We start from the raw sequence: 129,980 nt of genomic DNA on the forward strand, positions 1-129,980 counted from the left end.
CCTTTCCCAGCCATGAAATAAGACCCTTGCTTACACCTTTCCACAATTTCCGTTAATACCGCTAGCCCTAAAAAGATCCAGGAATCAGTGAAAGTATTAGTGCCCCTTTTTGGCCAAAACACAGTTGGTTCCCTCTTAAAAACATCCGTCATTGGAGGAACCAATTTTTCTTCAGAAGAAAGATTATCTTTGACAAGGCCCTCTACTCTTTCAGAATGTCAGCAATATAAGACTTATGGCATAGGATCTTGAAAGATGCTAAGAGGAAGAGGGCTGTCTGACAAACTGAAATCTTCAATTCAGGAAGCCTATAAATCTCAAGAACTAAAATCCCATTTTAGTAATCTAAGCTCATTTAACATAGGCAGTTTCTGCATCCTGGGCAAAAGGAGCTGATGTCTTGCTTGATCAGATCTGCACAGCTGCCACTTGGACAAATATCCACACTTTCTGTGAACAGTAGACTTGATGTCCTGGCCTATCAGGGCTTAGCCTTTAGCTGGAAAATCCTTCAGCCTGTTGCTCCCTGAGCTCTGCTTATTTAGTACTGCCTGAGTGTTTATTTTCTGTGATGTGACAAACAGGTTCATCAACTTGTCTTTTTACTATGCTCCTGTCCTTCCTCCAGTTTAGTTTGAATGCAGGACTAGCCTTTAGTTCCTTGAAGGGTTAAGTCTCCTCCTTATCAATGCTTTTTCAATGACCTTTAGCTTCCAGGATCCCTAAGACTTGTCCAGGAAGTTGCATATCTGATCCCCTGTGCAAACCACCTGCGCCCCCATGGGACCTCAATCTGGTATTGGATGCTATACATCTCCTTGTGTCTCATGTCTCTTAACATATTGTGAATGAGGTGATCAAGACCTGAGAAGGTTGAAACGCGTCCTCAGGACGGTTGTATTTTTCTTGTTATGATGGGCACATACTGAATAAATAGAAGAAAGCTTTTATCTCTATGCATCCAAGCTCCTATCATTTAAATGCACGTGTCAAGAAACCGCCTAGGATCAAGCGGTATGGATGAGAGACTGCTTTCTTCATGCTGAAAAGAGGACACAGCAAGAAATATAAGACGGGAGCTGACATAACCTGCTACATAGGTGAGATCATTACCTTTACAAGGTCAGTTTGGCTGCATTGAAGCAGTTGGACATTTAATGGGAAAGTACTGGATAGTTTGCCATTTTATCTCATTACCTGCCCATAGCTAGTCTCAGAAAACCCCTTTAAGCAATAAATTCTCTGTAATCTACCATCTAACTACACTGAATATGCAAAACTTGAGTCGGTATAATAAGTTTAAATCTATTAGCGGCAAAGCAGGTAATAATGACGTATTGGATTTCATCACTATGCCCCACATACATTATGGCAATTGGATTAATGTTGTAGGAAAGCTTATATCAATAATCAATACATGATATTTAAAAATGTGTCATAAGTAGCTTTTTCCACCTAAAACAATTCAATCTGTCTTACTAAGAACCAACCTTTGTACTTCAAAACTTGATATACCAGAGACCTAGAATGTTTTGAGCCCCAGGAACCAAAGTAGGTGATGTGGAGAGTAGAGTAGTACTATCCAGTTGTACTATTTATAATGTGAAATCTCTATTTTTATTGCATCCCCCGTGTCACTTTATGAAGCATATTGAAAAAAAAAAAAAAAAAAGCAAGGCAATTATTGTATAGATTTAGATTTTTAAAGATTAAATCAAAACCACAGAAAAACCAAATGAATATTTAATTTTCATGTTGTATTCCTCTATGGGAGTCTTTCAAATGAAATTCATAAAAAAAATCCTTTTTTTAAAATTTACAATTTTTATTTAGTTTTATCAGTTTTCCAGCAAATCCCCATAGGGGAGAATTATGCAACAGTATAACACCACTTGTTAGAAAATAATGAACATACATAGTAATAGAGAACATACTTCTACAAAACAGACCTACAGAATTGCCCAACACTAACTAGGCACAAACCATGTGGGGGGAAAAAAGGAATGGATTGACAGTTATGCAGGTATGAAATACATAACACTGAAGGATTCTATCTGATATCACAGCTAGGTGTAGCTTGTCAATCTAACACCAAGCTTGATAACAAGAGGCCAATCCAAGGGACGCTGGACGAACCAAAGCATCCCTTGTGGAATCCATGAAGTCAAAACACTGCAAGTACTTAACAGCATCCATAGGGTGCAAAAACAATAGTATCCCCAACACAGGAAGACAACTTTCACATAGGAAGAAAGAAGCCTAAAGAAAAAGTGCAGGATAAATAAGGAAGAAGCAGCGGTAGGCAGAAGGGGGAATGGGGTCCAGCCACGGCACACGGAGAAGCTGAGTTGACACTGAAGGTCAGACTAAACTGATTATATCCATCTATTAGGAGGACTGGCTAAAACTGTAGTCAACCCATGGGGACGAAACCCGCAAACATTTCTCCATTTTATATAGCAATATAGCTGCCTCTCATTGACCACATGCCATGACATGTGCCACTTGACTTCAGAAAAGTCAAGCACAGATTTTGGCCAGGAAGCTGCTACAGTTTACATTGCAGCTAATAAACAAAATAAGAATATGCGAGTGGTGAGAAATAGTGTTTTTTTTTAGTGGAGCAAGGTCTTCCACGGATTCTTTACTACATGACAGCCAGTGAGGGCAAGAAGAAAATATGCACGTATCCAAAGCCTGTCTGCCTTAGGGAAAAGCCACCAAACATGGCACATGTCTCCAGGTACTGGAGGGTAAGCTAGGACTACTTATCTATATGGGCTGGAGTCAAGTACCATCTCGTGAGGACCTTAATATTAGTTTGTTATATCAAGGTATTCAACAGGCCCATGGAACATGAAGTTCAAATCTGTACTATGCCTAGTGAGGAACAAAAGGAAATGCTTTCTCTGGAAATGCCGAAAAAGCTCCCAACTGGAAAGAGAATACTTCCCTTTAAAGACTGTAAAGGTTCTAATGCCTGAAGAGTCCAAATAATGGCACATTTTAGTCAGCCCTACACCTGTCCAGCAGAAAAAAAAGGAGTCCGGTCCAAAAGAGAAAAAAAAAAAAAAAGGTTTCCACATATAGGAGCCAAGGGAAGACATGGGGAAATCATGTCGGCGTAATTTTATGTCTCATACATGCAAAGAGTATGACAAAATCGGAATAAATGTCTGCCGAGATAATAAAAGTCACAAATAATGAGTAGGTGACATTCCGGGGCTTCCAACAAGAGCCACAGATGGGTCTTCGTACCAGAGTGGTAGAAAGCCAGATGGGCAATCTGGGCCTCAGGAATGTATTTGGTTATGTTGGGCACACCTAAGCTGTCCTTTGACTTATGTCGATATAAGGTAGCATTACCAACTCTGGGGACCTCCTTCCAAACATATTTAATAACCAATCTTTGAAATATTTGAGGACGGGGACTGGCATCACCGGGAAAAGGTACAGAAGTTTGGGTAAAAAGGTAATCTTCAATGCGTGTAAGTGGTGCACTTGGAATCTGGCCCAGCCATGAAAAATTGTACTTGCCCCAGTCTGCCAGCATGGAATTAAGGTTTATCAACAGGTGTGTGTGGGAGGAGAAAAAGGGGTTGGCCAGAGCCAGTGTGTCAACATGGTTAGTGAGGTGAATGCCCAGATATTCCAAATAACTGCTCTTGAAAAATAACTTAAGGAGAATATTCCTCAGAATTTTTCTTTAGTCCAATCTTGAATACATTTTTTCCATTGTACTGCAGTCATCTTCATCCATCAGAGATTGCATGTTCCACTCAATGGTAATTAACTGTAGAAACAGAAAGGTAAATTCTCAGTGTTTAAGCATGTGTATGTGAGTCTTCATATACATATTAAAATCTACCATATTTGTTGCTTCAGTATAAAACATTGACATTGCAATTACATGAGGGTCACCATATCTACTGAGTCCCGTGCCATGTTTCATTTGTGACAGAAAGTGGGCCACGTCTCTTCTATTCATAAGAGTGGCTTTAACCCCTTAGCGACGAAGCCTGTTTGCGCCTTAGTGACGGAGCCAAATTTTGGAAATCTGACATGCGTCGTTCAACGTGGCATAACTCCGTAAAGGCTTTACATATCCCAGTGATTCTGACATTGTTTTTTCGCCACATGTTGTACTTCATTTAGATTGTAAAAAGAGACCGATATAATTTGTGTATATTTATTAAAAGTACCAATATTGGAAAAATTTTGAAAAAAATTGTCATTTTTTCACATTTTCAACCGTAATATCTCAAATATGTCCAAACATACTGTACAAATTTTTGATAAGATATGTATTTCCATCTGTTTACTTTATTCTGAATGCACACTTGAAAAACTTGTGTTTTTTTTAACCATTTAGAGGACGTACAAATTTAACATTACTTTTCAGCATTTTGAGGAGCACTTTGTTTTCCTGCACCAAGCCAAGTTTGCAAAGGCTCATAAGTGTCAGAATAATAGATACACCCACAAATGACCCCATTTTAAAAACTACACCCCTTAGTGTATTCACTGAGGGGTGTCATGAGTATTTTGACCCCACCAGTTTTTTTTCAGGAATTAGTTCAATTTAGGGGACAAAAAATAAAATTTCATATTTTTGCAAATATGTCATTTTAAAGACATATTTTTTTCCTATAGAGCCCATGAAAATGAGGATTTACACACCAAAATGGATACCCCCGTTTCTCCCGTGTTCAGAAACATACCCATTGTGGTCCTAATCTTATGTCTGGATGCATAACGGGAGCCAAAATGAAAGGAGTAGTCGGTGTCTTTCAGAACATAAATTTTGCTTGAAGGCGTTTTAGGCCCCATAGCACTTTTGTAGAGCTCTTGAGTGGCCAAAACCAAAGAGAACCCCCACAAGTGACCCCATTTTGAAAACTAGACCCCTTAACAAATTTATCTAGGGGTGTACTGACCATTTTGACCCCACAGTTTTTGAATGAATTCAAGCCAAGCAAAAGGAAAAAATTGTGATTTTCATTTTTTTGTCAATTCTGTCATTTTAAAAACAGCTTTTTTTGTACAGCACACGCATGAATGAAGCCTTTCATCCTAAAATGGATACCCGTTTCTCCCGTGTTCAGAGACATACCCATTGTGGCCCTAATCTTATGTCTGGATGCACAATGGGGCCCAAAACGAAAGGAGTAGTCGGTGGCTTTAAGAACATAGATTTTCCTTGAAGGCGTTTTAGGCCCATAGCACTTTTGTAGAGCTCTTGAGCGGCCAAAATCAAAGAGAACCCCCACAAGTGACCCCATTTTGAAAACTAGACCCCTTAATGAATTTATCTAGGGGTGTACTGCCCATTTTGAGCCCACAGTTTTTGAATGAATTGAAGCAAAGCAAAAGGAAAAAATTGTGATTTTCGTTTTTTTGGCAATTCTGTCGTTTTAAAAACTGCTTTTTTGGTACAGCACACACATGAATGAAGACTTGCACCCCAAAGTGGATACCCCTGTTTGTCCCGTGTTCAGAGACATACCCATTGTGGCCCTAATCTTTTGTCTGGATGCACAACGGGGCCCAAAATGAAAGGAGTAGTCGGTGGCTTTCAGAACAGAAATTTAGCATGAAGGTGAGTTAGACCCCATTGCACACTTGTAGAGCCCTTGAGCGGCCAAAACGACAGAGAACCCCCACTAATGATCCCATTTTGAAAACTAGACCCCCTAACGAATTCATCTAGGGGTGTACTATGTATTTTTACCCTACAATTTTTGAATAAATCTAAGCAAAGCAGTAGGAAAAAAATTACAATTTTCATTTTTTTGGCAGTTGTATCAATTTAAAAACTGTTTTTTTTTGTACAGCACACATAGGGATGAAGACTTTCACCCCAAAATGGATACCCCTGTTTGTCCTGTGTTCAGAACCATACCCCTTGTGGCCCTAATCTACTTAAAGGACGCATGGCTAGGCCTATAATGGAAGGAGCACCCGTTGGATTTTAGGGTACAACGGAATAAATTCCAGGCCCCATTGCCCACTTATAGAGCCATTGAGCGTCCAAAACTATAAAGAACCCCCACAAATATCCCCATTTTAAAAACTAGACCCCTTAACGAATTCATCTAGGGGTGTACTGCGTATTTTGACCCCACAATATTTGAATAAATTTCAGCAAAGCAGAAGAAAAAAATTACAATTTTCATTTTTTTGGCAATTTTGTCAATTTAAAAACTTTTTTTTTTGTACAGTTTACATAGGAATGAAGACGGTCACCCCCAAATGGATACCCCCGTTTGTCCCGTGTTCAAAAACATACCCATTGTGGCCCTAAACTACTTACAGGAAACATGGCAAGGCCTGTAATGGAGGGAACACCCGTTGGATTGCAGGGCACAACTGAATACATTCCAGGCCCCATTGCTCATTTGTACGGAATAAAAATTGACTCCCTAAAATCCCCCCCCCCCCTCCATGCCCTTTTCGGCGTTCCCCAAATCTTAGATAAAAGTAATAATGTGAACTGTGTAGTATTTCCAAAGACGGGTAATTATGGAGGCTGGTTGGGATGGGCACATGGGGCAATAAAACCGGGTATCCCCCCTCCTCTCATGCTTTTTGGGAGTCATTTTTTGACCTCAGTGGCGGGGATGGGGTGTAAAAAGTGGCACTCTGTGAGTCTCCGTAAGCTTGATGAGGTGCGGCGGTCTCACACAGAAGGCGCTCAACAAGCTGCTCCTGGAACTGCAGGAAGGCGAGCGTTCCCGGGGCTTCTTGTAAATTGCGTATTACAGGTAGCGGTCTGAATAACGCCGGGCTTACGCAGCCGTAGGTGAATCCCGGCTGTGAGCCCGGCTGTGACCCTGCGTACGGCCGCGTAATGTACTGCGCATAACTGCGCACTTACACGGGCGGTCATGCGCAGTACACTTTTTTTGTTGTTGTTTGTATTTCCCGCACCGTCGCTTAGCGATGACGCGGGTACCCGCAGCCCGTATACAACGTAGTTGCGTATGGGCTGCGGGTATATCCATGACCATGGAGCACAATGGGCTCTATGTTGCGGATATCCGCAGTTAAATAGAACCTGCTGCGTTCTCTTTTCTGCGAGTGGATTACACAATTCCAACCAGCTAATGTGAGCGGAATTGTGTAATCCAATGCGATTGATCTGCGTATTACCGCTAATCAAACGTATGCGGAATCCGTAATTCCTATCCGGTCATGTGAGACCGGCCAAAGGTAGATCGCTACCATTTTTTCACGTGACCGGGGACCGCTCAACGAGGCCACCTGTCACTGCTCCAGGCTCTCGGTGACTGTTGGTCGCCGAGAGCAAGGAGATATTAAGTTTCCTGTGCTCCCCGACTCCTGCACATGTGTCCGGTGTTTTGCCAGCGGTCGCATGCGCAGAATACGGGAAAGTTCACGGAAGAAGATTGCGTCGGGGTGCAAATATGCAGGCCTCCGGTAAAAATTTTTATCTCCTCTCACCGATCGCATCAGTGAGGAGAGATGAACCTTCCCCTTTTTAACTTTTACGTGATCGCCATTATTCTTTGGATAACGGCGAACACGTGATCAGGAACCGCTCACCGCGGCCCTCCATGAAATCTCCAGGCTCTCGGCTAAGTTTTGTAGCCAGGAGCAGGGAGATTTTAAAAAACCACGGCTTTTGCGCATGCGCCTGCCACATTGGCGACGGGCGCGTGCGCAGAAGCTGGGTTGAGGTCCGCGGATAAATCCGCAGGCCTTAGGTACGTCATTTCATCCTCCCTCACGGATATGATCCGTGGGGGGGGGAGATGAAACGCAAGCTTTTTTTAACTTTTTTTTTACTTTTTGCACTTTTTTTTTACCTTTTACCCCTTTTTTTATTTATTTTTTTTTACTTTTTGCACTTTTTTTTTTACTTTACATGATCACTGTCATCCATTGGATGACAGTGATCATGTCCCTGGTGACATCCCTCTGCTCTTGGCTACACATGGCAGCCAGGAGCAGAGCAATTTTGAATTTCCCGGGGCTCGAGCCCCTCTGTGCACGCGCCCGATGTCAATCATCGGGCGCGCATGCGCAGACGGGGATTTCGGGTCCCGGGACATCGCAGAGGACCGGGGGTGAGTATCTTCACCTCCCCTCATGGATCTGATCCATGAGGGGAGGTGAAACTTTACTTTTGTTTTACTTTTTCAACTTTTTCGCGATCACCGCTATGGATAGCGGTGATCGCGGGCCCGGGGACCGCTCACAGTCCTGGTTCCCGCCTACCTTCAGGAGCCGGGAGCCAGGAGATTTTAAATTTGCCGGGGACACCCGGGCTTCTGCGCGTGCACGTGACGTCATCGTCGGGCGCGCATGCGCAGAAGGCCGCCGGCGAGTCCGGGAGGACCAGATCTCCGGGGGACACCGCCGACAAGCCGTGTGAGTATTTTCAGCTGCCGTGATGGATCCGATCCATCATAGCAGCTGAATTGCTACTTTTTTTACACTGTTTTATTTACTTTTTTTCGATCGGCGCTATTCATTTTATAGCGCCGATCGCAATGCCGGGGGGGACTGCCCGCATCCTGGGATGACAGCTCCATGCTGTCGGCTACCTGCGGGCACCGACAGCATGGAGCTGTCACGTCCTCAGGCCAGTGGGCATCAATCCAAAGAGGATGCATAAAACTACGTCCTCTAGGTTTAAAGCCCACTTTCTGAGGACGTAGTTTCCCGATGGGGCGGTCGTTAAGGGGTTAAACAAGCCAAGGTACAACCTGGTATTATTGTTCAGTAGCACGTCCATAATGTGAACATTCACCACTACTGTTATTCGAAGATTTTGTCTCACAGTTTATATATACTATTTTTCTCATCTATAAAAAGGTACAGGGCATAGTAACTGTGTTCCGGTAGAAGTTACCACATTTTTTCTCTAATGAATGTTTTATTGAAGTTTTTAAACAAACATGAAAGGGGATCCCTAACCGTGAACACTGTAGTAGCAAGACAAAAAGCCAATCCATCACAGAATATAATAGGAGAAATTCTAGAATCTCACATAGTTGTGGCCATTGTATAGGTCCCTCTGGATATAGAAAACTGCTGACTGGCATATGAACATTAAATAAAAGCAGAAGGCAACAATTGAATCAGACAAAGCATTAGGAAATGGAGGAGAGAGGGAGAAGTGTAAAAAACAAAACACACTAAGGGGGAGTACACATCTCTTTACAATGTAAACAATTAGTAGAAGCCATCAGGCCCGGGAAACTCCATAGCGAGAATATGCTTTGGAATGAGTGAAAGCGAACCAATGGTGCAAAGTTTTCTAAAGTGTTCATGTTCCTCTTTCTGAAGGTGGTCAAATGTTCTATCTGCATAATCTTATTAACCTGGGTAAACCACTGGGCAATGGTAGGCAGGGAAGATAATTTCCAGAGAAGTGGGATGCAAGCTTTAGGGCTCACTCCCACGAGCACAAGTGGTCCGGGTATTATGCACTTTTTTTATCGCGCGTAAAATACGCAGCACACAGCTAATACACATATACCTGCGTATATGCTCTGTATGTTAAATCCCCAAAGCATATTAGCATTTGATGCGTAGAACATACGAAAATAACACATGCTGCTGATGTGTGTGGCCCAGTAGAAATCAATGGGCTTTTAGCAGCGCATAGTTCGCAGGCAACATACACCTGTGAGTGAGCCCTTAGCTGTATTGAGGTGGTGCCACAGGATGGAACGTTTGTACTTCCAAAAACTAAAATCACTGCAATGGAGAAGGAAGAGACCTGCATCATGTGGCAAAGTCCAGCCCGTAATATCAATGGTAGCACAGTGAACTGTCTCCCAGAAAGGGGAAAGCAGATGAGAGGCCCAACATACATATACAAGTGAGCCCTGCTCTTCTCTACATCTCCAGCAAATAGGGAAGACTGTAGGGAACATTTTAGTTAGTACCACAGAAACTCTATACCAACAGGTAAATAGTTTAAATTCATTTTTTGATATCCTAAGGATATGGAAGTCCCATGACCTTGTCTTCCAATGACCATGAAATCTCTTAAGTCTTTACCATTTTTATAGAAATGGGGTAGATCAGCCTTCCAGAAGAGAGATTGCCCAACAATAAAGAAGGGAAGGTTCGTCTGACAGGACCCCAGGTAAAACATAAGGATTCAAAAGCAGTTAAGTGGCGAGTCGTACATGTGGTAGGAGGGAGGGAGGAAAAAGTGAGAGATGCATGTGGCACCAGACATCTAGCGGGGAGGAGATCTTCTGGATTGTTTAGACAGGAGCCAGTGGCCCAAGCGGTACCATTCAGGAAGTGGTGCACTTGCAATCTGTCTTCTAGGACCCAGTCCCAGAATCAACCACTCAACATCCTTAAGCGAAAGGCCAGGTGCCCCAAAATTGGAAATAAAGGGGATGGCAACTATGAGAAATCTGGCCAAGAAAAATACAATTTTGCTAGTTTAAGAGTTTGGGCTATGGTTATGCAAGGGCTTAGATTTGAGCTAACATGAGAAGGAAGCCACAGCATTATTAAATATAGGTATAGGCATTATTCCTTGTTCCATTGTAATCTACCATTTGGACAAGGATTGTCTACAGTAAATAGACTACTCTTCTAAAATGTGCTGCCACATAGTACTTGTATGGTTTGGGGACGGCCAACCCACCCAGTGACAGGACGGAATGAGCAAGTCGGAGAGATCCCGGATGCCTAATGAACTTAGTCCACAGGTCCTGAAAAAAAAAAAAAAAAATAGGAGTGTGGAATATGTATGGGCAGAGCTTGAAAAGGGTATAACAGGCAGGTAAGGATATTCATTTTGAAAATATTACATCTGCCAAACCACAAAAAAGGTAGTTTTTTCAGGCGTCCAAGTCTGATTTGATTTTTTCGAGCGGGGGGAGTTTAGTGGATATATTTTGCTAAATCTGATGGTAACCAGATGACTGTGGATGTCTGTTTAAAAAAGGGATGTTGGAGCATAGGCTGGTAAGAAGTGAATGGGGTAGACAGAGAGGAATTCCGACTTTTGAAAATTAGTTAATTTTGAAAATGGAGTGTGCGCCATAGGGAAATTAAGTGCGTGGTTTAGGGGAAAAAAAAAAAAAAAAAAAAAGAGGTCGTTCGTGTAAGCAGCAAGCTTGTGTGGCTGGGATCCGACTGTTGGGCCTGTGATATCAGGGTTGTTGTGAATTATGTGGAGAAAGGGTTGAGGGATAGGACAAGAAAGGGGTAGAAGACTGGCGGCTGTCATTCTGTATGGCAAAGATATCAAAGAAGAAGCCGTTCACCTTAACAAAGGTTGTTAGGTTGGAGTACAGGGAGAAAATCTATGACCTCATTGAGTGTCCAAGGTATAGTGTTTCAGTGACTAACTGAAATCCTAGTGTAATCTGTCAAAAGAAAGGGTTCACATACTTGCTGCGGTGGCTGCTTCCCACATGAATGTCTGCTCCTACACATTCCTTTAAATTCAGCCAGGTGAGAGACAGACTTCACCGCCCAGGCCCAAGCGGCAACATAGTAGTAACAAAGTATCTCCAAGGCTCGGCATTACGAGTTCAAACGCGTCCTCCAGCTTTTTCTTTTTAAGTGGAATATGTAATGGCAGATTTTATTTAATAAAGAGAAGCATATCCTTTTTAGAGAACTACCGGCCCAGTTTTCCTTTTGGAGATACTTTATGTTACTACTCTGTCAAAAGCCTTTTCAGCATTTGTAGACAGGAGCAAGAGAGGCACCTTGAGACTGAGTGATGGATAATTTCCAAAGCCCTCATAGTATTATCCCTTGCTTCCCACCCAGGCAAAATATCCACCTGGTCAGTGTGAACTAGACTCTGGATGTGCAGAGTGAGCCTGGTGGCCAAAAGTTTGGCATCTGCATTCAAAAGAGAAATAGGGAGGAAACTGGCAAACTGTGACAGGTCCTTCCCCTTCTTAGGTATAACCTTGATGTGGGTGAAGATTGTACCTCTTGGCAGCACATTATCCTAGCATAATATTGCTTAAAAGCGTTGGATATTTCCCAAGAAAAGTGGCAAATTGTACAGTGTGATCCAATATGCAAGACATACAGGAGCGAGTTCTCTGGGTCTGAATGGCATCGGCCAATCTGCTACATTTATCACCATATTCATAAAAAGAATGTTGGTATTTGACAAGGGCAGTCTTTGCTCTAGTCATTTCTAGTGTTCCCGTAGTGCAGCGAGATCTGCCAGCCTCACCATCGTGGACTTGCAAGGCACTATTTGCACCATTCAATCCTGAGAATGTTGTATAGGTTCTTTCAGGCTGGTGCTGTGCTGAATGGCTGGCCCTCATGTGAGCCTCCGAGCATATGAGATTAACTGTTGAGTCAGTATTCTAGTGAAAATATTGTTCCAGCTCCAAGGCCATTCCTTTGGATACAGAGAGATCCTGCAAGAGTTATTCATTTAGTTGACAGGTGCCCTTTGGAGGACAAGGATCCTCCAAGTAAAGTGCGAAGCATACAGGGGAGTGTTCAGGAAGACGTGAAGACTCTATACGCAAATCCAATACCTACCAGAGCTTGTGGTGACCGATACGGAAGAAATCAAACCTGGTATAAAGAAAGTGTGGAGGAGAAAACAAAGAATAATCTCTCTCTTCAGATGAAGTATATGTCAGACATCCACGAGCTGCTGAGAGTGCAGAAGACGCTTAAGCCGTTTTAGGGTGGCATGTGATAAGGTAATTGTGACCTTACAGTTATCCAATTCCCGGTCAATTCACAGGGCCTATGGTGTTGGAAGGAGATATCAAGGCGGTCCAAGTATGGTACCGTAGGAAGCGAGCAAAGCAAGAATAGGGGAGGTTTGACCCAGAGTGGGGATAAAGCGAGAGGGGCAGGAACATTCAGGCGGCCGAGGACTCAGAACCCTATATACACTATCGTGCTCAATGTTTTCTGTAGGGGGTCTGCCAGTATTAAGTTGAAAATTCCCACTACGGTAACATTGAGGTTACCTGGGTGTGTAGATTCAGGAGCTCCCATCACACATAATGTCGCGATGGAGACTGAGGATTCAAAATAATGAACTTTGGAGCTTAAGCAGTCCAGTGGATTTCTGAATCTCGTTTAAGCTAGATTTGTGAAGTAATTGTAGCCTTTGCATGATCTTCTCCACGTATGCACTGTCTGGCATATCTCCAATGGATGCCTGCTGAGGTAAGGCAAGAGGCAGAAAGCAGGAATTTGCAGGCAGCAAATTCTGACTGCGGAGAGGGAACTGGGGACCAGTCCAATCCTGCTATAAGCACTTGAGAAGCGCTAGGAGAGGAAGGAGTCATTTTCCTGATTGGGGTCAGGAGTTGTGGAAGCACATCCTACTAGTAAAGGTGTCCAGGCTCTGCAGTGGAAATGATAGATGTAGAGGGTCGCACTGCCAAGGTGCCTGAGGCCACAGAAAGAAGAAAAGGGGCGCAGTAAGGCTCTAGAAGTTGCCCAAGGTGTACCGCGACTCCCACTTCTTCACCATTCCTGTGGGGGTAGAGTAAGTGTTGTGGAGTAGTCCTTGATGCATAACTAAAAGACCAGTACGCCAGAGCTCGTAGCAAGGTTTGTCTTCACGTCGCCATGTCCAGGCCTCACTCCCTTGGCTACTTCAAAGAATACAAAAAGATTAAAGAAAATAACACTTTCTTTAAAAAAATAAGAGTAAAAAAAATGCTGCTTACTGGTGCAGAACATTGGACATAATCCATCCACAAATTCATATTGAATACATCAGTTTCAGAAAAACCTTTCTCATCCACCAAACCAGAACAGATCTAGAAACAAAATAAGATAAAAGATTTACTTTACAACACTACGGTAAGTTAAGGATGATATTTTTTAATTTAACAGTTAGAATTCATCTTCAAAAAATATTCCCTATTGACATTAGCTTGGTCAGGCAAAAAGAAGTTCTATATATCACCTAAAAGGAGTTGTTGGAATCGAATTAAACTCTCTTTACATGCGTGATTATAACATTGATGTAAGTAAGCGATGACAACATCATGGTAAAAGGATAATTTATCGTGGAAAACTGAACACTTGAAAAGAGGCTTTAGTACCCTGTTGTACCGCGTCTAGCATAGGTGCAAGACGTGATACCGGTGGGAATGGAGGTATACAGGTTCCATATGGTATCGTGCAGCATATCATTCCAATTTTGCTTTAACTGAGCTTCCAGAATTGCAAACCTGTAAGCTGTCCAAGTTGGCTTCCCAGATGGTCCCACTTATGTTCCATTCGTGAGAAATCTGGCAGCCAGTCGGGCTACAGAAGTGTGGAAATGTTATGGAGGCTCCTGTGACACCCTTGTGTGTGCGGCCGAGCATTATCCTGCAGGAAAATGCCTTTTGGAAGCTGCCATGAGAGGAACACATGTGGCTGCAGGATGTCCTAAACATATCACTGAGCTCTCATTGCCCCTCGTACCACTACTAGGGCGGACTGACTGTTCTCGGAAATAGACCCCATACCATCACACCAGTAGTGGGTAATGTGACGCTCCACAGCAAAGGCAGGATTGAGGCATTCAACCCATGGTCTCCAGGCACAAACATGGCCATTATTGGTCCCCAAAGTAAACCTGGATTTGTCGCTGACGACAACCCAGTTCCACTCCGTAGCAGTGCAAATCTGCCTGAGATGCTGAGTTTTGCAGCAACACAACTGCTAGATGCTTGTTTTTTTGTAGAAATATGTAAAATAAATTTTACACACACACACACACACACACACACAACTTTTATGGTTTATTACAGCAACATATCAAAGCATACCGACGGAGCCAGAGGGAACTCATTTGGTATTGTCAATTAGCAGCTCTCATTCAACCAAATAGAATAGTTGGCACAATAAATTGTAGACTGTCTAAACAGTAGGGCTTTATGTTATTGATAAGCATCTTATAGATGACAATCTAAAGAGCCAGTCTCAAGACAACAGCATTGTAAAGGCCCATTTACACGGAGCAATGATCGCTAAAAAGTGATCATTTGAGCAATAATCGTTGCGTCTGAACGTGTGGCCATCGAGCACAGCTAGCTGATCGTTAAATTCAGGCCAACCTAAACCTAATAGTTTTTGCAAAATGATCGCTCAAAGCTGTCACTCAAACTGTCGTTGAGCAATCATCGCTCCGTGTAAATGGGCCTTAAGTTAAGTGTATAATACCATAGCTCAGTGTCATGGGAGTCCCAGGCATATGGCTCGAAAATATATGTATGTACCATAATGCCTCTAAACAAGAAAAGGCTATGTTGACAAGTTTCTGCACTCTAAAAAAAAAATATATAAAAAAATAAAACCGAAACCATGTTGCAACTGTGTATTTTTTAGGTTTTTATTAGCACCAGTTAATGTAATATGAAACGTGCTGAAACAATTTTGATAAAAGGGGTTGGATTAGGGGACAAAAAAAGAAAAAAACAACAATTTTGCCTGTATTTTTTTGAAAAAATGCTGTCAGGGCTGACCTGCCGCCGTTTTTTTTGCCCGATTTTGTTTTGCTTTTGTTTCATTAACTCTACAATCATAACTAATGAGCAATACCGAGGCTCCTTTCAGTAGACAGAGGTTCTCATAGTTACCTAGTGAGTATCAGTCTAGGGGTTTTTATATAGCCTTACAAAAGCAGTTGGACGATACAGCTTTAACACAATCCGGTGTATATATCTACTCTAAGTCCTTGCCTGGGGTCTAGTAGCTTATGTCCTAGACAGTTACTTCTTTAATCTATTCCAAGCGATTACTTTTACAATCAGTTCACTACGAATTTCAGTGAGAGACAGTAGTTTCCGACCCCCAATTTTGGAACTAATGACATCAACAATTTCTCTTTTTATTTTGGGTTATACTTACCTCTCTGATTACTAGTTATTTGTGATCGTACTACCATTCATGGTGATCAGAGATTCCAACTACATTGCCGTTATAATTACTTCAGCGGCAACGTAATTAGCCACATTCTAGCTATTCGAAGTTGGGATTAAAATATCTAGCCCCTGAGGAGCCCATTGGATGGGTGAAATGCGTTGCTCTGATTAACTTACTGTCTTGAGTTTATCTCTTACAACAGTCTTCATAAATTAATATCCATTATTAATATGTCACAACGCGCTGGTGGCGATTTTTTATCTCCATAAAAAAAAAGAGAGATACTGACCCGGCTAAGATAACCGGACAGTGTATGGTCATCTTCTTTTCTGTCAATAGGGGTACTATTTAATTATCACTCCTCTTTCGGAGATACTATATATGTGGGTGTTTGTCCTTTTCATGATTTTAGTGAATAATAAAAGTTATATTTTAGGAATCATTAGTTTGTAGGTCCAATTAGTAAGCTTGTTGATCTAGTTCTGGACCAGTGCTGCCTCTGTGAATTTGCCCCTATTTTTTGGGTTTAGTTAATGACACTCACCCTCCACTATAAATGAAAGTAACCGTTTTCTGTAGGTCAGTACAGTTATGGTAATACCAAAATTTAAGTTATTTTACTACTTTTTAGAGTTAATCTTAAAAAAAAGTATATATCACTATATTCTGAGACTCAATTTTATTGTCAATGGAGCTATGTGAGGGCTTGTGTCTTTTTATGGTTCAAATGGATTTTTTATTTCATTTGCATGTCAAACAAATCAAGATTCTGTTTCAATCATTGCTTCAATACCATAGAGTCTTTTAAGAAGAAACTTTAAACAGGGACAAAAACAAAAAAAGGGGGGGGGGGGGGGGAGGGAAGAAGGGAACAAAAGAAGGAAAAGGAGGAAGAATAAAGAAGAATAAATGAGGGAAAGGTTCTGGGTGGGAAGCGTGCCTGTCACTGCCGTTTTGATCTGGTAGCGGTTGGCAAACGGGATTTCCTCCTGTCACGTCCTCGTCTTTCCTTCTCTAATTCGGTATCGTGTTCGATGCTGTGGAGCCTGTCTCGAACTCTGTTAGGAGAGTAGAGGTAGGACCGCTTTTCCCCTTTGTGTAAGGTTGTCACAGCTAGAATACTCACATGGACAAGTGGGGGGGGGGGGGGGGGGGGGGAGATATATGTGCAAGAATGACTCTGGGTGGAGAGTACTCTGCGCTCCATCCTGGGTGGTAGTTTAGTTGAGTGAGCCTTGGTCTAACCAACGTTTAATGTCGTCCGACCCTCTAAACGCTACCCATGGCTGCCATGTCTTATAGTAGGAGTCCCAGGATTTAGGATCGTCGGCACCCAGTTCATCCAATCTCATGAGGGTATGGAGTTCCTCTACCCACATGCCCCTGGTTGGGATGGTCGTGGAGCGCCAGAACCTAGGGACGAGTCTTCTCACTGCTAAGATGAAGTGCTTTAGGAGACTCAATTTGGAGGCTTTCTTACTGCCCGGGAACAGTGAGAGCAAGGCTAGTTTCGACGTCATTATTAGAGATGAGCGAACGTACTCGTTACGAGTACTTACGCACCCGAGTACCGCCATTTTCGATCGCGCGCAAAGATTCGGGGGGCGCGGAGAGGCGTGGCGGTGCGGGGGGTAGCAGCGGGGAACAGGGGGGAGCCCTCTCTCTCTCCCTCTCCCCCCCACTCCCCACTGCTACCCCCCGTGCCGCCACGCCGCCCCCCGAATCTTTGCGCGCGAGTACTGAAGTACTCGAAAATGGCGGTACTCGGGTGCGTAAGTACTCGTAACGAGTACGTTCGCTCATCTCTAGTCATTATCACTCTTGAGTGATTTACGCGGTTGTACAGGTTAGTCACCTCGTCCCATAGGTCGGCCACCGGGCATCCCCACCAGATGTGGGTCATTGTTCCTCGGCTCCCATTACATCTCCAGCACACGGGGGAGGATTGGGGAAAGATCTTCTGTAGTTGGTCCGGGGTTCTATACCACCTTGAGACTATCTTGTAATTGAGATCTTGTATTTTGCCAGCTATAGATAGCTTGTGGGTTAGATCCCAGATTTTACCCCACTCCTCCTACGTAATGCTTTCCCCCTGTTCCCGCTCCCATGCCTCACTGTAATTGGGGACCTCCTCCTCCGTATCCCGATCTAGCAACATCTTATATAATTTGGAGATCATGTGCCTCTGGCTAGGGTTTGATAAGCAGAGTTGCTCAAACTCGGTCAGGGGCGCCGTCAGATTCTCTCTCGGAGTCAGCGAGCTCACAAATCCTCTCAGCTGCAAGTATTGAAGCCAGGATCCTGGCTGGGATGGAGACTGGTCTAAGATCTCTGTCATGGGTTTCAGGCCCGTCTGCGTCACAACATCTCTCATTCTGGGGGTTGGCTCCGCTGGGATAGATAGCAGTCCCTTCAGGCTCGTCGTGGCTTTAAATAGGGGGTTTGCTATGAGCGGCGTTAGAGGGCCTGGAACTGTGACCAGTCTATATTGAGGTGCAAAACTCGCCCATGTCCTAAACAATTGTATCCCGAAGGGGGAGATGTTGGGGATCGACTTGATCCATTTGGATGGGATCCAGGGGGCTCTGTATAGGCCGTCTGTTTCGCTAGAGTGTTCTATATCTACCAATAGCCTAGAGCTTCTACTTTTGAGAATGTCCAGGAAGCAGTTTGCTATGTTGGCCTTGTGATAGAGGGAGAAGTCTGGAAGGCCCAGGCCTCCCTTTTCTTTTCCCCTTTTTAGTAATGAGTGGCGCAGCCTCGGTTTGTGTCCTGCCCAAAAGAAGGTAGAAATTAGAGCTCTTATTTTTTTCATGAATGTTCTAGGGAGCCCGATCGGGATTGTTTGGCAGAGATATAAAAAGCGAGGCAGTACGTCCATCTTGATTGCGTTAACTTGGCCATTCCATGATATATATATATATATATATATATATATATATATATATATATATATATATATATATATATATATATATATATATATATATATATATATATATAGAGGACTCCATTTGCTAAGATCTCTCTCCAGTTTCTCGGCAAAAGGAGTAAAGTTTAATTTGAAGATTAGTGGGAGCTCTAACGGGATATTGACTCCCATATATTTTAAGTGGGAATCCACCCAGCGGAAGGGGAGTGGCTTGTGTTTTTTTACAGGCTGTAGTTCTTGTTTTTTGGAAGGTCCATGAAACTTTTTGATCACTTTTTCTCTGCATTTTGGGAATGAAGACAAGTAACCGCCACCCCCCTACCACTTCCACACATACAATTCTATTATATAGTTTTTCTTTCCTTACGGCGTTCATCACGCTGAATAAATTTCAACTAACAGCTTAGATGCTGCATTCGCTATTGACCACAAAATCTCTGAAGTTAAATTGCTGACTATTGCTAATCCTGACTATTTTAGACCGATGTCAGCTTAGTAACAGACCACATTCGCCGTGTATGAAGCAGGCCAAAATTCCGGAGCCTGCTTCCTTGACCCCCATGGAACATGTAACGTACATGTATTTCATATGTGGAGAAGGGGATAAAAAGGAAGTAAGTCATTTAGACATACCTGTATGTGTGTAAATAAGGATAACGATGACAATTCTGATAAGATAATGATATTGATAAAGTTCTCTCTTCAGAATATTCATACCTGAACAGAATTTGCTCTCCTGATAAATCCATTTGAAATATTTGTTAAATTTTACTTGAAAGTTACAATTTTCTCATTCTTTACCCGCCAGCATCGACTAAGAGAATGCCCTGGAAAAAAAAAGAAAGCACAAACATAAATACAATGCAAATCTGTTATGACAGTTTAACATTTGCTGGTCAAACAATTATTTAAAAACTTTATCGGATAATCAAGAAAACTTATGCATGTATAATTTATCTGATGCCTCAGACTGCTTCCTCTGAATCTTGCAAAGGGTCTTATTAAAAAAGACTTTGCTACTTTATATACATGTACAAAGGCCTATTGTATAAGAACTTTAGTTTTTAGTCATATTTTAGTTTCCTACACAAAAAGTAGACTGGTGACCGCTGGTCTGTTTTAAGTATTACTTATAAGGATACGCTTATGGCAAAAAGGAAGTTGTAGACAAGACTGTCATACAAAAGGAATAAATGAATGGCTATGAAAGGGTAAATCTAATAGTGCATTTAGGCTCTTATTCACATCTGCGTTGGAGGCTCCATTAAGAGTCTCTGGAGTAGATCTGGCATGAAATAGACTAAATAGTCTTGCATGCAGAACTCTTTCATCCGGCAAAAATGCTGGACAGGTGCAGGAACCAAACAGATCCAATTATAGTTAATAGGGTACGTTTCGCACAGTTTGGTTCAGTTATGAGAGGGATCTGTTCCTCTAGGGGAAAATGGAATCAGATGTGAATTTAGGCCTTACATGGTACAATTTACTTCACAACCTGTAATGATAGCCAACGACACAAAAATTTCAACCAGATGGATGGACGGACGTTTACCACATTACAACGACAAGAAATTTTGTTTGCATATTCAGTCGAAACAGTAATGCCATAGACCAGTCAGAGGAGACTATTCACTTCTTAATGACAATTCAATAAATTATATTTTAATGTATGGTCAGTCTCTTAAAACTGTAAATTCTTTTATTGGATATTAATACTAAAGCAATAAATGCTATGTAACCAGATTTAGACATATCAGCACTGCAACTAAAATAAAAAAAAAGTCAATCTGATTACAAATTTTGCTTTACCAGACATAGAAAAGCATCAGTTTACAAGTATACACCTAACATTACAGCTTGTGCAACCAATGTGATCAATTGTATACATTTAAAGGGAAACTGACACCTTGGAAGAGCACTATAAACTAAGTTATTGTAGTGTTCTGGGAGGTGACAGGGAGTCCATCACAAGAACAAAGGATCCAGTGTCCCCCATCTGAATGGAGTGGCGGCTGAGCATTCACGCTATCGCTCCACTCAAAGTCTAGAAGACTGACGGCAAAGGCCGAATACGGTGCTACAGAATTTGGTTCATGGATCAAGACAATTTTAACAGGATTTGTCAGTAACCTAACGAAGTTATCAAAAGTGTACAGTCAACTTATACTCAAGAAGAATGTCGCTCCGTTAAATTTTAGTTTTTTCACATTATGAAATTAAAATGAAGATGAAATGAAAAAAATAACCTGTATATCAGACCACAAAGAAGAACGTGACTCACGAATTACTATGGGTTCATGCATTTGTCATGCTAGAACAGCATTCGTTGATTATGTATAAAACAAAGAAAGCCGCCGTGGAACATAAGACTAATGGCTTCATCTATATACACACAGTTTTGCCTACTTCAACAACTTTGAAGTCGGAGAAATAAAAACACTTATTTTTGTGACTCGATACTCTTTGTAGAAAGCCTTCAAAAATTGCCTTAGGGCTCATTCAGACAGGCGTATTTATGTGTGTACATACGTGTGCACAAAACCGCGCGTCTATTAGAACCATTGGTTTCCTATGATGTGTTCATATGTCCGTGTTTTACAGGCGTGCAAACACGCACACTTGCAAAAGAAAGAACATGCGTGCACCACATAGGTCCGTATAAATATTCCCCACGGGGAGTCCCCTTCTCAGTAAGCACTGACAGCACTGTCAGTGTTCAGTAATGATGGCACAGCTGTGACAGAGGATTGCGATATTCTCCCATTGCTTTCAATGTGGCCACCGCATTGCATGACAGTTGAGCGCTGCCTGATATTGGCTGAGTGCTCAGCCAATTAAACACAACCCTTTCAGCAGCCAGGGATTTTAAATCCCCGCCTGCTGAAAGAGCTTCATAACAGTGCAGGAAGACAAGCTGCTAGACGCGCCTGAGCCACGACAGCGGCGGAGAGGGGAGTATATATATATTTTTTACACATGCTAGGGATGATTTTCAGGGAAGCCCTTCCCCGAAATTCACTGCAGGGGTTGCCAGCAGCCCATTGTTTTTAATAGGGCCACCGGGAGCATTGAAAGCAACGGGCATGGAGCTTCATTCACACGTGTTTTGGCATGTCCGTGGACACACGATTTTGTGCACGCAAATACATGCTCATGTTAATGAGGCCTTAACTGGTTAGTGACTATAATTCAATCTTCAAGTTAAGATAGAAATCTTGAAACGGGTAAAAAACAAAACAAACTCAATTCTCTAACGTGGTTGTCTAATGATAGATACTTGTGACATTTATGTATGGGAAGCCGCTTTGTTTCCTGTCTGTTGTGCTGAGCAGGTCATACACCATGAAACATACAGTGATAGAATATCCTAGTTTTATGCCACTAAACTCTATCCCAAGACAGTCCTCTTAAATGTATGGACCGCTGTAGAGAACAAAAAACACAAAACTTTCAAGTATTTTTAAAAACTTTTTACATTAATGAAGATGAGACAACTCATTTGAGACCTTCGGCAATTAAGCAAGGACGACTAGAAAGTGGCCCTGTTGAGAAAGGGTTCAGCATGTCCATGCACTACATGGGCAGCCCATTGCATTCAACGAACACCGTTTAACAATTCATTTCACTTGTGATGCTGCTTCAGTGAACTCAACATTTGTTACTCGTTTCCCCACAGATAAGTAGTGATCACTGAAGGTCTCTGCAGTGGAACAACCTATAAACGGCCCATTTTTGGAGGGAATTGTTCCTTTAGACTATAGCCATTTTTTTGACAAAAATGTACCCCTTATTATGGCTTAATATTCAATTTAGAATTAAAAGTAAATAAAACTGCAATTTTGGCAAAAGGAGCTAAGAGAGGTCAAATTTTCGAGTTTTCCTAAGATCAACAAAACAATGAAAAGAATCTAATAAAATTGAAGATATTGGTGTGACAAAGACTCTGAAGTACAATGAGGGTCTAAAATGCATATTACTTTTTACAATGGGGAAAAAAAAGCGAAACGTTCAAAAGACTAATCACTATGGAGAGGTAAATTGTAATTTAAAGAGAATCAGAAATGAGCTGATGTTACCAATCTTGACCAACAACCAGATTAAAAAACTATCAAATAAAGTATTTAATTTGTTTGCAGTACTGAAATGGGACTTTTAGACATGGGCAATCTCATTTAAATTGTGCAAAAGAGCTATAATGTTAATGTCTCCATAACTCTTAAAACGGTTTTCCAGTTTTATATATATTTTTTTAACATCAGCATAAAGAAAAAGTAATAAATGGGCCTTATAGGCTGACTGCACACATCCAGGTCGGATTCCGGATGCGGGATCTTGCAGCAGAATTTGACCCTGTGCTCGGTTGGTAACCATGCATACCTGTCAGTTGTCTTCATTATCTGTGCTGCATATGGTCAGGATGGCTCTCTATCAGACATGTGTAGTACAGACCTTCCAGCACTGCCGCTAAGCAATGATGCAGAACTCGTGACTTTTCCGCAATGTTAATTGCGGACAGGCCGCAAGTTGGATGGCTTCCATTGACTTTAATAAAAGCAGTCCATGCGGACACCGCACTATAGAGCATGCAGTGAATTTTTTCCTCCGTCAGCGGAAAACCACTATTGATTTCCCCTTGTGTGCAGGAAAAGGCGCTTTTCCATGGATGGTATTTGCTGTGGAATCTGGGGGCGGGGCTCCTGGATGGGAAGGTATAGGCTTTTTAAAATTTATTTTATTTTTTTAACATGGGCAGCCTAACTCTGAAAACCTATTTAATATCTGCGGTCCACGCGGCTTTCCCTCAATAAAACAGAGTTGAAGAAACCAAAACCATAGAAATTTCTGTGTGTACATACAGAAAATAAATTAGGAAAGAGATTATATTCAGCGTTGAAAGTACTAAACTTAAAACCCTCAAGTTCGTATGGTGCAATATATGGAAGATGCAGCCTTCATAGAGCTTATTTATATAATATTGTATGGACATCAATTTAGTTAAAGCAAAAAAAAAATCCCAGCTCTTCAACATGTGAAAGAATCAGCAGAAAATGACCTGTTTATTTTCACTGTAATTTTAAGTGTCATTATCCATTTTAAAATAACCATGGAATCCTACAGTTTTCACTCTGAGCCTCACAATAGGCTGACATTGTCTGTAGACATCAGGATGACAATGAAAGTCTACATTTCTAATATAAGCTGGAGGCAGATGATAAAATCATGCTAAAGATCAAACCACTGACCATACATGATGCCAACAGCTCCCTCCTCCCTCTCCCTGCAGAATAATCTCTGCCCACAACACTCCCATAAAAGTCAAGGTATGGAGGCAACACATCAGTCTTCGATGGTCCATGAGGCGGTTGTAAAACAAATCTATGAACAATATAGCTGCCCACATAATCATGTACAGAAAATATAAAATGTACAGCAAGGAAATAAATAGAAAAGTGTATTCGCCTTTAGGTAATAAGAATATCGGTGATTCATTTCCTTTAAAGCTTTTTTACACTAGCTAATCATTCTCACAGTTGGTCTTCAGCTAGGATCAATGATCTTCATCGATTGTGCTACCATAAAAACCATCACTCGCAGCAGCACAATCAGTAAACACAAAAACCATCGGAACTACATTTCCACACGGCACTGCGGCATGAGAGGGTTGTACTGAGGGAAGGTTCATCAGTTCAGCCAGGATTTATTCTTGGTTTTAAAATCAAATGTGTATTGGTGGATAATACATGGTTGGCCCCCTACAACAATTCTGTGATTTCAAGACATAAAATATGGTCATATTAGCACAATGTGAGATGGACAAAATAACTGCAAGTTATGAACTTTAAGACTTCTTGAATCATAAAAACGGTTTGAATAATTATTTATCAAAAAAAGAACGCTACTCAAAACATAACACCAAACCCCCAATCTATGGCAGAAATACATGTGCGATTACTTATGATGGTAAAACCAGTCCGAAACAAGGGATGCAATTTACAAATCAGAATATCTGGATCCAAGTGATACTTACATAAAGGTTTCTGCATTTTTAGGGGCAGGTTTTGTAACAAAGTTTATACAACAAAAACCCCTTACTAATATATTCAAAAAGGGAAAGGTGGGTAATACAGAGAAAATTTTTTTAAAACAGAGTTAAAATATTACATAAGAAAATGACATTACCTTCCAAATTCCCTCTCAAGTTGGTTTCAGACACTCTAGGCTGCCATGGTTTTTGGCAGTACAGTTGGAGTGCAGCAAACTCCTATGAACTTCAACATTAAGTGTCTCACAGGGGATAAGCTAAAACAAATAATTCATTAGAAGAATTCAGAATCAAAGTAAGGGTTTTCTTTTCTATATTAGTCACGCCACAGACATGTAATGTAAAACTTAACGGGGATTTCTGGGACTAAACTATTGACGAGCTATCCTTATGGTAGGTCATCAGTATCAGATCCGTGGGAGTCTACCTCTTAAGGGTTCTGCCAACCAGCTGATTGCAGCTACAGCTGTGTTCGCATGAGGGCTATGTTCATTCCATACCAGGCAGAGCACTGTATATTGTAGAACAGCTGACACTGTATATGAACTGACACTGCATGCTTGAAAAGATGCTGCAGCCTTTACAATCAGCTGATAGGTGAGGACCCAAGCGGTAAATCCCTGCTTATCAATATTGATGACCTAACCGGAGGATAAGTAAACAGTTTAGTCCTGGAAAACCCCTTTAATGTGTTAATATTTCATAATTCCACAAATTCAAAGAGCTTTGAGAGATATGAAATATCAGAGGCAATTAAAAACAAGGGAGAATTTATCTAGAAATATCACAAGTACTTTGTCTATTATGCATCTGACAGCTTTTCAACATTAGTACTTCCATCCCTCCAATGCCTTACAAAGTCCAATACTCTCAACAGAATTCACAACAAGGGCTTGGGAAGCATGAACGATACTCGCTCCTGTGTAACACTCATCCCGTGTAAAAGGACCTTAACTCCCAAATGGTGTGACTAAAGGCCCTTTTACACAAGACTATTATCTTTCTCGTTATTCAAACCCCCACGGTTCTGTATAGTTTTGAACGATAATCGTCCCGGGTAAAAGCAGGCAGAAACTGAAGGTCTGGTTGAGAATCGTCAAGTATTTCACTTTAAAGCAGCTTAAAAGCCGAACACATCGTTCGGTGTAAACAGCGGCCGTTTAGTAGTGAATGGCCGCTGCTTACAGTGAATGGAGAGGGGCGGGGAGATAACTCTATCCCAGCCGCTCCGCCTCCCTGCTTGCTGCTTTGTGCAATCCAGCGATACTCGCTCCTTTGCAGAGCGAGCATCACAGGGACGAGTGACCGGCATCGTATGCCCAACACTCGTTATGTGTAAAAGGACCCTATGGCTATTCGTAATTTAAACCAAAAACTGGTTGCATCTCAAACTTCCAATACAGACAATTTGGGACAAAATAGGAAAAGTCCGACTTCTCTTATTGACAAAACCAAGCAAAAAGAATGCGTTTCAGGCTAGATAACTGCTGCCTCAGCTTAGCTTGGTTGCACACACTCTTTGGGTAGAAAATAAATAGCGTAACTGTGTGTCCAGAGGGAAAAGTGTCAGACTAATCTTTTTGCTGGGCGTTCATAAGACAGAAGTCAAACTTTTCCCATTTTGGCTCAAATTGTCAACGTTGGAAGTTTTTTGGTTTATGCTATAAATATTACTGAGGTAGAGTCACCTAGGAACTTTCCTTTTTGGGACAATACAGGATCGGTAGGCTATCATACCATAGGGCTTAGTGAATACGGAATATAATGTACATATGTAATGTCCAGAAAAATATCGAAGGAAATAACTGGAAAAATGTAAAAACACCTGAAATGTATCTTAGTTACAATGATTAAATGCACCTATAAAAAGGCAAGTCATACAAGGTTGAAATGTAGAACAAAAAAAGAAAAAAAACACAACAATTTGATGTGGAACATTAAGACAGAGGTTTTCCAAGAGATGAAGAGTTGTCCGGCTGCAAACCATGCTAAATCCCTTGCTGTGTCAAGAGGTACAGAAAGAGGCCAAAACTAGACAAACTACAGTGGAATACAATGCTGGCAGGCTGGAAATGACAAACAGATTTAAAGGGATAACCAGTAAAAACTTAACTACGGTCTTGATTACTACCAGACTTGTATCGGCAAATCTGTTCTAGTTCCAGGTGTATATTGAGAATGTATTATCGAAGACTTGGGGCTGTGGATAATCAACTTCACACATCCAAGATGAACAAAAAAATAAATAAAATCATTTGGTAAAAGTTTATTAGGCAGTTTTTGGCCATTTTAAACCAAAACCATGGCTGTACTGAATGCATGATCATCTGTTTGGATCCCGTTTTTGCTTTATTAAAAATGCACTGTGTGGAACTCGTCCAAGAGACAAAATGAGCAATGGAAAAAAAAGTATGAGCTTGTTCAATTAAAAGTTTTTCACTCATACGTAGCTGAGAAGTTGTACTTTTCCCATTTTGTCTCAAATTGTCTATGGCCAGAAGTTTGCCTATTGGAAAATCCCTCCACTAAGTTACGGATCCAAAAGAAGAGCAATTATCTTATAGAATACATAGAGTCTAAGGGCTCTGTATAGCTTTCTGTATATTTTTTCAGTTTTCAAACATGTTGATAACATGTACATTCTGTTAAGCTGCAGTGGTTTAACATCCCCCCCCCTCCCCCCCCAAATAAAGTGAAAAACAAATGGGAATAAAAATTGAATAGTCGCTTCCCGCCCAGAGCTGTAGCCCTGGTGCTCGCTGTATGGAACTCAAAAGAAGCAGAAGGCCTCATGTGCCATTCAATGTGCAAATGACCACAAAGGCACTCACAGGCTTCAGCAGAGATTCTTATATGGCTGCTGTGAGTAGTTAAGTAGTCAACTGCACAATAAATGGCACATGACCACCCTCCACAACTTCAAGATTCCATGCAGTGGGCACCAGGGCTGCAGCGCTGGAAAGGGGGCCACCGGAAGAGTAAAGTATTCAATTTCTATTCATTTTAAGCCCTTTTCACTTTACTTTTAAGTCCTGGAAAACCCATTTAGGGACTTCACACATCATTTTATGGTGATGGTTAAGAAGGATTTATTCTGATGCATGAGGTTTTTTTTTACGGCACTGTTTCAGAAGCCTGGCACAGGACACCTGTGCCAGGGGAGCAGTGGTTCAGGTTGTTTGATGACAGCATAGCATCTGCTTTAACAGTGGGGACTGGCAAAATCTCCAATTCCTGCTGCTTAACACTTTACATGCTGCAATCAGTAAGACAGCGGTACCTACAAGGCTGACAGTGGGAGGATGCCCCTTATGTCACCCATCGTACCACTGCAATGTAATTGTTAAGGCAGCCGAAGGCTTGAAGATAATCTAGATGATTTCAGATCTGCAAGCTACAGAGGTCTATACACTATAATATGGAAATATAACAGTGTATTAAAAAAATGATCAAAAATATGAAATTCAAGTCCCTGGTGGGGTAAAAGTTGGCAAAATAAAAAAAATTTAAAACCTCATCTTCCCCCCCATTAGTATGTTAAGAAAAACAAAACAAAAATACAAAGTTATTGAACTCACACAATGCAATCAGTGAAAAAAAACAAGGTGAAAATGGAACAACAAATAGTACCATTAGAAAGTACAACTCATGCCATAGGAAAAAAAAACCCTCTCATTGATCTAGTATTTTAGGCTGAAAAAAAGGACTTGTGCCCATCCCGCTCAGCCTATTTTTCTGGAATGATGATCCACAGGAAAGTAAAAAAAAGAAATCCCAGGTAGAGGTAGAAGCAAATTCTGCTCATTGTATGGAAAGAAAAATTCCTTTCCGACTCCAAGTCTGACAATCAGAATAACTCTCTTAATCACCGAACCCTTGTGAAGTAATCAGTGACTAGAATATATAGCATTGACTAGAACATGTAATATTGTTGCATTCAAGAAAGCTGTCCACGTCCCTCTTGAACACTTAGCAAGTTTGCCATTACCACATACTTGGGTAGAGTTCCATAGTCTAATTAATCTTACAGTAAAGAAACTCCTATGTTGGTGTAAAAACCTTTTTTTCGTCTAGACAGAGGGCGCCCCCTTGTTACAGTCCTTGGTATAAATAGGTGATGGTAGAGATCTCTGTATTGTCGCCTGTTGTATTTATACTTGATTAGGTCGCCCCTCAGCCATCTATTTTTTAAACTAAAGAACCCTAATTTTGATAACCTCTCTGGGAACTGTAGTCTGCTCATTCCATTTATAAAATTAGTTGCCTGCTTTTGTACCCGCTCAGGTATGTCCTTCTTGAGTAGCGATGTCCAAAACAGTACACAATATTCCACGTGTGGCTTAAGCAGAGATTTGCAAAGAGGAAGAACAATGCTCTCATCATGTGCCCCTAGACCTCTCTTTATGCACTTCATGATCCTACTTGCTTTGGCAGCAGCTGCCTGACACTGGTTGCGCCAATTAAGTTTACAGTTAACTAAAATCCCCAAGTCCTTTCCGTGTCAGTGTTTACCATTTAGTGAAGAAAAAAAAATAAATGGTCTTCGAATACAGCACTAGAATTTAAAAAAAACAAAAAACAAAAACATAAAAACTATATATAATTTGGTATCTACTTACTCGTACTGACCCACATAATTAATTTAACCCATTTAAAAAGCACAGTGAACGATGTTAAAAAATAAGCATGCAAGTATTGCAGATTTATATAAATCTTGTGTATAGAAAAAATGAAATAGAAAGTGATTCAAATCTTGTGTGCTCCCAAAAAAATTGGACAAATGAAGACAACTCATCCCGCAAAAATTTTTTTAAAAAGCCCTCAGAGCTCTGTGGATGGAAAATAAAACTTATGTCTCTTGGAATGCAATAACACAAGCAAATCTTAAAAAAGGAAGAAAAAAAAGGTAAATGTCAAAAATATCAATCTATAAAAGCTGTATACAAGTTATTATCACTGGAATCGCGCCAACCAAAAAACACATCATTTATTCAGCATGCTGAACGGTATTAAAATCTCAGATTGTGCCCCCTTGTTCTAGGGTTTAGTTTCCTAATAAAACACTTCCCTTCTGAACCTTACTAAGAACTTTAACACATTTAAAGGCCTCAATCATGCGCCCCTTTCCCTTTTCTTCCCTCCACACTATACAAAATTAAGTTCCAGTCTTTTTTTCAGGTTTTGCTCTTGAGACTTTCCACCATTTTTGTAGCTGAACAGTGCTTTGACATATAAAGGACTGGTTTATAAAATCTAAAAGGCCAGATAGATGTTTTCTTATATACTGCGGATACTATTTTGCCAGTACTTACCCAGGTAATACAGGTTATTAAAAATTATCTATACCAATGAATGTATGACGTTCCCTGATATGTCTATATTTTTCTGGTAACTCGAACCCTGGAAAGCAAAATGCATGTCAATATTTAACAGCTTGATTACCTAATACACAAAAAGGGTGTGTTCATACCACGCTTTGAGCCAAGTCTTAGGCTGAATGCACACGGACAGAAATTCCGCCGCAAGATTTCACGCAGAATTTCTGCCGTTGCACACTGCCATAGGATTGCATTAGTTTATGCAATCCTATGCAGACAGCGACGATTTGATCGCATGAAAACTCGCATGGTAATAAAATCGCGACACATCCTATTTCAGTGCGAGTCTCTGCGCGAGCCGGCACATTGCAGAGAAGAGAGAAAAGACGCTGGACGTGTAAGCGAGAGGTCAATGCTGTGGCACAGGTTGCATCCCGCTGCAAGAATCTCACAGTCGGAAACAGACCCAGCCGTCTGCATTCACTCTTAAAAGTTTCATCTGAATACCTGAAAATGGGACTCAAGACAGAACCCCAAACAGAACTGTAAACTTCCATTAATCCAACGGGGATCAATAATGCAGTTTGCTATTGTATGGCATAAATGCCCCAAAAAAGGAGACCTTGTTAAAAAAAACGGACCTCATGGGTTCCTGCTTTGCTAATGGTTCCATTCTGGGTTCTGTTTGAATCCCGTTTTTGAACATTCAGAAGGAAACAAGATGTAGATCAAAAACATGGTGTGAACACACTCTAAAAAGACAATCGTGTTCGAAAGCAGAGAACTGCTAGATATCTGTCACACAAATATAGTGATGCCGCCCCCCCCCCCCCCCCCGCAACCACCCCAGTTCACCTTTGCTGGCTCAATCATGTAATATCTTAACTTGTACAGATAACTGTCACATCGTTCACTCCCAGCAGGCAGTACTGGGGACTGCTCCATCTATTCTGAGGCTTCATAGCATAGAAAAGAAGGCAGCATAATGGTGGTCCTTGGGGTAATCTTTAACAGAGCTGTAACTAGTAACCAGGAATCCATTTTTAAACCATTACCTTATAATGGGTTTCGGCAGGTTCTTGTCAGGGTTCCTTTAGTGCTATGAGCTATCCTTGCCATCAAAAACACTAGGACCCAGATGGAATAAAGAACACCACCTATATGAACAGAGCCTGAGGTCTCCTTTACACACGCTTTGCCACGTTATACTTTTGTTTTCAGCCATAGCGATACTGTGGCTAGTATTCCTCATCATTAAGGACAAGTGCTAAACTCCGCTCAAAAATCTTGGCGCTTAAAGAGCACCGCATTTGAGCCTCTGTCTGCAGCTATGAGAGGCTCCATTTAAAACTGTGGGAGCCTCTGACAGGTAAAAGCGCAGCGCTAAACACCATAAAAAGAGGTGTGTGTGAGAGGCCTAAGGGTAGGTTCACATGAAGTAGATTTTGGTGCAGATCTGCACCCAAATCAACAACATTGTATTTCACATCTAAATTGCATCAACTTGTGCACCAGTTGGTCAGGCTTTAGACACAGATCCACTGCAGATTTCAATTGAATTAATGGTGCGGAATTTGACAGACTTTTTACACCAAACCCACTACATGTGAACGCACCCCTAACAGCAAAGATATATTGGTTAACGTAAATACGATAGCCCAGATATATTAAGACAGACCTAACATAAAACGGTCTTAAAGGGAAGGAGGGGGGAGTGTGCCAAAGTAAGAAGCGTGGCTCAATAAATCTTGTACATCTTTTGCCTGTCCATAAGCCTAAAAGTGAAATCTATGTGGACCATGAGCAGTGTAAATTACAGTAAATCTGTTGGGCCACAGAAGGCCCCGCTCACTGTTGTCTTGAAGCAGGGTAAAATGAAATAAGGTGCGTTTAAAGGGAAATGTTCTTTCAGAGAAAACTCATCTCAGAATGTGATGGCAACAGGATCCAGGCTGATTAGCCAACTGCCACCTGGATCCTGTTCCCGACCCCTCCAGCAAATTGACAATTTTGCTTGGGGAAGCAAATTATTTTTCCAGTAGCAGCTACTGCAAGGAAGTAGTAGTATTACATGACAGCCATTTAGATGAATGACCGTCCTTATAATACAGGGACAAATCAAGTCTCAGAACAGAAAACAACTCTCCCGAACAGCAGACCCTACTCTATAAGAATCAAAAGCCTTAAATCGGGGCATATATGACTTTCTTGCCTTCTTAGGACAAACCTCTTTGAATCCTCATCTAAACACAATCTATAGTTCTTTGTAAGCAGCCCTTTTAGGTTGGGTGGAGAGGCTGACTACAGTGTTCTTTCAAGAGAATAGTACAAGAAAAATGGCTGTTGTCATGATTAGTATTTCATCCTACATAACTCCATTTCTGAAAATGTCCCACTTCTCATTTGCACACTCTAGAACACAACAGCAAATGCATTGTACACACGAACAAATGACTTCTATATACTATGCAGTTCTCTACTCGCCCATAACATTCTGAAAGCTTATGTGCATGAGCTTACTGCTTCTGAAAATTTAAATTTACAATTACAGCTTACCTTTAGTAAGATTCATCCTACTGCTGTGGAGACTGAAGTATGACTGACTGACTAATTAGCAAAACATGTAGACAAAACAGATTAGCCAACTAGTTACAATTACAAGAGTTGTATATATACTTTTTGGCCTTGAAGTATATCGGACATACCTTAGCCACTAGGTTCAATAGTTATCCAAGTACATCCCTCTGACATTCTTGTTCCACATAAGCTGCTATTTGTCTAGAGGAGACTCCTTGTGCGTTTACAGTAGGTTACATTTCTAAATGACAAGTATTGCAGGCTTGTTACTACTAAACCTTTCCATGGATAGGAGATAATTTGATATTTTTGTACAATCCCTTTAAAACAATAGCACATGAATTAAAAGAGAGGTAATCTGAGCGCCTATAACCTGAAAGATGACCAAAGACGTGTACTCCAATGAAAATTTGTAAATTGTAATCTACAATTATGGGGAATATCTGAAAAGGGCATTTATAGAATTGAATTTTCAGATTCTATGAATTTTTACTAAAAAGGTAGGTTTCTAAATTCTAAATTCATCAACGTCTTTCCTTGAAGGACCCCAAACATCCATGGGTGAAATACTTTTCGACACTAGGAGAAATTGAAAAAAAAAAAAAAAACTATTGCTGGTCAACTTCCTCCTTGCCTTCTATTTACTGTATTAAAGACAAAAACAAAATACCCTGCGCGGTGCTGAGAATGTAATTTAGATTAGGATTATACACAACAGAATCTATAACATTACAATAGATTTTCATCCAAGTGGAAACACTGCTTAATTAGAATTCATTTATCAAGAGTATAGAAATATCTTAGTAAACATCAAGTATCAAGCTGTATTTGCACACAAGTAAACATGTGATTATACCCACGATTGGAATGCGTTTTGGGGAAAAAATGCATCACTGCACATGGAAATTTCATGAGCGTTTTTCTCATGTGTGAAAAATTGCATATTGTTTCAATAGGAAAAAAATACTATTGCTCAAATGAAAATCTCATCTGCATGCAAGTGCAATGCAATTTCTTTGCTCCCATAAAAAAAAATAATTGGAGATATTGCCCAAAAATAAGAATATGCTATGATTTTTTCTATCTCAGACTTTGTCTGAAAGAAATCTCACCCATGTGTATAAACTGGATAAATTGGAGTGCTGAAATTACAAAACAGGCGAGTATAGACTGGTTTCTTATAATACAAGGAATCACTGGGCTTAGGCCAAAAATGTTACTCTGGCCGACTCAACGTCTTCACCATCGAGCAGCACTGGCATGCTGCATGGAAAATACTATATCAGTTGTAATATTTTTCTATGATGTCCGTTAAGTGACTCATGTCACTGTAGCATGTCCAGTCGTCCTAGATAAACCAGGTTTCAGCTGCAACTTTGTAAAAATACTTTCTGGGAAACGCAGAACTCAGTGCGACTGGGAACAATCAGAATTTTCAGCTTTTGACTGCACTTTAACTCTTACTTGCTGTTAAAGTTAGTGAAATGAAAGTAAGCAAACACTCTACGGGTATAAAGTAAAATACAACAAATCCAGTAATTTTCAAAAATTCTACGAGTTTCAGCATTGGTCCAGTGTCTGCATTACAAAACTAGTGTCCTGGCCTGAACGTAGGTCTGTTGACTAGGTCCCTGTAATGCTAACTGCTCGGGTCAGTTGACCCATGGTCAGGCAGAGACACTCATTTGCAATATGGGACTTTAAGGCGCTAGTCTGAAAGTAGCCAACGACTTAAATTTTTTTTGTGACTATAGCTGAGGGAAGGTGTCAGGATGGACTGTCACAAATCAACCTTCTGTCTTTTTTCCAATAAAGAAAGGTGCGGGCTGTCTTCATTGTGCTTTACACTGTAGTTCTGCTTGTTCTTATTGGTTCCTGTGTAAAAGCACTGTCACACTTGCCCTACATCTCACAAACAGAATGTCTATTCTGATTTGTATAAGACCAAGGCAGATAATTGGCTACTAGAGTCCTTTTGGACAGACAAACCTCTATTGACAATACAAGTCAAATCAAACCACCAAATAGAGTAATATTCAATAAAATTCACCAATCAGAAACTGGTGAGGTGTCAGCCAAATGCTACACATAAGAAAAGTATGGTTTCTAACAAAAGGGACTCTGTGGTCTCCTTTAAAAATTATTTTTGGTTACTTCTGTAGTTTTCAAAATTTAGAAAAGAATGATAGTTAACAAAAACAAAATGTAATTCCTTCATGCCCACTTGTAATACAAATTTTTTTCATACCATGATATGGAGTAAAATGTTATTTTCTAATACACCAAAAAGCTTTTTAAGAAAGGTTATATCCTATACGGTAGATTTCGTTACAAGAAAATTACTGAACTACATTAAAACCCTAAACACATAGTTAATCATAAAGCTTTTACTGTGCACTAACCAAAAGGCACATACTACAAGGCATGCAATATTCTGGAAGACTCACAATTTAAGTTTCTTTAGAATAGTCATATTTTGCAAATGTTAATGGCCTTACCTGAAATACAAATGCTGCGGTGGAAGAAAACAGCTGTATGGTTTGCAGTCCATGTAAGGACATATATTCATGATCCGGGAAACAATACTTGGTAAAGATTATTCAGAACGGTTACTATATAGTTGTACTGAAGTGAATACAGATGGAGGAGTGGAGAGGATCACTATAATGTGAGCTTAAGAAAGGATTACGGTATTTCACTACTATAAAATATTGGTATAAAACGTAGTAAAGAAATCAAGGTATTTATAAGATATTGTCACAGTAGTTTGGGGGGCAGGAAAGACAAATTTCATAGGAGGCACTGTGAAAAAGGAAATATTCCACTCATTCTCTTGACATGGAACCTAAAAGAATCAACATAAAATAAAGAGGACAATATATGTAGAATATGTATAGCAAAATTATCAAGCAATAACGTCATATGATTCATATTGAAAGCATTCATAAATAACACAAAGTCTTCATTTACAAGAAAATCAAGTAAAATACTTAATTTTGTGTATACTAGAAACAGTCTATGAAGTGGCAAGTTATCAGTTCCGCAACTTCATGAAAAGTATTTAAAGCATACCGGAACTATACAATCCCTCAATAGTAGAATATTACAGTAAAATGCCTTTCTCGTCTTTCCCTCTTCTAGCCTCCTGCGCTGAAATGTTCTCTGAATTCATTTTACATGGAATTCAGTAGAATGAAAAACCAGACTACAGTAGCAGCCCATAGCAATCTTAATAGAAGGGGGCTGCTGAAGATAGAGGCAGACAGACATACAGAGTGGCCCCCTTCAGACTGTTTAGGACATGACTGTCCGCAGAAGAAAAGGTGAGCACTACCATGAGTCTGGTGTCAGGCCAACAGTAAAGCATCTTGAGGCCATTCATGTGTGGGGGTCGCTTTTCATCCAAGGTAATGGGCTCACTCACAATTTTACCCCCAAACACCGCCATGAATAGTATCTAAACATCCTCCAAGAGCAACTTCAACCAAATATTCAGGAGCAATTTGGTGATTAACAATGCTTTTCAAGCATGATGGAGCACCATGTCACAAGGCTAAAGTGATAACCAAGTGGCTCGGTGAACAAAACATTGACATTTTGGGTCCATGGCCAAAAAACTCCCCAGATCATAATCTCATTGAGAACCTGGGGGTCAATTCTCAAGTGCGTGGACAAACAAAAATTGTGATATATGGCAAGCACTTATTAGGTAATAATGGGTTGCCATCAGTCAGGATTTGGCCCAGAAGCGGATACCCAGTGTGGGGAGGAAACTGCAGAAGTCTTGGAGGAAAAAAGGATCAACACTGTAAATATTTGTATTTGCCTAAATTTGATGCATTTGTTAATAAAAGTTTTTTAAAAACTTATGAAATGCTCGTAACTGAACTTCAGTATACCATAGAAACATCTGACTAAAAGGTCTAAAGACAAAAGCAGCAAACTTTATGAAAACCGAAAGTTGTGTTTGTTTCAAAAACTTTTGGCCACGAATATAGTGTCTTAGACTAACTATGCAGTAGTCAGAGAGGCTGGTGCAACCATCTTTGTTTGTTCAGGCCTGGAGGGTCACTTCAACTTTTTGGACCGCTTTCTTGACTTTGTGACATTTGATTGTGTGTTAGAAACATGGAGGTCAGTAAAGCCTTAGCCAGAGTAGGTAACCGATATGTTTTATCTTATGGACACAGGATGCATATAATGAAGCCCTTGCTTGGCTATATGAGATGCGCTTGAAACACCGATTTTGCAAATGTTTGTTCTTGTGAGGAATTCTATTCAGGGGTCTAAATATTTTGGAAACTGAAGTGGCTATTAAGTGTGGCATTGTGTGTGGAGTTTGGAGAAACAACTTGTTATAATAGTTGTATTGAGATATTTAAACTGTTCTTGTTTGACCCTCAGCTGTTCAAAGTCAATGCAATATTAAAGAAAAACAAAAAAACTGCAGTTCCAGTTTAAAAGTTTGCAAATCTGGCAAATAAACGTAATTTGAAATGAGGGTTTAATAATTTTGATTACAACTGTATACCACACAATTTTGGTAAAAATAATATCCCACCCTCTCATTTTGTTTCGTTTAATAATAAAGTATTAAAATACGAAGTTTGAAGATAACTGGTTAATATTTAGAGGTGCCTCAAAGCAATTGACATTTTAAAAAATTATAATCGTGATGAAAATACTAATATTTAGTAATTATTAATGCCTTCTTTATTGTATTTCCTGTACAATCATCAATTCATTTGCACTTGTGTATTGCTCTTTTCCACTATTAGCAGAATGTAAAGCCTGGTTTAGACAACGATTATTGCTCAAAAGAGGTCTTTTGAGCGATAATCGTTGTGTGCCTTTAAGCGCAAGGTGATCGCTCAAATGTCGAGCCACCACTTTGCGCTCCGAGTGGGGGATACAGAAGACAAACGGGGCCGCTTGTCTTCTGCATCCAGCTGTTCTCTGCTCGGAGCACCCAGCTATTATACAGCTGAGCGCTCCGAGCGGGGAATGCAGAACACAGATGGACCACTGTATTCTTCATGCCCCACCTGTGTTCAAGGAGCGGGATACAGCTGAAACAATAGTATCAGCTGTATCCCACTGTTAATTCCTGATAAGGCTGATTGTTCTCTTTCAGCTTAACTCTTTGGGGAGTGGGCTCTTCCTCTGGCTTCTCTTAAGGCCCCCTGTCAACGGCAGTGTATTCGCTGGGGGTAAACACGCCGTCCGACGCTTCTAATAGCATTGCTATGGAAAGCACCAGCACCTGTCCACGTGCGCAGAATCATTGCGATGCTGCGAATTGCCCAGATTCTCCGCGGTCAGCCTATGTATTAGATAGGGCTGACTGGCGGAGATTTGGTGGCGGCTCATGCTCCTGGGCGGCGGAGCGGCTTGCCGCAGGATACCGCATCACCGGTGGACAGCCAGCCTAAGAGGTTATCATGGCCATTTTCATCTCTACAAGTATAGTTTCATCAAAAAATGCAAGACCAATGAGAATTTCATTCAAATACCACAAATGTCCACATGAACTTCTGATTGTAGCAAATTAATTTAAGGCTTTATACATTACAAGATTCTGCAGTAATTCAAGGTCCTTCCTTGGAATACGTGCAGCAGCTGGTGAAGTACACCATGATTTTATATGTACTGTACTACAAATAGGTTCAACTCCTGAAGACAGGAATATTTCTCATACTGGTCTTCATCCCCATTTCACCTAACAGTACATCTTCAAGCAGTATATGTGTGTTTTGCCATTCACTTGGTTCTGTGTAAAGTACCTGGATGACCTATGCAAGAAACCTCTGATGCAACTTTCTCCAAGAGCGAGCACGGACAGTCGCAACAACACTTTGTAGTCAGCCCTAGAGTGCTTTTGCCAGCTGGCCATGAATTAAAGTAATTAGAAACAGAAGTTAGAATTAAAGGGGGTCTTCATCTTTCATAATTGAAATCTTACACCTCTATTTCAAGAATTTGCAAATCTCTGAAAAAGCTGAATGTTTGGCCCATATCGGATTATTAAAAACACATGCAACAATGAGTTCCAGTATATGGTATCAACAAACTTACTGGAGTTCTGTTTAGTTTTTGTTCTAGTAAATTACACGCTCCACGTTTCAAACCTGTATTGCTCACTGTAGGGTTAAAAATTACATGAACTGAATTTTTCAGTTAAATTTCAAATAAATGGAAAAATACAATTGCTTGTGGTAATCCAGTCCTATTTGGGAGTTTTGGAGCACAGAGAAGTTTTTAAACTCCTTTGCTGGCACCAGAAAATGCAAGCCGATCAACTGTCTCGTTAGAGCAAGACATATTTTAACATTCCAGTGTATAAAGCAAATTAAGTGGGTATCTCTCTTGCTGCTAGGAGTATGCTTATTATATAAATATGTTGCTTTGCTCTTTAACAATATTTGGACAAATCTGACAATACAAGGGCTTGAGGCACCAGTAAACAGAGCAAGGAAACTTTGGTACGTGCATTCTGCATTTAAAAAACAAAACAAAAAAACACAACTATAAAAAAAGTTAGGTGGCAGAACGAATGGCAAAAAACTAAATAAAAATCCACCTATGTATTTGAGTGGTATATACACATTAAGAATATAATATGACTAGAGATGAGCGAACGTACTCGGTGAGGGTGATTTCGCAATCGAGCACCGCGATTTTCGAGTACTTCACTACTTGGGTGAAAAGTACTGGGGTGCGCTGTGGGGCGGGGGGGGGTTGCAGAGGGGAGTGGAGGGTAGCAGCAGGGAACAGGGCGGAGCCCTCTCTCTCTCCCCCCCCACTCCCCTCTGCAACCCCCCGCTCACCCACAGCGCACCCAAGTACTTTTCACCCGAGTAGTGAAGTACTCGAAAATCGTGGTGCTCGATTGCGAAATCGCCCTTACCGAGTACGTTCGCTCATCTCTAAATATGACATGTTCTTGTAATTGTATATTTTACTATCTAAATAGTGTTTAAATGTTTCCAATATTGATCTGTGAATTTACCAAAGTGGGGATACAATGTTATAGTAGGAGTTCTTTTTCAGCCATTAGTGCTCATAATATCTAAAATGAAAAGATGCAAATTTTGATTGCAAATGCAACTTCTATGCAAATCTAGGCGTTTGTATGGTTAGACTGCAAATATTTGTGTAGTCTATGCTCCTGTTCTAGCTCTCCCCTACTTAATGCTAATCTATATAAATTATTGCTTCTGAAAAATAAAAAATGGGTAACTGTTTTAAACAATCATATGACTATAGGTATCAGTTAGATTCGTTATGATGAACAAAAATATCTAGATTGCCAATATTCTTAAATACAGTAACTCCTCCAAGTTATGGCTTACAATTACTCATCAGACACCTGGATTTTACGAATGTCTTGGTAGTTGAAAAGCATGATGTTGGCTCTTAGGACACCATTTCCTTTGTGGAGCTACACACTAACATCTGGATTCCGCTGAAAGATTTTATTAAAACACATTAAAGAAATAAATACATTTAAACAATTAAGTCTTATTGAAATTCTGTTCCTATCAGACAAGTATAACATGAATAATGTAGATTTAAAAATGCAGTAAGTCTAAAACATGTATTTGCTGAGCACATTTCACACAGGTGTATATTCAGACAGTGATTAAACAATCTTCCCAGTAGTTACACATAGTCATGGCTGAAAACGGCTTACATTTTTTAAAATTTGTTAACGCATATTAACTTCTTCACGGACAACAGTGTCGCTCAAATAATTTCGGCACTCATGTCCTGAATATGGCCATCAGATATTTTAACAACCTGTGAATGCTACCACATAGTTAGGCTCCTCCCTAAAGCCATTAGGTTCCTTAAAAAAAATATCAATTTGGTTGCGCAGAAAACCATTAAAAAAGTTTAGTATAATGCAGTTTGTGTTTTTTTAATATCAAGCAGGATCACAGTGAAAAGTACCATACATATACTATCTAAACACACACACATAATATATATATAATTTCTGCACACATACAAAACACAGGATCCACCCCTCAAAATAGCTTATAAGCAAGAGAAACCAAGTAATCTTATTCATACGATACCTTTCATTGGCTAACAAAAATACATGCTGTTAATGTGAGCTTTCGAACCTACTCAGGGTTCTCCTTCAGGCTTAAATAGGTTATAAGCAAGAGAAACCACATAATCTTGTAGATATGATACATTTTAATGGCTAACAAAAATATATGATGTTAATGCGAACCAACGCAGGGTTCTGCTTCAGGGAGCCTGAAGCAGAACCCTGCGTTGGTTCGAAAGCTCGCATTAACATAATGTATTTTTGTTGGCCATTAAAAGGTATTATATCTACAGGATTATGTGGTTTCTCTTACTGAGAACAATCACATTTTGCTTTACTGGCTAACACACTACCAAACTTATTTCAAAATAGATTATGTCACAGCCCAGCTCCCCACCGCCCCATTCCCTACACAATGACCTTTGCATAGTTTAAAGAGCACGCTTACATTACTCCCCCACTAAAGGCGTCAGAAATTCTTCTTTTTCTACGACCCATTAGGCTGCTATACACAACACTAAGGGCTCGTTCACACAAGCGTATTTGTGAAGCACAATATGCATTGAATAGATGCGTATGGGTTAGTTCTTGTGTGTATATTTTTTCACACATGAAGTGCATTATGCCCTATATTGGTGCATATTAAAAAGTGAATGGTCCAGTACAAATACACAGTAAATATGCTGGAAACCTGCGTATCCACTGAGTATTTGCACAGCAAATCAATGGAGTTTTTTGTATGTGTACGACCAAAAAACACCACACAGGCAATTTTGATCTTTGGTCTTATAAATACACAGCATATTTACGTGACTGAAACTTATGCGCCCATGGCAACGAGCCCAAAGTGTTAGACTATTATACTTGCACACCGTTTGTGAAAGAACTTGGCAGGGAGGTGGTTTTAAACATCTTGGAAAACCACAAATCTTTTATGGATGTAGGCTTGCTCAAATCTTTGTCTCTTCCTGTATTCCCAGACAGACGTGATGATGTTATCAGGGCTATTTGGGGGCCATATCACAACTTTCAGGACTCCTTGTTCATTACGCTGAAGCTAGTTCTTAATGACATTGGCTGTATGTTTGGAGTTATTGTCTTGCTGCAGAATTTGAAGCCAAGCAGATGCCTCCCTGATGGTACTGCATGGTGAATAAATATTTATTTCCCAGTATTGAGGACATCATTAATCCTGACCAAATTCCTAACTCCATTTGCTTAAATGTAGCCCCAAACTTGCAGAGAACCTCCACCATGCTTCACTGTTGTCCACAGACACTCTATATTGTACCGCTCTCCAGCCCTTCGGCGAACAAACTGCCTTCTGTTACAGCCACATATTTCAAAATTTGGGCTCGTAAATCTAGAGAATAGTTGAGTCACTTGGCCTTGTTTCTATATCGAAGGTATGGCTTTATTGCCTCTTTCATCTGTTGAAGTATTCTTAGCTGACCATTGTGTCTATGGTCCTCAACTGTAGTTTTTTTGTTTTAAGCTTCTTTAAAAGAGTTAGACCACATCTAGAAACCCCAATCTACTTTTTAAATCTTTGCCTTGGAGAGACCTTGCTAATTCGGGATATCTTGTTGCTGTGCTTCGTCATGGTGTATAACCTGTGCCACAAAACGGTCTTTCACAATCTCATCTTTGTTGCAGAGTTTGTGTAGGAAGCATAAGAGTCGGTGGGAACAGCCAGAGGTTTTCTATTATTAATGACTTTCAACCTACATATGAAAATGATAATCACCACCTGTGAGGTATAATTGCTTAATGATACACCTGACTATAATCCTGTAAAATCCCTGACTTTCTGCAAGTGTACCTGGAAGAATGGATGCTATTTTGAAGGCATAGTGTGGCCACACCAAATATTGATTTGATTTAGATTTCTTATTTGTTCAATCACACTTTTGTATTTTTTCCATACATGTCGAAAACATTTGAACAATACTGTATTTGTTAAATATACTGTACCTTAAAAAAATAAAAGTAAATTTTAACATATCAACTTGATTTAAAATAGGCCATTTTCTGATGACCCACTCATTTTAGGCAATAACATGTCAGTCTCATACCTGTTCTTTTACTTGCAGATTTTATCATTTTAAGTCAAAAGCACCAAACTGGCACACATTCTCTAAAGCAGTATTCCCCAACTCCAGTCCTCTGGGACCGCCAATAGGTCATGTTTTCAGGATTTCCTCAGTGTTGCACAGGTGATGTAATTATCATCAGTGCCTCAGACATTGCCACAGGTGTTCTTACCATAGGATATCCTGGAAACATAACCTGTTGGTGGTCCCTGAGGACTGGAGTTGGGGACCCCTGCTCTAAAGAACTCAATGGGAATATGCCTAAACTTCTTGTATTATTGTAGAACACAATATCAGTTACCATTGATGATCGGCCCAATTTGTCACAATTATAATGCATACTAGCATTTATTAGTTAATTATAGTGCCAGCGTTTCTGGTGGGGCAATGCGCCACACAGCTGTGCTACATTCACGTCACACACACAGCACCGCTACATACATTGTTCATCCCATACAGCAGGGATCAGAAGCAGCACCGCACTGGCGATGAAGGACCTGTGATGAAGCCATCGTCATACTCCACCCCTAATCACACGATGGTGATGTCATTAAAGGTCCTGCATCCTTGTACAGATTACAGGTGGACTACAAACCCCCTGCGGCTTTAGTTGCTATGGAATACTAATAAACACCTAGTTGGACAGCAGCTGTGTGCTTACAGGACCTGTGATGTCACAGTAATGTGAACAGGGGCACAGCATGTAACTCCCTCACTGGGGTTAAAGGACCTTTGATGTCACAGTCATGTGATCAGGGGCAGAGCATGCAAGTCACTCACAATCCCACTCACGGACCAACAGATCGTTGTTAGTAGTTTGATATCAGCACAGTTCAGTCTTCCATGCTCTATTACTGTTCTAATAACTTAACTAAGGCAAATACTGTACACAGTCTTTCCCAGGCAGAGATGGCTCTGACTTCAAATGCTCAGGTGGTGCCATGTTGAGGATTCATGGGGTTGGTTGTACAAGCAGAGAAGAGTAAGCAGGATGAAATCTAAAAACCAGGATGGTGTCTGGTCTTGAGCATATAAAGCTGGATTGTAGAGAAGTAAAATATAATTACGTTTGTTCAACAATCAGGTGGTGGTTGGAGAGTGCCAAAGCAAAACATTTAGCTAATAGTTTACCACCTAATTAGTTTTTAGTACTTATGAAAATTAAAGGGGTTTTTGGAGATAACCCGTTAAGACACATTGGTGGCAGTGGGCGCTGAGTATTAAAAAAAACAAAAACACACTCACACCTCAATTGCTCCCCATCGAAAGCTGCAGTACTTTATTCTGGCTGCAGAGGTCATGTAGATTGTATACATCCCTGTCAGGCAGCCATTGACTGCAGTGGACACGTGGGTAATCAGCGACATTCCGTAAATCTACCTGGGGCTTCTCCATTAGAAGCCCATGTGACAGGTTTATGGGTCACCTGTCAGGCGCTGTGGCACTAAGCTGTAGGGAGAGTGGCCCGATGCCATGATAAGCATGTTGACCTTATATAGATTTTATATTAGTTTTGGTCCAAACCATATAAAGAAAAACTCGAAAAACCCCTTTAATTTTTGCACTGCGTATTTAAAACAAAAAAAATAAATAGAAAAATATTCCAAAATGATTATATACATAAAAGCAAGCAAAAAAAAAAAAAAAAAAAAAATTATAAAAAATAAATATATATATATTTGAAAAGCTACTATAAAAAATATTGACTTTAGTATTATACAGTGTGCAATTCAATTTTCATGTCAAACAGTGTTAACATATCCACATATACCGTAACTTTTACACATTGAAAGCGTATGGCTGTCGTATCCTTCACTGCTTACAGACAAACATTGCCAAAAGCTCAAAAAACCGTCTGTTCACCATAATTACTAATTAATCTTGCATCTCATTACAGAAGTCTTGATTTTTCGAAAAGTAAGGCCAGTTTTCATAAAGTTCACATTTATAAGGTATAGCTTGACAGATCATTAATAAGATGTACATTAAGCTTCCATACTCACGTAAAAATAGAAATACACCTTCTCTTTAAGTAAAATGTAAAGCATATACTCAACCTCTGAATATTTTTTCGATCTAGAAGTTGTTTCATTAACTAGTTAAAGAATGTATTATAGTCAGAGCCGCTTTTATTTTGCAGGCCTCAGAGCTGGAATCTCGAAACACAATGATTTGTATGCAAGTCTATAGTCTTTACACCAGTAACTGTACAGTAATCTCGTTCTAAAAAGCACAACAACCTGTTATGTGTTTATATGGACTACAGATAAGCTATGGAACAGTACTGAAGAGAACATAATCTTTAACATGGCTTAAAACAATTTAAATTATTTAATGACTAGAAAATTGAAAAGACGACTTGCCATGGGAAAAAGTCCATGGGGGCTAGCTGCATCGCTCCACAGCCGCAGGTCTGCTGACTATCCTTATTTACATCCTTTCACCTGGATGAGATCTTATGTCTGGGTCCCAACACCTGTCAGTTGGTCAAGTGGGTGGTTCCCACTGCTCACTGCAAATGGGTGATGTCATACTTGACTGACAGGCCAATGTCACCCACTGACAATAAGCAGTGAGGTCCACACTCTTGATATATTAACAGCACCAGAAACCAGACTGGGCAAAAAGGAGAATACGGTGGGAGTGAGGGGAAAACAAAACAAGGGACAGAGTCAGCGTGGCCATTGCTACAGAGCCATTCAGCTACCCCTGCTGATATTACCCAATGACGGGTCCTCCAACAAAAGGTTATCCGGCCATCATTACGAACATCCATTCAAATGACCTTTAAAAAAGGGGTATTCCCATCTTGGGTACCCCATTCCAATGTGTTGCAAATCCAAAAATAAAGCACTTACATAGACTTAGTCACAGTGCTCAGAAGCCCTTCTTTGTAAAGAAACAGCAGAGAGCAGCAGTAGTTGGGCACTATTGCATATGCGCTCCAGAGGGATAGTGGGGCATTTTGGAAGGACATGTAATTGGCGAGAGCTTTAATTTTCAGATAGGCAACACATTGGAATGGAGGTCCCAAGATGGGAATACCACTTCATGTGCTGTGTGCATATATAAGGGAACCAACAAGCTGACATAGGCCACCTGTACACGAGCGGAAATTCCGCGGCGGGATTTCCGCCGCTGGAAGCCTGCATAGAATTGCGTTAACAAACGCAATCCTATGCAGACGGCCGCGATTTGGCCGCACGAAATCTCACGTGGCAAAACAAATCACGGCATGCTCTATTGCCCGGCCGCTGGCTCCAGCCTGCCCCGGCTGCCCGGCACATTAAACAGCCGGAGCTGTGGGTGAGTACGCGCCGCTCTCTGCAGGCGCTCTGGGCGGGACCCGCGGCGAAAATCCTTGCCGCCGGATCCAACCAGCTCGTGTGCAGGCGGCCATACTGTTCACCTTTGCAATGGTTAAGGTTACCAGTTTTGCTATTCAAGTGTAATAGTCTGTGGGGTTCAATAAATTGACAAACTAGTAAACGTGAAAGTTACAGTACATTTGTTTTGTTAATATAAAGCAGATAACTGCAGTTCTAACAAAAAAATCCCTACTTTGCATTATAAAACCATAAGTGCAGTTCAACTTTTCCCTTTGTTTAAAGAGGAGTTTCGTAGATGTAATTCACGGTATATGACAAATATATGCCATTAATACAATAGGTGAATGAAAAAGGTTAAAGAACTGTATCGTCTCCAATTATAATTAAATGTAGCAGAGAGATTGGCAGAATTGCTGACCATCTGAAAAGAGGCAAATTTCAAACAAAACTTTACTTTATTATTCAATTCATACAGTATTTATATAATTGGATGCCAAGTGCACCTTATAGGAACAAGTATATTTATAACATATGACACAAGTTACATGTGTGAAATTCGATTTAAGGTTTTCTGGGCCTGAATCATTGATGACCTATCCTCCAACCTGGACAAAGCTATCAGCTTCCAGCTCTATCCACACTGCCAGTGGGCCAGATAATAGCTAAATCGCTAGGCATTCAGAACAGTGTACACCCACTGATTACCTATTCTCAGGATTAGGTCCCCAATAGTTATCCAAAATTGACCCCCGGAAACCCTTTTTAAAATATGTAAAAGTTATCACTCAGTTAAACCTTAGATAATCATTTTAGGTTTAGACCCATGTTTCCCAACCACCGACATGGTAATAAAATGTGGCTCCCTACCCCTTTACATATGACTACTAGATTCTATTTCATACTAATGGTGCAGTAATTTCATTAAATAAATTAAAAGGAACCTGTTATGTCTCCACAGCATCATAAACTAAGTTATGGTGCTGCTAGGGGAGATGACAGGGTGACTGATGTATTTTTTATACTCACCAGCTCTCTGATTCATGCGGTGCCCGCTGCTGCAGATCGTGCTGGCGTTGCAAAGCCAGCTCTTCAAAATGCCGTGCGCATGCCCTGCCATAGACTTGTATGGGAGAGCTTTTGCACGGCACTGTGAGAAGAGTTGGATTTGCAGTCCCGTGTGCGATCTTCAGCAGCGAGTACTGCAAGAACCAAAGCAGGCAAATATAAAAACTGGTAATATAATTGTTATTTTACGGAGACATTTTGAATATGATAGGTCAGTAAAAGAGGATATCAGATATTTCTGAAAATTATTCCACATAACTCATTTAATCCAACTTTGATGCAGAAATTAAGAACATCTACCCGCATAGCCTTCATTAGGGAGGTACAGAAAAAAGGGGAAGAGATAGGTCATCCTTTGCATGTATGCTTTTAAAAAGGGAAGAAAAAAAAAGTTATTTATGTAAATTGCTCCAATTCAGTACTCTGCCCTGTAGTTGGTTTAGTAGTGTTTAAACTGCTGACCGGTCCCTTTAACAATGAAACTTACTTATTGGGGATTAAATTGGTAGCAAACCGTATTCGATTAAACATCTGACAGATCGACATCTTTTGTCATGTAGATATCTACATAAACAGCACCGTGCATTTTTTGTGTGGCTTTTAAATCAAAAAAAGGAAGAGTGTTACATTTCTGAATCCTGCAAATGCCTTACTAGATTTTTAATTTTTCAATTTAGTAAGCTGGAAGAACTCTTTCTAAAGCAATATCACACTATGATTTGAGGATATTGCTACACAAACAGAAGGAGAATTGCCAAATTTCAAAAACCTAATGTTCCGTTTCACAAGATTACTCAAATCTGTAATGAAAAAGTTTCAAATTTTAAACTAGATAGGTCGCAAAAATGTCAATCCCATGACTTAAAGATCTGAGCCAAAACAAAGATAGCACAGTACATTCCAATCTAAATACAAAGATCACACCAGAAATATTCACAAGATAGTTACGTTTGATAGATTAAAAAGTCTATCAACAAATCTCTTGAAATATTTTTTGACTTCCTAAAAAGGAGTTGACTTTACACATCTGCATTGAAGGCTCCTTCACACTTATTTTAGATGCATTGGAGCAATAAAAAACAAGTTTGGCTGTAATGGTGGACAGAGCTTCTAAATGCCATTTTATAGGACTTTTATACTAAGACATTTAGCAAAAAGACTTCCGGCCATGAGAGTTTATTACAAGAAGTTTTCCCAGGGAGAATACCATCAAGCTATCCTTAGGAAAGGTCATCAATACTTGATTGGCTGGGGTCAGTAGCTTGGGACCCTGACCGATCAGCTGATTTTGCCCCCGCTAACAGTGCTGCAACACCACAGGGGTCGGAGTGTAAGTCTCTGCTCTGACCTCTGTGTATTGGACGACCCTTGTAACTGCAGACACGACTCACGTTGATTTCAATGAGAGCCACGCTTGCAGTTACAAGCATCGACAACTACACAGAGGTTGGAGCAGAGGCTTCCACTCAGACCCCTGTGTTATTGCGGTGCCGTCAACAGGCACACAATCAGCTGATCGGTCGGGGTCCCAAGTGACGGACCCCAGCCGATCAACTATTGATGATCTATCCTAAGGATAAGTCATCAATAGTATTTTCCCTGGAAAGCCCCTTTAACCATGACAGTCTTAATTGGTCATTTAACTTATTAACTGGGCTGTGATAAGATATGCCAACCAGCATCCAACATAATCTTTACACTGATTTTATACTGTGCTCATTTGTTTGGTGTGCAAGTGGTGTGAGCAAGTACCGAAAAGCAGACCGTTTAATGTTGGTCCCGGCAGATTCATAAATGGGCATGCCAAAGGCAACGTATTCATATGTGTCGCATGCTGTGTTATACTTTTCATTATTCGGTAAGGTAAAAAAAAAAATTGTTCTGTAGATAGGATATTATTTTATTTGTTAACCATTAAAAGTTAACATTGCAAGCTTTAGAGGCTATTTAGGCCCCTTCTCAGACTTGCACTGCTAACATCATTTTATAATTAGTTTGCCATTAAAAGGCATCGCATACACGAGAATTTTTTTTGTCTCTGACAGCAATTTTTTTTCTCACTTGCTAACATGGTACCAACATTTGTCTTTGTTGTGCTTTTTTAAATGGTCATTAACTTTTTAAACATCTTGTGCTTATGTGATAAGTTGTAAAACGTGCAAATTACTTTATTTACCTGAATGGATGTTTTTGTGCTTAAAAAGCTGCCAAAGTGCTGAACACTAGGGCTCTCCCTTTCAAAACGCTGCCCCTGTTGTCAAGTGATGTCCATCTCTATTAAGAGATGAGACGGAAATCAGGAAGTTGGGATGGTGTTATCTCCTACTGTCCATAGAAGGGTGTGGAGAGAAGAGGAAAGGCAGAACGAACTGCTGAAAGAAATGACTCATGCTTGCACCTAATAGTGATTATTTACTGCATTATACCTACTGAAATCACATCTCAAACTCAAGACTTTAGTATTCTACATAAAAATGCTAGTAAACTACGAAGAGACGGAGCAAAATCTGTTTTCTCCGTGAGCGAACAACAGCAGGCTCCTCCCTTCAGTTCAGAAGGAACTTAAAGTTGGAAATAAAGTTGGCATATGATAAAACTGATGATAAATACCAGATGCAAGCTATGGCAGATTGTTGTTTAAAAAGAAAACCCAAAAAACACACATCTGAAAAGTTAGGTTTTTCTTAAGCACTATGGCCGTTACAAGGGTAGCGTCAAAACTCTCAAGTTCAGTCATGCAAGAGGAGAAATCATGTAAAAAACAAAAAAACCCCACCATGTCTGACCTTAAACGCCTCACACAATGGTGTGATGCTTTCCAGCCTTTAATCACTCAAATACTGTATAGTTTGTGAAGAACCACTCAAATGTGAGTATTCATAAAATGAAGTGTTATCTATTAATCTAGACACTGAAATTCTACCTTTTAAATTGCTTTATTAAACAATTCAAAGGAAGCTTTGCCTTTATTATTGTATAAGCTGCATGTTTTACAATACTATTACAAATAGAATAAATCACAGTAACATTCAACTTCCACAGTGAGGCGTGATGAATCTTCGTAAGATCAAAAACACAATACATATGAATTACAGAACAAAAAGAATTTTCTACAAACGCTAGATTTAAGACAAAACAATAGGCTCAAATTAAAATATAAAATGAAGGCATTCCACTGGAATTGATCTACTAGACAGATTCTACACAGTATGGAATGATGCACTAGTAACGGCGACGCTTGTTTGATCCATCAAAGTTTCCCCCTTGGTTTCCTCTACCATAGCCACCAGGTCCACCACCAACTGCATTTACACCACCCATTGCTGGCTGAGCAGCTTCGGTTCCTGCTCTGTTAACCATGGGAGATCCCATTTGGGATGGAGATGGTTGTGAGAACCTATCATTGCGCTACAGTGCATTCGTTCAATGTGCAGTCCCAAAAGGTTAACATTTGTCATTATCATTGGATATATTCACAAAGTGCAGTGATGACGTTCAGAAGACAGTCCAGGAGAGTCGAACATAGAGGGAAGAAAGGAGCAACTAAATTAGTAACTATATTGCATGTTAAATAAATATATATTTGTGCACCATTATACTTAAAAAATAAAATAAATAAAAGTTAACTATATTTTTTGTTCAAGGAAGTCAAAAGGATAATCGTACAAACTGAATACATTTGTTTACTACTGGCATGTAACCAACTATGTAGCCATAACATATTTTATATAAAGTCCAAGAACTATCATAATACAAAAAGGATCTCTCTTGCAATGGTGAAAAAAAAAAAAAATTCTGAACATGTATCATTTAGCTAAGAAATATAGTATATAATTATATGCACTAGTACTCTTATTTGTGGTAAAACAAGTAAGATTGAACATGCAAATAAGTATTAAGGAAAAGATAGGTGTCTTGAAAAGAAATTCACATACTAAATTTCATGTAAATATTATACTAATCACACACACAAAAAAAAAAAAAAGTTAAAAAAAATGGTGTTGCTTATCTGCAGTATACAAATGTGGAGGACTTGTTACGGTAAAATATTTTAGAATGCATACTATTGAAATAACCGTTAACACCTTTGTTGGTTATACGCTTAAAAGTATATTCTTAAAAAAAAAAAAAGCTAAAGTTATTAAGTGCTTAAGATTTATGCACTAAAAGTTAACTGCCTAATTCCTGCATCAACAGTGATAGAAATTCAAATACATAAAAAAATGAAAAATTAAGCAAATAGTATCATACACCATAATACATTTCCAAAACGTGGTTTAAAGTGTGCGGAGGATACATTACTTAAACCCTATTTACAGCTATCGAATATGTTGTGTTAACGGCGAATACAATATTTTTTTGCATAGTAAAAAAAAAAATTTTTTTTTTAAAAAGTGAAGAAAAAAAGCTATGTCCATAGGGAAGGGCCCTTCTTTTTTCATTTAATTGCACACTAAACATCAAAATTTATTTTTTAATCATAATATGAACAAAAAGACGCAAGTAAATAGTCTGTATTACCCACAAATAAACTCAATAGACTCGTTTGATATTTTATGGCTATTCATCACTGTGAGGTAAAGGTTGTTTTATATTACAGTGTAAATGGCTAAAAAAAATGCTATAAAAATTGGCCAACTGAGTTTTACATTTCAATTAATTTTTTTATATACCGTATATAAATTCTTTATCGCATTTCAATTTTAATCACATTTTGAGAGGAAAAACTACTAATACATTACCACTGCTCCATTATCTGGCATCATTGCAGCTCCAATGCTTGCAGCTCCTTCAGAGCCCATTGTAGAACCAGGACCCATTGAAGGGCTTGAGACAGTAGCTCTGTTGTTGATATTCATCCCCATCATTGAAGGAGGTGGTGGTGGAGGAGGACCTTGGTTACCAGCAGGTGCTGGGCTATAGGTATCTATGTAAAACAATCTATACTTAGAATGGTTCTCTTATCTGCTGCACTCATTGAACATTAAACTATTTTAAAAGGGGATAACGGTAATACTTTTTTGCACCCCTCTGAGGGCAGCATAAGGTAGTGACACAGATTACAGTCTGTGCAGTTGTTTTGGAGAGACTTATATTTAACAGTAACAGCACTAGCATAGAGGACTACGTAAAGTAGTCCTGGATATTCAAGAGCTACACACACTCCACCCTCCAGCTACTGATTGACTGCTATTTGCCATTTACTGTGCATGGAGAGAGAAGTCCCAATCATTGGCTGCCGGATGGGGTGGGCGTGGCTAGCCAGCAGCTCAAGACAATGCAGGACTAGTTCTGTGTCTGACTGCTATTACTAAAATGCAAGTTTCTCCAAAACTACTGCACAGATGCACACAGCAAATATATGAATGCAATTAGTGTGGCTCTTACTCTACTAAATGGTGCTCCCAGACGACTGCAAAAAGATGGTAACAGATTCCCTTTAAGAGAAACACACACACACACACACACACACACACACACACAATCCAGGAAATAAAGAATATGTGCTTAGAAAAAGGTAACCAAATTTCTCCCCAAATTAAAAAAAAAAAAAAGGGCGGGGGGGGGTATGGGAGGGTTTATTTCAAAACTTTCCTTGAAAAAGATTACATTTGTTCAAGACTAAACACATTGCAAGGTGGTTGTTTCTTATTTCAGGACCATAAACAATACAATCAGATACAGAAAGTGTCTTTCACAGATCAGGACAAGTAGGAAAGGTTTGTAACGATCTATATTATTCCTGAACACAATACTAATTTTATACAGCAGGATTAATAATTTTATGACACGAAATCCACAAGGCACATCTACAAAGTGTGCTGAGCAGCAATACTTCTGGGTTTATTAATATTGGTGAATGGAAAGGATAGATGACCGTTTATCTCATGAAAGAATCAAATAGGACATTTCCCTAAAAATCTTACCACTACAAACTAGCTAAGTTAGACCCCATCAACAAGGGAGGATAATATTTTAACAGGGCTTTTGTCATCCATGAAAAAGACCCCAAATACTAGAATGTCTGGATAGCTGAAGAGACACAGATTGCAACAATGCAATTCTAATCTCTGAACTCACTTTCACTGCTCTGCAGTAAGCCCACACATTGAGGTATTTCTCAACCTTTATCGCCTTGATGCACTCCTGCTAAATAGAGAGTTCTTTTGCCTACGCAAAAAAGCCAACACCAGCGCAGTGTAAGAACATCCAGACCCTTCACCATCGCTGCCCATTGCAATATAATCATTACTTCAACAACCCTTAAACCAAACATCTCCCTGTTTTCAGCAGTATATCTTTTGGTGGTCAAACCTCTACGCCCTCTACTGCCACAAAGTGTGTGACCAAGAGCCATCCCCCCACCCCACCATACGTGTGGTACTGGTGCATCTTGTCTCCACCGCAAGTATGAGTGAAGACGTTGTGAAGGCTTTACCCACCCACTGTATGCCCCCAAGCTGCTGATTGGTTGCCTGCAGCAAGGTTCTAGCAGCATGTGGACTCATGTTTGCCTGGGATGGAGGATTAGGGTTAGTTTCAGCGTTAGGTTAAAATTATTAGCTGTAAATGCTTAGCTGTGAGAGCGGCGGCAGGGCCACAGTAACATGGGAGCATTTTCAGCAAATAATTTAAGCCCAACGCAAACTAACCCTCACCTTCCATCGCAAGCAAACCTGTATCCCCACGCTGCCAAAAGACTGCCACCCGTGTAACATCCTTTACCCCCACCCCAGCGACCGCTGCTGCCAGGCTGTTAACCAGGGCCATGCAGACATGTGCCCCGTTTCATGGGCACACAATGAGGAGAGAAGGAGCAGCTATGAGCAGCGCAGGACGACCTTCTGCCGCCCAGCTCTTACCGATGCTGCAGTTCTCCAGGCAGAGATGCAGAAAACTTAGCAGTGCCGCAGCCCTCCAGCCAAAGATGCAGAGGACCGGAGGAGCAAGAAGCGAGAACTAAGAGCCCGCGAACCGGCAGGAGCCAGAAGGCAGAACGGAGTGCTTGGTGTACCAGGACCTGAAAGGCCAAGGAGCGAGCAGTCTAGGCAATCAGGAAGATGGGGAGTCACCTGTCTGTCAAACAGCCTTAGACTTGTCGACACCCACCACTTCCGCTGTCGAAAAGGTACACCAGTACCTATACGTGCTTGCTCAAATCGCTTTTCCTCCTCAGATTGAGTACCGAGCTTACTTGTTTAAGTCTCTTGATATCAGACATGCACACACAGCTTCATGAGCGAGTAATCCTCTTTGGTGTGGCAGTGGGGAAAGGCAGCATGATGAAGTGGGCAAGTCAGCGTGGCGGATTGCCTGTAGGACTTTCTCACATCACACTTTCCATAGTACTAACATCGCAACAGCTAATTAATCCCTAAAATGGCTAATTCTGCCTCCCAAGCCAGGAACGCCACGGCACCCATTGTGGGCTCTGGTGGCCCCTCCATTGGAAATTACTGCTGTAAGGTAATGAAATGTCTAGTAGTCCGCTGCACGGCTTGTCAGAGCTTAGGAACCCTGGGGATCCATTATAATGCAAATCATAGGCCATGTGAGGGCTTACTGTGGGGGAATAGAAGTGAGTTCAGAGATCACATATCTAAAGGGAATGGAACACCTTTTACTTTTATTAATTAAAACCAGATAGTGAAACATTCCATTTTCCTAATGTGCTTTTATGTTCTGATGCTAGATTTTATTCTATACTTGTACATATCTATGGGGGTGGAGTGGATCTTGCCTTTGCTGCACAGATGTGTTTTACAGCAGCACATATGGACATTCATACAAGAGACAATAGCCGACCTAAATACTTCTATGGGAAACTGTTATGCGTAAGATACATGACCTGTGCAGAGGTCATTGCTCTTACCACCACCTGTTGTGAATGGTGGACCCTTTCACTGCATTTCTGCCTGAGATAATTTGACGACAGCTGAAAACTGCTCTCAACAGAGCAGGTGGTGTCAGACTACTATTTGGCCTAGTGGTCAGTATGAAAATTTATGACTTTTTTTAGTACTTTTCCTTATATAAGGACAATAAAAAAACAAGATTCTTAAACGTTTAATATAAATTTGATTTACTCAACAGGTTATTTATGGCTGTTTTTCACAGTGATATCTTTTCACAAAAGTCATTAAAACTTATCAAAATTAAAACAGAAACCCCGCAATAACAGAATACAGTACAATAATAAAAAAATGCCCAGGTCAACTATAATGCCAAATCATGGGTTGTGGGGACGAGAAAAAAAAAAGTTAAAAATTGCTTCTAGTAAAGCTCCCTACCTCCCATGTTTATTGCTCCACGGACGCCCATATCACCCATTCTCAAATCCTGTTCTCTCTGAAAATAAACATAGTTTTTGTAATCAACCTAGATAAAATAAAATTTAAAAATGTGTATGGGAAGAGTATTTATTATCGTATTTCATAACCATCATGCAGGGATAAAGGAAAAAAAAACCTTCAAGTCATTTATGCTGAAAGTAATTCTTGCTTGGGGGGGGGGGGGGGGGGGAGAAAGATAAAATTATAGTAACAAGCATACAAAAACTAGAAAATGTGCCAATTGATAAAAGCATTTCAGTACGAATTTCCAGCATTTCAGTATGAATTCCCACCATTTCCCTTAATCCACAAGTAGAACACTAATAAAGCCTTGCTAGGATCAAATATACACTCGGGCTCCCTAGGTTTAAAAGTTTACAAAAAAATATATATGCAACATCTCACATTTACATGGAAATCTTAAATTTTAAACTTGGGGAAAAAAAACACAATTACAGATGTTAACATACTATTCAATTTTAAAGGCAGCAAAAAAAAAAAAAAAGGGTTGTAAAAGGTTACAATGAAACCACTGCACCAAGTAATAGTAAGTTTGGTTCCTAGCTGCCTTTATTGCTACGAACAGCATTTGTATCATGCAATGCAAGTGGATACTAAAAGGTCAACGATTAGGCAAGGCAAGAAAATGATGCAGATTTACAAAATAAAGAGGCTTTTCAGTACGTTCATATGCCAAGGGTCTTACTTCATGTAAAACAAAGACCGCTCACTGTTTCTAAGTCACATATCTTGATTTTGGTGCCAATTGATTTTTGCTCACACTTTGTAACTAGTTACTCTGGTTTTACTTTACAAAACAAACGTTTATCTAAAAGTTTACTTTATGCAGCCATTACTTTTATAATTGCAAAAATATCAAGTTAAAAAAAAAAACAAAAAAAAAAACTGCTTATGCTTAATTTCGGCAGCCTTTTGTTAAAGTTATACAGCATGTCCTAATACACAAGATTAGAAAAAGCAACTGCAGGTCACTGAACATCAGCACAAAACCATATAAAAATCTTTCACAAAAATTTCATACTGCCCAACATTTCATGGAGAGACTAAAAGATGACAAATCAGAAAGTCTGGATATTGTACATACAGTAAGTGGCAAACATGAGTTCAAATTGTTAGGGCCTGCAAGATAAATATGATGGATGCCTTTGTAACACAGTTTAGTGATAATGAGTTCTAATATAATATAGTCACGCATTAAGATCAACTATACACAAAAAGTAAAGCAGTTTACGCTGTTGAAAATGGTGACAAATCAGGATGGAGCATGTAACATAACAGTATTAGGAGAAACAGGACCTGATCACTGTCATACATGTGAGCCAGTGTCTGTTAAAGGGCAATCACAATGCCTTCCTTAGCCACATCTCTATGACACAATCCCTAGTGAAATCTTATACCTGCCATAAAGGAAGAAGAAAACGGGCTGAAAAGCATTCATAAATACAGGACATAGGAGTTGTTTAATTGATAAACGTGCCTGAATAGGTTTCATTTGCTCACATTAATTCCAGAGTGCTGTAAATAAGCATAAAGGACTTACGTATATACCATGAGACAAAAACACAACACATACGATAAACATGATTAAGGAATGACAGACTGGTACAGATGGAGAGAGGACCCCGGCCGTGAAGGCTTACAGTCTACAAGAGATCAAAACAGACCGCTTCATCAAGAGGCCAAAGACGGTATACTTAGACTTACTCAAAAGTGAGAAGTCAAGAAAATTTGTATCCAGTCTAGGCAACTGTGCTAAATGCATCAGCAGCACAAATCCCACTCATGTTCAATTAATTTACTGCAATATAGCAGGTAATTAAAAAGCTTAATTTACATAGAACAGCGCATTAGCTAAGGCTAATGAAGAGATTTCTTCAGAGCAACCTTTAAGCTAGATAATAGAGGTGAAGGGAGAGGTGGCTATAAGCTAAACAGCAGCAAAGGGCTCACTCACATGGGCGTATGGAACTTGCGTATTTGCTACCCATGTAGAATTCCTATTGCCTATATTGGTGCGTATTACCAAAGCTTGGGTTTTTTCATTCATGCTTGCAACATGCACATGAAAAAAACAGTGTGAGGCCTCCCTCACACAGGGCGTTTGCAGAAACGTAGTGTTTTGCAACGCTGCGTTTGCTGCAGATTCCGCCCCCTTTCAGCAGCGCTGGCATACTTTATGCTGAAAAGAAGAAAAAAAAAGTAATGCTCACCTAGCCGCTGCAGTCCGGGTCGCGGCCGCTGGTCTCTGCAGCTGATCCGGGTTTCCTCTGCACTCCCAAGTCTATTGCCGTAGGCCAGGTTTGAGAACCCCGGATCCGGCAATAGAGTGCTGTGATTGGTTGTCGGCGCTTGCTCGATGCCCAATCACAGCCCTTCATTGACTGTCTCAGCCAATCAGCGCCGGCAAGCTCTGATTGGCTGAGACAGTCAATGAAGGGATGTGATTGGGTATCGAGCAAGCACCGACAACCAATCACAGCACTCTGTTGCCGGAGCCGGGGGTTCTCAAACCTGGCCTACGGCAATAGACTTGGGAGTGTTGGAGAAGCCCGGATCAGCGGCAGAGAGCAGCGGCCGCGACCCGGACTGCAGCGGCCAGGTGAGTATTACTTTCTTTTCTTTCTCTACCTAGCTGGGACTGATTTTCGGGGTGAGGGCTTCTATTGAACTCTACCCTATTTTGGCTACTGTGGTGATCCACGCTACATGAACCGTCTCACTGTTTAGCAACAATGTTACGACTAGAGTTTGCTGCTGCACAAGCCCAGCCCAATCACCATTACCATGTAGGAGTGGGTACAGGCACACAAAGTATTCAAAGGCAACCCATCATCCCTATGAGCACCTTAAACTAAGTTATGGCACTCACAGCCCAGGTCCCGAGGAGTCCAGGGATATACTTTTTATACTCTCAGCTCCCTGTTCCAATCAGTCACCACTGAAAGTAAGCACACAACAGTGTATCAGACTCATCTCCGCAGGCTCTGCACGAGCACTCTCATAGAAAACAACGGGAATGCATGCACACAGCCTGCAGAGTTTAATGCATTGTTGCGCGCAACAGCTTTCAAGAGTAACATTGTGGGAACTGGCCCTTCTTGATGCTTATCAAATTCGCCATCACCACGTCCTCAGGCACAGAGTTCCACAGTCTCACTGCTCTTACAGCATTTTAGTGCAGATCCTGTGCAGACGGCTCAATAGATGTCAATGGGTGCGGACGATGTGCAGAGCATCCGCAAATACAATTGCAGATTCTCTGCGGATTTGAAGGTTAAAATAAATTAGTGGGGTGGGGAAAAAGCTGGGAGTTGGGGTTGCAGATTTTATTTTACCCGTGCGAAAAACCGATTACATCAGCGATCTCCCGCAAATGGTATCCACAGGTGTCCCGCTGCGCAAATCCACATGCAGAATCCGATCCGCCCGTGGACATGAAAATACAATCCCCGCAGAATCTGCTGCAGATTCCGCCCGGATTTGCTTTAAAATTGTATTTTTTCTTGCCTGCGGATATCCTCACCTATAGATAGCAATGTGGCTGATCCGCACTAAAATTGAGCATGCAGCGTTTTTTTTTCCGCACGTGAAAAACGCAAATCGATTAAAATGCCATTTGTGGGTGCAAAATTTAATTTAATTGACTGCAGATGGCCAATGATATTCCTATGGGCAAAATTCCCCCCATGGAATCCGCAATTCAATTTTGCTAATGGACATGAGGCCTTAGAGTAGAGAGAACATTTACTGTTCGGTGCCATCATATTTCCAAGACACATATCTAGAACATTTTTTAGTCTGTTTAACAGATGTCAGAGGCAAAGTTATGCTTCCCACGTTTATTAGCAATTTACACATTACATGTAAACACGCTTGGTCACAGTGGTAACACATTTACCCATTTAGACATCTCATTTAAAAAGCAGAAAAATCACAAATTTACACGAACACACAACAATCATTACAGATCTAGGATAGGTAAAGTCCAGACAGGATTATTAGGTTATTTAGCCATTACAGCTGTTAGATTCAGCCTTTTCTGTAGTTTAGCTTTCCTGTTTCCAGGTTTTTCCCCCCTCGCCTTGTCGGCTTCCTCTTCATCCCAATGCTAATTGTTGTCTGAATCTTAAACAATTATAATTACATTTGTTTTACCAGACACAGAATATCACTTCACAGATAGACAATTGGCAACGCAAAAACGTTTTACTATTATGTGGAAGGAATTCATCTGCAACATACTGGAAATGAGTTACGCCTACAGATCATTTCGTCAACTTCAGTTTCTACTATTCAGAAAAATTTATATTTTTTTACAAAACAAAAAACTACTTTTAAATATCAAAGTGAAATGGTAATTGTGTTAAATTCTTATATAAACCAGAAAATGCTGTAGGTTGTCACATGGGGAGTCGGTCATATTATCGCCGCAGCACGGGAACCCAAAGTACAGCAGCAAGGAGGTTCAACACTGAAATAATGGGGAATTGAACAGATAATGAAAGAAAAGTTATTTTACAACAATCCCTGCCTTTAACTTAACTTTTTTGGACTCTCGGAAAATCCATTTTAACTCCATTAAAAAGTTGTGTAATCCTTCATAAAAAACTGCATTTTAAAGCATTATGAATCCAGATTTAATAAAACCAATTTGTCACTTTTATAAAAAGATATGAATGTCATAAACTGTAAAGAAATCTCCCATAAGCAAGTGAGTAGATCAAGGTTTCACACATGAAGTTAAAGTGTTACACTTAATTTAGAAGGCATGGGTTATGCACATTGGAAGGACTGTTTTTGGTGGAGTTCCTGGAGTGAATGAGGGGTGAGGCTTAAAGCAACTCTCTGGTTTCAGGAGAAAATTCTGTCCCAGGACAGGAGGGTATGTTACTTGCAGTTCTCTGCCACCTCCCTCTGATCCTCTGCTTCGGGCCCTGTTTTCGTCCGTCTAAGGTGGCTGCAGCAGTTTTATAATTACGTAATGCAAACTGCATTGCTCTCTGATTGTACAGTGCTGATCACATGAGCAGCTCTGACCAATCAGAGAGCAGCTATAATGTATTGTAGTCCAACACTACCACTGCACTGTGGGGATTAGGCAGTTTGAAGATTGCGTTGGTCATTGCCGATGTCCAAAACAGAATCTGGAGGATTAGAAGGTTGCTGGTAATATATACAACCTCCAAGGACACAATTTTGCCCTGAAACCAGAGAACGGCTTCAAGATTTCCTGCAATCGAGCGTTCAAATGCTGGAATGTAAGCATGTATTTAAATTTGCTGCAAACACCATAAATGATGTTCCACTGGTGCCCGTTATACAATTCATTGCTACAATAATCATTGCTGCATTGCTATAAGCGAGAAATGTTCAAAACAGAATTTATCAGGAATGTTATGGTCCATAAGTAGACATTTCATATATATGAAGTAACCAGTTTTTATATTTACAAAATCACTTACTCATATATAGTTTTTAAATCAAAACACAGATACTGAAAAGAAAAAAGTATTACTTCTTGTTTGACAATGGGAAATCTGAAGACAGCACTAACATTGATAGCAACCTAAACTTAATGATGATGATAGCGACTTCTAAAGCAAGTGTTATAAATGCAAGCATACTAAGTAGAAACACGCTACCATATTTTAACTACCGTTTTTGGTCTGTAATATGAGCAAAAAAGGAATGTATGATGCTGCGAGTTTGGGTCAAGAGACCCGCAGTCAGGTCAGAACGCACCTCCGTATTACAGATGCAAACTAGCTGAAATACAGCAATGTACTCCTGGCCTGAAGGAGCCGAACCTCACTGTACGGCAATGCTGAAAAATTCACAGATACTTGAAAGCAGAGAAAACTGTTGCATCCTGATAATGTATTTAAAGACTACTGTGAAGGTCAAGTTTGTTAACATCGACAATGAGAAAAATGGAGAGAATTAAGATGGGTTTTCCGACACAGCCCTCATTTACCCAAACCTGAATTTTTTACGTGCCATTACTACTGAGGAACAACCCCCTTACCTACTTGGCTTGTTTCATTGTATTCCGTCTGCTCTAAAAAGGTACCCACTGCTGCTTGTTGAAGTACACACACACACCAATTCTGATCTGGTTAACTACATGTTCTGTCATCTTTAGCATTTGCATCGGAGCCAGCATTTCATCTGTCCACCCCCTGCATGCTCCAGCCTGTCCATCCACTCTGAAGCACATTCAACCTGGAATATCAGGGTAGGTCACCAGTGAACCTGAAGTCCGTTTGCCATTATTTTACTTTTGTTGAGCTTCAATAAAGTTTTGGATTTTATTCCTCGGATTGGAACACTAGCCATCGTCAAATGTAGACTCAGATACGATTCAGACTCAAATGATAGGGTATTGATCAGAAGCCCTCAAAACCCCCTACAAAATTATTTTTACATGGTTAATATAAGGTCTTATTCTATAACATAGGATGCTTGTCGTGAAGCACAACCCTTACTTCTACTCATAATTTGTGTAGAAATGTACTTCTTTTCAGGATCCTAGTGTTCAGCAGTGATCCATGTCCTATTTCCTGCCACAAATGTATTGTTCATCGGAGGCAGCACTTGCTGGTATGAAAATTAGGATTTCCAAAGATGGGGTGGGGGTGGGGGTGCTCTCCTCAAAACTAACAGCAAGATTGTTGCTGCTGCCCAAAGCAACCACTCAGAGCTTAGCTTTAATTTCAGCAAGTTTCAGAAATAAAAGCAGTGCTCTAAATGGTTTTCATCGGCACCAAGGACAGTCATGCTGTAAGACTGTTTTAATAAATGAGGCCCAGTGCCATCTGCAGGGTTCTGCTACTAAGAGCGTAGATTACTTGGATTACTCTATGGAAGAGCGTGTTTTTCTGGTAAGCACATACTGATTGACTGGTTCATTTCTGGAACGAACGTCAGCAGCAATTCTGGGCAAAATTTTAAGGTTGTACTGTACTAGCAAAGCGAAAACAACAAGAATTTTGTTAGATGCACATCAGGGAGGGAAGCCAAAAAGATCAAGTGGTTCTGTTTGGCCATGTGAATAGGCAAAAAAAAAAAAATATGGATTTGAACCACAGCTAACCAGCATGGAATCCACGAAAAAACGCTGCATCCAATTAAAAACTGCTGTGTGGCGCACATTTTCCTGACGCTATGTTTTTCAAGATCAACACTGAACATTCCGCTTTCAATGTGACCCATTATCGGGACAATTCCAATGAAAAACAAACTGAAATCTTTGGGTTGGGGGGAAAAAAAATGTGGTTCATAAATATGCACACCCTAAAAATACTCTGTTGATGTGCCCTTTGACTTCTTGACAGCATTCAGACTTTTTGGGTAAGCGTCCATCAGCATGCTACATATGGATTTGGCAATCAGCTTTCAATCAGAATGTCTTTAGACGTCAGACGCCCGATTAGAAAGGGTTAAAAGGTTCTAGATTGTGATCCCACTAAAAGCAGCCCCCCAGGCTTAAGGTCCCCTAACTTTGCCTTGTCCTTAGTTCCTCTGAGGAGATTTTCATTTTATCTGAACTCCGTCCCAGATTTCTGATCAGACAGTTGTGTGCAGGAACATGTGGCAGACGATCCAATTGAGACCACATCTATGAGAAGAAACTATCTTTATGATATATAGAGGATTGGGGATCTTTCTGTTTCTTGATATTTATGGCATACTCTGTTTATAAATGAATCAAGTGATGTGACCAGATAGCAAGTCGTGTCTACAGCGAATGTCTTCTGCTCCATGAATGTTGATGCCGCTGTTTGTACCATGGACCCAAGTATGGATTTACGGATCATCATTCTTGAAAAATAATAGCTTGGGGTGATGAGGAAGACTACAGCTGATTGGATCCTCCATGTCATCAGAGACCTGTAAAAGACAAACTGACCCCTGCAAGAAGTACTGGTCACCAGCACCCACAAGAGCTTGAATCAGCCATCTGACTCAGACAAGGTTCAGAATCGCACGCATCTACAAAAAGGCAAGATTCTTGTTACAAGAGTCATAGAAAGTAATATGATTTAGGAAGGAGCTCATAAAAGCAACAGCTATGATGCCATATTCTAGAGACACATGGATGAGGATGTTGAATATTTTATGGTCGAGATTCTCTTTATGAAGACAGGCACAGCAGTGACCATTAGTAAGTAATAATCCATGTGTCCTGTCTCTCCCCCCCCCCCCCCCCCCCCCATCAGTCCAGCAGTCCATCAGTCACGGTTCACTATAGGATTCCTCGACTGGGGATTTTCCTCTCCTGCGGGCTGTACTTACGACTCTTCGTAAGTCACAGGCCCATCATCAGGGCAACATTTAAGACCTGTGCACTAATTTTTGAGAAAAGCTACATTTGACACCTTGAATAAAGAAGTCCGTGTATATCGAGGTGCAGTGTAGCCGAGTCTCTTTTTGAACTTTTACAGTACTTAATAAAGCAAAGGTGGTCAACTGCAGAGAGGTAACCATAGGAGGTGCAATATTTCAATATTACATGACGACATTTTGTTAAAATGTATCCCAACTGTTCTATAATACACATAATGTAAAAGTCTACCGACATGTCTGCAATCCAGGGTGCACAAACCTTTGTGGTCCGAATAGCACATTGTCTTATTGAATCACTCCCAAGGGATGCAATAAAACCTAAATATTACCAAATTAGATATTTATGGCATATCAAGAACATATTCTATGAGTGATAGATGGGAGTTCTGGAAGTGAAATCTGTACCAAGTGGTACAATATAGGTCCTCTTCTCAAACTGGCACTATAGAGAAACCACCATTCACTGTGGTAACAACCTCACAACTCCCATGAACTACAATGGACAGAGCCACCTGCATAGAGGCCACCTCCAAGGCTATATTCAGGGGGCTGTATGCGACTCTTATCAGACAGCAAATGGACACCCATTAGTGCGCTGTCCAATATCCATGGACACTGTACATTACATGCTGTCTTCTGTGAAAACAGATGAGAATAGGACATGCAGCAATTTCTTTTATATTAACCATTGGTCTGGGTGAAGGTTTATGTGAATAGGAGCATAGGCCATTATGAATCCATATGCAGTCAATGGAACACATGGGCAGCAGACAGCACAAATATACAGCCGCCTAAATCATAAATTTATACAATCCTGGTTTTAAAACTTCATGCTTCTGAAGAGACTGCTTAACAGCACAGTATTCTTTCTAGTGACATCCAATTGATAATTGTGACTAGCACTAAAAATGGTGCTCTGAACATCACTTAAAAGGGGTGTCCAGTTAGAAACTGCAGGATGTCAGTAATACTAGATAGCCAGGGGTCCGCCACCTAATCAGCCGTTTGCGAGGCCGATGTGCTCATGCACGGATTAGATTTCTACAGGAACAAAGGGGCACAAAGACCTCGCTGCACATTGTGTCCCCCTTGGCCTTGCGTCTCCCTTGAAATATGGCTGGCAAAAAGCACCAGCAGATTAGAAATTTTACACAATTAGTTTAAACAAAAAATTTACAGATTTTTTAGAAAAGCAAAGTATAAATAGTAATGGGTGCCCATGTTAATGCATTAGACAAGCTGCACTTCAAACATATATTCAAACCAGTCAGAAACGCTGCGGATTTTCTTCAGTGGAATTTGCTGCAGAGAATTTTCAGAATTTTCAGCACAAGCATTGCAAATGGGATTCTACAGATACAATCCACATGTCGCAGAGGAAACCTGCAGCATTATATTAGCCCAAGACATTATTTTAAATCCACGATATGTCAACTTATGCTGCAGATTATTGTCATGGATTTTACTTCTTCAAATGAAGTCCACAACATGTGAACACCCCCTAATAGTCAAACATTATGACAATTTCAAATGATTTCAGACTGCACTTTGTCTACATTTACATGCATATAGTTCTAACATACAAGACGGTTGAGAATATTGCATTTGAATATACAATAAGCACATAGTGATAATACACAGTACTATAAAGGAACTCAAACAATAGCTAATAAATGGTTAGATCAGGTGTCCATTCTCTTTTTCACAGTGCTGATGAATAAATGAGAATTAGTTTTTTCCTAGCATGAGCTGCTAAACACTAATATGGTTGAGCAAGATGTAAGCCACATATATACATTTTATAGTCTCAAATAAGAAAGTTACAAAACTTATTCTTCTAAATTTGTAAACATTTTCACTGAAAGCAACGCTGTATTAAATCTGTAAAAAGCGATGAAATGTATAAAATGCTGCATTGTGAAAATCATCTACACTGCAAAATAAGAAATATTACATAGTGAAATATTCATGCTCCGGTTTATGAACTGCAATGGACAGCGCCACATGCATAGAGGCCACCTCCAAGGCTATATGCAGGTGGCTGTATGCAAGTTGCACTTAACAGACAGCACATGGACACCCAACAGTGCGCTGTCCGATATCCATGGACACTGTACATTACATGCGTTATTGGCGTCCGTGAAAACAGATGAGAATAGGATGTGCAGCAATGTCTTTCAGAGGAACCATTTATGCATAATACGGATCAAATGTAATTAAAATGCCTCCCTCTGCTCCCCCCTTTTAAGTTGCAGAGATGGTTCCAGCTTTTTGATTAAAAGTAGGCACTCCAAAACATGCCCCGGATAGAATGAAGACCGATAAGGCTATGGTTGCATCACATTAGGTCAACATACTCGGTGCATTCTTTCAGCCTCCATCAACTTTCTTTAAAATTTTTAAAGCATCACTCTGCATTAGTGGAAAACGTCAGGGGCTTCTGCTGATTTACAGAAAAATACATGGAAAGGAAGACTTGTCAACAGAGAAAGTATTGTCAATAGAGCCTAAAGCATAGCAAAATGATAACATTCAGTACACTCAATTATCATTAAATATCACTGATAAAATATTAAATCAGATTGTGTAAGGCTGGGTTCACACTGGGCGGATTCCCGTCGGAAATCTCACGGTTTGGCCGCAGCAAAAACCGCGAGTTTTCCGCCGGGAGAACCGCCGCGGTTCAGAAGCGGCTCGGCCGCATGCTTTTCCGTTGCGGCCGGCGCTCCCATAGAGGAGAGCGCGGCCGCGGCGTAAATAAACAAAAAAGGAAAGGTAAATAGACATGCTGCATCTTTTGAAACCGCGGCTGCGGCCACCGCAGCTTCAACCGGATTTACCGCAGCGGATTAGCCGTCCCGTGTGGACGAGATTTCTGAGAAACCTCGTCCACATGGCTGGCTAATCCCGAGATTAGCGGCCGCGGGCAGATCTGCTGCGGCAAATCCACCCGGTGTGAACCCAGCCTTAAGGCTACAAGACCGGAAGGTAGATAATATGGCTAGGGCAATCTGTGTTACACAAGGTCTCAGAAAGTCACATGACCAAAAGACATTTGTACTATTTGGCTGTTTAATAGCCAAATTAGAGGTTGGCAAATCACAGACCGACTGTAGGCAAGTCACATGCAAATAACATTCCTGCCTATGGTGGAAAAGTTGCATGCGATTTTTGCCCAAAATCTGAACGAGTTCGTTTTGTTCAAGTGTCATGTCGCAGTTGTGTTGGGTCACAAGCTGCAACATTCTAATCATCATGTTGCGCAATGTATGTTGCCATGTAGAATTAGGGTCATTCCAGAATAAAATCTCCCAAGGATTAACATTCGACCACCTCCAATTTTTACAAAACTTTGCATATTTGTTTGTTGACCCAAGGTCATAGGGTCAAGAAATATAGGGGGTTCAATTTTCTGAAGGTCACAAAAACCAGTAGTTTTTGATACGTCAGATTTTTGAAACTACAGGAAGATGTGGGGGATACTCTCCGTATTGGGATTTTTTGTTACTCACTGTAAAATCCTTTTCTTTGATGTTCATTAGGGAACACAGCGAAGACCTCAGGTATAGCTCCTACAACTGGGAGGTGGACACTGGGCAGCCTCCAACTAAATCCGTTTGTACACAAGCAGGAGAGTAAAGGCCCATTTACACAGAGTGATGATCGCTCAAACGACAGTTTTTAAGTGACAGCTTTGAGCAATCATTTTGCATAAACTATTAAGTAGCTACTCAGCTACTTAAGAGCAATTAAGTGTGCAAATGAAGCCTTAGCTGAAAGCAGTTAATAGCCCAAGGGCTCTTCTCTCCATTCCGTTCCTTTGTTCTCCAGGGGGGAAACAATGCCACCAACACTCCCCGTGGAGAACTGCTGATAAGACTGAATGAGGATTTTTAGGTTGGACTGAATTTAACAATAAGCTAGCAGTGCACGAAAAGTGCACGATGGCCGCGCGTTTAGACAACGATTGTCGCTCAAACAATCGTTTTTTAGCAATCATCGCTCCGTGTAAATGGGCCTTAAGAGCCCAAGGGCTACTGGTTGTATGTTTTAGTTGAATTACATATTCAAACGAATACATAAAGGGGGAAGTTCAGAACAAAAACAACTGGTTCCCCGGTAACAAATGGGTGGGTGCTGTGTCCCCCAATTAACATCTGAGAAAAAAAGGTTTCAAGGAAAGGAGCAAAAAAATCCAAAGAACATCCGAGAAAAGGTTTTTAATGGGGGAGAAGCAAGAAATCCTGTTTTCTCTGCTGTGTTATTGGGGGACACAGCAAAGACCTCAAAAACAGTTCCCAAGTGTACGCCAGAAATACATGTGATGCAATCAGGGTACTACCGCCTGAAGAATCCTGATACCAATACCAGTGTCAGAAGATACAAAAATATGCACCCTGTAGAATTTCATGAGCGTATTAAGTGATGACCAGGTTGCATCCTTGCAAACATGAAGCACAGAAGCATTATGTGACACCGTCCAGGATGCACCCACCGCACGAGTGGAGTGGGCCATGACCCCAAGAGGTGGAGACTGCCTTTAGCACGGTAGGCCTCCGTGAACGCCAACCTCATCCAGCAGGCGAGTCTACACTTGGAGGCCAACAGACTCCTGACAAGAGCCATCAGGTATGAGGAACAGGGAATCAGAATGGCAAAAGCATCTTGTACGAGACATTGATCCGCAGTACGTATACGACATGCAAGTTTGTGAAGGTGACATTCCATAGGGTGTGAAAGCCTCAGACAGCATGATGTCCGCATTGAGGTGAAAGGTCGAAATCCTAAAAGGTCCCTAATGGATAACTCCGATATTATCTGGAGCAGGGACAAAGGATCAGGGTACTATAGGTTTCCTCAGCCTAAGTAGAAGAAGCCATGTGTATCGTGTCAGACACTTCATACTATACCTAGACTACAGCAGACCGCATTGGTAACAAAAATAGTTCTCATTACTCTGGTCTAAGATACTTAAAACCATGAGATTATAACAAAGAAGGAGAAAGACTTTAATTGTTGAGAATCTAAGAATGCCAATTTTCTAAAAATTCACAAAGACCAATCATATCCGGCATTAACTCTGTAACAAGTAATCTTGATCAAAGTTTAAATACTATTTCTTCTATTTTAAGACCAGATAAAGCCATACCCTCCAAACAGAAGGACTTCATTTTGGACAGCATCAATTTCAATCTACAAAACATCTATTTCTCCTTTGATACAAACAGGGACTACGATAGGTAAAAAATGTGGGCAGAGTTTTGCCAACTTATATGTTGGCAAATTTGAGAAAGTATATTCTGTCTGAACATAGATCATCAAGAAATATCAATACGAAATATAAACACTACAATAACTTAATGTTTATTTGGGACGGCCTGGAAGGGGATATAAATGCCTTCACTAGTTAACTAAACCAGAACCACTTCGAAACAGTTTATATCCAGAAAAAATTCAGAAGAGAGCATCGAGTAGCTAAACCTCATATTATGCCATGAAGAATAGAAAACCTCCAAATATTCTTCAGACCCACCGACACCAACAGATTTTTGAATTTCAGAAGTGGACACCACAAAAAAAATAGAAAACAAATCTACTTTACGGACAACTCCAGAGGGTGAGGCGCAACTGCACAAAAACAGAAAATTTAACCTAACAGAGCACAAAGAAAGTATCAAAAATCAGGTCTTTTATTTCATAGACTTTGTGCTATACTTATTACAATACTCGTCACATCCGGTATGTGGATCGCACCACATTCAGAACCTACACTGCAGAATACACAGTTCTAACGTAACACATGGAGTTTTGAATCAGTGTCTCCCATCATGCGGTTATTGTACATAATTATATCTTTGTTACCTTCTCTATAAACCGCTTTAGAGCAGATCCACACCCCAAATGTCCCTGACAGATTTGGGACACTTAAGAATAGATAAATATTCTGGAGCCACAAACTTAATATCCCATCTGTCTACGAAGGGTTGAAGTGAAGGACTAGAAAACGTTTTTGATAACTGATACAATTTGTAATTTTATTTCAAATGCAGATGCATGTTTTCTCAAATTATTCACTGGCTTCTAATATTTTCACCTCATCCCTGCACAAACATTCCCAATCTAACATTTACCAGTGTCCGCCTCCTAGTGGCAGGTGCTATACCAGAGGTCTTCGCTGTGTCCCCTAATGACAGCCAAAAAAATTATAGATTTAACACATTTTTTCCCCAACACTGTTATTGGAATATAAGTCAAAGTAGAATTGGAATATCATCAATTTTTTGGGAACGGAGCCACTCTGAAGAGAAAGCTGAAAACAAAATGTGTGTATATGCCCCAAACATTGAAGTTTCTTACCACAAAATTTTAGTAATGTGACATTTGTGGTTTGAGAAAATTTTTTTTATTGCAATTCAATGAAAATTTTAATTGATTAATTTCATTAAATGATTGTTTAGTTGAACAAATTGTATGTCCCGAAGGAGATTTCTGACCCAATTTGTGATATGACAAAAGATGCCGGATTTTGAATCATATCCGATATTAAATTAATCCCTTTGTATTTCTTGACACAATGACCTGTAATTTAAGTTTTTTATATTTTCTAGTAATGAACAAAAGTGCAATGTATCCCAAAAATCGTACATTGTGGGTGATTTGTCCTGGAATGACCCCCTAACCCTTAATCTGATCAAGCTGGTCAGTAGGTAACCCAACACTAAGCTAGGCACTAAGTAAGTTCAAAGCAACTTTGGCCAAGAAACCACATGGCCTTCTTGTTTTACCCTCATTACCATCAAGAAAATTAAGGGAGGAAACTTATGTTTTTTTGTTGTTTTTTTTAAAACAAAACCAAAAAGGCAGAAATATTATTGGTTTGTTTTGCTACCGTCTTTCACACTAGAGATAGCAGCAATAATGAGTACAACGACGACAAAGACCACCACAATTACTATAAAAAAAATAGCAAGCTTAGTATACAAAAACAGTGATGCAAAGAAACTGGAGAACATCCATAACGCTCAGCAGGATGAGGATGGTCCTTCTACAGAGAGACGACTTGTGAAAAGTGGACTGAATTTTGAAATATTACTTACAGTGTCCATGTAAGCTGGCTTAAAGTTTTCCTGACGTCTTAGATCATCCTGCTCCCTCTGACGAAGCATCTCCTCTTCACGTCGTCTCTGTTCTTCTTCGTGTCTACAGTAAATGTTAATATACAGAACATAAAGCAGGGTACAGATATCGGTGCAATGACCGAATAAAGCCACATAAGTGAACGTAACTGTATCCACTAATGGGAAGAGGGATGACAACTACTTCCTGAATCTGTAAATAATTATATGTTGTATCACGACGCCTTCTTAGCCAATCACCAGCTGTGTACTGGATTACGTGACTACAGCTTCTGAAAAATCTAAGTTTACATCATATAATCCCTTCATGTCACCCAAGAGATCAGAATTCAGAAGTCAAAAGATTGTGGGGACCCTGTGAAACACTGTCATGCTTTAGACCGGTGTGGGCTAATAGAAGGCTTCCAGGCCCTTTAGACCATTTCATTTATTTATGGAAGGAGCAATCATTTTCCAGTCTATACATCAAAGCTGACAAGCTAAGAAGCTAAGAGCACAGAAGCTACAAGTTTATTGACTGCACTTTAGTGGCTAAAATGAAGACTAATAATTCAAGATGTATTTAGGGATAGTCTCATTACAAACAAACATTCTGACTGTACATTACCCTCTTACAACATACACTAAAGCAGCTTTTTGACACAAGTGGTACTGGTGTATCTTGTCGACACAGGAAGCTAGGGTGTGACAAGTGTCAGCAGGAGTGAACGCCCCTGTCATGCCCCTAGATGCAGATTGGGAGACAAGACATAGCAGTTACACCCAGGGCGCCATTCGGAACTGTATGGGTGCGTTCCACGATGGGAGCACAGTTGCAAGTGCCTTCCCCGATGGCATCCCTGCAATGACCCGCTGCTAGGTCAGTGAGAATGCACAGCAGCCGGGACCACAGAGCTCTGGACAGTGAGGGAGCGGTGGCACGTGTGAACAAAGTTACCTGCACAGCGGTTTCCCCCCTTCCCTAAGCTGCCTACGAGTGCCTGACACTAACACTGGCTGGGTCTTAAGCAGTGGAGCAGGAAGGTAGTGGTGCACCTCCGGCACTTAGTGTACCTGGCGTGTCGCTTTGGTCACACAGGCGGATATTGTTCCCCGGCAGCCTCCATCTCCCCCTTTCCTGTGCTACAAGACATGTCCGTTGAGCGCTTAGGCAGCAGCATGGGCTGCATAAATCATGTGCAGCTGGGGAGCGCAGGCAAGCTCCGCGGCAGAACACCTCCAACCCCTCGTCAGCCAATGAGGAGGTTTGGGGGCGTTAATCCTTCACTGTCTCTCACCAGGGTCTCCACCCCTTTTTATGGTGGAAACAAGATACACTAGTGCAGACACAAGTTTTATAACAAAAAGAATGTTATAATACTTGATTGAAAAACGTACCTCATATGAAACTGCTTTCGCTTTTGTAGCTCCTGATTCCTCAGCTCCTCTAACCTTCGCAGCTCTTCCTGGCGTCTCATTAGATCTGCAGAAATACAGCAAATTATGTCCTTTACAGTGCTGTAAATGGTCCAAAAGACTACAATATACATAAAACCCACACTGCACTTCTCCTATAGTATGAAGCAAACACAGCTGAGTGTCCACCCATTAAAGGGTTCTGTTATTTAAAAAAAAAAAAAAAACAGAAAAAAAAAACACAATACTTACCTATTCCTACCCAGTCATCTTCTCCTGGCTCCTGCAGTCCCCCTGGTCACGTCACCTCACCACAAGCCGGTTGATTCTTCTTCTTCCAGTAACAAAGCGTCCATTCTCGTCAGTCTCCTTCCTTCAGGTCAATTAAGGCTGTGTCACTAGTCATGTAGCATTCACTGCCTAGTGGGCAGTGTTAAGCTATTGCCAAGACTGCGCACTCTCTCGCAATGAAAGTATATGAACGCTCGCCTTCGATATAGCACGCACAGTCTCCACGATAGCTCGACATTCCCTGCTAGGCAGTGAACGCTACATCACTAGTGACAATGTACACTGACCTGCAGAATGGACGCTCCGAAACAGGAAGAAGAGGATCCAGTCGGCTTGCGGTGAGGTGACCCAGGGGTCTGAGGAGCCAAAGAAGATCAGTTAGGAGAAGACGCGGTAAGAAGACTGATGGGGAGGGATAGATAATTTTTTTCCCCTAAACAAAAACTTTTTAAAGGACATAGTCTTTTTTAGATTTTAGTTTTTTCCTCCCAATCCCCCCCCCCCCCCCCCCCAAAAAAAAAACCCAACTTTTATTTTTTAGCCAACGCAGCTTTCTGAGGGTTTGTTATTTACGGTACAGGTTGTATTTTTTCAATGCTACTATTTAGCGTAGCATATAAATGTACTGAAAAACTTAATTTCTAAATAGAGTAAAACAGAAAAGACCTGCAATGTTGCCATCTTTAAGCAGCGTGAAGGTATTGCTTTCACAATGTTAACACTGCAGCAAAAATTACAACTTTATTCTGTGGGTCAGTGTGATCACGCTAACAAAATGTAGATTTTTTCCACTGCACTCTTTAAAAAATAAATAAAAAAATAAAGGCTGCATATATTTCATCTATGGTGTTGTGTGAGGGTTTTTTATTGTGGGATGATCTGCGGTTTCTACCGGTACCGTTTTGGATTGTATAATACTTTTTATTGCATATTTGCTTAGAGAAAGGATGTGTTTTTTCTGACGACGTTCACCATTCGGCATGAATTACATACTAGTATGATAGATTGGACTTTATGCGACGATACCAAAATGTATCTCCTCATCGTGAAGATGGCAGTTCGGAACACAATCGGGGGATTTGAAGGCTTAACAGCAACGATCAGAGCGAGCACTGATCCTGGCTGTTGTGAGCGGGTGTCAGTCAGTCGACACAGTGTATATGGAGTGGGTTTGGCTCTCGATCCACACAAACCTTGCATTCGGAGGGAGTACATGTATGTCTTTTAGGCTTAAAGAGACTCACCTCAAAAAACTAACATTTAACCGAATGCTCCCAAAAAAGTATATTCAGCCAACGCTGCAGTTGCTTTTAACATCACAAGGAGTATATAGCAGACATGGGCCATATTGTTGAGCTATGCAAAACCCAATTAAAGCAACCCAGATGGAAGACTATTGCATGCTCTAGTAACAAACATGGGATCAATAATAAGCTCTGGCAGCAACATTTCACCACATGGACGTAGGATGTCCTTTAAAACAATCAAAGGTCATAAACAGATACAGTAATTGTATAGACAAAGGGAAAACAGATTAAGGTACCCAAAGGGCAGGCAGGCATGTTAGCAAACTTCAAAGACAAATCAACTAATACACACTGCCATGTTTAACTTCCACAGAAATAAACGTCATCTGCAATTATTTAGACTGCAGATCTGGTTCGTAAAAGGGAGGAATAAAGTAACGTCTTTGTGTTCTCATGTTGTGTAATGTCTGACCTGACACACGCATGGCATATTAGGACAGGAGAGGGATCCTACCTTGCCTCATGAGCATCAGCTGGTGCTCGTGGCGAGCGGCTTCCATCTCGGCCTCCAATTTCTCCTTTGCTTCTTTTATGTTCCTGTCAACCTGCTCTCTCTGCTGCTTCTCCATCTCATAGAGAGCTTTCCATCTAGAAGAGTATTCAAACTCAAAGGTCCCCGGCTGAGCAAATCTTGGAGGCTCCTCCCTTTCCCTGAAAGCAAAAACACTCCATTTTAAGTAAAGCAATCTGACATGCAAAGGACTACTGAAAAAAAAAAAAAATATATATATATATATATAAATAATATTCTCTCTCTCTATCCACATTAAAACATTGTGTATGGGCTGCGGGTATCCGTGTCAATGCTGCAAGCCTAAGCCACCCTTTGCAATACAGGTTAGTGCTGTACGCAGGGTCACTGGCTGGGCTCGTGTGACCCCGGCCTGAGAGAAGGTATTAAAAGTCCCATCAGAGAAGGGTAAACATAGTGCAGTTAGATATACACTCCGTAATTTATTTTATTTTTTTTAAATAAATCAAGCACCTTGGAGAAGTTGTCAGTTTATTGCAAAACTCGGCATGCACTTACATCTCAGGCAGGTATGCAAATTCTTAAGAGTTGTGGTGCGATTAGATGAACAGTTTTGCCACTTGAGGCCCTAAAACGGGTTCCACCCTTGGCCTATGAAAAGGTTCTTAGAGGCTACCTGTGTGCAATGACCTCTCATCCACTTGGGTGGAACTTTTTGACCACTAGACGCCTCTGCGATGCAATCAAAGATATTTGCCCATTTAACAGAGTTTGAAAGGGGGGTGCATTGATGAATTGCCCTCCACCTGGGCCGTTCTGACCAGACTGTTAGGGGGTGTTGGGGCCAGTGGATTCACGAGGGCATATACACAAGGTGACCGGGCTCAGGATGCCCTTGACAGACAAGTGGTAGAAAGAATCCTTTGACTGCACAACATCATGAGCAGCTCTAACAGTTTCCAGAGACACCGGCACCATTGTTACAGGCCCGTGTGTCTGTCGGAACCATTTCCTGGTGCTTGGCTGAAGGACAATTGGTCTGACAAAGAGGCTTATTGGAATTCTTTTATAAGGCCCAATGTCCACCGGCAAACCAGAATTAATAAAACCGTGCGGGTCTTCCGCACGAGTGATCCGCGCCCATAGGGAATCTTTGGACACCCGCAGCTCATTAAATACCTGCAGATGTCTTTTTTCCCTGACGTGCGGATCGCACACGCAAGAAAGCACCCGCAGAATACTCCATTGTGTGTGTTTTTCCCACACGGACAGCTCCCGCGGCTTCTATTGAAGGCAATGGAAGCCATCCGGTCCCACGGCACACCCGCAGCTGTTATTGTGCTGTGGCGAGCTGAGCACATCCGCCGGGCCAAAGAAAGAAGTTGCGGCCATGATGGAGGGAAGACCCACAGCTTCCGGACAGGCAAGTATAATCTATTTTCTTGGCCTCATGTCTGCGGGCCAGGAGGTACCTGCTGCGGGATTCCGCATGGGTAAACTGTGCGGGCCCGAATTTTCCCGTGGACATGAGGCCTAATATTGGTTCTTCATCATCTATAGTGTGGGATGCTATGAAGACATTTATAAGGGGTCTTTATAAACAGACTCGTTTACATAAATCAGGATAGGATGCCATTATGGCCTTGCAGTGACGAGCTTTAGAAGGAGAGCAAGCATATATACATTATCCCACTAATCAGGCGGATCTTGTGAGAGGTATTGCAAAAAGTAGACATCTTTATGAAGCAAAAGATTCTGAGGAGGGGGAGGCAGGTGGCCACTTTTTGGCCTCTATAATTAGGGCACAGGGATCATCAGCTTATGTTACAGCATTGAGAAGGCAGGTAATTCTCGGATTATAGGGGTGGATAACATTTTGAAGACATTTTCCCTCTATTTTATGCCTCTAAATTAAGTGCGGATTATGAATATATAGCTCATCTACGGCCTGATAGAGGGGCTGCACAGTAAAATATCAATATTTGCAGACGATACAAAATTATACAAGATAATCAATGCAGCGGAGGACAATGTACGGCTGCAAATTGACCTAGATAAGCTGGGGGCTTGGGCAGACAACGGCAAATGAAGTTCAATATTGATAAATGTAAGGTTAGTCACATGGGCAGGAGAAACGGATGTCACCAATATACACTAAATGGGCTGAACCAGATGGACACGGCCTTCATTCTGCCTAGCATACTATGTTAATATGTAATTCAACTACCATTCGTCTGATAATCAAAGAGTAATGTTGGAGACTCCTTTGACATTTAACGAATTAAAGCACGCAGTAGCAATGCTCTCTAATGAAGGATCACCCCAGTTTGATGGCCTTCCAAACTTTTTTTTTTCCATTAAACGCTATTAAGATATGCTTATACCACATTTACTGACCGTTTTTAATGAATCATTGCATGAAAGCATAGTTCATCCATTAAGGAGATGCTATAATGGTCTTAATTCCTAAACCAGGAAAGGATTAGTCTCTTCCCGAAAGCTTTTGACATAGTTGAGTGGAATCTATGGGCAGTTACTCATAGGACGGGGTTTGGTGAGAAAGGTTTGGCATGAGTTAAACAGCTTTATTCACAGCCGGGGCAAGAGTATGGGTGAACGGTCATATTTCTGAAGGGATGGCGTTAGAGGGCGCCCCTCTTCTCTTTGCCTTGGCAATCGAGCCCTGGCTGGTTTGATAAGGAAATTGCCTGATATAGTTGGATTTCAGTATGGAGAAATTGAGGAGCACGGTTCATCATATGTAGATGATCTGTTGTATATGGGGGATGCAAGTAAATCTATGGGTCTTGTTATGTCTATTTTTGATATATTTAGTAAAATATTGCGCCTTACTATTAACTGGGAGAAATCCGTAATTCTTCTCATCAATCCATCATTGCCAGAGGATTCTTCATTGGAACATACGCAGCTTCAAATGGTGAGAGAATTCAAATATTTGGGAGTTGCGGTATCTTTCTAAAGGTCCGTTTACACTGGACCAATGTCGGGTATAATCGTAATGACCCGAAGAATTAAGGTATCAATATTTATACCACACCACAAGTGCCATAAAAATAAATTGCCAAAAGCTATGGGGAAATTACCTTTTGTCCACTGCAGCCAGGAAAATTAATAAGTTACTCTTTACAATATATGCACCCTAAATTGGTTCCTACAAAAGTTAGAACTCATCATGCCAAATACTAAGTATCATACATGGCAAAAAAATTAAGTTATGAGTGCTAAAACATAGAAGGGGATACGATTAACTTAAGGCTAAAATTAGTTGTCAATAAGGGATTAAAAAAATGCACTTCAGGTAACAGTTTTACGTCAAATATATTTACATAAGACATTCAAAATCTACAATAAAGTGACATTTTCAGGAGAATTTTTCCAATTTTAAAAGGTGACTGCTGGGGTTAGGCCTCATGTCCACGGGGAAAATCAGGCCCGCTACGGATTCTCCATGTAGAATCCGTAGCGGGTCCCTCCTGCCCCGCGGACATGAGGCATTAAAATACGAATTTAAAAGAATTAACTCACCCGCAGCGGACCGGGAAGGTCTTCTCTTCCTATCGGGCAGATCTTCTTTTTTGGCCGGCGGATGAACTCGTCACGCCGGCGGCGTGCCGCGTGCATGCGCCGGGCACATCCGCCAAGCCGAAGCAAGAAAGATCCGGCCGTGAGGAAGAGAAGACCTTCCCGGCCCGCTGCGGGTGATTTAATTCTTATTTTAGGTCTCCCGCGGATCTGGACGGCTTCCATAGGCTTCAATAGAAGCCCGCGGGAGCCGTCCCCACGGGAGAACCGCACGAAAATGGAGCATGGTCCAGAATTTTTCATGCTCCATTTTTAAAAAAAATCACTTTTATTGACCATCCGCGGGTATTTATCTACCCGCGGGTGGTCAATGCATCCCTATGGGGTGCGGATCCGCAGGCAGGAGAAGAGTTAAAATCCGCTGCGGATTTTAATTCTTCTTTTGCCCGTGGACATGAGGCCTTAAAACAAACACACAGTTAACTAACTGATGCAACTGTTTTTTCAGTTTGTTTGTTTTTTGTTTTTTTAAACAGACTTTAATGAGTACTGTTCATCTGCAAAAAGGATGAAAGTAATGCATGCTTGACGTGAATGGCCCCAATAGATTGTATTGGCCCTGTACAATGACACAATATGCTGAAAAACAATGGGGCTTCTCCGGCGTGCTCGCGCCGGAGAGCTGGTCTGCACATGCGCAGAAGACCTCGGCGGCGCGAGCACGCCGGAGAGGCCCCATTCAACAGAACAGAAGACCGCACAGCGCAAGCGCGTCTAATGGAAGGAGAAGGCAGCGTTAGTCAGCGCCATGGAGACGAGGACGCCAGCACCGAAGGAGGTAAGTGTATAACTTCTGTATGGCTCATATTGCATTACAAAGTGCATTAATATGGCCATTAACACCACTTGCTGCCGCGGGACAACCCCTTTAATAAAAAGGTAACAAAAAAATAATAAAACCCACACAGCACTAAAGGAAAGAGGTAGAAGAATATAAGAGCTGCTGTGTGAGCTCTACTCCTCAAACTACTAGTCACCTAATAGATGCCTTATCAGGGTCAACTGAATACCAGGGGGTCACATGACTGAAATCCACATTAGACCATCCTATTGTGCAGGGGTCACTGAACTCTAAGAAAGCTGTGTATATTAGAATACAAAATAGAAATTTCTAACACCAAATAAAAACGAACAGTAAAAACTGTAGAGGACAACAACTTGGTGAATGATGGAGCCAATCCTAGGGACACAAAGCCATTGTCAGAACAATGTTGGTTCTAACCATAAACCAATACGGATACAACACATTGGCTTACTTCAGGTACTGCTGAGTCTTCTGCATAAACTTTTCTGGCAAACCATCTTCGTCATCAAATTGCTCCATTGGTTCTACAATAACAGGTCGAGGCGTCCTAAAGAGGATGATAGAGAAAGATGCGATATTAAAGAACCATCTGGATCATCTACACACTTCTGTTCACACGAGCGCTATGGGTTTTATTTTCCTGCTCTGTTAGGGGAACAGGAAAACTGCACTCAGGGGCCGAAGGCAACTATATATGACGGAGCAGAAAGGCCCCAATAACGAAGATGGAAGAATCCTGTTGACTTTTTTTTTAAATTAATTTTGACACTGTGTCCTCGTTGTAATCGCTATAATAAAGCATTGCGGGGCTTCTGTCCTGCAATGCCTTATCGCTTGTTATAGCGATCATAGGCACTGGTAACCCGACGGAATCCGACCCGGCCATGGGCATTTGGTCTAATTTGTCCGAGTTCCAGATGCATTATCTTTGCAGCAGAATTGTGTAGTGTTTTAGGCATCTCCTTGTGTATTCTGCACGCATCTGTGCGCCCCCATTGACTTCTCTGGGCACTTATAGTGTACAAATACACAGAAGATAGAACATGTTCTACTTTTTTTTTTTTGCTTTTGCATGTCCGAAATGTGTGCATCAAAAAACGTGCATGTGAACAAACCTACTGAAAATAATGGGTTCTATTCTCTGTATATTGTCTATGCAAATACGTCTATGTGAAGCCGACCTAATTAGAAATGAATGCTGAGAAAGACCAGGACATGCCAATTTTCTTGAAATATATGTAAAAACTTGATTTATACAATAGGGACCGTGTCATCAAAAAATGCCCTTTAAACATCGTAAGAGTTTAAAATTCTTAATCAAAATGCGTTTCATTACATTTTCGCAATAAGAACACTATTTACAATAATACAATCCCCCACACCTTTTGCCACAGTCAGTTCAGAAAGCCTAAGGGGACATAAAATCTCCAATAAGCAGTTCCAAGGCAGAAGTAACACTGCGTATTGTTGTCATGTAAACATACAAGTCACATGAACGCCATATAGAATATGCTCATTAGGAAGGTAAAAACACTTTGTACAAAAGTATGGTATAGTAACGGGATACCATCAGAGCGTATATTACAACTGGCAGATGTAGGACCATGCCCAATGTTCACAGGCGGATCAGATTTGCGGAATCAGCATGGGTCACCTGCGCAGGAGATCTGCAAATCAAGCCACTCATAGGGAAGCCTGGGCGTCCGCACATGAATTAAAGCATGTGGATCTGTTATGCAGACCATTTGGTCCGAAAAACAAATCGCAGCATGCTCCATTTCAATGCGGTTCCCACACGGACGGCTTTCATTGAAGTCAATGCAAGCCGTCTGATCCGCAACCAGCCTACAATTGAATTTCGTACAGTCCGCGGATTCAATGGACATTGGGCCTAAAGCAAACATGTGGTTGTTGGCACAATCATTTTTTTTCTTTCCTTAGAGGCACGAGACGCGATTTATAGCTAGACTTCTATATTGTTGATCAATCCAGCTTACAATAAACGCGTTTCGGGCTGCGCCTACAACCACTCTTCTCTTACATTCACTTCAAATACTTAGTTCCATCAAGCTGATCGAGGAGACTTGCTGTCCACAGAGCTAGAAGTCTCTCCTCTTCCTCATGCAGATATTTCTGCACCCTTGTATTATCTGTAGGCTCCCATGGACTCGTGAGCTCCCAGTACGGTGAGGGAGATCAGCCCTGTTGGTCTGAAGTCTTACCGATAGACTATCCCAGTGAGGCGCATCTGTTGTCGCAGACATGTTTGTTGCACTCCTTCGTAGAGGCGAGAGGTTTCCCATCTGCAGGACTGACTACCATGATGTGGCCGTGTCCAAAGCTGACCAGATACTGGACTGAGGTTCTTTAATTAATCATGTGTACCAAGTGACCTTCAGCTCCTTCAGTACGTATACTCTGATATGTAAGTGACTTCCAAGATGGAAATTGAGTCCTCTGTGCAGCACAGAAATTGATAGCGCACTTAGTGAATTTAAAGAGAACGTTTAATGGCTTCTACCCCAGGAAAATGGGACATACCTTAAGTGTAAAGCAGGACACAAGTTTGATAAGCTGTGGATGAAGTGGTGGAGTACCCCCTGCTTGTTATATTTGCTTTATAACCGTATATTACTGAGATCTTAGCGGTTAGAATAGGCGTCCGTTTTCACTGTAACTGAATAGGGTTTGTTTAATACTGAAAGATGATCTGTGGACCTGGCACGCTCACCCATACGGATGGGTAAGCAGAAGACCCGCAGTGTCCTCGGCCACGGGCAGGGACGGATTCCGCTGCGGGCTCTCGAATGCCGAGTCCGATTTTCCTGCAGCGGAGATCGGCCACGGGATATCGCTACACCCGTGGACAACCAGCCAAAATCTCCCAAAAATAACACACTGTCTCCAAATAACGCAATCTTTTCTTCCATAAGGCCACGTCTGAAACTAGTGATCGCAGGGAGGGATAGGATCTTACTTACGAGTGGCTCTACTACTACGGCAAATAAGAAGGTGGAGGGTGGGTAAGAGGGCACCCCTAGCACGTCCAGGTGGGAGTAAATCCACCATTGACCTGTATGCTAGATTTAAGGTCTGCATAAAGTAATTTTTATCTACTCTATAAAAGTTGAGCTAAACCCCATTTTGTGCATCACCTCCCATAAAAAGGCCATTCTATGCTGTTAAATACTTTGGTGGCATCCAGCGAACATGGTACCTGCTGCCCTACGTTATTCGTCACCAGTTGTAGGTTAAGGCAGAGCCTCCAAATATTCACTGCAGTGAATCTAGATCAGGGGTGTCAAACTCAATTTCATTGAAGGTCACATCAGCCTCATGGACGACTGAACAGTAATAGTAACTTCTATAATTGTGGCCCCGATAGTAATCTGGTCCCCCATAGTGGACCCAGTAGTAACAGCAAGCCCAATATCGGTGGCCCCAGTAGTAATAGCGCCCCCTATATCGGTGGCCCCAGTAGTAATAGTGCCCCCCTATATCGGTGGCCCCAGTAGTAATAGTGCCCCCCTATATCGGTGGCCCCAGTAGTAATAGTGCCCCCCTATATCGGTGGCCCCAGTAGTAATAGGGTCATCCATAGTGGTGGCCCCAGTAGTAATAGGGTCATCCATAGTGGTGGCCCCAGTAGTAATAGTGCCCCCTATATCGGTGGCCCCAGTAGTAATAGTGTCCTCCATAAAATATTGCCCCCTTTGTTAATCTGCAGTGATTCTACATCTTCCTGCAACTCTTCCAAAAATAAAAGGTGGATCCAAAAAGTCTTGTTGGTCAATGGTGACACAAGGCAGAGATAGACGTTTAGAATTCAGCAACTTGATCTGCATTTTTTATTTTTTTTAAATTATTATTATTTTGGAGGAGTACAGTGAGCTATAGGAATAGTGCCGCGTCTCTTTAATCGCAGCAGTATTACTACCTATGGTTCCTAAAGTATTTCTAAGCCCAGTTATATGAGGCACCCATCTGTGCCCAAGCAATGACAGCCAACGTGTCCAGTTCTCTCCCCCTTGTCAAATTAAGATTAACGCATAAAGTCTCTTTTATTGGCAGAGGTCTCTAAGGCGTATTGCGCTTTTTCCCCATTGACAAATCATATAAGGTGCCGCTACATACAGAAACGGATTCCATTTCCACCAAACATTTTTGTAGCTCCTGTCCCAGCTGTCTACGTTGTCTCTTGACCCAATTAATGTTTTGTACAAGGATACCCCTGAGATAGGCTTTCATCGCTTCTCAAATTCTTTTGAAAGACTCTGAGGTATCACATTTTTATGATCGTTTTAAGAACTTGCCTGTCCCTTAGCAGATTACTAAACATGGTGTGCAAATACAGTACATATCAGGTTGTACCCGGCAATGCTCAGCACTTCCCACTGTCTTTAGGCCTCTTTCACACGGACTACAACAAGGCATGTATATGAAGCCCAGGGTTTCCAATGGGTTCTTTCAGGCTACAAAACATCTCATGTGAAAGAACCCATTGGAGACCATGGGCCTCACATACATGCGTTTTGCAGTATGTGTGAAAGAGGCTTTATACATAAAACACTCTGCACTGAAGCAGTTCTGCCAGAAGAAAATTCTAGCTGGATTAAAGGGGGTTACCAGACAGACTATTGATGACCTATGCTCAGGATCGTACATCAATAGTTGATCGGCTTGAGTCCAGTATCAGTACCCAGGAGGAGAAGCCGATAGTAGACCCGCCGTCAGTCCCACAACACACAGGGGTACGGAATGCCAGCAATAGCAGGCACAACTTATTACAATCAGTGGCAGCTGTAATTACCAGTGGCAGCTACTACTCAGGAGTCAGAGTCAACTGCTTCTGCAATGCACCCCTGTGCGCTGACAGTGGGTGCCCGATTAGCTGGGGTCTACCACTCAAGACCCCAACCAATTAACTATTGATGACCTATCCCAAAGATAAGTTATCAATAGTATCAGCCTGGAAAATGCCTTTATGGCCTCTTTCACAGGGGCTACAAAACATCTCATGTGAAAGAACCCATTGGAGACCATGGGCCTCACATACATGTGTTTTGTAGCGATGATTTTGTAGCCCGTGTGAAAGAGGCCCAAATCCAAAAGATTGATCAGAAACTTAGACTGATTAAAAGGACTCGGTCACGAGCTTCATGCTGCCTGAATGATATCCAGCTAGGTACCAACATTACAACAAGAGGGGTACGTTTTTCTTTAAACTGCTGCAACTGTTTAAAGAACACATTCTAGAACAGGATGCATGGGCAGACTGATATACAGTTTGGTGGGAGAGATTATAATTTACACCGATAGCTGTCAATCTCGGATAGGACCGCCCACTGGACCTCTAAACTCATTGTGAATTTTGATTTAAAAATTGGTTAGAATTACTCTTTTCCCCCAAACCCTACAAGTCTGCTCGGCTCTCTTGCTCCAATATGCTGCCTGTAGAATGGACTCCATTATCAAGCTGGCAGGTTTCCCTTTAAGAGAAAAACGGGCTGTGACTGGTTCATTACAACATCTCTATGCGGTTGTCCATGAGGCAGTGTAAAGTAATAACGAGTACACGGATTGTAGGGATATGTCAGTTTTACATATCTGTGTTGCAGTTTTCACTAAGGCCGCTCTCACACACGAAAGTGGTAAAGCACCACGATTTTACTTTCGTCTGCAGCTACCTGTGACCGATAGCGTTTTAGCGCACCCCATCACAATGTGATGGGTGATTAGGTGCGCTAAACGGACAATTATAGAACATGCTGTGTTCAGAAAGCGCCATCTAGCGCCGCAATCTAATGCATGTCTGCAAGGCCCCATTGATTTTGAATCACGCCGGCTGACGCTTTCCATAGCATTGCTATGGAAAGTGGCGGCACCTGTCCACGAGCGGCAAATCATAGCGATTCTTTGCTCGTGGCGGGCAATTCGCAGCATGCTGCGAATTGCTCCGATTCTCCGCGGCCAGCCTATCAGATAGGGCTGATCGTCGGAGAATCAGCGGCGGCTCCCGTGGCGGAGATCTGCCACGGGACTTCGCATGGCCCGTGGACAGGGGGCCTTACTTATATTTCATCAGTAGCAAACAGAGAGGACTACAGGAAGTAATCCTCAATTTCCATGAAATGCAGGTCAGCACGGCCTACTCCAGCCTCCAGCCACTGACAGCTGAAAATAGGAAGGCACAAAGCCACAACACTGCCAAGTGTAAAAAAGTGAAAGTGTCTGAAGACTTTCCAAATGCATTGCACTTCTCTGTAACAGAGCATTCACGGTTTACTACTTCTTCCATAGGTTTCAGTTTCTACATCTCTGCACCTTGGCCAGCGTTTTATCTCCTATTCGTCAGAATCTTCTTATGGCGTTTATGCTTTATTTTACTCTATTTTGCTGAGTCTTACATGTGGCCGTGGCCAACTTGTCTATTGTTCCCCTACCCCCTCTCCTCCGATTAGTGGACGCTAGCATTTAACAGGATGATCCATTGCTTGGTTGATGACAGAGCACTAATGTGCTTTGCTGTTGTCTGTTTATCAGTCACGGTGTTTATTTAATGTATCCTTTCCCCCCCCCCCCCCCCCCCCATGTCCTTTCCTTCTCTTTTTAGATGCTTGTGTACCAATTTTAGGTTTGCTCTTTTTTTTTTCAAGCCTGATGAAGGGTGATTATACCCAAAACGTTTTACATACACAAATAAGTGTGTACACCGGCAGTATATTCTGGTCACTCAAAACGTCCAGCATTGATGTGCTGTTCACTTTTCTATTATCCGTGGCCAGCCCTAGAGGAGCGTGTACCAGAAATCCTACTTGTAAGGCATCATGTCCACGGGATAAATAGAATTACCAAATCCGCGCGGGTGTCCCTCACGCGTGATCAGCGCCCATAGGGAGGCATTGGACACCTGCAGGTAAGTAAATACCTGCGGATGTCAATTTTCCCTGCCGCGCTGATCGCACGTGCGGGAAAACACCCACAGCATGCTCCATTTTCTGCGTGTCTCCCACAGGCTTCCATAGAAGCCTAGGGAAGCCGTCCGTAAACGCAGAACACCCGCAGCTGAATTTCTGCTCTCTGGCGCGGGAGAGCAGGAGTTCCAAAAAAAGAAGTGCACGGCACATTCGCGCAGCACGCTTCTGGCGTGCCAAGCACATCCGCCGGCCGAAGAAAGAAGATCTGGCCGCGACGGAGGGAAGATCCACTGCGTCCGGACAGGTAAGCAAATTCAATTTTTAGGCCTCATGTCCGCGGGAAAGGAGGGACCCGCTGAGGGATTCTGCATGGAGAATCCACGCAGGCCCGAATTTCCTAGTGGACATGAGGCCTAAGAGTTGTGCTACCTGAAAGCCCCATTTGCACTAATTAACAGTTTACTCTCTATGCACAGAGACCGAAATCAGCTGCCAATCAGTGGCTGGAGGGTGGGCTGGGCTAGCCCGCAGCTCATTAATATTAACGACTACTCCGGTAGTCCTCCGTGAGCAGCTACTGATAGAATGTTCGTTCTTCACAGACGCATAGGACAGACATATTGATGCAATCACCGTGTTTGTGATTACCTTTAACAATAAATAGGGCACACATCCTAATGTACCGACAACAGATTTATCCCCCATCCACAACTGACAGGTCTACGCAGGTTTTTCAATAACTAAGATACATTCTATAAAATGTAGCTTCCCATCTTTTGAGAACAGTTAGAACGACTTACGTTGTCAGTATGAAAGCTCCATCTGTGCATCTCTCAAGAGCTTTCCGGGCTGGGGGCTTTGCTGCAAACTCCACAAACCCCTTGCCCGTCGCTCTGCCCCGATCATCCACCACAACAACTGCTCTCTCAACCGGGCCGAACATGGAGAAGGCTTCTTCAAGGAGCTCATTTGAAACCACAGGAGACAAATTTTTAACAGCCAGCGCTGCCCCATGGGTAGCAAAGCGTATGCGGAGAGGCCGGTTCTTGAGGACCATGCCATCAAGCTCTGCTTTGGCTATTTCAGCAAGTGTTCTGGACTCCTAAAAGGAAAGAAAAAAATACACATTATAAAAATATCCAGTTTCTTTTTAACTCAAGTGTCCGGGGTAACAACTGAGGGCCAACATTTATAGGAATACTTTTCCACTTTTTTGTGTCAGCATGGCACAAGACCAATCTATGGTATCACTACGTTACCGAGTCGACATCTTTCAGTGGCACTTGGTAATTTGGCAGCAAACAGATAAAGTAGAGAAAACCCTACCTAGTCGAGTAAAGAACCCCTTTAATGACCAAAAAAAGGATGATATTGCACAAATAGGGTGTTAAGAACGGTCTGTGCAGCGGCCCTCGGGGACGAGCCGACAGGCGCAGTGTAGATTAAGGCCTCATGTCCACGGGGAAAATCAGATCCGCTACGGATTCTCCATGTAGAATCCGTAGCGGGTCCCTCCTGCCCCGCGGACATGAGGGCTGAAAATAACAATAAATCAGAATAAACTCACCTCCCATCCGCTCCGTTTCTTCTCTTCGCTGCGGCGTCATCTTCTCTCGTCGCGGCCGGATCTTCATTCTTCGGCTCGGCGGATGTGCATGATGACGTCGGTGACGTGCCCCGCGCATGCGCCGGGCCGAAGCAAAATGATCCGGCCGCGACGGAGAGAAGATGACGCGGCGCCGAAGAGAAGAACCGGAGCGTGTAAGTAAAATATGATTTTTGTGTCCCGCGGATCCGGACGGCTTCCATAGGCTTCAATAGAAGCCCGCGGGAGCCGTCCCCGCGGGAGACCCGCATGAAAATGGAGCATGGTCCAGATTTTTTCATGCTCCATTTTTTTTTTAAATCACTTTTATTGACGATCCGCGGGTATTTATCTACCCGCGGGTGGTCAATGCATCCCTATGGGGTGCGGATCCGCGCGCGGGAGAAGAGTTAAAATCCGCTGCGGATTTTAATTCTTATTTTCCCCGTGGACATGAGGCCTAACACAACCACACAGTGTCTGGCTACATTTGCGCTGCAGCCCCATCACAGATTGTGTCCTATGTGACAACAATGTTAACGAGCTGCACGGAGGATCCGCTTCAGTATATACAGGAGAGTAGAAGGGCTTATAAGGTGAATGGAAGTGTGCTCAGTGAGAAACTGACCAATCTAATCTGCAGCCATATTTGCATTTTACATAATTTTTGTTCAGTTTTAACAATGGAGCTGCAATTGCAATTACAAGCACCGGCCACTCCACAGGGGGCAGTGCAGCAGTTTCTGATGTGTACCCTTGTGTAGAAGAGCTGACAGCAGGCGCCCGTTCGGCCAGGTTCTCGAGCGCCGGACCACGTCCAATCAACTATTAATGACCCATCATGAGGATGGATCCCCCCTACAAGTGGTACAAGGGACAATGACAGCTCAGCCATATGTTCAGCACATCCTGCAGACACACGTGTTCCTCTCATGGCGGCTTCCAAGAGGCATTTTCTATCAGGATAATGCTTGGCCGCACACACAAGGGTCACAGGAGCCTCCATAACTTTGTCACACTTCCGTGGCTGCCCAACCGCCAGATTTATCACCAATAGAACAAGTATGGATGTATTTATGCATTTTGCGTGTGTTAAAAGTGAACACCACATGGATGCAAAATGGACATAAAAAAACCCAAAAAACTACACAGCAAAAACGCAGGTAATGCGCGCACAGCAAGAACTGGGGTTTCTTTAAAGGGACTGAAATTGCAACCCCTGTTTGAATGAGCCTGTAGGCCTCTAACACACAACACGCTTTTCACCACGGCGGTCTAAATGCTGTGATTTCTAAGCGCTGTCTGCTCTCTTTTCATGGGTTTACTGGCTTTTTAACACACCTCATCAGTAGAGATGCGCGAGCACGCTTGGATAATGCAGTTACTCAAGCGAGCATCACTCTTCTTGAGTAACTGCATTCTTGTCTGAGCATGCTGAGGGGGGGGGGGGGGGCGGGGGAGCGAGCGGGTGAGAGATGCCCCCCCCCCCCCTGCTCGGACAAGAATGCAGTTACCCGAGAAGAGTGATTGCTCTGAGTAACTCAAGCGATGCTTAACCCCTTAACGACCAGCCCATAGTGTTTTTACGTCCTCCCGAAGTGGGCTTTATTCTCTGAGGACGTAAAAACATGTGTCCTGCAGAGAATAAAGCCCCTCGGGCTATGGACGTGACAGCTCCATGCTGTCGGTGTCCGCAGGTAGCCGACAGCATGGAGCTGTCATCCCGGGCTGTACGGACCCCCTCCCCCCCGGCATTGCGATCGGCGCAAAAAAGTAAATAAAAGTTGAAAAAAGCTACATATTCAGCTGCCCTGATGGATCGGATCCATAGGGGCAGCTGGAATTACTCACACGCTGCTCCCCGCTCTCCCGATGCTCCGGGCCCCGTAGCCGTCCTTCTGCGCATGCGCGCCAGGCGGCATTACGTCAGCCGCATGCGCAGAAGGCCCGGCGGCGCGGGAAATTTAAAATCTCCTGGCTCCCGGTTCCTGTAGGTAGCCGGGAGGCAGGAGATGTCAGCGGGGACCGCGGTGAGCGGACCCCATTACTGCGATCGCCGTTATACAATGGATAACAGTGATCGCCGAAAAGAAAAGTGTAAAAAAAGAAAAGTTTCACCTCCCCTCATGGATCAGATCCATGAGGGGAGGTGAAAATACTCACCCCGCTTCCTCCATGTCCTCCAGCCGGTCTCCGGACCCCCCGCTGGCTTCTGCGACGTGGCGCGCATGCGCAGAAGGCCGGCGAGCCCGGCAAATTCGCTGTATGCGGTTTCCAGTCATATGATAACGGATAACGGTGATCATATAAAGTTAAAAAGTAAAAAAAAAAGTTAAAAGTTTATAAAGTTAAAGTTTCAGCTCCCCTTATGGATCATATCCGTAAGGGGGGATGAAATTACGTACCCAAGGTCCCGGATTAGTTCCCTGGTGGGATGTTCATCTGTGGACCTTACCCCAGCTTCTGCGCATGCCCCCGTCAGCATGATGGCGGACGCATGCGCAAAAGTGAAAGATTGCCCAAGAAATTTAAAATCTCCCTGCAGGTAGACAAGAGCCTGGAGATGTCACGGGGAGCCGCGGTATGCGGTTACTGGTCACGTGATCGCCGTTATCCAATGCATAATGGCGATCACGTAAAAGTTCTTTAAAAAGTGGAAGTTTCATCTCCCCTCACTGATGCGATCGGTGAGAGGAGATGAAACATCTTTTCGGAGGCTTCCGCATTTGAATCCAGATGCGATTATCCTCCATGGACCCTTCCGGCTGCTGCGCATGCGCCCGCCGGCAAAATGCCGGACACATTCGCAGGAGCCCAGGAAATTTTAAATCTCCTTGCTCCCAGCGACTAACGGTCGCTGAGTGCTTGGAGCAGTGACCGGGGGCCTCGCTGAGCGGTCCCCGGTCACGTGATAAAGTAGCAATCTAACATTAGGCCGGTCACACATGACCGGAGAGGAATTACGGGTTCTGCATGCGCTTGATCAGCGGTAATCCACGGATCAATCGCATGCATTGGATTACACAGTTCCCCCCAATTAGCGGGTCGGAATTAAGTAATCCACTCGCAGAAACAGAACACGGCATGTTATATTTTACCGCGGATATCCGTGACCTAGAGCCCATTGTGCTCTATGACCGCGGATATACTCGCAGCCCATGTGCAAACACATTGTGTACGGGCTGCGGGTACCCGGGTCATCTCTAAGCAACGGCGCGGGAAATAAAAACAAACAACGGTGTACTGCGCATGACCGCCTGTGTGAGTAGACAGTTATGCGCAGTACATTACGCGGCCGCACGCAGGGTCACGGCCGGCTCACAGATGGGATCCACTGCGGGCCTCCGCAAGCGGATTCCACCTACGGCCGTGTGAGCCCGGCGTTATTCAGACTGCTACCTGTGATACGTAATTTACAAGAAGCCCCGGGAACGCTCGCCTTCCTGCAGTTCCAGGAGCAGCTTGTTGAGCGCCTTCTGTGGGAGACCGCCACACCGCAGCAAGATTACAAAGCCTCACAGAGCGCCACTTTTTACACTCCATACCCGCCACTGAGGTTACGAAATACCCCCAAAAAGCATGAGAGGAGGGGGGATACACGGTTTTATTGCCCCATGTGCCCAACCTAACCAGCCTCCGTAATTACCCCGGTCTTCGGACATAAAACGGTTTATATTATTACCTTTATCTAATAGTTAGGGAATGCCGAAAAATGGGGGGGGGGGGGTTATTTTTAGGAAGTCAATTTTTTTCCGTATAAGTGGGCAATGGGGCCTGGAATTTATTCAGCTCTGCCCTGAAATCCAGCGGGCATTCCCTCCATTATGGGCCTAGCCATGTGTAGATTAGGGCCACAATGGGTATTTTTCTGAACACGGGACAAACGGGGGGGGGGGGGGGAGGGGGGAGAATCAATTTTGGGGTGACCATCTTCATTCCTATGTACACTACAAAAAAAACTCTTTAAATTGACAAAATTGCCAAAAAATGAAAATCGTAATTTTTTCCTACTGCTTTGCTTAGATTCATTCAAATACTGTGATGTCAAAATACGCAGTACACCCCTAGATGGATTCGTTAAGGGGTCTAGTTTTCAAAATGGGGTCATTTGTGGGGGTTCTCTGTTGTTTTGGCCGCTCAATGGCTCTACAAGTGGGCAATGGGGCCTGGAATTTATTCAGTTGTACCCTAAAATCCAACAGGTGCTCCTTCCATTATAGGCCTAGCTATGTTTCCTTTAAGTAGATTAGGTCCACAATGGGTATGTTTCTGAACACGGGACAAACGGGGGTATCCATTTTGGGGTGAACGTCTTCATTCCTATGTACACTGGACAAAAAAAACCTGTTTTTAAATTGACACAATTGCCAAAAAAATGAAAATCCTAATTTTTTCCTTCTGCTTGGCTTAGAGTCATCGTACCCCTAGATAAATTCGTTAGGGGGTCTACTTTTCAAAATGGGGTCACTTGTGGGCGTTCTCCATCGTTTTGGTCACTCAATGGCTCTACAAGTGTGCAATAGGGCCTAAATCTCCTTCAAGCGAAAATTTCTGTTCCGAAAGCCTCCGGTTGCTCCTTTCATTTTGGGCCCCATGGTGCATACAGACGTAATACTAGGGCCACAATGGGTATGTTTCTGAGCACGGGACAAGCAGGGGTATCCATTCTGGGGTGTAAATCCTCATTTTCATGTGTACTATGGACTTTTTTCTAGTCTTTAACCCCTTAATGACATGGCCTATTTTGGCGTTGAGGACCAAGCGATTTTTTGGTATTTTTCCATCTCCATTTTTCAAAAGCCATAACTTTTTTATTTTTCCGTCGACGCGGCCGTATAAGGGCTCGTTTTTTGCGTGGCGATCTGTAGTTTTTATCGGTGCCACTTTTGGGTATATAGACAATATCGTAAATTTTTTATTTTTTTTTTTAATGATAACAGGGAGAGAAAACGCATCAATTCTGCCATAGATTTTTTTTTTTTTTTTTTACAGCGTTAATCATGCAGCATAAATGACACACTAAATTTTTTCTGCGGGTCGGTACGGTAACAACGATACCAAAATTGTTATATTTTTTTTAGGTTTTTACACTTTTTTGCAATAAAACCCCCTTTTTTTGGAAATCTTTTTTTTTTCTCTATAGCTGCATTCAAAGTCATGTAACTTTTTTATTTTTCTATGTACGGAGCTCTATGAGGGCTTATTTTTTGCGAGACGAGCTGTAGTTTTTATTGGTACCATTTTGGGAAATGTACGGCTTTTTTGATCACTTTTATTGCATTTTTTGTGAGGCAAAATGCTAAAAATTAGCATTTTGCCTCTGTTTTTTAGCGTTTTTTTTTACGCTTTTTGTCGTACAAAATAGAAAGCGTGTTCAACTTTTTGTACACGTCGTTACGGACGCGTCAATACCAAATATGTGGGGTTTTAGTTTTTTTTTCCCTTTTTTTATGCTAATATTAGAAAAAGCATAAAAAAAGGGGTTTTTTACATTTTTTTTTTACATTTTTCTTTTTTTTACACTTTTCTTTTCTTTTTTTTACACTATTTGAGTCCCTCTGAGGGACTTGCAGCACTATGCCTATGATCGCTGTCATAAGGCATGGCAAAGCTACTGCTCTGCCATGCCTTATCGCTTGTACAGCGATTATAGGCACAGGCAATACAGGACGCCGGTGTCTGGCGTCCTGTTGCCATGGTGACAGGCCGGGCTCTCGCGATAACATCGCGAGTTCCGGCCGGAGACACACAGGGATCGCGATCCCTCTGTGAACTCTTTCCCTGCCGCGATCTACTTAGATCGCGGCAGGGAAGGGGTTAACAGCGGCGGGCGCATCTCCGATGCCCCCCCGCTGTTGGAGCGGGACGCCGGCTGTGACTGACAGCCGGCTCCCGCTGCGGGATAGCGCGGGATCTTATGTGATCCCGCGCTATCTCCAGGACGTACCAGGTACGTCATGTTGCGGGAAGTACCAGGCTGCCATGACGTACCAGGTACGTCCAGGAGCGGGAAGGGGTTAAAATTTCATATTTTTGCAAATATGTCATTTTAGTTTTTCTCATCTAAATTGCATTGACTCCTGAAAAAAAAAAACTGTGGGGTTAAAATACTCATGACACCCCTCAGTGAATACGTTAAGGGGTGTAGTTTTTAAAATGGGGTCATTTGTGGGGGTATCTATCATTTTGACTCCTATGAGCCTTTCCAATCTTGGATTGGTGCAGGAAAAAGTGTTCCTCAAAATGCTGAAAAGTAATGTTACATTTGTACGTCTCCTAAATGGTTAAAGAAACACAAAAGTTTTTCCAATGTGCGCCCAAAATAAAGTAAACGGGTGGAAATATAAATCATAGCAAAAATTTCTATATTATGTTTGCACATATTTAAGATATTGCAGTTGGAAATGTGAAAAAAAATGACGATTTTTTTTCAAAATTTTTCCAATTTTGGCGCTTTTAATAAATAAACACAAATTCTATCGGTCTAATTTTTCCGCCTAAATGAAGTACAACATGTGGCGAAAAAACAATGTCAGAATCGCTTGGATATGCAAAACATTTCTGGTGTCTTTCCATGCTAAAGTGACATGTCAGATCTGCAAAATTTGGCCTGGTCATTAAGGCGCAAACAGGCTTGGTCACTACGGGGTTAAGTAGCTGCATTATCCAAGCGTGCTCGCTCATCTCTACTCATCACCTATCATAATGATGTAGTGCGTAAGATAAAAGGACCGTCAACCGCAGTGATGAGCGTTCAAGAACAACGATCCAAATTGTGGTAAAATGCGGTGTGTGAGAGCGGCATTCTAGTCAATGCGGTCCACAAAGCGCCGTTTATGTAAGATCCTGCATGCCCGTTTTCCGGTGCCCATAATACGGCGGAGCAGCTAAGGCATTAAGGCCGCTCTCACACAACAGTTTTGTTGCTGCGGTAATCGCGGTGCAGCGCTCCTACTGTTTGCTATAGGGCCTCGCAGACCAGCGCTCGAGTGCGGTAGGCTCCATTTTCGTGCATTCTAGCACCTCATCACCCGCACAACGATGGGGTGCATTAAACGCAGTCAAACGCTGCGGCTGTGCTGCAGATCGGATGGATTCTATTGACTTCAACGGAAGGCGTCCGTGCGGGATCCGCAGAAAAACAGAGCATGCTGGGATGTTTACCAGACCAAAAGGTCTGCAAATCAAATCCGCATGTTTTAATGCACTTGCGGCCGCCCGTGCATCTCTATAGGCGGCTGGATTTATAGCTCCTCCGCAGAGATTCCACAAATCAAATCCGCCCGTGGGCATGAGGCTCAGCGGATGTTCACCAGCCTCCTTCATGGCCACCGGGCATTTTACTGGGGAGAAAAAAATAGCGCAACTTTGGCCAGACTTTTATGTTCCACCTGAAGCTCTGAAGACGTGGATGGAGGAGGCGCGCGCGCGCAAGCGGGACGCAGGAGGCTCCCCCACACGGGGGGCGGCGCGTACACGGGGGACGCAGGAGGCTCGCCCACACGGGGGGGGGGCGGCGCGTACACGGGGGACGCAATAGGCTCGCCCACAGGGGGAGGGGGGGGGGGGGGCGGCGCGTACACGGGGGACGCAATAGGCTCGCCCACACGGGCGACGCAATAGGCTCGCCCACACGGGCGACGCAATAGGCTCGCCCACACGGGCGACGCAATAGGCTCGCCCACACGGGCGACGCAATAGGCTCGCCCACACGGGCGACGCAATAGGCTCGCCCACACGGGCGACGCAATAGGCTCGCCCACACGGGCGACGCAATAGGCTCGCCCACACGGGCGACGCAATAGGCTCGCCCACACGGGCGACGCAATAGGCTCGCCCACACGGGCGACGCAAGAGGCTCCCCCACACGGGCGACGCAAGAGGCTCCCCCACACGGGCGACGCAAGAGGCTCCCCCACACGGGCGACGCAAGAGGCTCGCCCACACGGGCGACGCAAGAGGCTCGCCCACACGGGGGGCGGCGCGCACACGGGGGACGCAGGAGGCTCCCCCACACGGGGGGCGGCGCGCACACGGGGGACGCAGGAGGCTCCCCCACACGGGGGGCGGCGCGCACGCAGGGGGACGCAGGAGGCTCCCCCACACGGGGGGCGGCGCGCACGCAGGGGGACGCAGGAGGCTCCCCCACACGGGGGGGGGGGGGACGCAAGAGGCTCCCCCACACGGGCGACGCAAGAGGCTCCCCCACACGGGCGACGCAAGAGGCTCCCCCACACGGGCGACGCAAGAGGCTCCCCCACACGGGCGACGCAAGAGGCTCCCCCACACGGGCGACGCAAGAGGCTCCCCCACACGGGCGACGCAAGAGGCTCCCCCACACGGGCGACGCAAGAGGCTCCCCCACACGGGCGACGCAAGAGGCTCCCCCACACGGGCGACGCAAGAGGCTCCCCCACACGGGGGACGCAAGAGGCTCCCCCACACGGGGGACGCAAGAGGCTCCCCCACACGGGGGACGCAAGAGGCTCCCCCACACGGGGGACGCAAGAGGCTCCCCCACACGGGGGACGCAAGAGGCTCCCCCACACGGGGGGCGGCGCGCACGCAGGGGGACGCAGGAGGCTCCCCCACACGGGGGGCGGCGCGCACGCAGGGGGACGCAGGAGGCTCCCCCACACGGGGGGCGGCGCGCACGCAGGGGGACGCAGGAGGCTCCCCCACACGGGGGGCGGCGCGCACGCAGGGGGACGCAGGAGGCTCCCCCACACGGGGGGCGGCGCGCACGCAGGGGGACGCAGGAGGCTCCCCCACACGGGGGGCGGCGCGCACGCAGGGGGACGCAGGAGGCTCCCCCACACGGGGGGCGGCGCGCACGCAGGGGGACGCAGGAGGCTCCCCCACACGGGGGGCGGCGCGCACGCAGGGGGACGCAGGAGGCTCTCCCACCCCCAGGGGGCGCACGCAGGGGGACGCAGGAGGCTCCCCCACCCCCAGGGGGACGCAGGAGGCTCCCCCACCCCCAGGGGGCGCACGTAGGGGGACGCAGGAGGCTCCCCCACCCCCAGGGGGCGCACGTACATCTCTCACGATGGTACAGGGAGATGGAAGCCCAACCGCAGGTGTGAACACGGCCCGAGGTCTCCTGAAGGGTTACTGACGTACCAGGCGGATGAAGCCGAAGCCCCGGTCCCGGTTGATGAAGACCTCGCTGGGCTCCCCGTACTTCTCGAACAGCTTCTTGAAGTCCTCCTCAGTGATGTCGGTCGGCAGGTTCCCCACGAACAGGCGGCAGCGCTGCGTGTAGCTCTTCTCGCCGGGCTTCAGGAAGCTCTTGATGTCTATGGTGACCCCCCGCTCCTCCTCAGCCTCGTCCATCTTGGGCGGCATGAGCGCCGGGTCGCCCTCACACAGCTCCAGGCTGCGCTTGTTGTTCTTGCCCTGCGGCACTATCTGCTGCTGCGGGGGGGACACCATGTTGCTGCTGTTGCTTCCATTGTTGCTCTTCTCGATGCGCACCTGCTTGAGGTTCCTGTTGGCCATGGCCATGCTACAGCAGAGCTGACAGTCCGGGGAAGGCGACCACCGCGCAGCTGCTCCAAAATGGCGCACAGAAAATTTTCCAAGTGGTGATGACGTCACGCACGCAGACCCCTTTTTGCGGCATTCTGATCACAAGAGGCCGAGCAGTCCGGGATGCCAGCGGTCTCCACCGACAGGAGTGGAACCGCTGCGGCGGCCATTTTTTAGTAGACCAAAACCTATTCAGACGCTTCTTACAGTCTCAGGTAAAATGCTGCGGGTACGACGTTAGTCAGGCCGTGAGAGCCGGCGCTGCTGTACATGGGAGCCGTGCCGCAGTGGCCGGCCTGCTGCTATTGGATTGTGTGTTGCTAGGGCATGTGAAGTCCCAGGAAAACAACAACGTGCGTCACTCCGCCGCACCACAATAGGGGGCACATTTATAAAAAAAACCACTACACTATTTTGTTGCCCTAGCAACCAATCACAGGGCAGCTTTCATTTTGTGTCTGCTATTCAGAAAGTGAAAGTTGCACAGTTATTGGTTGCACACATTAGAGATAATAAAGCCAGAGCCCCAGAGCAGACCTCTCTGTACCCTCCAACCGCAATCTAATCACACAAAATCAAATAATGCTTGAAAATCATGGCATTTTTCCCCAAAATGTTTTAAACCACCCAAAAAATAGGAGAATTCATAAATGAGTTGACCCCAGAATTCTAGTGTTAAAAAGTCACAAATTGTGCGCAAGTCCCACTTTTTATTTTACATTACCCTCACCACTTTTCTGGGGGAAAAAAGAGGTGGGACCTGGCAGGTGGGGGCGGGGCGTCCCAGTCACATTCACTATAATGTCTGCCAGAAACTGGCAGAAAGTAACATAGTGTGTAAGGCTGAAAAAGGACATATCCATCCAGTTCAGCCTGTTACCCCCAATGTTGAACCAGTGAGGTAGAAGCCAATTTTCCTTACTTAAGGGGAAAAAATCCTTCGCGACTTCAATCTGTTAATCAGAATAATCCCCGAATCACCGACCCTTCTGAAGCAATTAGTGGCTATAACAGGTAATATTGTTGCACTCAAGAAAGGCGTCCAGGCCCCTCTTGTACTCTTTTATCGAGTTCACCATCGCCACGTCCTCAGGCAGAGAGTTCCATAGTCTCACTGCTCTTACAGTAAAGAACCCCTTACTATATCAGTGTAGAAACCTTCTTTCCTCTAAACGTAGAGCAGGGGTCCCCAACTCCAGTCCTCAGGGACCCCCAACAGGTCATGTTCTCAGGATCTCCTATAGTAAGCACACCTGTGGCAATGTCTGAGGCACTGACAATAATTTAATTACCTGTGCAACACTGAGGATATCCTGAAACCCTGACCTGTTGGGGGTCCCTGAGGACTGAAGTTTGGAAACACTGATATAGAGGGCGTCCCCTTGTTAAGTCACAGTTCTTAGTATAAATAGATGATGGTAGAGATCTCTGTATTGTCCACTGATATATTTATACAGTTATTAGGTCGCCCCTCGGCCATATTTTTTTCTAAACAAATCCGAATTTTGCTAACCTCTCTGGGTATTGTAGTTCGCCCATTCCATTCATTACTTTAGTTGCCCACCTTTTGTACCCGCTCAGGCTTTGATGTCCTTCTTGAGTACAGCTGAGCAAAACTATCCAGAAATTAAAATGAATAAACAAAACATGGCACTCCAGGGATTATAGCCATTAAAGGGGTTCTGTCATAAAAAAAATCTGTTCTTACCTTTTCCTCCTCAGACAGCCTTCTTACCAGATCCTCACCTCACCGATCTTCTCCTGGCTCCTCCAGTTCCCAGGCTCACCTCACCTCCAGCCTATCGGATCCTCTTCTTTGTGTGACAAAGCGTGCATTGCCAGCATTCTCCTTCCTGCAGGTCAGTGTACGCTACGTCAGCCTACTTTAGTGCACATGCGCCAGGTCTCACCGCTAGTGTTCATATAGTATGCATAGCGGCGAGACCCCACATCTGCGCACTAAAGCAGGCTGTCGAGGATCGGCATTCCCTGCTGGGCAGTGAACTCTATATTACTAGTGACATAGTGTACACCGACCTGCAGAAAGCAGAATGCCGGCAATGTACGCTTCGTCACAAGAAGTAGAAAATCCAGCTGAATGGAGGTGAGCTGACCTGGGGGGCTGGAGGGAGCCAGGAGAAGATCAGTGAGGTGAAGATTTGGTAAGAAGGCTGCCTGGGGAGGAATAGGTAAGTTCAGTTTTTATTTTTTTATAACAGAACCTCTTTAAAATAAAGTAGAAGCCAATGAACATACTTCACAGGGAGGCAACACCAACTTAATCCTGGTCTGTAGAATACCACAACGATGTTCTGCAAGGGTCCAAATCAATAGTCCACAATGGGGATATGTAGAGATTTTGGGTTTATTAATGAAGCTATATTGACACTTAATGAATAAAAAACAAAAAAGGGGGTAAGAGTTTAGGAGGAAACTCGGCCTCCTTTTTCAAGCACATAACAAAATGATCAGCGAAGAGGTGTATAAATAAATTTAGGAAACATTTAGGAATGTGGCATAAATTCCCTCCATTGCGATCATTTTGGCGTACAGGATAGCCATGAAACTGCGCACTACCTTACGCTATAAGTCTGGCGCAAATAGCAATGCTGGAACGCATGCTTTGCATTCCAAACCACCGGAAGTCTTTATGGGCTCCAGCGACCGGATGTAATACATAATATACAAATTCATAAAATTAGTTTAAACTACAAAAAAATGTGAGCATGCAATTCTAATAGTATGACAATGCAGCAACAAATGTAAGAGAGAGAGTAAAATAATAAAAATAAATAATAATTATGTATATTCTATATCTATAAAGTCCTAATCTCGAAATGTAATTTGAGAGATCCAGAGAAGTGGCGATTTGTGATTGTTGTAAAGTTAGGGAAGTAATTTGCACCTTAAGGGTGGATTCAGACAACCGTATATCGGCTCGGTTTTCACGCTGAGCCGATATACGGTGTCCTTGTCTGCAGGGGGAAGGAGGATGGAAGAGCCAGGAGCAGGAACTGAGCTCCCACCCCTTCCCCGCCCCTCGCCACTATTTGCAATGGGAGGGGCGGGACGGGAGCAGAGCTAAGCGCCGGGACTTAGCTCCGTCCCTGTGTCGCCCCTTCTATTGCAAATAGTGCCAAGGGGCAGAGAGGGGGCGGGAGCTCAGTTCCTGCTCCTGGCTCTTCCATCCTCCCCCCCCCCCATGCAGAGAAGGACACCGTATTTCGGCTCGGCGTGAAAACCGAGACGATATACGTTCGTCTGAATCCACCCTAAAGATGATAAAAAGTGGGGTTCAAATGGGTAAGATATTTTTATAAAAAAGCTAGCATCTGTTCCAACAGTTATCAGGAAAATAAAAATCCTAAAAAACAAATAAAAGATAATATTGATGATAAATGTTAAATGCTAACTGAAATCAAATCATGTGATAACCTAAGATAAAATATTAAAATCCCATAGGGATAACTTATTTATGGACATAAAACTCAAGAAACTGGAAAGCGATCATCAAACAATATAACATTTATATTCAACATATATAAATGAAACTTTAGGACATATAAATAAAAATAGTGTGGATGAAATGTCAATAAAATGTTTTACTCATTATAAAATATAATGTCTAAAATATAGGGAATATAAAATTATAAAAATACCAGGAAGATGAGGTGTCAACCTCGGACAGTCGAGGAATTATAAAATATATTACAATATGAAGGAGTCAGGAAGGAATTTTTCCCCCGAAAGGGCTAATTGGCCTTTGCCCCTTTTTTTGCCTTCCTCTGCAACAACAAGGAGGTTAAATAGGCTGAATCTGTAGTAGACATGATGATTAGTTAGCGTAAAATGTCTATTGATTTGTATAAACTAGATGTATTACGCAGCTGTAGGGATTTAACTCTGTAGAGGCTAATGGCCACACAATCTCATTATGGTAATTGCTGGACAATGGCATGGTGAAAGAGGTGTGCTATAGCATTAGCCTAATGTAAAGCTCCTCTGCAACCTCTTAAGGGTTAGAGTCACTATACTGTAAGACTAAAGAACTGTATCCACTTTGGGCGTTTTCCCAACCCTCCACCACCCTCAACTTCTGAGACAAAGAAACTAGTTTTTGCCTGACCACTTGTTGAGGAGACAAAGACTGGCTCATACACTGGACTTGAGAGAGGCGAAGGGAGGGGCAGGGAATTCTATATGGCCCAATGAATGAAAACCTATATATGTTATCGATGTAATATGTTATATGCCCATAAAGGGCAGGTATTATGTGTTTCAATAAAGTGAGGGCCTGAGCAATGTAACGCCCAGACCCAGTTTAGACCCAAGACCTATAGTGTGAGGGTATATATATATATATTGCCATATGTTTTTTATGCTTTTATACCTGTATGCAAGTTCTACTCAATGCTAAAATGAGAAAAACTTAATCTGTCGCCTTACATCAGATATTCCAAAGGCCTTGCAAGGCGAAGACAAAATGTATCTTAAACACCGCAAGGAAGAACCGGATACGAAGGCCGTGTGCTTGGCTGTTTTCCCAGAAGTCCGTATCTAGATAACGACTGTTCAACTACGTATATAACTTTCACTGTCTCAGGCGGAAATCCGGACTTCACATATATGGTTATGCGGTGAATTTGAGCCAATGAGACCATTACCCATTCCTAGTGATGTGACCAAAGGGTATAAGACCCCATGTAATCTGTAATAAAGTGCGCAGTCATGTCCCCGTGTGAGGAACTATACCAGACCTCCGTGTGTGGTGTCTCTTCTTTACCGCCGGCAGCGAGGCATTGGGGTGGGCCTGATTGGTGCTGTATGCAGAATTTTCCTTGACAGATGGCGCCCAAATGTGGGGCGGTAAAACCGGAGCTGTGCAGCGCAGACCACCCAGATCCACGCCACGGGGAAGCCGTCCTGCTGCAAACCGAGCCTGATCAACTCACAGAACTCCAGGTAAGACCGGCATATATTTATGTTGTGTTTTACGCTGAGAGTCTTGCAGCAGGAGGGACCATCTGTGTTTTGTGACCGGACGGGTTGGGTTAAGAGTTCTACACGGTAACTTGTGGGCTTCGGGTTTGCCGTCACGGACTACTGACCGTGATAAGCGCACCAATCGCCCACCCAGGGACTAGTCTGTAGTCTATTTGTTCTCTGAAGTCCGTAGCGTTTTAGCAATAGTATAGGTTGTTTGTTGTATCGGCAGAATTTTTCTCTTTCTCTTTTCATTTGGTCTCACAGACGAAGGAACCCTCAGTTTTAGTTTAGTTAGTTGATGGTTTAGCTGAGAGGGATGCACTCTGTGAGATAGGTCCCATAGACGAAGGAACCCTCGGTTTTAGTTTAGTTAGTTGTTGATGGTTTAGCTGAGAGGGATGCACTCTATGGGACTGGTTCCATAGAAGGAGATGCCTTCGGTTGTTTTGCCGTATATAAGGGGCTAACAATTCGGGTCAGAAGGATGCACTCTATGGAGCGTGTTATTATTATTATTGTTGTTGTTGTTGTTCTAATATGCGTAAGACCTTATTAAAGAAGACGGAGCCCCTCAAGGGCTGCCGCTGTGCGGATCAATGGATGGCGGATCAATTGATGTAAAATGTAAGAAAACTCTTATGAAAATGTGTAACAAGGACCCGCACAGTAGATTACAGCATGGTGATTGGGAGGAGGTCTTTAGGACCAAGAAGGGCGCCTTGAAAGACCAAGGTTTACTAGAAAGTGCTGAAGTGAGGAGGAGAGAGAAAGTTAAGTATGTACACATTATTTGTTTAAGAAAGTATCCGTAGGTAAAATGTTGGAAAGTACAGTAAGTGATCAAGAGGGTGTCAGGAGAGTGTCTATTGAAGGTTACATTGGCAGTTAGGTAGGGAGAGAAGTATGGGGAACAAGCAAAGTCGAGAGGAAAGTTACAAAGCATGTGATTTGTTGGCAGAGAGAGAGATGAAAAGGTGTATAATACTAGGTGGATAGATATAGATGTATGTGTGTGTGTGTATATATGTACAAATGGTTAACTGAGCTCGCTTTTAGTGGGAGAAGGATTGTTTACTTGAAGCTGCAGCTTGTGTCTAGCTTCCAAGGCCAAGCGATAACAGCGAGAGAGAATGCAATACTAACCCTGAAAAGTAGCCTTGTTTGCTTGAATGGAATGGTAGCTTATAATGAATTATACTGTCTTAGAAGGCAGGAAATATAGCAATTTTAAGATATCTTCTTACTGGGTTCTGAGGTCACAAATGGACACGTCTTGGTCTCTTTCATACAGGTGTAAGAAAGGTATACCCCACTCACATCCTGTGGGGGCTTTTAAGAATACAGGGGTTGAAAATGAAGAACATGTTGCGCTGTCAGAAGGTCCCAGCATATGTGTTATTTATGAGTTCAAATACAGGGAATAGTTAAACTAAAACAACTTTGTTCAGTCAGACAATGCATATTCGCAGAGAGATAACAGTTATTTTGCAAAGGTGGGGGCTTTAAGCTCAGGGTCACTGACTGAGAAGGAAAGGAAGGGGGGCTGAAAGATACCCACAGATTTTAAAATACTTCAGCGTTTAATATAGCATATAATAGCTTCAGTAGATAAGAAAGATAGAATGTCTCAATCACTCAGCAAACTGTTTCACACAAATTGTCAAAAATAGCGCTCATTCGCAATCTCATCTCAATACAATCATGTACTTTATAACATTATAGCACTTACCTCAATGTTTTTCAACTGATGTATGTATGTTTGTCAAACTTTTTTTTGTCCATCTGTATGTACTGGTACACCTTCAATGGGGGGTGACGGGGCAAACTTGAGCGCATGGATGGATGAGAGTTAATGCCCAGTGTTCAGACTGTGATGAATGTGAAAATGTGTGATGCAGGTATTGACTGGGATAAAAGTCCCCCCCCCCCATGCATAAGACTTTGCTTCTTTATGATGTGGACGTGCAGACTGTGGAGTTTGAATGAAGGTGTGAAAATAGACGGAAGCAGCCGGTATTGAGGGGGTGGAGCTAGATGATGTAAAAGTGCGTAATGGATCATCCTTCTTTTGTCCACAAAGGAGGGGGTGAGAATCTTGAGCGGCCAGTAAAAGTTTTTTTTCCCCCACACATTTGATAAGACATTGCAGGCAGGATCAGATTAATAATGAATTTGCTTAAAGGATATCACATTTCAAATATTAGTAGAGGTTTGTAGATTATTCTGCCCCTATGTAACTCATGTCTCTGTTATTGGTGATAACATCTTACAAGCCTTATCTGCATCCATCAAATCTTTTTTCTCAATGTTGTACTACCTTGAACCCGGCTACTCTTCTTACAATTGAGTACCCTGGTTCACAGGGGGGGAGGAGAAGGCATAGATGATCTAGGTATTGCAAATCAGCCATTTTAAAATTTTTTGCAACAAGATTCTGATCTTTTTGAAATAGAATATCAGCCTGATTGTCCAGCATTGATGCAACAAGAAAATTTAAGTTTTAAAAAGTTACTTAAAGCCCTTGTTAACAATGCATATTTTGAGTTGCTTTTTATAGATGGTACCAAGGGTGATTGACGACTCCACACTGGATATGCAGTGGTCACACAACAAGATGTCTTAAAAGCAGAAGCTCTGCCTCTGCATGTCTCAGCACAAGAAGCGGAACTGAAGGCCCTCACTGAGGCGTGTATAGTGGCAGAAGGTAAGACGGCAAACATTTACACTGATTCCCGGTATGCATTTGGCATAGCTCATGATAACGGCCCAACATGGAAGGCCAGACAGTTTTTTACCTCAACAGGACAGCCAATTAAGAATGGTGCAGCGGTGCAGAGTCTCATGGAGGCCCTACTACTACCTGACAAAGTGGAAAGCTCACACCAATTCCTACACCGGAGAAGCAAGAGGCAACGCCATCACAGACCACACAGCAAAGGCAGCGGCCCTCAAGCCGTGGAAGAAAAGAAGAATTTAACAATAAGGGCGCCCACCCACTGGCGATTTTTTTCCCTGCGAAATTCGCAGCATTTTTTTCTCTGCAGGGGTCTATGGGACTTGTAATGTTAAAATCGCGATCGCGATTTCGCGGTAAATTGCGATTTTGCACGATCGCGATTTTAACATTACAAGTCCCATAAACCACTGCAGAGAAAAAAATGCTGCGAATTTCGCAGGGAAAAAAATCGCCAGTGGGTGGGCGCCCTAACTTTGAACTTTGATAAAAACATGGACTTTGATATGCTGAAGACTTTACAGTTACAAGCCAGAAAGGAAGAAAAGGAAAAATGGACTAAAAAGGGATGGCGTATGGCGAACAGTCAACAGAACTTGCCTACCACGGTCTCTGTGCCCGATGATGGCCCAGCTGATGCACGGAAAGCCGCACCTCTCAAAGCAGCAATGATGTCAGTGCTTGAACAAGGACGGGTGGCTCCTGGGTTTTCTGTAGCTGCTGCATCATTTGTCCAATTTTGCATGATCTTTGCCGTAAAGCAACAGGGCAGAAGTAGAATTTGCCACATAACACTTGCCGGGGCCACTCTACCCATTTCAGGGATTGCAAATTGGCTACATTCAGCTCCCACTTGTTGGGAAGCATGAATATGTGTTTGTTGTTGTTGATTTCTTTTCAGGTTGGAGAGACCTACTCTGTTGCCAAGATAAATAAGCAGGTAACCACACAGAAGCTCATGAATGAGGTAATCTGCAGATATGGGGCACCGGATGTGATTGAGTCAAACAAATGTACACACTTCACAGGTGAAATAATACAACATATCATGTCTGCTTTGGGTATATTCCAGGCTTTTCACACACTCTACCACCCACGGAGTAGTGGGAAAGTAGATACAAAAGGCAATGAAGAAAACGGGCAAATCTTGAAATGAGTGTCTTCCATTAGTTCTTTTCCAGGAGGGTACATGCCACAGTAGCTGAGTTTGGGGAATGATTTTCTTGTTAATTTTGTCAAAGGTCTCTCCAAGGAATTGTCAATAACGCATTCTGCAGTCTCTGCTTCTCTCCCAGGTCCTACAGACGAAAGTCATGATCAGAAACCCGGTTTGAAGGTCCCTACCAGATGTTGCTCACCACCCCAACTGCAGTCAAGCTCGAAAGAAAGTCCACTTGGATCCACGGCTCGCATTGCAAAAAGGCCCTGGGTCCCGGAACACAGAACTCATGATCCTGTATATCCTTTACATGCTATAATGTGGTACAATTCCTCTAACACACACCTTTGACTACTGTACACTAGCCCCCTGTTTCAGGGATCAGAACAAATTAATACAATTAAACATGCAATATGAAGACTACACTGAGGGTGAGAATCCAACACCGCATCCTGCTAAGAGAGAAGTTGACGCTCCAGGTGGTAACTTTGATCCACATATATACATAGATGCAATAGGAGTGCCAAGGGGGGTGCCAGATGAATTTAATTCTAGAGATCAGGTTAAAGCAGGTTTTGAGTCCTTATTTGCTATTGTCACTGTTAATAATAATGTAGATTGGATGAATTATATCTATTACAATCAGCAGAGGTATGTAAACTACACCAGGGACGCTTTGCAAGGGTTAGCTGACCAGTTAGGGCCCACTGCATCCATGGCATTCCAAAATAGAGTGGCCCTGGATATGATTTTAGCAGAAAGAGGTGGGGTATGTAACTTCCTGTACGTGTATTATCCTTTTGATCAAAAAGAGTATGAGTAAGGGACTGGACAATGTGACACCAACGTTTCCCTTGTTTGAAAACGATGAAGAGCCAGTTCCGATAATGCCAACTACGTACGTTACTAGAAGAATGGACAAATGTACCAGTACTGCGCCTGCCCCGATCTCCTAAGATGGATTGTCAGTGGAATTCCCATTTGCCTAGGGATGGTGCAGAAAACCTTAGGTTCCGGCGAGGGCGCACCCTGTGTGGTGTTAACTTGTACAGATAGAGGGTATGAATGCCCAGAAATGAGCCCAGGGAATCCATGGCCTCCTTCTGAGGTGAGGTAGGGATCCCCCCTCCTAGGAGTAGGGCCTTACGGGCAGTGGGGAAATCCTGACGCAAGGGAGAGGCGACCGAGAAAGAGTGCAAGGTCTGGTGCTTGATCTCCATATTAAGTTTTTAGGGGGGTTTGTGAGGGTATATATATATTGCCATATGTTTTTTATGCTTTTATACCTGTATGCAAGTTCTACTCAATGCTAAAATGAGAAAAACTTAATCTGTCGCCTTACATCAGATATTCCAAAGGCCTTGAAAGGCGAAGACAAAATGTATCTTAAACACCGCAAGGAAGAACCGGATATGAAGGCCGTGTGCTTGGCTGTTTTCCCAGAAGCGCCGTATCTAGATAACGACTGTTCAACTACGTATATTACTTTCACTGTCTCAGGCGGAAATCCGGACTTCACATATATGGTAATGCGGTGAATTTGAGCCAATGAGACCATTATCCATTCCTAGTGATGTGACCAAAGGGTATAAGACCCCATGTAATCTGTAATAAAGTGCGCAGTCATGTCCCCGTGTGAGGAACTATACCAGACCTCCGTGTGTGGTGTCTCTTCTTTACCGCCGGCAGCGGGGCATTGGGGTGGGCCTGATTGGTGCTGTATGCAGAATTTTCCTTGACAATAGCTTGTGTCTGACTGGTTATTGCAAGGCATGTGCATGCCATACTACATAATTAGGAAGCTATAGAATACCCCAGAACCTGCTGGAGAAAATACCATCCAGTTCAAACCAGATGGACGTGGTCTTCATTCGGCCTTACATACTATGTTACTATTGCAGGTTAGCACGGGAGGTGGCGAGTTCTCCTTCAATGGAAGTGTTCAAACAAAGGCTGGACAAATATCTGTCTGGGATGATTTAGTGAATCCTGCACTGATCAGGGGGTTGGACCCGATGACCCTGGAGGTCCTTTCCAACTCTACCATTCTATGATTCTATTAAAAATTATTAAAAATGTATTAAAAGGGGGGCGTGTCCAGCAGCCATGCTGTGAGGTCGCACGGAACCTGAGCTCCGAGACAATCCCCTACCATCCTGAACCCATCCTGAATGTCCGACTCCACTAATCGCCAGAACAACTCACCCAGATGCAGGTGAACACCTCCAGCGGGTCCGAGGGAGCCCCAGCGAGTATCCGGCGGTGGAAATTGGCAGAAACCGGCCCTGGGCCTGCCACTAAAGATCCGGCGCCGACACTTCCGGCCGCAAGGTACGGCGCGCACCCCGCAACTCCGCCACACTAGAAGGACCCGGCGGGAGGATCGAGGCCCGTGAAGCGGTGAGCGGCAAGGTCCGGGAGGCTAAGGAGAGCGGCGGGAGCCAGCAGGGGGCCGCGGCGTCACGGCCCTGAGGACCCGTAGGCCTCCCGCGGCGTAGAAAAGGAGGCGGGGCCCCGGTGAGCAACAGACGCCGACCGGCCAGCACTGCGTCCTGAACCCGACAGCCCGGCACAGGAAACCCTGGTGAGAGGCGGTGGGGCACCGAAAGGGGAGAGAGGAACCACTATAGAAGCCACCGGGTTGCTCCCCCTGGACACCAGAGAGAGAGAGGGATACATCCCCTCCCCCCCAGCTCCAACAGCAGCCCTGCCTGACAGACACACTGAGGGTCAGCCAAACACCTCACAAAGGGAACACCCCTGAAACGGGCAGACACCCCATAATAGAGACCCGTTAGCAACCTGCATCTGTCTAACATAAGGTGCATGGTGGAACCCCCTCCACTTGGACATTACTGCAGCCCAGAGCGGGCAATTATCATTAGACCATACAAGGGGCCTGCCAGCCACCCCACAGCGACAACAACTCTAAAGCGGGTGATCAACCCACAACCAGCACCGCTGGCAACCTGCACCCCACGTGCCCAGGCGTCCTCCAGCCCGGTACGGTCAACCACCAAGTAGCCGTATATAACACCTACCTGTAATCGCACTGCCCCCGAAACGGGCAAACAACCCGCGTCTTCCTTTGCAAAGAGGTGCCGGGACACGATCAGAGAGACACTGACATCCCACCAAAAAGCACAAAAACGCCAAGTGAACTCCGACCACTACAACTGCCACTTCTATAACATAGGGAGATCCTCAACGACAATCCCGACTGCGATAAAGAACAAATATTGAACACACTCAGCTGATAACCAGCCAAAGCCAAGCAGGTCAGAAACCTCTATAATCCAAGCCACTCGCTCTACTGCAACGGAGTGTATTTATACATCTCAAACCCTCGTCAATAAGGAAATTCTCCACAGTTCTCCCAAGGCATAAAGACCGCAAACATACCACCGCCGTCCTCCTCCCGTAGGCGGGGAAGCCGCAAGTCGTCCAGGATGAGCCGAAATACTCCTGCACCGATAACAGAGCGCCTCAAGGCCTACGCACTCGACCCAACAACAGACACCCCACGTCGACCAATCAGATTAGACGAAGACGCGAGCGGGGCCTCAGGCTCGGCAACATCCCCGGAGACAGAGAAGGAACCAACGCTCAGGCAAGTCACAGCACAGCTCCTAGAGGCCATACAGACCAGCACTACCTCCCTAACCGGGAAAATTGAGGAGGTTAAAATAGATGTAGGTCTGCTACGGCAAGACATGCAAAATCTCAGAAGCAGAGTAGGAGAGGCTGAGACACGTATATCGAAAATCGAAGACACCATGGCTCCAATACCAGATAAACTTACAGAACTTGACAAAGCTGCAAATACCTGGTTCCAGCGAGCAGATGATCTGGAAAATAGACTGCGCAGAAACAATCCCCGGATAATAGGACTACTGGAACGCGCTGAGGGTCAAGATCCCTGCTCATTTATGGAAACCTGGCTGAAAGAACTTTTACCAGAGGCCAAATTCACAGCGGCCTTCGCCATCGAGCGGGCCCATAGGGTACCGGGTCGCCCCCTGCCTCCAGGAGCCCCCCCAAGACCGATGCTGGCAAGACTCCTGAGCAGCAAGGATCGAGATATAGCCCTTCAGGCCGCAAGGCGGGCGCAGAACCTTCAGTACCAGAACGCTAACATTTCTCTTTTCCCAGATTTTTCCGCCGCCCTGCAGAAAACCAGAGCATCCTTCGTAGCGGTTAAGTGCCGCTTGAGAGAGGTCGCCAAACCATACTCCATGATGTATCCGGCTCGCCTGCGTGTGGTCCACAATGAACGAGCTACTTTCTTCACCACCCCAGAGGAAGCTGAGGACTGGCTCAACCTCCTGCCAAGATCGCCCAGACGCCAATGATCTTCTGACAGGTCTATCCCGGGGGGGGGGGGGGGGGGAGGGGGGACCTGGACACTTAAACACGGTCAGTCCAACAATTCCCATGATCTTCAAGAATGCACACGCATACACCAGCATCTGGCTCCTGTCTGACCCCCTTCTCCCCCCCCCCGTTATCATAATCCCTGTGCCCCTTTGAGTGCCAGGGCGCTAACAATCTCCTAATAGGTCTAACCGAGAGAGGAGGGGGAGCCGAGGGATCGGGATACTTGATTATGGCCAGCTTAACACCCCCCCCTATGACCCCCAAGAAAAATGGACACACACCTGCGTCTATACCCCGCCTGCCTTTGCCGTTCTTCCCCCTCTTTCCACACTTCTATCCTTCCATTCCCCTACATTCCGCTCTACAGCGGCACGATCTAGCGTAATAGGGGAAACTACAGAAAGAACCTATTATACACTATACAAAATCTGCACTGGTTCAAATACGTATAAGAAATTTTAGTCGGACAGAAGTAAAGGTACCTGTGATAATGGGGACCTAGAGCTCTAAGCAGAGTTAATCTGTCTGTGCCCAGCTTCACCATCGTATTTTGGGTGCAAGTCTTCCCCGTTATCACACGCACGTTCAAATTATGTTAAATGTTACGATGTTTGTAGTAACCTGGCAAATTGATGTTGGTGTAATTACAATTGTAAAGTTTTGGACAAGTTTGTGCAGTGCAACACATGGACTTTGCTGCGGCCGGAGCATAGGGACATACCCCTCGACCCTTGTTCGGGGGGGCCTGGTGGTTGGCCGGGCGCGGGCTCGATCTAATTCGGAGGGACATTCTCCCCCGTATAACCATAGAACCACCCGAGTTAAATGGCCAATATAAACGTACTTTCTTGGAATGTGAGGGGAATGGGAGCTCCTAGAAAACGTTCCATGATTTTCTCATACATTAGAAACCACAACCCCCACATAGTGTGCCTCCAGGAGACGCACTTGATCTCCGAGAAAACAGGACAACTACAGAAACCATGGGTCCAATGGGCCATCCACTCAACCTACTCTTCGTATGCCAGAGGAGTATCAATATTAATTCATAAGCAACTGCGATGGGAGCCGGGACGCACAGTTAGAGACCCGGAGGGCAGATTTCTGTTCATTCAGGCGTGGATAGAGTCCCTGCCCTACGTAATAATCGGGCTATACCTCCCCCCACCGGCCAACATAACAATTCTTCACCAGGCAGCCCAATTCGCCACCCAGTACCCCAATGCCTCTATAATATGCATGGGTGACTTAAATTTGATGCTGGACCCACAGATGGACAGATTTGGTGCCCCCGCGGCTCACCCAGCCCAGACCAGCCCTTCACCCCTGGCGCAATTCTTACAGGAGGTCGGATGGCGGGACGTCTGGAGAGTTAGGCAACCGGCGACCCGCAAATACTCGTGCCACTCCACCGGCAGGAACACTCTATCCCGAATAGACTACTGTTTTGGAAATGCCAGACTATGCACTGCAATAACTCACATCAGATACCTTCCTAGAGGCATATCGGACCACTCGCCCATACTTGTAGAGGTCTCCACGCCAGACACACATGCCCACAGGCATAACTGGCGTGTACATCCATTCTGGCTGAGCCTGTTCGGTACAAATGATAGAGTGCCCGACCAACTCTCGGTTTTCCTAGAACTTAACCAGCCAGATGCCGACCCGGTAGTGCTGTGGGAGACACTAAAGGCCTTCCTACGAGGCGCCCTTAAATCATCCATCTCGTATATCAAAAGGGAATCCTCTAGGCTGGAACATGAGATGGCGTCTCAATACGAACGTCTAGAGGCAGACTACATCGCAGAACCAACCGATGAGCATAGAGAGCAGTGGCTAAGGCAGGGCCGGCAATACTTAACTCACCTACAAGAGAAGGCCCGTAGAGCCTCCTTCTTTGTAAAATAGCGGTTCTACGAACTTGGCAACCAATCCAGTAGTCTATTGGCCACTCTGGTACATCAAAATTTGGCATCGCCATCGATACTCCGTATTGCGTCGGAAACAGGAGAAATCCTCCACGAAAAGAACCTGATAGGAGCAAGATTCCAGCGCTACTACGGAGACCTCTATGCTACTGGATTCCATGCCACACAACAGGAACTAACAAACTTCCTATCTAACCTTGATTTCCCCACACTCTTCCAGGACCAACAGACCCTAATAGATGCCCCATTCACTCTAACTGAACTCTCGGAGGCTCTTCAAGAGATGTCCAATGGTAAAGCCCCAGGCCCAGATGGCCTACCAGTAGAGGTATTTGCAAAATACCAAGAAATACTCCTGCCCTTATTACTGGAAACCTATAATGCTGCCTACAACAACAAGACGCTACCCCCATCCTTCTACGAGGCCACAATCGTACTTATCCTAAAACCGGGAAAAGACGCCTTAGAGTGCAGCTCATATAGACCCATATCCCTCCTCAATTCTGACTATAAACTCCTGACAAAAATGCTGGTCCGACGCCTTAATAGCGTCATACTAGACCTGATACATCCAGATCAAACCGGATTCATGCCAGGCAAATCCACAAGAGAAAATCTACGAAGGGTACAGGTAATAACGCAAATTGGATCGGCAGAAAAAACGGACTGGGCCCTGGCCTCACTAGATGCAGCCAAAGCCTTTGACTCTATAGAGTGGCCCTTCCTGCTCCAGGTGCTGAAGAGGTTCGGGTTCGGAGACAGTTTTATCCAATGGATCTCCATAATTTACAAAACACCACTGGCAGCAATCTCCGTGAATGGCACCTGCTCTACGTACTTCCCCCTGTGCAGAGGTACTAGACAGGGGTGCCCCCTCTCCCCGCTTCTCTTCGCCCTGGCCATAGAGCCGCTGGCCATCATGCTCCGAGCATGCCCTTTATACCCCGGGATTAAAATAGGAAATCGGGAGGACCGTGTGGCGCTATACGCTGACGACCTCATGCTCTTCATGTCAGAACCAACAACCACCCTTCCTCACGCCATAGACATCATTAACACATTTGGAACCTTCTCAGGCCTACAGATAAACTGGTCAAAATCCACCCTAATGTTAGTTTCTACACATAACCTCCTACGATCTACGGACTCACTGTGCGGCCTACGAGTCTCCACAGAATTTAAATATCTGGGAGTCCAGATCACCAATACAACTGCTCGAACCCTAGATCTAAACGTTTATCCACTAATAGATTTATATAGAACCAAATTTAAAATATAGGGATCACTACCTCTATCTGTCGCAGGTCACATTAACCTGATCAAAATGATAGTCCTACCGAAGTGCCTCTACACCTTGCAACACATCTCCGTACCAGTCCCGATGAGATTCTTCCGAACTATGAACTCCCTCATGACCTCATTCATATGGGGCAACTCTCGTCCAAAACTTAAGCTCTCCACGCTACAGAGACCTAAAGACGAAGCCGGGTCGGCACTCCCAGATCTATTTCTATACTACCTAGCCGGCCAATTAATACATTTAAAATGCTGGTTGGAAGACGGCCCGCTGCCCAATTCAGAGGCCCATCTGGCCCAGACTCTAGACACCCCTAGCCTCTGGCCGTTGCTAGAGCTCCCCGCTGCTGTAAAAGGCAAAATGCTACCTATCCATAAGCTGGCCATGCGGGTCTGGCGCCAGGCTAGGGAGGTGAGCGGGTTCTCTGACATAGCTGCAGGCATGCCGCTGTGGAGGAACCCTGGGCTGGGGGAGCTGCGGTTACTAACCGACCTGGAGGTGTGGGAAAGGCATGGGATAGCTCATCTGGGAGATCTATACAACTCGAATATCCTGCTGTCCTTTGGGTAGCTCCAGGCCCAATACCAAATACCCCAATCCCACTTCTATAAATACCTACAGATCCGGCACGCGCTCCAGACGCAATTCCCGCCTACGAGTAGCATTATATCCTACTATCCATTAATCGGAATATTAAGATCACAAGGGCCCCGGGGACTCATCTCGACATTATATTCCCACCTTACAGCTTCAAAAGCCACAAGGGAAATTCCTCCCGCCCTGATTAAATGGAAGTCTCTGATTCCAACACTGACGGAAGAGACCTTTCAAGAGGTATTAGAATCGTCGCTATCAGTCTCTCCCTCAGCAAATAATAAAATGACCCAACTATACATTATCCATCAATGTTATCTCACCCCGGCGAGATTGCATAAGATGGGTAGGATCCCAACCACGCACTCTATCAGATGTACCTGCACATACGCTGATTTCTGGCATATGATCTGGGACTGCCCGCGGATCCGATCATACTGGAGTGAAGTCATAGATCTGCTCTCTGCGGTCCTTGAAATCCCGGTCCCTGCCACCCCAGAAATCTGCCTTTTTGGCATCCTCGATGAGGAGCAGTGGCAACACTATCATAGCATATTTCTAAGGGAGGTCCTGTTCATGGCCAGAAAGGTCATTGCGATGAGATGGATGGACCAGAGAGGCCCGACCGTGTCAATGTGGAAGAAAATCACAAATGCAACTATACCCTACAACAACATAGTATACAAAGCCCGCAAATGCCCGGATAAATTCCAAAAGGTGTGGGGCCAATGGTGCGACTCCTCTCTGACCCTGTTTCCCTCACAGCCGCTCTCATTAGCCATATCAGTGCTACAAAGACGACAGTAAAACCCCCGGGTAACCATGGCGGGGTTGGGGGGGATTCGGCCCCGCGCTCGGTCAACCACCCCGAATACAACCACATGCTTCCTCCCTCCCCGCAAAACAAAACACCTTGATAGCCCCGGTTCCGTACTGCAACGTACTCGGTTGACAACCACATTCTAATGCAAACCCAAACAAATCTGCTTAAGATAACCAATACAACTGATATATGTTCTAAAATGTGCCCTGACGCTGGTATCCTGTTCCCCACGAACCTCTCATTACCTCTATTTCTCCCCACTTACCTATCCCTCTTACGACATCGTATTTTAATATACACCTACCATATTCCCTTTCCACTCCGGACCAGCAAATATGTAAATCGTAATGTACAAGCCTGACCGGCTTCTATTACATGTAAGACTATGTACTGCACAAAGTCTCTTTTTCTTTTTCTGTATTTGACATGCTGTTAACTTGTCAATAAAACGAGTTTAAAAAAAAAAAATGTATTAAAAATAATGGGTTTTTATAACCAATGTCGCACTTTTCTTTAACCCCTTAATGACACGGCCTATTTTGGCGTTGAGGACCAAGCGATTTTTTGGTATTTTTCCATCTCCATTTTTCAAAAGCCATAACTTTTTTATTTTTCCGTGGACGCGGCCGTATAAGGGCTTGTTTTTTGCGTGGCGATCTGTAGTTTTTATCGGTGCCACTTTTGGGTATATAGACAATATCGTAAAATTTATTTTTTTTTTTTTTTTAATGATAACAGGGAGAGAAAACGCATCAATTCTGCCATAGATTTTTTTTTTTTTTTACAGCGTTAATCATGCAGCATAAATGACACACTAAATTTTTTCTGCGGGTCGGTATGGTAACAACGATACCAAAATTGTTATATTTTTTTTAGGTTTTTACACTTTTTTGCAATAAAACCCCCTTTTTTTGGAAATCTTTTTTTTTTCTCTATAGCTGCATTCAAAGTCATGTAACCTTTTCATTTTTCTATGTACGGACCTCTTTAAGGGCTTATTTTTTGCGAGACGAGCTGTAGTTTTTATTGGTACCATTTTGGGAAATGTACGGCTTTTTTGATCACTTTTATTGCATTTTTTGTGAGGCAAAATGCTAAAAATTAGCATTTTGCCTCTGTTTTTTAGCGTTTTTTTTTACGCTTTTTGTCGTACAAAATAAAAAGCGTGTTCAACTTTTTGTACACGTCGTTACGGACGCGTCAATATCCAATATGTGGGGTTTTAGTTTTTTTTCCCTTTTTTTATGCTAATATTAGAAAAAGCATAAAAAAGGGGTTTTTTACATTTTTTTTTTTTACATTTTTCTTTTTTTTACACTTTTCTTTTCTTTTTTTTATACTATTTGAGTCCCTCTGAGGGACTTACATCACTGTGCCTATGATCGCTGTCATAAGGCATGGCAAAGCTACTGCTCTGCCATGCCTTATCGCTTGTACAGCGATTATAGGCACAGGCAATACAGGACGCCAGTGTCTGGCGTCCTGTTGCCATGGTGACAGGCCGGGCTCTCGCGATAACATCGCGAGTTCCGGCCGGAGACACACAGGGATCGCGATCCCTCTGTGAACTCTTTCCCTGCCGCGATCTACTTAGATCGCGGCAGGGAAGGGGTTAACAGCGGCGGGCGCATCTCCGATGTCCCCCCGCTGTTGGAGCGGGACGCCGGCTGTGACTGACAGCCGGCTCCCGCTGCGGGATAGCGCGGGATCTTATGTGATCCCGTGCTATCTCCAGGACGTACCAGGTACGTCATGTTGCGGGAAGTACCAGGCTGCCATGACGTACCAGGTACGTCCAGGAGCGGGAAGGGGTTAAAACTGTTTGGAATTAATGTATTGAGTCGAAAAAACCCAAACATCTCTTTTGATTTGAGGCATGAGAATTCTCCCTGAGGAATCTTTTTCATTGGATGTAATGCGTAAACCGGAGCAGTTCATGTTATGATGGCTAGAAAAGTGTCTAGATAACCTGTGGTGTATGAACCCCTTCTGTATGTTCGAGCGATGCTCATTGGCCCTAAATCTCAAGGCATTAATGGTACGGCCTATATATCGTAGGCCAGATAGGCATTCAATCAGATAGATGATGTAATTTGATCCACAATTTAAGAAATCCCTCAGGGGTATGGAGACCTTTTCTTCCATATGGATTTCCTTAAGATTGTGGCATATATTTGCCCAGCATTTGCAGCCTCATTTTCCACATTTAAAAGAGCCTCTTAATGGTTTTCCTATAGCATTCTGAAAAGGGGGCAGAGAATTATATTTATGGGAGCAGGAAGGGGCTAGAATATTCTTAAGGTCTTATTTCGTGTGACATTGAGATAATTCTGTTGCCAGATATAGATCACCACACCCAAAACTGTACACAATATTCCATGTGTGGTCTGACCAGTGACTTGTAAAGAGGAAAAACAGCGTTCTCCTCATGTGCCCCTATACCTATTTTCATGCACCCCGTGATCCTGTTTATTATAGCTGACACCCGTGGGCAATAGCCGCTATCAGCCTTTCAGCCAATCATGGCTATTAAGCCTTTAAATGCTGCTCTCAATTCTTCTAAAAGGCCCCAGGGCTGCCTTGGGAGACTGCCTATCAAGCCATCCCCATGGGGTGGCTTGATAGGCTGTCTGTCAAATTGCATTATGACGTAATGCTGTAGCATTACGTCATACTGCAGGAACGATCAAAGCATCGCATATTGTAGTCCCCCAGGGGGACTTAAAAGTAAAGTAAAAAAAAGATTAATAAAGTTTTTTTAGTTGTTTTAAACTTTTATTACTTTTTTTTTTTTAATCACCCCCCTTTTGCCATATCTGTAATTAAAAAATCTAAATAATAAAATAAAAAGACATATCTGGTATCTCCGCATCCGTAAAAGTCCGATCTATCAAAGTAGCACATTATTTATACCACACGGTGAACGTCGTCTGAAAAAAAAAAATAAAGAATGCCAGAAATGCACTTTTTCAGTCACCCTGTCTCCCAGAAAAAACACAATAAAAAGCGATCAAAAAGTCGTATGTATTCTGAATTGGTACTAACGGAAACTACAGGACATCCCGCAAAAAAATGAGCCCTCGCTCAACTATGTCGACAGAAAAATATAAAAGTTATTGCGTGCACAAGATGACCGCAGAAAATAATAAAAAAAATAAATGTCTTTGAAAAAAAAAAAGAGTAGTATAGTAAAAAAAACCAAAAAACTATACAACTTTGGTATCGTAGCAATCGTACTGACCCATAGGATAAAGTTATCATGTTGCTTTTGTTGCAGTTTGTGCGCCATAGAAACACTTAGAATTGTTTTTCAGTACATTATATGGTACTTTAAATATCACCATTGAAAACTACAGGGGGGAGGAAAAAAAGAAAATGGAAAAAAAAGGGGCCGCATCATTAAGGGGTTAAATGAGACAGTGAATTCTGCATAAAAATCAGCACCAAAATTGGCATGTTAGGCCAGTGTGTGAGTACTTGAAGAATGAACAATGCTTTTTTGCGTGCACATTGGCGTATTTTACTTAACTTCTTACTAGTGCAAGGCATGTACATTTGCGCCTGGTGAAAAAATATGCACCGATTGAAATGGCTAATTAGTTCAATGAATTCCAGATATGTTCTTTTTCCTGCACAATTACATAATGTTTCACGCATCTCCTAGCATATTGCTCATCTCCATAGACCTCTACAGGGACTTTTTGGTGCATTTGGAAAATACAGTATGCTGTTTTTCTTTTGCGCGACCCACACAGAAAAAATACTCGCATGTGAACAAACCCATTGATTTCAATGGGTACTATTCTCTGCGTATTATGCATGCAAATTTTGAATCTAGCTTTCGGGTGCCTACACATTAGCGATAATTTTTCTTGCGATGCGAGAGCGATGATTATGAAACCAATGATTTTCAATGGTTTCATTTACAGGTTTTTTCTTAAGTCTCGCAGCGCACAGAAAAAATCTGCAATATCGCTCAGTGTTTTCAATGGGATGGGCTGCAGCAGCGCTAGTGCCATTGCAAACATAGGAAATACATCGCAGACTTCTGCTACAGCTGTCACAGCTGTGGCAAAAGTCCGTAATGCTATCCCATTGCTTTTAATGGGGTCGGCACTGCTGCAGCCCCATTGAAAGCAGTTGATTGCAGGCATCCCCCGCAGCGATGATTTTTCGGGGAAGGGCTTAAAATATAAGCCCTTCCCTGAAAATCAAGGCTAGCTGTAAAAAAAAGTATAAAAAAAATATATACATACTCACCTAGAAGAGACGTCCGGCTCTTCTCTCCTGCTCCAGCAGTTATCTTCTGGAGGCGAGGGATTGAAAAATGAAGGAGGCCTGCCATTGAATGACAGCTGAGAGCTGCCTGTGATTGGTCATAGCACTCAGCCAATCACAGGCAGCCCCCAGCCATTCATCAATGAATGGCTGAGCGCTGTCTGTGATGGGCTGAGCGCTCAGCGCTTTTTTAGGGGCAGGGTTTTTTTCTGGCCTCCAGAACACAGAAGACAACTGCCAGGGTCGGAGAGAAGAGCCATATGGCTCTTCTAGGTTAGTATATATATTTTTTTTTTTACAGCTAGCCATAATTTTCAGGGAAGGGCTTATACTTCAAGCCCTTCCCCGAAAATCATCGCTGTGGGGGTTGCCTGCAATCCACTGCTTTCAATGGGGCAGCAGCAGCACCAACCCCATTGAAAGAAATAGGATAGCATCACGGACTTCAGCCACAGCTGTCACAGCTATAGCAGAAGTCCTCGATGTACTCCCTATGTTTTCAATAGGGCTGCCGCCTGCCCCATTGAAAACAATGAGCGATATCACAGCGTTTTCTCTGCGCTGCGAGGCACTCGATCTCGAATTGCTAGAGAAAAAACCGCTAATGGGTAGGCACCCTTATATGCAGATTTTGACATGAATCCACAGCAGATTTCACCTCTATTCTGAATGGGGTGAAATCTGCTGCAGATCGACACAAAAATCGATGTCAAATCCACAATTTTTGGTTCAGATTTGTTGAAGTGTTTTTCACAGCAGAAAATCCTAAGGCTTTGTTCACATGTAGCAGAATTAGGGCTCATGTCCACGGGCAAAATATGATTTAGGATCCGCAGCGGATCTCCCGCGCGCGGATCCGCACCCCATAGGGATGCATTGACCACCCGCGGGTAGATAAATACCCGCGGATCGTCAATAAAAGGCATTTAAAAAAAAATGGAGCATGAAAAAATCTGGACCATGCTCCATTTTCGTGCGGGTCTCCCGCGGGGACGGCTCCCGCGGGCTTCTATTGAAGCCTATGGAAGCCGTCCGGATCCGCGGGAGACCTAAAATAGGAATTTAAAAGAATTACTCACCCGGAGCGGACCGCGAAGCTCTTCTCTTCCTCACGGCCGCATCTCCCTTGCTTCGGCTCGGCGGATGTGCCCGGCGCATGCGCGCGGCACGTCGACGACGTGCCGGCGACGTGCCGCCGGCGTCAGGAATTCATCCGCCGGCCGAAAATGAAGATCCGGCCGTGAGGAAGAGCAAAGCTTCGCCGACCGCTACGGAAAGGTAAATGCTTTTAAATTTCTATTTTCAGCGCCCATGTCCGCGGGGCAGGAGGGACCCGCTGCAGATTCTACATGTAGAATCTGCAGCGGATCTGATTTTCCCCGTGGACATGAGGCCTTAGTGCAGATTTTCTGCAGCAAAAAGATTTGCACTAAAAATCGATATCAAAATCCTCATCTAAAACCTCATCACTTGGTGCGGATTTTGATGTGGATCTATGGCAGACTTCATCCCATCAATTGAAGGTGTAAACTTTGCTGTGTATCCACATTGTGCAGAATTTTATGCAAACTTTCCACAGAAGAAAAATCCTCACCAAATGTTCTACATGTGAACATAGCCTTGTAGGGTTATTTATGCTGCACTTTTAAAACCTCTTTAAAAAAACTTTAAACCTCATATACAGGTCCATCTTGCTTGGGGAAGACTTACATTATCTTATAATGTGATATTTGAAAGGTACCAGCAATCCATTCTATGATTTGGTTGTAAATATGCATGAACTAAAGCTGTACCTTGTGGATATCAAAAATATTGCAACTTTGGTTGCTTTTTGAATTAAAGGGAAGCTGCCACTAGATTTTTGGCCTCTAAGCAGCCACTGTTTTGTTATATTGCTAAAAAATAGCTTTCAAAAAAGTGTAAGTTTTAGCATTATGTATAAAAATAACTTATAATATAGTCAACTATATGTAAATTTCATGAGGAGAATTATGAGGCCATTTCTGATCTAATAAGGAGTCATGCAGTTCTGGTTTAATTGACATCCCGCAGACTAAGAATCCGTTCAAAAGAAGGAAATTGAACTATAATTGTGCAGTGTAAATGCAAAAAAATCATGCACTATTAGCTCGCAAGTAGTTATCGCTGACTTTCAGTCAGCATAAAAGCTAATCGCTGGATTCTCGTTCTGTTCATGCGATTCAGTGTCAAAGTCTGTCTGTCTAAACACTCTGCACAAGCGCCAATGACCCTAGCGGTGAAGTCAGTGCTCATGCAGTCATTTATCCAACTGTCGTCCCGTGTAAAAGGGCCATTACAGGCTTCTCTGAAGGCATAGGTCCTAGACTTATTGATCAAATTACGGCTCTTTACTCTTTGTCAATGGCTAGAGTGAAAGCAAGTGGGCTTTTTCGGATCTTTTTACTAATAATAATGGTACCAGTCATGGCTGTCCCTTCTCTTCCTTGCTATATATACTCACTGTGCAGCACCTGGCTGTGGCTTTTCTCAAGAATCCATGTGTCTGGCTTTTAAGTTACTTCTTTATACAGTTGACTTACTATAATTTTATCATCCCCACATATCTCCCTTGTAGCGTCTTACCGGCACTGGATAGGAGCCGTGGGTGTAGTAGCCATGCAAGCAGATTAATCACGTGCTGGTGCAGTGGCAGGGCAAGGCTTTTATAGGACATCTAATCAAGAGCTGGGCGGAGCTAGGACATGGGCTGGGTTAACAGGATCTGGGAACAAGGCAACAGGTATGAAAGGAAACTGTCCGAGGAACTGATGGCTCAATAATAAGGTCTACTGCTTGGAGTACAGGAGGTTCCTGGTTCGATGATGGCCTCTGGACGTCCCAGGGGCTGGCTATTCGCAGTACGCTTGATACACGCACCTGTGAGCCTACATACTAATCCTGCTCCTGAACCTATACAGGTTGCTGTCTTCCTGGGAAGGTATTTTTCAAGAATGACTTCGGTAGGAAAAAACTGAAGATTTTTAGACTGCCCGGGAGCTTCATGTGGAAAGCCGCCTGACTGATGTCACTGTAATTGGAAAAGGTCCAATAAACCTTTGCTCAAATTTGGGAGAAGCTATGTGGGTTTTCAAATTTCCGGTGGATATCCGTACCTTCTCTCCAAAGGGGAAAGAGGAGCCGCTTGACGATGTCAGTCTGCTACTTCTTTGTAGGCCTCCTGAGCTTCCCGCAAACCTCCTTTAATTCCCTTTGAGTATCTGCCAATCTGTGGTTGACCGTTAGGACGGGAGTGTTGGCAGGAAGGCCAGGAATGAAAACAGGGTGCGTCTGGTAGTTGGCAAAAAATAGACTCTGGATGGTCAAACTATGCTGGGCATTGTTATACGTGAATTCCGCCCTTGGTAGATAATCCACCCAGTCATCCTGAAGATGGGAGATGAAGCAGCGGAGGTACTGTTCCAGAGTCTGGTTAGTTCTCTCAGTCTGGCCATTGGAGGATGAAAGGCAGAGGATAGATTTATGGTAATTCCCAGAGCCGTGCAGAGGCATCTCCAGAACTTAGAGGTGAACTGAACCCCTCTGTCCGAGACAATATCATCAGAAATTCCATGTAGTCGGAAAGCTTCCTAGATCATCGACTCCGCTGTGTGCACAGCGGTGGAAATCTTATTTATAGGGATGAAGTGAGCCATCTTCGAGAGTTAATGATAATGAGGATAAGAGTCATTCCTTTTGAGGGGGCAAATCCACTACAAAGTCCATTGATATACATCCCATTGCCTGGATGTGACTGGAAGAGGTTGTAGGAAACACAGAAGGTGAGCTAGTGGTGTCTTGTTTTGGGAGCATACTTCACAAGAGGTGACATACATTTTCACATCTTTCCTGCAGTCGGGCCACCAAAAGGAATAAAGCAAGAGTTCTAAAGCCTTTGTTCTCGCCGCCAAAGTCCATTCTTGAAAGAGAGCTTCATGTCCTTAGAAGGACAACTAAGGAAAGGGTCACTTTCGTAGCCTCCCTTAAACCTTGTTAGGAGGTCCTCAGAATGCAGGATAGCTAAAAAAAATTGGTGGGGACAGAATTGTGTGGTCTGTATTTAACTTCTCTTAAGGTTCAGAAAGTATTCTGAACAATGCATCTGCCTTGCTATTGGGGGCGGGGCGATAGGACACAACGAAATTAAACCTGGAAAAGAACGGGGCCTAAAACATTACGAAGTGTGGATTACCACCAGGCTAGATCCTTGTCCCCTAATCAGCATCAAGGGACTAGTAACTATCAGCGACCCTCCTGAAGGGTTGACATTCTTGTTCTTGTGTTGTTAGTCTGTGTCCGTTAGTGTTTTATGTTAGCCCACCTCTTTTAATAATTATTGGAATAAAGTTTATTAATTTTAATCTATATCTGTGAAGGGCTTTACACTTTATATATAGATTTACAAATACCACTGTGATTCCCTTAGGGATTATGGGTAGAGAACCAGGGAATCCAGAGAATCACCGGAAATTTAGGGGACAAGATGAACTGGAAGCTGATCGTTTCTTGATGGTCAGGGTTCTTGCGGTGCTCCAGTTCAATAGTCCCCCTTGTGATGGGACCCGGGGACAAGGGTGACGCATCCATGGTTTCCATAACAATCGGTATGGGCTTAAGTCTGGTTATAATGTTTTTGTCACAAGCGAATCTTAACCCTTTCCAATCCACTGTCTGACGTCTGAAGACATTCTGATTGAAGGCTTTACAGCTCCGAAGTCGGAAGACGTCCGGCAGGGTATTCTTACTGTATATTACTGGCTGCTCTGTTGTCACGCGTCTCTCCAGCATGTCCCATAACACAGTATTGGCTCTACAAGCAGAAAGCGCCATTGTATAATGGCAAAAAGGGAAAGCCGCTTAGGAAACCCTGAATCCAAAATTAAATTGCAAAGGGTTAAGTCCATGACGTTTCCTCCCACTCCTCAGTCCAACATTGCTGACCACATTGTCTTCTGGTTACCTGTTTAGATCTTTATTGGTAGGACAAAATGGTGGAGTCGGGAAAGGGTTTTCACACCGTCTAGGACTACCGGTGCAAAGGAATGTTTGTTTTGTGGCAGCTGGATTGGTCGTGGTCTTGATGTTGGCTAAAGCGAGAGTCCTTTGGAACTTGTTTGGACAGTTTAAGGCATAATGTCCTGAGCTCCCACAATAGGGGCACAGATTTTCTGCATAGTTCCTTTCTTTTTCCATGAAGGAAAGGGGTATGCAGATAAATTGACCTGCATCATTTTGCTGAGGCTTTGGTCCTTGGCGGGCGATTCAATGTGGATCAACTGAAGGAGTAAGGAGTGTTGGTGCCCAAACCCCACAGTCACTCTTTTTGCAGATCGGAAAGTCTCTGGTCAATTCGAATGCACAGCTGACTGAAGTCTTCCAGGTGATCAGGGGTCTCTAGTCTGGCCAGTTCATTCTTTATACACTCAGATAATCCCCGTCGGAATTGAATCTGTTATGTAGCTGGATTCCACATGGTGTCATTCGCCAAGCGACGAAATTCCACCGTATACTCTGCAACGGAACGTTGTCCTTGTTGTAGGTTATGTAACCTGCCTTCAGCCATTGCACAACTGTTTGGATCATCAAAGATTTGACCCATAGTGGTCGTGAAGGCATCAAGGCTGTCGAGGATATTACTGTTGGTCTTATATACAGTGAGGCCCATGCAAGCGCCTCATCAGTGAGGAGTTTGATGAAAAACACCCTCCTCTTGTCACTGGTAAACAAAGTGGGCTGCATCTGGAAATAAATCTGGTAGTAAGAAAGCCTATATACTGTCGACAATCCCCACTGAACTTTGCAGGCAGTGACTTGTGGATATCAGACTCAGTGACGTAAATCCAGCAGTTGTTTCTGTAAACTGATTATTTCCTTTTGTTGATTTAGTGTTACCATGCGGCGGCTGCCGGGGGCGTGGGTGGCTGGTCGTCGCGGTGCGCACGCTCATGGGTCTGGGCGACGACATGCGCGCACACGCCTGTGAGTGCAGCTCTATGCACAAGCCCATGGTTATGGGATTCTGCTGGGAGGTAGTCGCCTCCCTCTCTCTGCCCCTGGGCAGAGGCTTCTGTTTATAAGGCTGGCAGTGAGGTCCATTCACTGCCAGTTATTGGTTTCTGTTCAGTGTGCTTGCATCCTGCCTCTGTCAGTATCCTGTGTTTTAGCTTTTGCTTTATCTGCCTCGGTCTGCGTGTATTTCCTGTTTGTTTTCTTCATCTGCCCTTCCTGTCGGTATTCTACCCTGTTCCATCTTAGGACGTCAGTCCCCCCTCTCGGTCCCTAGTGAGAGCAGGGACCGCCACCCAGTTGCTCGCCTGGGGTTAGCCAGGAGTAGAGGCAAGTAGGCAGGGACAGGGGTTGCGGGTACGTTCTAGGGCAACTCAGGCTGGCGTATCATCGGGTAGGATACCGTAACATAATAACTGGACCTTGAAATTACCCTGTGGGTTTTTGTTTGCTCTCCAATGGAGACTATGAATGCCCTTGCTAGTCAGTTGCAGGGTCTAGTGGGCGTGATCCAAGACCTGTCCGGTCGTATGGTGGCCCAGGAGCAGCGGGTGTTGGCGCAGGCTCCTGCTGCCCTATCTATCCCTGAGCCCAAATGTCCTGTCCCTGAGGTGTTTTCCGAGGAGAGAAGCAAGTTTTTTGTTTTTCAGCAGGCATGTAGACTAGATTTCCAGATGCGGCCCGGATTCTTCGACTCAGAGTCCCAGAAGGTGGGATTGATTATGTCCCTACTGCGGTGTCCCCCCCAGACATGGGCCTACTCCTTACCCGAGAGTTCGGCTTGCCTGCAGTCTGTTGATTCATTTTTTTGGGAACTAGGAGGTATTTCTGATGAGCTGGACCGGGCGGGGTTAGCAGTGTCTCACCTCATGGCTTAGTGTCAGGGGCAGCAGTGTGCTGAAGACAATTGCTCTAAGTTTAGACAGTATGCCTGTGAAACCTCCTGGAATGAAGGTGCCCTCAAAGATGTGTTTTTGTTGGGTCTTTCTGATGCTGTCAAGGATCTAATTATTTCCCATCCCACTCCCGCAACACTTAATGAGGCGATGGAATTGGCAATAAAGTCTGACAGGAGACTGAGATCTAGAGAAAAGGAACGTCAGGCCTGAAAAACTAGGGAGTCCTGCAGACCTGCTCCCACTTCTCCCATGCCAACTCCTGGGGCCGAGCCTATGGAAGTGGACCAGCTAAGTCCCGGGGAATGGTGATGGTTCTGGATGACTCATCGTCTTTGCCTCTGCTGTGGGGAAGCCGGACATCGGGTAGCAACCTGTCCACAGAGGCAACGGCAACATCAGTCTGAACCGGCGGAAAGACTACAGATCCTAGGCGATTGTCAGGAGGATCGCCTAGGATCACAGGTATTCCCCAAGTTGTTGGTGCCTTGTCAGGTTGGCTTCCGGAATTTTATTCGGTCCAGTCAACCCTTTATTGATTCGGGTGCTGCCGCCAATCTGATTAATTTAAATTTTGTCAGACCTCTGATGACCGAATTTTCCATGCTGAAGCCCCCCATACACTGTCAGCAGGACACTCCTTTGGGGATGCCGGAGGGCAGATGGTTTGTGCCAGAGGCCTTACGTCTCAGTGTCATTGAAGAATGTCATTTGGCGGTTTTCGCAGGCCATCCACGGTTTCAGGGGACTCTGGATCTCTGTTCTAGGCACTTCTGGTGGCCAGGCATGTCTCAGGAGATCCGCTACTTTGTTAAGGGATGCTCTGTCTGTGCATGCAATAAAAGTCGGCAGCGTTCTCCGGAGGGTCCTCTGAGACCGTTACCAGTACCTTCTCATCCGTGGTCGCAGTTATCGGTAGATGTTATCACTGATCTACCGGAATCCCAGAAGTTCACCACTAACTTAGTGGTAGTCAGTCAATCGGTTCTCAAAGATGGCACATTTTGTGGCGTTAAAGAAGCTACCTTTGGCAATAGAATTTGCCAAGATTTTTGTAAAAGAAATCATTCGCCTACATGGAGTTCCCCAAAACATTGTATCTGATCGCGGGGTTCAGTTTGTGGCACAGTATTGGTGAGCCTTCTGCAGAAACCTGGGAACGTCGCTTTCCTTCTCATCCGCATTCCACACGCAAACTAATGGTCAGACTGAGCAGAAGAACCCAGATTTAGTGCAATATTTACGGTTGTTTGCCAGCGAAAAGGCTCATCAGTGGGCAGAGTTCCTGCCATTGGCGGAGTTAGAGCTAAACAGCCACACTTGTTCTTCCACTGGGGTATCTCCATTCTTTTGTGTATACAGTCAGCATCCTCGCTTCCTTACAGCGATCACTACTCCATCTGTCTGTCCTGCAGCTGACGTCGCCACAGATACGCTGCAGGGAGTATGGGAAGAGGTACAAAAAAACTTGAAAGGGGCTCGTATGCAGTTTCGTAGTGGGAGGAGTCTGTCAGTATCTGAACCTTACAGGGTGGGACAAAAGGTATACCTGTCTTCTAAAAATCTCAAATTAAGGGTCCCGTCCTTGAAGCTGGCGCCGCGTTACGTGGGGCCCTTTGCCATCACATGTGTAGTGAACCCTCTTGCCTATGAACTGAGTTTGCCAGCTACATGGAGGGCTCACAGGATTTTCAATAGGTCTTTATTGAAACTTTTTGTCCCTACTGGGAGGTAGTCGCCTCCCTCTCTCCGCCCATGGGCGGAGGCTTCTATTTATATGGCTGGCAGTGAGGTCCATTCACTGCCAGTTATTGGTTTCTGTTCAGTGCGCTTGCATCCTGCCTCTGTCAGTTACCTGTGTTTCAGCTTTTGCTTTATCTGCCAGGTCATCCCATCTGCCTTGGTCTGCATGTATTTCCTGTTGGTCTTCTTCATCTGCCCTTCCTGTCAGTATTCTACCCTGTTCCATCTTGGTACGCCAGTCCCCTCTCTCGGTCCCTAGTGAGAGCAGGGACCGCCGCCCAGTTGCCCGCCTGGGGTTAGCCAGGAGTTGAGACAAGTAGGCAGGGACAGGGGTTGTGAGTAAGTTCTAGGGCAACCCAGTCTGGCGTACATCTAGCACCAGTGCCTGTAATTCAGTGAACCTCTCTTGATAGAAGCACTCAATTCCTGGAGCTCTGTAACTTGCTTCCGCAGAGCGGTCGCTCCGGGCTCCATGTTTGGCCGTGATTAATTTGTAACGTCTTACCAACGCTGGATAGGAGCTGTGGGTGTAGTAGACGTGCAAGTGAATAGTCAGGAAAGCCAGGAGTTATTATTGGGAAATCTCCGTTGCCGTACAAATGGATGTAGCAGGTAACGTAGTCAGAAAGGAAGCCAGAAGTCATCAATGGGTGGTCTCGTTACGCAATACAAAGCGATGAGGCAGGTAACGTAGTCAGAGGGGGAGACAGAATTCAATATCAGGAGGTCTTGCAGAAATAGCGGAGAAGCAGGCAACGTAGAGCTGGATTAAACTGTGCTGTGAAGCAGATTAATCACGCGCTGGTGCAGTGGTAGGGCAAAGCTTTTATAAAAAGTCTAATCAAGAGCCGGAAGTGGAGGGAAAGAACATGATGGCTAATACTGTCAAGGCTGATACTGGCATGGATATCACACAACTAAAATAAGCAATGTAAAACCGAAAAACATGGAGGGAGCCTTTAGGGTCACCGAGGGTCGTGAACGACTAAACGACTAACAACAAAAACAACAATCAAAAGCCGAGAAGAGCTAGGACATGGGCTGGGTTAAAAGAATCTGGGAACAAGGCAACAGGGATGCAAGGGAACTGTCCAAAGAGCTAATGGTTCAATAAGAAGGGCTACTGCTTTGAGTACAGGAGGTTCCCGGTTCGAGTCTTGACATCCCTACTGTCAATCTCACTGGAGTTTAAAAGATTGTCACCTCAGCAATTTTATAGCTAACTGAAGCCCGAAATACATTCTTTGTAAAAATAAAAAAAATCCAGCACCTGGAAGGAGTAGTCATTTTGCTGCAAAAGTCGGCATGCGTTTATGTCACAGGCAGATATGCAAATGATTAGAGTTGTGGCATGATTAGATGAATGGTCTTGCCACCTGAGGCCCTAAAAGTGGTGCCACCCTTGGCCTATAAAAAGGCTCTATGAGGCTACTTGTGTGTAGTGTAGCTCTTTTTCTGCTTGTGTAGAGCTTGTTGACCACTAGACATGTCTCTATCATGCAATTGAAGATATTGTACCCAGTTAACGGAGCTTGAGAGGGTGCACATTATTGGAATGCGAGGCTCAGTGATCGTACTCAAAGAGTGGTCATAAATGGCTGCACATCCAAGTGGAAGAATTTATCAAGTGGGGTACCACAAGGTTTTGTCCTAGGCCCAGTGTTGTTCAACATCTTTACAAATGATCTGGAGGAGGGAATTAATGGGAAACTGATCAAATTTGCAGACGACACAAAGCTAGGAGAGATAGCTAACACTTGGGAAGAGAGAGAGTATTCAAAAAGATCTAGAAAAGCTTGCACAGTGGGCAGCGACTAACAGAATGGTATTTAACAAGGAGAAATGCAAAGTCCTACATCTGGGCAAGAAAAATGAAGAAAGCACATACAGAATGGGAGGAATTAGGCTAAGCAGCAGCACATGTGAAAAATACTTGGGAATACTAATAGATCATAGACTGAACATGAGTCAACAATGTGATGCAGCAGCCAAAAAGGCAAATACAATTCTGGGATGTATTAAGAGAAGCATAGAGTCTAGATCACGTGAGGTAATTATCCCCCTCTACTCTTCCTTAGTCAGACCTCATCTGGAATACCGTGTCCAGTTCTGA

General features: G+C 43.3%; 1 protein-coding gene across 4 annotated transcripts; it reads right to left on the reverse strand.

Annotated features, from left to right (window-relative positions):
- Positions 1-1,729: 1,729 nt before the first annotated feature.
- On the reverse strand, positions 1,730-97,097 carry PSPC1 (paraspeckle component 1). 4 transcript variants are annotated; one of them, XM_066582162.1, is made up of 12 exons: positions 96,618-97,097; positions 86,710-87,011; positions 79,444-79,539; positions 74,567-74,763; positions 72,497-72,581; positions 71,081-71,183; positions 55,575-55,632; positions 52,026-52,210; positions 24,980-25,099; positions 19,517-19,626; positions 13,677-13,769; positions 1,730-3,793 (listed from the first exon to the last, which is right to left on the reverse strand). In XM_066582162.1, exons 1-9 carry the CDS (start codon positions 96,999-97,001, stop codon positions 24,995-24,997), a joined length of 1,515 nt encoding a protein of 504 aa, XP_066438259.1. In that variant the 5' UTR covers positions 97,002-97,097; the 3' UTR covers positions 1,730-3,793; positions 13,677-13,769; positions 19,517-19,626; positions 24,980-24,994. The 4 variants fall into 4 exon arrangements, with proteins under 4 accessions (XP_066438259.1, XP_066438260.1, XP_066438261.1 ...); XM_066582163.1 differs by lacking the exon at positions 24,980-25,099 and having other exon boundaries at positions 96,618-97,096; XM_066582164.1 differs by lacking the exons at positions 24,980-25,099; positions 52,026-52,210; positions 55,575-55,632.
- Positions 97,098-129,980: the final 32,883 nt, after the last annotated feature.

The sequence above is a fragment of the Eleutherodactylus coqui genome, chromosome 1, assembly GCF_035609145.1.
Source record: "Eleutherodactylus coqui strain aEleCoq1 chromosome 1, aEleCoq1.hap1, whole genome shotgun sequence".
Lineage (NCBI taxonomy): Eukaryota > Metazoa > Chordata > Amphibia > Anura > Eleutherodactylidae > Eleutherodactylus > Eleutherodactylus coqui.

Coding starts and splice junctions, on each gene's coding strand:
- PSPC1 (XM_066582161.1), bottom strand. CDS start 97,001: ATGGCCATGGCCAACAGGAACCTCAAGCAGGTGCGCATCGAGAAGAGC. Junction 87,012..96,617: donor GCTTCGGCTTCATCCGCCTG/GTACGTCAGTAA, acceptor CTTTCCTTTTAG/GAGTCCAGAACACTTGCTGA. Junction 52,211..55,574: donor TGGAGCAATAAACATGGGAG/GTAGGGAGCTTT, acceptor TGTTTTACATAG/ATACCTATAGCCCAGCACCT.